The sequence below is a fragment of the Pyrus communis genome, chromosome 6 (assembly GCF_963583255.1).
Source record: "Pyrus communis chromosome 6, drPyrComm1.1, whole genome shotgun sequence".
Taxonomy (NCBI): domain Eukaryota; kingdom Viridiplantae; phylum Streptophyta; class Magnoliopsida; order Rosales; family Rosaceae; genus Pyrus; species Pyrus communis.
Window position 1 is genome coordinate 11,854,666 of NC_084808.1, and position 144,179 is coordinate 11,998,844.

The 144,179-nt window shown below is 37.5% G+C and overlaps 9 protein-coding genes across 16 annotated transcripts; 4 read left to right on the forward strand and 5 right to left on the reverse strand.

Annotated features, from left to right (window-relative positions):
- The first annotated feature begins 51,212 nt into the window (after window positions 1-51,212).
- LOC137737847 (glycosyltransferase BC10-like) lies at window positions 51,213-57,247 on the forward strand. Its single transcript, XM_068477416.1, has 11 exons — window positions 51,213-51,710; window positions 52,552-53,034; window positions 53,877-53,975; window positions 54,313-54,413; window positions 54,507-54,578; window positions 54,792-54,882; window positions 55,106-55,186; window positions 55,600-55,659; window positions 55,739-55,861; window positions 56,345-56,383; window positions 56,472-57,247. Exons 2-11 carry the CDS (start codon window positions 52,654-52,656, stop codon window positions 56,598-56,600), a joined length of 1,176 nt encoding a protein of 391 aa, XP_068333517.1. The 5' UTR covers window positions 51,213-51,710; window positions 52,552-52,653; the 3' UTR covers window positions 56,601-57,247.
- A 16,047-nt stretch (window positions 57,248-73,294) lies between these two features.
- LOC137737157 (probable splicing factor 3A subunit 1) lies at window positions 73,295-77,114 on the reverse strand. Its single transcript, XM_068476547.1, has 3 exons — window positions 76,988-77,114; window positions 74,158-76,307; window positions 73,295-74,032 (listed from the first exon to the last, which is right to left on the reverse strand). The coding sequence occupies exons 2-3, from the start codon at window positions 76,300-76,302 to the stop codon at window positions 73,763-73,765; spliced, it is 2,415 nt and encodes an 804-aa protein (XP_068332648.1). The 5' UTR covers window positions 76,303-76,307; window positions 76,988-77,114; the 3' UTR covers window positions 73,295-73,762.
- A 7,367-nt stretch (window positions 77,115-84,481) lies between these two features.
- Window positions 84,482-89,073, forward strand: LOC137737008 (conserved oligomeric Golgi complex subunit 6). Its single transcript, XM_068476349.1, has 9 exons — window positions 84,482-85,099; window positions 85,271-85,378; window positions 85,461-85,528; window positions 85,820-85,943; window positions 86,017-86,163; window positions 86,247-86,510; window positions 86,622-86,906; window positions 87,435-87,581; window positions 88,397-89,073. Exons 1-9 carry the CDS (start codon window positions 84,680-84,682, stop codon window positions 88,904-88,906), a joined length of 2,073 nt encoding a protein of 690 aa, XP_068332450.1. The 5' UTR covers window positions 84,482-84,679; the 3' UTR covers window positions 88,907-89,073.
- A 497-nt stretch (window positions 89,074-89,570) lies between these two features.
- Window positions 89,571-94,942, reverse strand: LOC137737213 (pentatricopeptide repeat-containing protein At5g57250, mitochondrial). 5 transcript variants are annotated; one of them, XM_068476630.1, is made up of 4 exons: window positions 91,458-94,942; window positions 90,795-90,888; window positions 90,632-90,722; window positions 89,571-90,125 (listed from the first exon to the last, which is right to left on the reverse strand). In XM_068476630.1, the coding sequence occupies exon 1, from the start codon at window positions 94,829-94,831 to the stop codon at window positions 91,541-91,543; it is 3,291 nt and encodes a 1,096-aa protein (XP_068332731.1). In that variant the 5' UTR covers window positions 94,832-94,942; the 3' UTR covers window positions 89,571-90,125; window positions 90,632-90,722; window positions 90,795-90,888; window positions 91,458-91,540. The 5 variants fall into 5 exon arrangements, with proteins under 5 accessions (XP_068332731.1, XP_068332733.1, XP_068332734.1 ...); XM_068476632.1 differs by having other exon boundaries at window positions 90,795-90,914; XM_068476633.1 differs by lacking the exon at window positions 90,795-90,888.
- Window positions 94,943-95,381: 439 nt separating this feature from the next.
- On the forward strand, window positions 95,382-97,339 carry LOC137738362 (protein COFACTOR ASSEMBLY OF COMPLEX C SUBUNIT B CCB2, chloroplastic-like). Its single transcript, XM_068477997.1, has 6 exons — window positions 95,382-95,628; window positions 95,706-95,815; window positions 95,922-95,993; window positions 96,402-96,545; window positions 96,763-96,916; window positions 97,010-97,339. Exons 1-6 carry the CDS (start codon window positions 95,445-95,447, stop codon window positions 97,210-97,212), a joined length of 867 nt encoding a protein of 288 aa, XP_068334098.1. The 5' UTR covers window positions 95,382-95,444; the 3' UTR covers window positions 97,213-97,339.
- Window positions 97,340-102,408: 5,069 nt separating this feature from the next.
- On the forward strand, window positions 102,409-103,026 carry LOC137736040 (uncharacterized). Its single transcript, XM_068475383.1, has one exon. It carries the CDS (start codon window positions 102,409-102,411, stop codon window positions 103,024-103,026), a length of 618 nt encoding a protein of 205 aa, XP_068331484.1.
- Window positions 103,027-104,514: 1,488 nt separating this feature from the next.
- LOC137738308 (oxysterol-binding protein-related protein 4B-like) lies at window positions 104,515-109,387 on the reverse strand. Its single transcript, XM_068477946.1, has 7 exons — window positions 109,245-109,387; window positions 107,440-107,598; window positions 106,981-107,226; window positions 106,723-106,819; window positions 105,811-106,096; window positions 105,502-105,604; window positions 104,515-104,815 (listed from the first exon to the last, which is right to left on the reverse strand). Exons 1-7 carry the CDS (start codon window positions 109,245-109,247, stop codon window positions 104,558-104,560), a joined length of 1,152 nt encoding a protein of 383 aa, XP_068334047.1. The 5' UTR covers window positions 109,248-109,387; the 3' UTR covers window positions 104,515-104,557.
- A 6,583-nt stretch (window positions 109,388-115,970) lies between these two features.
- LOC137736042 (uncharacterized) lies at window positions 115,971-116,640 on the reverse strand. Its single transcript, XM_068475384.1, has 2 exons — window positions 116,440-116,640; window positions 115,971-116,261 (listed from the first exon to the last, which is right to left on the reverse strand). Exons 1-2 carry the CDS (start codon window positions 116,638-116,640, stop codon window positions 115,971-115,973), a joined length of 492 nt encoding a protein of 163 aa, XP_068331485.1.
- A 3,480-nt stretch (window positions 116,641-120,120) lies between these two features.
- Window positions 120,121-123,099, reverse strand: LOC137737993 (uncharacterized). Of its 4 annotated transcripts, none has more exons than XM_068477586.1 (7): window positions 122,797-123,099; window positions 122,109-122,188; window positions 121,731-121,850; window positions 121,559-121,637; window positions 121,107-121,193; window positions 120,643-120,705; window positions 120,133-120,419 (listed from the first exon to the last, which is right to left on the reverse strand). In XM_068477586.1, exons 2-7 carry the CDS (start codon window positions 122,135-122,137, stop codon window positions 120,342-120,344), a joined length of 456 nt encoding a protein of 151 aa, XP_068333687.1. In that variant the 5' UTR covers window positions 122,138-122,188; window positions 122,797-123,099; the 3' UTR covers window positions 120,133-120,341. The 4 variants fall into 4 exon arrangements, with proteins under 4 accessions (XP_068333690.1, XP_068333687.1, XP_068333688.1 ...); XM_068477587.1 differs by having other exon boundaries at window positions 120,134-120,419; window positions 121,731-121,923; XM_068477589.1 differs by lacking the exon at window positions 121,731-121,850 and having other exon boundaries at window positions 120,121-120,419.
- Between the last annotated feature and the right edge of the window lie 21,080 nt (window positions 123,100-144,179).

Here is a 144,179-nt window from a genome sequence, read left to right on the forward strand (position 1 = left end):
ATTTATGTTGCTAACGAGATCCTATGTCGTGGTATACTTTTGGATTTACTATTGTTATACATTTGATTTCATACTTATACGTAGTATGATTTTCTGGAAACTATACAGGTTTTGTGACGAAGGGTTACTACCTTTGATAATTGAAAATCTTTGTGTTGCCCACTCACACTTTCTACTTTGCACCCCTTCAGGTTCTAGTAGCAAAGTTCTGTATCGATGAGGACTTGTGGCACTCCCCAGTTCAGGTGGCTCTTATGATGGTATAATTATTATCTTACCTTACTGTACTTTACTTATGCTCTATGTCACGTGTGAAAGGGGTCCATAACCGCTCACCACGCACTCGTGTACTTAAGCACTTTTAGGTTTTAATTTATTCACATTTTATACACTATCACACTTTATGGCTTCGTCACCTCCCAAGTGTCGGCCAGCACAACTCGATTTGGGGTTCTAGTGACATTTCAGGTCGAGGTGTCTCAGGCGGGCACCAAAAATGGGACTCAGAAAAAACAATTTAAATTTTTTTTAAGACTTTGCGCAACCAATATTTCTTCGTTCAAAATCCTTAAATTTGGACTGGAGACAAAAATGGGACGTGGGAATTTTTTGTAAAAAAAAATTTAAGACTTTTCGTGATCAATTTTTCATCGCGCACGCAACCAACACTTCGTCGAGCAAACTCTAAAAATTTGGGCTGGCACCGAAAATGGGATGCGGGAAAATTATTTTTTTTTTAAGACTTTGCGCGACTAATATTTGCAAACTTGTATCCTTTGTCGCGCAAAGTGATAAGATTTTTAAAACCAAAATAACTCCTCCACCATTTTCTCAATGTCCTTCTCTACTCTTACATCTCCTCTCTCTTTCCCTCTCCCCAAATCCGACCCTCTCTCACACTCACTCGTCTCACTTAATCTCTCTTCTCTCTCTTCACTATCTCTCAGTCGCACTCACTCTCTCATCTCACTCTCATTGTCTCCTTTAATTCTCTCACACTCACTCCTCCCTCTCATTCTCACTCACTCTCAATCTTGCCAAAAGGTATATTCTTCCCAAATTTTAATTTTTTTTCATTAATATGTGTTTTTTGAGTTAGTTTTGAGTTTGGTGCAGGGTTTGGGGTCGAGTATTGGGTGAGGAGTGAAGTTTAGGATCGTATTTGGGGTATACCAATTTTAGGGGAGATTATGCCAATTTTTTGTATTATTTTATGTTATTCTTTTTGTTATTTGACCATATTTGTTTTTTTTGAAGGGATTCGTCGAGACTTTGACAGCTAAAGTTGAGGATTAGGACGTTATTGAACCATATCCCCTGCCACTATCACCACAATAGACTTGTATTAGAATTTTATTGTTGTACTTTGCTAATTTATGTGTACATTTTGAATATATTATATATATTGGATAATTTGATCACTATTTTTCATATGTTATTTCATTTTGAATATGTCAATTTAAATTAAGGTAATTTAAAAAATAAAATCATACAATTAAATTAAATTAATAAAGTAAAAACTCGAAAATTCTTGCCCTAACAAATATTTCGTTGCGCAAACAATCAATATAATTAAATTAATATAAGAGAAATAATAAAACAAAAAGTCAAAAACCTTGCGTGACAAATTATTTCGTTGCGCAAAATATTAAATTAATTTATTTTAACAAAAAAATTAAAAAAAAAATCATTTATATTTTGCACGACGAAGACTAATTTTCGTCGTGAAAACCGTATCTTCACGAGCTTTGCGTGACCAAAGTTTCGTTACGCAAGGTTTTGGGCGACGAAATTGTACTTTGCATAACAAACTTATTTCCTCGTGCAGAGTGTTTTTTGTAGTAGTGATGGCACATACATATTAAAGGGGCAATACCCTCACAAATGCCAACACCCTGGTTATATTGGCTTCCACATTTTGCATTACAACAGTCGTTAAAACACTCTTCTCCGCATAAACCTAGTGCCGTAGTGCACGATCGTTTCGGCGGGTCTGGAGACGGCGGAGGACCGCAGTAGTAATCACACATACACATCCCACCGGGCGGCATTCGGGATGACAAGTCCCTTGAGGTTGTTCGTCAAACCCACCGTGCTTAGCTTGGCAGCGCTCGTTACAGTCGTTACCGCACGGACCCAGATTACCCTCGCATACGTCGCGGTTTCCATGTACGGTGGACACCATTCTCCCAACTATGATCACCAATGTCACAAGGGCAAGCGGAAGGAAGTGGGTAGAGATCACAGAGCCAATTTTGGCCATCTTGTTTTGTAAGTCTTATTGTCAGTTCTATTAACTAGGTGAATTTTCATTAGGGGGTCAAGGAGTTTTATATGGATCCAATTAACTACATATAAAGATACAATTTTCTTTTGTCAAAAAGGTAATTGGAAATATCTGATAAGGATTGATGAGGATATCTAGTTTCTAAAGGATTAGATTCTCATTTATGAAAACTGGACTTTAATAGACACCATTTCTTCTGAAACTTAAAAACAAATTACAAAGAAGATCCTTTGCACATCTTTAAATCATACGCATCAAAATCATTTTTCGTATAATTTCTTTAGTAAAATTGTGGAACCAAATACATACATGTTTGTATTTATGACTATATTTTTGGGGTAAATAACGGGGAATGTTATAACCTATATTAGCAAGGGTAATGTTAGGGAGACCAAATTTTTTAAAACCAAATTTGCAAATTAAATGATGCAGTTGTTGATGATTGGATTATTCCTTAAGTGCTGATTAACGTGCTTATTTCCTATTGGTGACACAACATTTGATTTGCAAATTTGGTTTAAAATTTTGGTCATCTACTGCAATTTTTTTTTTTTTTTTGAGCAAATGATATTATTTACACTAAGGGGTTTTTTTGAGCAAATGATATTATTTACACTAAGGGGGAGAGGGTGGGCTTAGCTTCAAAATGGGCTAGTAATAATGTGGTTCAAATTCATCTTTGGCGAGAATCGAACCTAAGACCTCTCACTTACAAGTGAAGAGGAATACCATTAGACCGTAGTCCTAAGTGGTCATCTACTGCTTAAACCGTAGTACTAAGTGGCCATTTAATATGGTCATCTACTGCCATATTAGCTTCTCTATTTGTCTCGAAAGATGTCGAATAACTTTAATAAACACATTTGTATAATTTGACAGAGACCATGGTGAATTCAAAGAACAATACTTGGCTACTCAAAGAAGAAGGAGGAGTTCCTACTCAAAATTATTTGTTGTCGATTTATAGAACTCTGTTTTTATAATCATAACCTTTCATATTATAAACCACTCTATAAAGATCCCCTCTGTAAAAAAAAATCAACTAAAACTAAGGTCGTTTAGTCATTGAACTGTATAAAAATAAATGGACGGAATTGGTAAAAGTAATACGAACCGTCTATGTATTTGCTAGAATAGGTTAATTAAACGACCTTAGTTTTAATTCATTTTTTACATAAATGATCTTTACAGTGTGATTTATAATATGAACGGTTCTGATCATAAGCACAAAACTCTATGATTTGAACAGGAAGAGTTTTGAGTATGAATTCCTACTCATCTTTGAGTAGACAAGCATTGTTCGAATTCAAATGTACTCAATTATTACTTTGTAAGAGAACATCCTAAATTCAAATCTCATAAATTTTGGAATGAAATTGAAAAGGAAACTTTTATTCATCATCCATATCCATTGGTGAAATTAAAATGAATATGTTATGAATCACCCCTTTCAAAATGTATGCATGCATGCATTATTGATCACCTATTACAATTTGCATAATCGAATGCAGTACACCAGGTTTACTACATAAGTGCACGTGCAGAGTGTCGTGCTTCCTATGTTTTGACAAAAACCTACACCCAGATTATATTTGGTAGCACACTTTGAATTGCAACACGCATCGTCACACGACTGGACGGAGCAAAGACCTAACCCTGCAGTGCATTTTCTTTCCGGCGGAGATGCAGTCATAGTAACATGTACATAACGGGGGGTTAAATGTGTGATTGCACTCTCCTCTAGCGTTACCACCACGCCTAGAACGACACCTCACATCACAATCGCTACCACATGGACCTAGGCCTTCGGAGCATTGCGCATCCACAGAAATCACCTCTGCATGCACCATGATTTCACACCAAAGTAAATTAAGGTGTTATTTTTGGAGAAAAACGCTCTTGCAATACTTATGTTGTCGGACAAATATGTTTTTGTTTTCATAATTATTTAGACATATAACGAGAAGAAGAAGAAGGAAAAAAAAAAAAAAAAAAAAAAAAAAAAACCTCATTTATGATATAGATATTCACAGTTAATATAAATTCTCATATTTGCAAACACAAAAAAAATAAAAAAATAAAAAATAAAAAAACAATTCTCTGTGTTTTATCTTTTCAAAAATGTTAAATAAAAATGAGTGATTATGTACGTACCTATTACACACATGAGGGCAAGAAGAAGGGAAATGTTTTTGAGATTAGCCATCTTCCTTGATGATTGCTTCTAAATTTTTAGATGTTATGGTAGAAAGCAGCAATGTAATCATTTTATAGTACTTCCAGAGTAGGTAGTTGTTAGACTTAATGTAGAAATATAGAGAATAATCCGAATGATGAATTTGAGGTACGACTTGAATCATTTCCTTAAAGTATTATTTGCTCCCACTCGAATGAGTTTGCTAAAGAGTTCTTGGCAAATCACTTCCAGGATACAACAAAATATGGAATATTCGATTAGCAAAACCGAATTGTATTCCCTTAGAAATAACTAGAAAGAAATTGTTTGAATGTGATGGAGAGAGAAGAGAGAGCAAAGAAATTGTGTAGATAACAAATTTCTGAATGAATTTCTCCTCTATCAATTTACCAATATATAGGGGAGATTACACTTGTTGGACATGTCCTTTGGTTTTGGACATGCCTTCTCGCCATAGGATACAACTGAATTAATATTACAGTAATATGCCAATTCGCATGTCTGATGCAAAGCATCAGTTACCAAAGGTTGTGTCTGTTAGTAAACTATGCACTAGTCAGACATGGATCATGTCTTTTAGCAAAGTTTGAAATGTCACATTGCTTTAATCTGATGAAGAGCAACTGTTGGTCAAATATCCAACTTCTTCCATACGAATATTTAATATATTATTAAAATATTCAACAATTGTCTCTATTTTAAGAAAATGATATTACAACAATTGTCTCTTTATAATTATCACAAACATACCAATATAATCATGCATACAATAAAGGTGTCTTTCGAATTAAACCCTTAATTAGTGTAAGTAATTCAAAGTTATAATGAATGCGATGGTGACATAAGTTTAAACCAACTATTCTTATGTTAAAACCGGAATCACTACACACATGACTATGTCTTATTTCCTTAAAGAAATTTATGAACTAATTAAGCACTATTATGGCATTGTGCTTCATCCTGGTTTCATAAACATTTACAAGAGAAAACCTAATTCTTGATAGAAGCGGCACCACTTCTTATGTTTATATAGGTGAGGTTCCTTCCCATGTTCCTGCTACTATTGACATAACTACAATTTACCTCATTAAGAGATAAAACTCATCCTCCTAAACGTAGCAGTCTTGCACTGATCATCCTGGAATGAGCTATATATTAATTTTCAGTGCTTTCACAACCACTTAACAATAACTTGTTATTACCCATTAAACTTTTAAACTAGTGACGTTCTAGAGAAAGTCAGATTACCATTATTGGTAGCTAATTTTCAGTAAGCCCCATTCCACTAGAAGTACTAACTACCAAAGTTCTTGAAAGTGCTTTCGTTAATAGATCCGCCAAGTTATTACTTGATTTAACATAAATAATATTAATAACTCCATCAGTTATTAATTGTTTGACATATTCATATCTCAAGCTAATATGTCTGGACTTTCCATTGTATACCTTATAGTATGCTCTAGACAAAGTAGCCTCACTATCACAGTATAAAGAAACGGATGGCATTGGTTGTGGCCACAACTCTATTTCCAATAACAAATTTCTAATCCATTCTGCTTCTTTACCTTCTGTCGCTAATGTTATAAATTCAGATTCCATAGTTGAATGTGCTATACATGTTTGCTTCTTCGAAGCCCAAGAAATTGCTCCTCCGGCAATAGTAAAAATCCACCCTGATGTAGACTTATTATCATTAGCACTTGTTATCCAACTTGCATCTAAATATCCTTATAAACTCAAGTTAATAGTTCTTTTAAGATAACCAAAAATTCTATTTATTGTTTTCCAATGAGTTGTACTTGTATAACTAGTGTATCTAGGAAGTTTGCTTACTGCAAATGCGATATCTGGCCTGGAACAATGCATGGCATACATTAAACTTCCGATTACACTAACATACTCAAGTTGTGCAACGGACCTACCAGAATTATTAAGCAAAGTCTCACTAGGGTCATAAGGGGTATTTGCTTCTCTTATTTGTAGATGCTTAAACATAAGAAGCAATTTTTCTATATAATATAACTGACACAAAGCGTAACCCCTATTATGCTTCTTTACTTTAATTCCCAAGATAATATCTACTTCATTCAAGTCCTTCAATTTGAATTTTGAATTTAGATACTCTTTAGTTTCAGATACACCTTTCATGTTTGTACCAATATTAGTAATTCGTCGACATATAAACATATAACACCATAACCATTTGTGAATTTAGAGTATATACATTTATCAGCACTATTATGTCTAAATCCATATGATAAAATGACAATATCAAACTTTTCATGCCATTTCTTTGGTGCTTGCTTTAATCCATATAACGACTTGACTAATTTACAAACTTTCTTTTCATTTCCAGGGAGAACAAACCCTTCTGGTTGATCCATATAAACTTCATCTAAATCACCATTTCAAAAAGCCGTTTTCACATCCATTTTATGCACATGCAAATTATATAAAGATGCCAATGTGAACAATATTCTAATTGATGTGAGCCTAGCTACTGGTGCATATGTATCAAAATAGTCTATTTTCACATCCATTTTATGCACATGCAAATTATATAAAGATGCCAATGCGAACAATATTCTAATTGATGTGAGCCTAGCTACTGGTGCATATGTATCAAAATAATCTATTCCCTTTTTCTGCTTAAAACCTTTGGCAACCAGCCTGGCTTTAAATATCTGAATAGACCCATCTGTATTGTATTTTCTTCTAAATACACACTTACAACCTGTTGCTTTTGATCCTTGGGGCAAGTCTATTAAAACCCATGTTTCATTAGATATTAATGATTCAAATTCATCATCTATAGCCTCTTTCCAAAAGGTTGCATGAAGTCAATGATTTGCTTAGACTTTTAGGATCATCCTCAACATTCAACAATATGGGTATTCTCTTAAGAACCTTTGTTCTATTTCCTTCAACTAAAAATACAATAGATTGAGATGAAATAAAATCAGAGCCTAGAGTCTTTTCTTTTCTTACCCTTTGGCTTTTCTTTGGTTCATTAACAGTTTCGGACTGTTTTCTTTTCTCACCTTGAGAATGATTAGTAGCCAGATTAGAGAAAGGTGTTTGATACAATTGCAACAATGTTATCAATTCCAGAATTTTCTCCCATATTTGCACTATTGGTCTTATTGGCATATTCCTCACTTGCTTTTATGTGTCTACAATCACGAATGTAATGGCCTTTCTTTCCACAATGGTAGCAGACACCATTTGCATTCTTTTGATTGTTGTTGGAATTGGTCTTCTTAAACTTCCATTTGTCATTTTGACTTTGAAGTTCTTTTTGTATTTGTTTCCTTCGACAATGTGAACTTTGGAGGAATCTTGATTTGCAAAATTCTTATCACAATTTGGAGTTTCCTCTTCAATTTGAATACCCTTTTGCAAGTCCTCCAAACTAATATCTTCCACCATGTGTAGAAGTTTCTTTCTATAGTTATTCCATGTTTGGGGTAATTTTGCCATAATAGCCCCTACTATATATCATAGGATCCGGAATAACTATTTTAAGTTCACGAAGCTTTGAGACCAAGACCAATCATTCATGAACTTGGTCTAGGATGGGTTTGTTATCAAACATATTGAATTCATAATATTTTAACATTAAAATTTTATCGTTACCTCTTTTCTCCATTGTGTACTTGTGCTCAAGTGTTTCCCAAATTTCCTTTGGAAATTGAATGTGTGCGTACAGGTCATATAAGCGATCAGATAATGTGCCCAAGATGTGTCCTCGACATACCAATTCATCTTCTTCATGCTTCTTTCGATCGACAAATATTTTGTTTGTGTCTTTGTCACTTGGTTCACGAATAGACTCTAATTTCGGGTCCAATACATATATGATATTTAAAACAGTAAGCATGAAACAAATCTTGTCCTTCCATCGGTGAAGTTTGATCCATCAAATTTTTCTAGCTTGCACACATCTTGATTGATAATCTTCAAAGTCATGTTATCAAACTTGTTCTCCGTGACGAAAATAACACTTTAAGATTGTTAGAGTTAATGTAGAAATATAGAGAATAATCTGAATGATGACTTTGAGGTATGACTTGAATCGTTTCCTTAAAGTGTTATTTGCCCCCACTCGAATGAGTTTGCTAAAGGGTTATTGGCAAATCATCATTTCCAAGATACAACAAAGTATGGAATATTCGATTAGCAAAACCGAATTGTATTCCCTTATAAATAACTAGAAAGAAATTGTATGAATGTGATGAAGAGAGAAGAGAGAGCAAAGAAATTGTGTAGACAACAAATTTCTGAATGAATTTCTCTTCTACCAATTTACCAATATATAGGGGAGATTGCACTTGTTAGATGATGAGTCAATATTATATTATATAGTTTACCCTATTCTTAGTATTAGTTTATTGATTATTTTGGTAAAATTTTGATATTTTGCTTTATATTTTCAGCATAGGACATTCGACTTCCTCTGTAGCAAAACGTGACCAAATGGACGAATTTTGGAGTGATTCAAATTGGAGGATGTTCGTGTGTCTTTTTGTCAAAATTTGGGATTTTTCTACCAAACGGTTATTTTCTGGCGATCAAATAAAGAAGCAGAGCACGCAGCTTTCCCAGATTGACATTTTTGGACGTTTTGGGTATTTTGTATGTCAAGAGGGCATATTTTGAGAAATATTCCTTCTAAGGATTTGTAGGGGACGACTTCAGCTTTCAAAAGAGACCATTTGGGACTAAATCGGAGTTGATTTGGTTGGTTAAAAGTCTGATTTCCTGAGAATTCCTAATTTTAGTTCAAATAGAAAACCTTTTTTATTTTTTATTTTATTATTTAATTATGTTTCCTAGTTTTACTCCAAAACTTTTTAGGGTTTTATTTTGTATTAGTATAAATAAGATATTTAGCCATTAAGGAGAAGAGGGGAGAAAACGCACGCACACTTTAGAGAGCCTTTGGATTCAAGTTTATTTTCATGGTGTTTTCTATCCTTGTTTTTAATAATATTTCTTTGTATGATTGCTAGTAACTAAATTCCGTTTGCTAGGGGGAGGCCACGAGCCTTAACAAAAATATGTAGTTTCTTTTCAATTTGGCCTTGCCTTAGCAAAAATATGTAGTTTATTTTCAATTTGCTTATGATATTATGCTTGCAGGTTTGAATTATTAATCACCGGTTTAAAATATCTACTTATCTTAATGCTTAGCTACCATTAGGATCTTTAGAAAAGTAATTTGATGCAATTTTGATCGAAAGTACCTGAAATTGACGAAGGTTTCTTGTGGTTAATATGTGCAAGTTCACTTAGGATGAATACCAAGTCTTAAGGGTTGTATGATTTTTCAAAAGGTTTCACAAAGCTTAATGAGTCATGCATGTTTAGATTTGATCTGAATACCACAGACGGGTTGCATATTTGATATACGCTCTATGTTGGGGGTCCAAGTAGGCATATATTAGGAAAACCTAACCTTCAAAATATGCATGTGTAATTCATAAGTAATTGGAATAACTACATAGGATTGTTAAGGTGACGGCGGAACCCTAGGCTTTTACAATTTAATTTTCAAAAATTATTTTCTTTTAGTTTATTTTATTTTATCACTTTATTTAATTATTTTCTATTAAATTCGTTTTTATTATTTGAAATCAAAAATCAACTTTTTCTCAAACTTTGTTTTAAGTAATTAATTAAGATTTGATTTGATACAAATTATTCATTCAATCCCTGTAGAGAACGACATTACTAGAGTCATCTATACTACAATTACCTTGTACTATTTCAAGTATTTTAATGTTTTTATCCCTACTTTTGCAGGTGGTAAAAATACCTATAATTAGACATATCCTTTGATTTTGGATATGCCTTCTCGCCATAGGATACAACTGAATTAATATTACAGCAATATGCCAATTCGCATGTCTGATGCAAAGCATCAATTACCAAAGGTGTCTGTTAGTAAATTATGCACTAGTCAGACATGGATCATGTCTTTTAGCAAAGTTTGAAAAGTCACATTGCTTTAATCTGATGAAGAGCAACTGTTGGTCAAATACCCAACTTCTTCCATACGAATATTTAATATATTATTAAAATATTCAACAATAGTTACAGTTTATAAGGAAAGATCTTCAATTATTGGATCTTTTCAGATATGAAAATTTTATGTATTCTGTCATTTTCATGTAAGTGGAGATCTATTTCCATATAATAAACAGAAGCCATCTCACATATATTATTTTTATTAGTTGATGTAATTACTCTTTTAACCCTCACAAATTTGATTGCTCCCCAGTTTACTCATAGAGTCCGATTGGTTTGTGACAAAATCGGCTTGAGAATGAAAACTTGTTGCATTTTTCATGTTTGGTAAGGCCAAATTTGGAATTTAATTTTTTTGGCCACGAGAAAATAGAGGGGAAATGTAATCCCTCCATCCACCTTAGTAAATCATCAATTCCTCAACGAAAACTAATAAAGAGTTCGTTTAGAAAGTGTTTTTTAAATAACTAAAATGACTTTTAGATAAAGTGTTTTAGGTACCAAAAGCATTTCAAGTGTTTTTCCAAAATTCAATTGTATTTTTACTACGAATTGATTCCAAAAATATTTTTACCAAAAACGAGTTTCAACTAATTTAAAATCACCTCCACACGTGTCCATAAATCATTAATTACCTTTTTAGGTATTGGCAGCCAACTTTGAGTCAAGTTCACCTATTCATATTTTGTTATCTAAGATATGTAAATGCTCTGATGTCAGTTTCGTATATCTGTTTTCCATTATGTACATTTATTTAATAGTTTACCACACTTTTTGCGGAATCTACTTATACTCGTACTTTAATTTACTCGTACTTTTTACACATCACTTTCACACTTATAGCTTCGTCGCCCTTCAAATGTTGAACAACACGCCTTAATTTTGGTGTCTACATGGTCATCTAAGCCGGGGTGTCAATAACTACAATATCCTCATGGATTTCACAGTGGGACTTTCTAGTTACAAGGGCAAAACTATTATCCTAGTGGTGATCGATAAGTTGTCTAAATATGGTCATTTTATAGCACCTTCTCATCCTTACACTGCTGTAACTATTGCTCAAGCCTTCATTGGCAATGTCTTTAAGTTACATGGGATGCCAAATTCCGTTGTGAGTGATAGTATCCAATATTTCTCAGTGCTTTTTGGAGAGAACTGTTTAAACTACAAGGTTCCAAGTTATGCATATGCTCTCGATATTATTCCTAGAGTGATGGTAAAACTGAAGTCATGAATAAATGTTTGGAAACTTACCTAAGGTAGTGCGTCTCCTGGCATTCAGACGTCATACTTTTGCATGAGCTGGGAAGGGAAAATTAGCTTCTCGCTTCATTAAATGCGTGTTTGGCTAGATTATCACGTGAACTTAAGGCCTTAGGGTTTAGTTCCTTCCCAGCTAGATTGGTTGGTTTGCTAGGAAAAGAAGGAAACTAGGTTTTCTCTCTCTCTCAAGCTTACTCATGTGGACTTCAAAGATTATGGGCTAGGATCTTTGGGCCCTCAAGCAGCCCAATGTCTTTCATAATCTTGACTACATGTAGGCCCGATAAACTTGTAACCATCCACACCACAATTCACTTGACAAGTCCCAAGCATGTGACTTAGGCTTATTTTAGTGTAAATAGTAGTTAGTGTGATAAGGCATGGCGTGATAAATATGAATGGATTTTCATGGGTTATGGTGTGATTATACAAATGTTTGGTTTAATTACCCTAGCGTGGCATGATTGTGGATAATATCTTTTCTCGATTTCGCACATTTGCATGTGTTTTGGTCTTGGCTTGACGCGCTTATAGAACAATTGGACTTTAAGACTTGACCATGCCTGCATGTGACATTTTTAGGCCTCAACAATAGGAACCCTAACCCATATGTTTCTACAGATCAAGCAATAAGCTTGATGTAAATAAAATACCAACAAAATAAAAGGGGGAAAAGGATGCAAATGATTAAACTCTAACTTAATTTAAACCCTAACTTAATCACCTTTGTACCAATGTTTTGAAACAAAGTGGCAAAGTCCATTAAAGTTGCCAAAACTAAGGTGGTAGAATTTTGTATGTGGATTGGCCAAAATAATGGAAAGATTCAAAAGCCCCATAAAATTGGGCTGAAAAAATTCGGCTAAAAAGCAACATAAAGTAGAGAAGCCTAACAAGATTGGGTTGAAAAAAATGGGCCTTTACCGATAACGACCCTAAAAACCTTTTTTTCTTTTTTCTTTTTTTTTTTAATAGGGGACAACTGGTGGTAAGTCACAGTTATCCACCCATTTCAAAGGTTGGGAAGACTCATATAGGTATTTCAGTCTCTTCCTGGCCACAAGTTTGGCTTCCACACCAACAGCAGGTTTCGAACGCGAGACCTCTAGCTTTTAATTTGAATGAAGCCTCACAATCTGCCCTTTACCACTGGGCCACCAGTTCATGGTTAAAAACCAAAATTATTCGATTCACCGAATTTTGATCAACTAAAATAATCGATTTGGTTTTGGTTTTTCTCCCTTCCCAAACCGTTCAACTCGTTTTCGGTAAGCCCATTTGATTCAGTTATCGAATTGAAATCACCCCCAAATGTGGCAGATGATAGTTAGACTTTATTTTTAGTGATTAAAAAAGAAATCCAACCGCCAACCGCTACATCATGTGCCATATGGTCACAAAATATATTCTAAAAAATGACATCTCTAGCATCACCCATTTATTAATGTAGACACGTAAGCGTGCATAACCAAAATTGAAGACTTGACTAAGATTGGTTATGGATGAAAACCATAAAACGATATTCTTAACCAGATTAAAACAAGATTTATCATGACAGTCAGAGCCGGCCCTGAGGGTAGCCAGAGTAGGCGCCCGCCTAGGGGCCCTAATTTGTAGGCAGAGCTAGGTAGGTCTGGACGGAGATGGGCGAGAGCTATACAAGCTTCTATGTAAACGCCGAAATCTGGAAATTTTTTATTGCAGGGTCGACCTCGTGCGAGGAAGAAGACAACCCTATTCCCAACATTATTTTAATTGCACGATTTTACTTAAAATGATCCCACCATCTTTTGTTTTTTTTTTTTTTTAATATAGTTGCACGTCCTTTTAAATGGTCTCCACCATCTTATTTTTACTTTTTTGCTTCTCTCTTAAATATCACCGTTATGTTTATTTTATGAAGTTTTATTACTCTATTTTAAGATCACACCACATATATATTTATTATGTTCCTAAAAGTGTGACAGCCCGTTTCAAATTTTACGTTTTTATTTTATTTTAAAAGCGTGAATTTACGAAAATGCCCTAGAGGCAAAGATTTTGACTTAAGTTGACCATCGTCTAGAGAGACGTATGACTTATTCCTTTAACATATTCTCGTAGTACTCGGTGTGAACGCATAGGCGAAAGCCGTTTCCAAGTCCGGATTATAACGGTATAGTTATGGACGTTTGAAAATGGTTATTTAAAGTTTAGTTATAAATTATTTGAATTCCCACCTTGTGGGAAAGTGGCCAATCAGATTTTAAAAACAAATAGGAAGGACCAATCAAGAATAAGGTCAAGGAACCAATTAGAATTAGAGGGAGAGAGTGAGACCCAATCAGAAAAGAAAGAAAAAAAAATAAAATGGGAAAGCTTCCCGTGCACCCGTGCCCAACCCTGTGTGACCACCCATTTTCTAAGGCCGATTCCGGCCAACTCCGATGGAGTTTTTCGACGCCACCACCACCATCTTGAAGCTCTGATTCCCCTCTACAAAACTCACCCAAGAACCACCTTGATTAACCATGGTATATGGCGGTTGGAGGCCACGAAAGTCAACGAAAATCAACAGTGCTCCGGCCACTCTTTTCAATTTTCCGGCAAATCGGCAAAGCGATGGCCGATGCCACCACTTGGGCTTTGTAGCCCATCATCCCAGGAGCAAAACCCAACCAACCTTGATCCCGTTGGACCACTGTAGAAGACGAATCGACACCGGGAAGTTTTAGGCACCCGCCGGCTTTGTGGGAAAAATTGACCATCTTCTATCCACTTTTGGACTTCGTGGCAGGTATGAAAGTTGCTCCAATCACTGAGATCTTCATTTCTGTAAATTTTGAGAATTTTTGGAAATAGTTGGATTTTTCGGCGAGTCGGGGTGGCCGACCGCCACCCACGGCGGCGCATGGCCAGTGGGCCGCCAATTCTATTTTTAGGCTATGTCGAATGTCTTGAATTCAGTTTTGATATTTGAATGACGTAGGGTGATCGTTGGAACCTAAATTCGTTACGATACGTTACTTGATAAAAAGGTGAATCGACAATCCGACCGTTGGATCGTTACCAAAATTGGATACATTATAATACATAATATTTAAAGATCATAGGAATTTATGGATCAGGAATCCGACGTACGGATCTTCCCGAATTGGATTTGTAAGTTAGTAAAATAAATGTTCACGGCCACTTGTTTTGAGCAATTGGCGGAGATCCAACCGTTGGATCGTAATGAAATTTTAATATGTTATTCTAGAAGCATATTGTGGATCTTTGGGAGTTGTGGATTGGAAATCTGATATGCGAATCTTCTGGGTCAAGTTATACAGGGTGTAGACCCTACCGTTGATCTTTGATCGACGGTTGACTTGTGGTCAATGGGTCTCGAACTATTTTAGAATGTCCTTGAGGATGTGTTTTACGTGAATTACATATTCTATTGATAAGAGTTCTAAGATGTGATTCGATAATTGGTCACAGGCGCCAATCATTCGGGACACCTCAATGTGTGCGCTAGGAATCATAGCGTGGACTCCAAGTGAGTGGATCTTTTCCTTTTATCGTACATATTATTGATAGTTCCATCGACACTTTTAAATTGATTAGGTATATTACCTTCATATAATTATTGTGAATGCTTGAAGTACTAATATGAACTACGAATAGCTTGATTCTTGTTTAGGGTACGTAGGCAATCTAACGAGACGTTAGATGCAGCCATAATATATTTGAGACAAAAGCCTTATTTTGGAAATTGAGTAATGCGAAGGAAATTGGTAAAGGCAAGTTTTAGTTTTGTGAATTAGTTAGTTAAATTAGTGTTAATTGGTCTTGTCACGGATAATTATCCCTAAAAATAAGTAGTTCGGGAGGAGGGCGTTATTGATTGTACATTTTACACCGTATTGTATATAATTTAAAATTCTACGACATGGTTAAGTATTTGATTGCATCATGGTATATCCATATGTATATTACTTGCACATAATTATTGTTAATGCTTTGAAGTGCAAAGGTGAACGCAGGACACCCAGGTAAGTTCAGGTGAGTTTACGGTATTAATTGAATCGATGGAGTTATAGCATGACTACATTTATGTGTTAAGCAACTCTGATACTGTCGTACTGTTTGCCCATGAGTTGTACATGTTATATTGAGATGCATTGAGAGCTCATAAACCTGCACCCCGGTGTTAATGCTCCCGCCCGTGGTCAGGGCATAGTCCTTCACGTGATGTTCACCTCCCGCACCTTACGCTCACCTTGGACTCGAGGTAAGTGCACATGTCTGTCGTACAGACCATTATAGGTGGTTCCGACTCATAAGTGACCCGCGATAATTCGCACAGTCTTCACGTGATCGTAGCACTTGAGCGTACTTATTTACACTCAGTCCTGTCATACAGACCACTATAGGTGGTTTCGACTGGTGTGCAGGGATGATTAATGAGATATGGATAAGTCGTACAGGTCACTAGAGGTGACTCCCGACTTATATGCTAGCATTGATTGATGAGATATGAGTACAGTCGTACGGGTCACGTTAGGTGATTCCGACTGATGTATCATTTTATATCGATTAAGTTCATTTGGCCTACTTGTTAATGCATTATAGAGTCTATGGACATGGCATACCCGTGGTTTTGGCCATTTTTGAGCATGGGTGGATATATATATATATATATATATATGTGTGTGTGTGTGTGTGTGTGTGTGTAGTGTTGTCCTATAGAAAACGATAAGGGAATTACAGTGAGGGGTTATTACTGTTAGAAAGGTAATAGTTTTGGGAAGCTTGGTTTTACTACTTACTCACACTTTCTGTTTTGTACCCTTTCAGGTTTTAACTGATAAGTTCGTATCGACGAGGATATATGGCTAATTTTAGTATTGGTGGCTACTTTTAAAGGTATGATTCTTACCCACACTACTGTACTTTACTTATGCTCTGACATCACGTGTGAAATGGGTTCGCTCCCACTCATAGCGCACTCTGGTATTTAGACACTTTTAGGTTCAAATTTATTCACTGTTTTTTACACTATCACACTTTATGGCTTCGTCACCTTCCAGGTGTTGGCCAACACAGCTCGATTTGGGATCCTAGTGGACATTCTGGGTCGGGGTGTGTCAAAAAGGCTAAAACTCTCACCTTTTTGTAAAATGACATTATTTAATGTTCAAATTAATTAGTTTATATAATAAATTATTCAAATCCGCCTCGTCCACCTAGGCGTGTATACGAAAATTAATATCCTCTTCACTCTAGTATTTTCCCTTGCTGTAAGATGTTGTCTCTATAATCCAATCATTCATTCATTTATTGAATGTAATAAGTAATATTGTAACAATAGAAAAATAATTGGAATTTGGCGTACTGGGTAGAGACTTCTCTTTTGGTTTGAATTGGTTGAAAAATTAGATTATGTAAACTTAATAAGTGCATTTTCATCTAAAAATGTAAGAAGGATAATATTTGAGTAATGTTTCTTATATATATTAATTTTTAATGATATTTGATGTAGAAATAGACTTTTTATGTATTTAGTAAAAAAAAAATTTACACATGTCAATGTACAAAGAGTTGGGAGTCAGAAAACTCTAAGACCCCACTTCGAGAGCTCACCTAGGACCTCCAAATTCTCAGGGCCGGCCCTAGTGACAATTGTCATATAGCCCCAATGACGGCTTGTGATTTTAGGCGAAAAACTTAAAAAAGGTAAAGAAGAATGAATAGTAGATAAATAAATGACGGTTCTCGTGGTGATAAGATAATTTATGTGGTAAAAAAAAAGGGTAAATTACACTTTCATACCTCAGGTTTGGGGTCTATTTCAATTCCTTACAACATCTTTAAAACATTTCACTTTCATACCTTAAGTACTATTTTATTTCAAAATAATACCTCCGTTACATTTTCCATCCATTGATCTGTTAAATGCTGACGTGGCTGCCACATATATGCCATGCGGCTGCCAAATGTCTACCACGTGACAAATAAAATTTTTTTTAAATTTTTTTTAAAAACCTTAATTTTCAAAAAAAAAAAAAAAAAAAAAAAATTGAAACTAGTGCCTTCCCCCGCGGCCCCCCCCCAGCAACCCTAACCCAGAACCCAAAAACCTGCAAAAAGAAGAAGAAGAGGGAGAAAAAAAAATACAAAATAAAAAAAATAAAATAAAAAAGCCCCAGTTCGTCCCACCCGAGCCACCCCTTTCTCCCATCCCCCATCACCCCTCCTAAAAATCCCCCATCACCCACAAAAATTCCACACGAGATTAGGTGGATCTACCACAAAACCAGTTCAAAAATCATCTCAAACTCAAAGTATTTTCAAAACCCACCCATACTGAAAATCACGAGATCCTGACCCGAGGGGGGCAGGGAAGGGGGGAAGGTTGCGCATCGGGGGGCGGGAGGTGGGTCGCGTGACGCCAGGGGGGGAACGAACTGGGTTTGGGGTTTTTTTTTTCCTTCTTCTTCTTCTTCTTCCTGCTGCTGCTGCCGTTGTTTTTTTTTTTTTTTTTTTCTTTCTTTCTTCTTCTTCCTCCCTCTTCTTCTTCTTCTTGTTGTTGCTGCAGCAGGTTTTTTGGGTTAGGGATAGGGATGTGGGTCGCTGGGGGGGGGGGGGGGGGGGAGAGGGATAGTGGGTTTCATTTTTTTTTTCATTTTTTGAGAAAATTTAGGTTTTGAAAAAAAAAATTAAAAAATTATTTTATTTGCCACGTGGCAAACATTTGGCTGCCACGTGGCATATATGTGGCAGTCACGTTAGCATTTAACAGATCAATGGATGGAAAATGTAACGGAGGTATTATTTTGAAATAAAATAGTACTTAGGTATGAAAGTAAAATGTTTTGAAGATGTTGTAAAGAATTGAAATAAACCCCAAACCTGAGGTATGAAAGTATAATTTACCCTAAAAAAAACTAGGATTTATACCCTTGTGATGGAATCCATTAGCAAATTTAGTTCAAAAATAATCTTTCCGTTAACTATATGTTAAGTAAGGGGTAAAACTGTACTTTAAATTGCCTTCTTCGTCCTCCCTCTGCGTTTATTGTTCATTTCATATTAATGTCTTCGTCAAGAAACCAATTGAATTTCCGATAATCCTTATCATGCGTACCAGTGAGAATACAATTGAATTGTTCATCAATGACAAGAACCCGGTTTGTATGGTGGGTACGAATCGTCCCTCGCCATATCACAATTCATCCAAGACTTCACCAAATCATCACTCCCCTGCTTCCCCTCCTCCACTCGACCTACACCTACACGTCGGCTTTGTTACATTGCTCTATTTTTTCAACAGGGAAGCAGTTAAATTCTTCTCCACACCCTTCTCTGCAACACTCTTGTCCTCCAAACCCGATTTCGGTACCAAATCGGAGCTTCCATTCCTGGCCGCCACCGGCGTTTTTGGGCGGTGATTCCGGTCTGATAGGCCGTAAAAACTGTCGCCTTATCAGAATTGTGGTGCTGTCAGTCTGATTTTTCAAAAGGGTTGTCGGTTCGGGTTAAGTAGTACCATTCGTGGGTATAATTAGGGTTTTGGCTGAACGTTTGAGGTCTGATTCGGGTTCAAAATTGTAGGTTGTGTTTGGTTTGTCAAAACATGCGGTTGTTTATTCATTGGCAGAGAGAAGAGGAAGAAGAAGGCGCACAATTCAAAGGAAATTTTTACCCTTGTATTTCACGGATAGTTAATGAAAAAATTGTTTTTGGATTAAATTTGTTAATTGAATCTACCGTGAGGACTGAAATTCTAGTTTTTTTTACCACAGGGCTATTTTCCAAATTACTTTGTTACCATGAGATCATTTATCCGATTAGGTTTAAATAAATTAAACGAATTTTTAATGAAGTTGAACCCACAACTTTTAAACACCCTTCTGACTTACGTGAGACATATAAGTTGCTACGTAATGCCTAAAGTAATTAGCTTAGGCTAATATAAGGTCGTATGGCTCCCAAAAAATATATAAGCATATGGCCAACAGCTCACCTTTCACGTGAACCAACGTGGCTTATAAGCATATGGATCCAGTCAAGAGCCTGTTTATCCCTACAAATTTGGCATTTGACACCTTGTAACTAGTAATATTCAATTGCTTCATTTCAATTCATTATGCAACCCAACGACCTTGACTTTTCCCATCAAATTTTAAATTCATACTAACTGAGTGGTCTTAGGTTTAATTCTTGTCAAAAGCGAATTTGAATCACATTATTGCTAGCATATTGTGAGACTAGCCCACTTCCCTATTCCTTAATGTAGATAATATCGTTTGTTCAAAAAATAAAAAATAAAAAATAAAAAAAACCGAGCCTTTCATCTAATTATAATAAGGGCTCGCACTTGGGATTGAAAACCAAACCGAAATAGGGATCAATTGAACATGCACCAAACAGTTTTTTGCAGTTTTGAAACGATCTCGATTTGAAACTAGAAAGCTAAAATAACTATTTGGTTCCGATTCATGTTGTGTTCCTTTCAAGTGCAAATATAAGGATAGTATAATGGCACAAGTAAGAGTGTCAAACCACAAGGACTGATTAGACCTCTACAAATTACTAGCTTTATGTGAACCCTAACTAAACAATGAAAATGCAAACTGAATTTAGATTTTTCAATTGAAAACTAAAATAACTTAAAAATGCAAGAAAGAAAAAGATAAATGATAGGTTGATTCAGAAATAATGGGAATGGAATTAGGGATACCGATTTCACCATTGCAAGCCAATTCCATGAAAATAAAGTCAAAACGCATTCATCTATCCAATCTGCAACTAGGGTTCGTTTTACTCATTTATGATCATCCATTTGATGTGTGGGTGTGATCAAGTACTCCTAATCTGCAACCTAATTGTGATGTTCAACTTAGATTACCAACTAAGAATCCATTAAGAACAAGAAAACTTCAAAGAACCAAAGAAATCACATGGCAGGATGTATGCATAGCAGTTTCTTCATTCATGCACATGTCCACCAAGATTAAGCATGATGTATACTACAACCCTGATCAAATAATTCATAAGTAGCCCTAATGGTGATCAAACATTAAGATTAATGAACAAACTATACTATAAAATCAGTGAATGAAACAAGAACACAGATTACATAGAATGGGTTTGCAAGGCTACATCGAAATCCCCAGCTATGAATTTAATTACACAACATGATTATAGAATATATTAATATCAAGAACAACATGAGTGAAATTAAAGTTCATAGAAGAAACCCCCTTGAAGCAATTATGATGTTGAACTTCTCCAAGAGCAGCGCGGCTGCGTGGTTTCTTTGGTGTCTGCGGATGGTGAATGGAGAAAGGATTTTGTTTCTGGAAGAAAGGCCAAAGAAAGAGAAGAGAGAGAGAGCTTTGGGAGAACCCAAGGGGGGCTTGTGTAAAAGTGATCTGAAACCCTAGTATTTATATGCTAAATGGGGCTGCAAGATATTCCAAAGTGATCCCAGCAACTTAGTCTTTATTTTACACGTTTTTACCTTATTTGGCACTTCCAAATCAGGCTGGATATCCCAATTGCTTTCCCAAATGGTTCCTGGTCTTTTAACAAGCCAGATTCGTCTTGAATTCTTTATTTCGGCTTCAAAACAGGCCACTAAACTTCTTTCTACGTTTGAATAAGGGTCAACCTCATAAATGGCATGTTTTCATTTCTTTTGCCTTCAAATTGATCCTAAAGTACATATAACTGCACACTAACACAAAATAAGGTAAAATGCAACCAGTTTAACTCAAAAACATCACAAAGAGACTAGCAATGGATGGTATAAATGCATAAAATATATGAGTTATCAATTCATAGTATATAAAAAAAACTTAATTTAATTAGCAAATTAGGTATTGGGTTGCAATAGTTATTTGGTGGAGTCCATTATAGGTTTGGATACTTGAATTTTATTATTGTGGTTATTTGTTGCTCAGATTTGTTTTTCTCCTTTGATTTGGAAACAAACCCAAAAGAGATTTCCTTGAATTTTAGTAGGGTGGTTATCACTTTTGGTTTTACTTACCGTAAACTGTTCTTCCCTCTCATTTAGAAGCCAAAACAAACTGGAAAAAAAAAACTATAAAAATAAAATTAAAAAAAAAAAAGTTGAGAACCCTAAATTGAATAGGCTTGTAAGGTAAGCCCAATTATTTTATGGCCTATAAGTTAGGCCCAAATTTAAATTAAAACGGAACCGAACCAAAATAGAATGGTTCAGTTCCACTTCAGTTCTCACTGTCGACCCGAAAAAACTGAAAATTTCAGTTTCAGTTTTACCCCACACACGAACTGCACCAAACCGTGCCCATTCCTAAATAATATTTTTGCTCAGTCTGACGATGTATTAATTTTGACCACTGTTCTAAAAATCCCCGCCTAGCATCGTCTAGGCCATGCCTAGGCGCTAGGCAACTGGCTACCACCTTGATTAATGCCTAGGCGTTTGAAAATTAAGAAAGGGCACCTAGACCTACTGAGGCACCCGCATAGGCACCGACCTAGCCCGCCCAGACCCGCTTAGGCACCCGCCTAGGTTGCAACTCACTTATATAGAAAATAGATAAATTTCATTTTGCATTTTATTTTTTTCCAATAAATTGTAAGATACTTGTTGCTAATGGCAAAGCCAAGAATGGTTGGGGGGAGGGGCTTATAGAGTGCAAAGTTAAAAAAAATGGCAACAACCAAAGCCTTTTATATAGTAATGTCTTCTATAATTTGTCAATACAAACAAATTACAATTGTTATGGACAAGATTTCATGTCATGAAAACGTCGTATAATAGGCTCATTATCAATAAAAGCAAATACATTTCTCTTAATGTAAACAATCATGTTAGCAATCAACCATTGATCCATTTGCAACTGTGTAAAAAAAATCTTAGATACTTAAGCCTAGAGTAGAGTATACTAGTATGACTAATAACTGATCAGACCAACAATTCAGTTAATCAATATGAATAATCAATAATGATAGAATAATTTCATTCATCAATAATCAATAATCAAGAATTCAATTGTTATCCTAAACAATAATTTCATTCATCAATAATCATAGAATTCATTTCATAATCAATAGCCAATTACCATATTAGGGTATTACTCTATAATTATATATCAATTAAACAAAATTTGTATTAAATAATCATTAAGGGTTTGAAATAATAAAAATTTACCTAAAATTAGGAAGGATGAGGGATTTGCGTGTTTGGTAAAGTGGGGGGATGGGAATTGCGGAGGGACGGGGTAATGATTGGTCCCCCACAATACTTAAATTTTTTTTTTTAAATGGAAAAGCAAAATGACATCGTTTACTTAAATAATAAGTATTTTTTTTTTATGAAAACAAACCCTGCGCACAAGAGGAGCTGTGCAGCAGAACCACTATTTCAAATTTCCAGCCAAACCAAAGGAGCTTAGAGCAGTTCCACCCCAGCTCTTTAGGCTGGCACCTAGGCCAAAAAATGGAGGCATCCCTTTTTTTTGCTCCAGCCCATCCTAATAGGTTGGCACACAGCCCAAGCTCGGCCACATGTCGACCCAAAATCGACAGAGTAAATGGATGACCCATCTGACGTCATGCTGACGCCAGCGTGACGTCAGATGGCATTTACCGAAGGTGGACAATGTTTGTCAAAACAATCCCACATCCATAAAGTGCAAAAGAAAAACAGTTTGCAAAATGTCAAGAGGGGTGTAGGAAGGTTGTGGAACGTTGTTTTGGTATCTTCCAAGCTCATTCGGCAATTGTTTGGTTAGCTGCTAGAATGTTTGATGTCGAGGCACTTCGATCCATCATGATGACGTGTATCATTCTCCATAACATGATTGTGGAATATGAGTATGATTATGATGTTGTCGACGAATACGAGCCGGACACAATGAACAACTCAAGAACACATATCTATTGTGCACATGACACCATCGAAGATCTCGTACAACACGAGTCATTGGAACAGGATGGACGTTACAATGAATTGATCGCTGAGCAGTACACTTCATTGCAAGAGCCATACTGGCACTGTACCCGTCAAAGTGACTTGATTGAGCACCAATAGGGATTGCAACAAGGTCAAGATAATTAAAAGGAGCTTGTAGTGAAACAATAAAGTTCTTAGTTTATTTAGTGTGTTTTTTTAAGTTTATTTGATGAGTTTATGTAATTTTATTATGATAATGATGTGGCGTGACGAGATTGGTTAAAAATCCTATCTGAAATTAAAACTATTTTTTAATTTATTATATTATAAATAATTGAATAATATTTTGAATGGGTTGGGTGCCAGCACATTGATCGTTTGTGCCATCGCATTTTTTAGGGGTAGAAATGCATTTGGCCTATTACTGTTCATTGGGGTCTATCACTGTTCACTGAGTGGATTAAATGGGTTGGGTGCTGGCGCATTTTTTAGGGGTGGACTTGCTCTTAGGACTGGCTCCTGGCCTTGTTTTCCCGCGAGTGAAGGGGCGGCCGCCCCCTTACCCTTATCTAGCTTCACCATTGCTTGTTGCATACTTAAATGAACACAAATTGTATCCTTATTTCACATGTTTTCATTATATTTCAATACTTCATAATATATATCTATTTTGTAGTTTATGATGAAATTATATATACTTTAATTGTAAGCAAACACTTATTTACACAAAATATTACAGATTTACTTAAATTCACCTAGTCCGCCTAGGCACCCACCTAGCCGCTTAGGCGCTAGGCCCCAGCCTGCTGCCCAACTAGCACCTAACGTCTTTTAGAACCTTGATTTCGACTAACATAAATAATGACAACAACCATAACTATATGAGTAATACTAGAAAAACTAAATTTATAGACAAAATTTGCAAACTAAATGAAGTGTTACCAATAAAAATAAGCACGTTTATCAACGTTTAAGTAATATTCTAATTATCAACTTTCATTTCGTTTGTAAAATTTTATCTATAAATTTAATCTTTTGAGCATTATTCTATATATATATATATATGTATGTATGTATGTATGTATGTATGTATGTATGTATGTATGTATAAACTCTTAAACGCTAACAAATTAGTAAATTAATGCAATATTAAACACACGTTCAACCCACTTTACAACATTTTTCTTGATGTGTATGTTCGTATATTTTGATGATCTGACCGTTCATACTTAATTGCTCCTAACTCTATCAGACTGCCTACCCACTTGTCCTCTGATCTCGTTCACCTTGTATTAATATTAATAGTCCTTTATATTTGAGTGATCCGATAAGGGAAAAAATAAGATGCACAAGTAAACAAACATAGCAGCACACTTGTGCCACATCTCTTACCATCATCCAAGGCTAACTTCACCTACAATTTTTTGTTAATGAAATACCGATTTAGTTTTTGTAGTATCATCTTAATAACATTGGCTCTTTAAATTATTTTTGGGTACAATAAGTTCTTAAATTTATTAAAAATTACTAATTTCATCCCTACTATTATATTTAAAACTATTTTATTCAATTTTTTGTCAACTTAAGTCACTTGAAACACTTTAGAGTGTTATACCGTCATTTCCTCGCCTATAAGCCGTTAACATTTCATATAAGTTGCAAATCTAACGTGTAATTTTTCCTCCGAAGTTAACTTCATGCACTATTTCTTTATGAATTGTAATACCCTATGTATTTTTAGATGTATGATTTGGTTATTCATTTTTGTATGATTATGTGGAACTCGTTGGAAAACAAATTAGATGGTGGGTAATTTCGTCTTTTGTGGGACCTTCGAGTTCAAGACACTTGGTGATAAATATTTTATTTTATTAAAATAATACTTATCGTAATGAACACGTGGTCACAAACGGATATGAATTCGGAGTTAGAACGAGTAAGATACGAATTTTTAAAGTTAGACGGCAAAATGGTAATTTTGGGAGGGAGAAGGCTTCTCTTTTTTTTTTCTTTCCCCGGCAGGCAGATGCAACAGGGAGGCTGCTGTGTTCTTCTCCCCCTTAATTCTTCTTCACTCCAAAAATGATAACTTTCTCATACAGCAACGAAATCACGCACGGTTGAAGGTTATGTATTCATAGCGAAGCCCTCTTCAATTCGATACCAAAACCATATGCTGGAACCAAGTGTGCTCATATATTGAAGCCTAGAAGTTTCGACGGTTTTCGTGGGTTTTTCGCCGATTCTGGCCAACCTCGCCAGAGATGAGCCTCAACCCAAAAGAGAAAAATAGTCCTCTCATCATGCACTTCTAGGATATGTAAGTGGATCTTCGAATTCTAAGTTTCATTTTCGAACAAATTTGAGATTGAAGTGTTTAACTCGCAATTTCGGTGTTCTTGTTGAGGATTCGTGGTGATGAAGTTGATTTAAGAGCATAGTAGTGAAGTGGCAGATTGATGAACAATTTTGGAGGAGTTTGGAGGTGAGAACCCAAGAAACCCTATCATATTTTCTTTTTGGTTCTAATAGATGAGTTAATTTATGTTAAGTTCTTGGGTAAGTTGGATGAATTTGTGTGGATCTTTAAACTTGTAACTAAAGTGGCAAAGAATTGGTTTAAGTTGATGAGTAGGCTTGCCGTGAGCCTCACCTTGGATTTTGGGTGATCTTTTTCTAATTTTATTCATGTTGGACTTGATGGAGGAATTATAAGAAAGTTGTGGAATTTGGTTATCTATATATATAAAGGGAGAATGCCAGTTTGGTGAAGCATTCAGAAATGCCAAGAAAGCCCTCATGTCATACCTAAAGCAACCAGATAATTGCCCATGGAAATAGGGTCAAATTCGTAAATATGATACAATTCATAAATTATTTACAAGTTGAAAAACAAAATATGAAAAACAGAATTATCTACTACAAACACTACATGCACCCATCACAAGAATGACAATTATGAACCACTAGATGAAAACACACACTTTAAATTCATTGTCATCCCTTAAATTAATCAGCCTATAATTACATCATCACATTCTATCTTTCCACTGTACAGAAAACAAGAAGTAAATAAATAACTAAAAGAAAAATAATACTCCAGATGGGCACGAAGCCACGAACTCCCAACAGCAGGTGCAGCAGTTGCAAACTGCAGAGATGGAACTCTCCACGGCAGTTATAGCAATTGCAAACTGCAGAGATGGAACTACCATATACCGCACGTTTAAAGTGAGCAACGGTCACTCCAACCCCCCCCCCCCCCGGGCAACGCATACAAAAAAGGTAAACGAATTCACTTTCTTCTCCTACACAGACCAATCTCCTCCGCGTGTTTTTTCAAAGTTTCTTCCGAATTTCCGTTAGATTGCTCCTGTCGTCCAGAATCATCTCAAACTGGTACGGATTCCTCTTTCTCCAAACTAATTTTCAGTTTACAGAGGGAGATTAGAGAGTTGTAGACAACCAAATATAAGGGGGACAAAGAGAGTGTCCTTTCTCTTCATGATTATAATTACTCAAATTGTGAGTTTCAATTTTAATTATCTTAATGTGCTATACGTGTGCTATGGTAATTTAAAAAATTATTTTTTTTCATTCTCAGGATATTTACAAGAATACCCACAAAAAATGAAGAAGGAACTACCTATTGATAAGATCCCAAACAGACATGTCTCTATTTTTACACCTCGTTGGGATATGTTTGTTGGAGTAAAAACTACTGATCTAAGCCAACTGATTCTCAAAGAGTGGAAAAAGAAGAAGCATGATTCTTTATTAAATTTGTTACAACAAATCTAACATTATATATACTTTTAATATATAGGTGGTGCATGAAAAAGACTGTAGAAGAATTAAGACCTTCAACAACTCCTCACATCATACGTATTTGGAATAAAGTCCAACAAAGTAAGTACAACACCATTTCTTACCTATTTATTTTTAATGGCATTCTCTATTCTACAAATTAATTAACACATATTATAAAATTAAAAAAATTCTACAAATTAATTATCTCAAATTATAAAATTAAAAAAAAAAACAATTTATGGGCGCAGGAAAAAGATTAATAGTGACCAAACAACTTTTCTAAATACGGTAACTCTTCTCTTATTTTCATGCAAAAGTATACTATAAATTCAAATTGCATTCAATTTTCAAATAGAAATAAAATTGCGCTTTTATCAGTTTTACAAGCATCACACTTGTCTCCAAGTACAAAGGTTGAAGCACAAGATTAAGGTAACATTTCTTACTATTTAATTTTGTAAACATGATTACAATTTGCTACCTCAAACTTGACAAATTATTTATCTTTCAAGATTCTAAAAGTAACTGGAGTAAAAGTATTGCTAAGGGATAATTGTCAAAGTTAAAGGTATTTAGGTTAAATTGCTTACAACCTTTATATTTGGGATTGTGCATTATTCCCATCCTAATCAATTAGACTTCTTATTTTATCATCATTGCTTGCAGATTAACCATGAAAATCTAAAACATCAAGTGCAAGCAAATGGGTGGCAAGCATGGCAGAAGGACGAGAACGTGCATATGGAAGTATTTTGGCGGAAGCGGAGAGAAAATGAAAACCAAAATGTTAATGTAATATGAAGTTATTGTGGTTTTGGCATTCTTTAATTCCCTCCATTTACCTTACCTAATAGTTTACTTCAATTGTTTGGAGTTAATTTCAATTATATTGCACATTTGAGGTTTTTTCTTACTGAATTGTTATTAGCACTCCAAAACTCTCATTCTACACTCCAAACTTTCTATTTTTGGAGTGCCAATAACACTTCCCTTTTTCTTATTACAACAATGTATGCTTAATTTCAAAATGGTTTCTTAAATTTTTTGGCAATTGGCATTTGTACGTCACTTTAGGGTCAATCAAGTGCACAATGATTGCTTAATTTCAATTGATGTTTTTTTTAGTGTGATTTCTTTTAGCTTCCGTTTCTCTTGGTTGTTTTTACTGCACATTTGGGTTTTTCAATTGCAGGATCATCCATAAATTTGTACAGGAAACAATTATGGAGAGATGGTTCAAATAAACAATGAGATTGATAGCTTTATACTGTAAAATACTACGTACTCCTTATCACATGGATTAAAGTGTAAGTTTATGTTGTACTATGTTAGTAAATGTCACATATCTTCTCATTATTTGATGCATTTCAAGATCCATGGTCTCGAAGGGTTAGGAACATGTTTGCGAAGGTAATGTTAGAGAAGACAGGTAAAGGCACCGTTGTGTGTGAGAGATTATTCACATCTAAGGGGGCACTTATCAATAACAGGTAAAAGCCTCTCTCTGCATGCACAATTCATAAAACAATTTCTTACAAAACAACAATGTTAAATAGCAAGAAACATAACTAAAGCAAACCCCATCTTTAAGGGGCGTGTAGCACCCGTGATTAAAAAAAGCCTCTCGCATGCGCGTGAGTGCGTGCAGAGAGGCTAGTGTATATATAATTCTTTGTTGAGTATTAAGTAAGCGTGTGACCGTTAAATAAAAACTAGACGGTAAAAACTAATTTGGAGTCAATTCTTCCAAGGAAGTGTTGCAATATCGCATGATTGTTATTTTTGGAAATTTGACAAGCAAATGGATTGAAATGGACGTAAGTAGGGTTTGTTCAGTTTCTCTTACGGACGGTGAACTACGAATGGTTTGATCCCATTTGAGGCTACGTAGGCAGTCTACCAAGAAAGTTAGATGCATCCATAAAATGATCGAATTTGATTTATGGTAGTTAATAGAATATTGATTAACCATGATTTTATTTTGGGCCTATCACCGTGATTAGCTTACAAATAATTTTTTTTGGGGCGTTATCAATCTACTCTCCAATATGTATTACATGCAAGTAACGTGACTTAAATTGATGGAAAATTGAATAAAGTATCTTCGAATATAATATTAGAGATGTAATTGGCAGATTTTTATATTTCATGGATAGATTTTTCTGAAAAAAATAGTTTAGGGACATAATTATCACTTAGGTGGTAACTTAGGGACTAAATTGACATCACTTAGGTGGTAATTCAAGAACTAAATTGACAGTTCAACTTTATTTTTTAAAACAATGATAATATTTACACTAAGGGGTGGGAGAGTGGGCGAAGGCTTATAATGTGCTTGCCACAATAATTTGTTCAACTTCGCATTTAGCGAGAATCGAACTTAAGATCACTCACTTAAAAATGAAGATAAATACTATTAGGCCTTAATATTAAATGACAACTTCACATACATTTTAAATTCAGAGAATGACTATTTTTTATTAAAAATATTAATATATTTCTAGAAATAGAATTATCACCATGGAATTGACATTTGGTTTAGATGAGCGGATGTGACAACCAAAAAAGAAGAAACTAAATGAGCGTTTGAGTAATTTCGGACGGCATCCTACCAAGTCGTCCTCTATTTCCTTCTGATATTTCTTCTTAGTTAATTACTTTGCAGGTTTCTTGATAACCTGCACGCACACCCCAAATGACAAGTTGACCACTCCTTGACCGGTGCTTCCGCATTGCCTGCAAAAGGGTGTTTTAGTAAATTGAGTGGCACCCAATAAAGCTGGTGCAATTGCAACGCGCTCGTCCCGTGTATGTCCTTTAGAACTTACATGCCTCTCGTATTTTGACTGACAATACCTCCTTAAATCATTTTCTTATAATTTTTTTTTGACAAACGATGCTATTTATACTAAAAAATAAAAATTAGGATTTTCTCTCCTCCTCTCACATTCTATTATTTTGTCTTTCTCTTGCTATAAAAAATTAATATAAGATGTTAACGTGACTTAACCGTGACCGTTCAAATAGGAGGAGAGGGAAGGGGAGGGAAAAAAAGGGGAGAGAATCCTACTCCAAAAAATAAGGGGTGAACTTAGCCTCACAATAGGTTAGCAATAATGTGATCCAAATTCACCTTTAACAAGAATCAAACCTAAGACTTCTCACTTACAAGTAAAGAGGAATACCACTAGACCATGGTACTAAGTGACTTCTTTTATTTAGTACAAACTATATTCTACACTAATCTATATTAAATGAGAGAGAGGATTAACCATCCTCTAAAGATGCGCTGGGTTAAAAAAATGAACTAACCATTTGGGCAATTTACCACTTGCCATTTTCTAGTGAATTTGACTGACGTGAGCGTTAAGGGTAGAAGCACTCCAAATAGATAGCACTTTTTTTTTGGTATCTTAGGCGTCATATAGTATTTTTTATTTGAACGAAATTTTTGTTTACGTGACCGGGAATACAAGTCACTTGATGCAACATTTTTTTTATGATATATTTGTTAACGTAGGGTCCTATTAGTAAACGTAGAAACCTATGAAGGGACATAAAGGTTGTCAAACCAGGCACTCATGGTAGTGTTTTCTCAACCATCTAAAGCTAAGTGGACTGCTTTCTCATGCCCCGATTTTGAAATACCTCCAGGACCAACACGTGACATCAGAACATACCTATCTAACTTTTATGCCCCGCTTCCGAGTCAATAACGTAGTAACTTTTCTTTTGTCGCATCACTGCATCTTACTTTTGTGTTAAACTACCTACATACCAAAGACGGGATCAAGCCCTTCGTAGTTCACAGTTCTATTAAGCTCTGAAATTGCTCAAGGCATTATCTAGCAAGAAACATAGATTTCAGGATCACTCAATGGAACTCAACGAGTATGTCTCACTAGATTCCAGACTACATAACTAAACCAAATGACAACCAAAATTGTAATTTCGTTAATCACATATATTACAATGTTTTCCAACCAAATTCCATAGTCACAACAAATAATCGATTCAATAATTCAAAGATGCAAAATATTAACACTTAATTATGTTAATCCACCAACAAGAGCAAGTATCATTTCATGAAATTTAATAAAGCAAATCTACAAATTTCCCTACCTGAATTCCAAACAATAACATTGTAACCCTAAGTTAACAAACACAATCATGAGCAATTTCTATCACATGAATCCAAGGTTTGGAACAAACTTAACCGAAGCGAATAGGGAAAAAGATTCCTAACCACTCAACAAAATCTTATGAAGATAGAATTCCAAACCACTCAACAGAACTGAACATGAGCTAACATTCTGGACCGCTTAAGGGAATCCAACTAGGTAATAGTCGCCCATCGCGGATTTGCCAAGCACAACCACTTCTTACAACCTTAAGTAGGCAATGATCATCCATGGTGGATGATAGGAGCATATTCATGCGACTTAAATGGCTTGTTCTCGTGCATTTACGTTATGTTTCTCTCGTTATTTTAGTCCTTTATGCTTCTTTTGTGTGTTTTCAGGTTCTAAGGGCCTAGGGAGCAAGAAAGTGCATTTTGAGGCCATTTGGAGCATTTTTGGGCATGGATTGGATAGCTTATCCATGGAGCCAAGAGGATGGACGAATTTGAAGGCCTTGTATGCACTTGAAGACACAAAACAATGGCTCTAGCCCAATCAAACACATTATGCCATACAAACCAACCTATTTTAGGCCCATTCTATGTACTTAAACCCTAGCCCTTTAAACTAATTCATTTATCACTTATCAAACCATTCACTTATCACTCACCACATATCATTCACTTATCACTTAACATATCATTCATTTATTTCACTTCCATACTCCTCTTAATTCCACATGCATTCTCACACATGCACATCATTCACTCACATTTCCACCATTCATTCTTTATTCCTTTCCAAACATCTCACATGCATTTCCACCTTCCTACTTCATCATTTCACCACATTCTCCCTCTTTAACTCACATGCATTCATCATAATTCACAACACAAAACAACTTCATTGTTGTGGGTTCCCATTTCCTTTCCAAACATCTCACATGCATTTCTTCATTATTTCCTAACCCTACATGCATTATTTATTGCATCTTCACATGCATTCACACACACTTTACATGCATTATTTATTGCATCTTCATTATTTCCTATATGCCATTTTCAGATTTCCACCCACTAACCTAGTCATCAACACATGCACTTCCACCTTTCATCCACAATGATTCATGATTCATTCACTTTGCATCCTTTAAATCACATACTTTTCCATCATTAATTAGCCACTTGCATCTTAAACAAACAACCATATGTTCCCTCCACTACTCCTATAAATACCCTTGCATTCATTCATTCAAGAACATCTCATTTTCATACACAACACACCACAAACACTTCCATTCCTTCTCTTTGCCGTGAGTCCCCTTAGAATCCAAAACCATCTTTCCATTTCCACCACTTCCCAACCCTCCAAACCACTCCTCTACCATTTCCATAATCCCCCAAACCTCACCTTAGACCTTGTGCCATAATAAAGAGGAAGAGAAGAGGACCTAAACGTTCATACAATTCAAGTTTGAGTTGTTGGAATGTTTAGGTGATTCTTTGATTTCAATGTTTCATTTTAATTCTCTTTGTTTTGTACGTATAAGGAATGAAAGAGAAGAGTGCCTAAACGTTCATACAATTCAAGTTTGAGTTGTTGGAATGTTTAGGTGTTTCTTTGATTTCAACGTAATGAGGAACTAAAACCCCCTTTAGCTAGGGGGTGATTCGAAATAAATGTTTATGCTTGCATATGAATTGATTAAACTTTCGTTGGAATTTCATAAGTTGTGGATTCAATTCGTTTAATTGTTTGATTGATAACTTATTTATGTATGTTCATTGAGATTGCAAGCTTAATTTTCATGCATGAATATGACGCTAGAATATAAGTGAGTTTCACCTAAACGTTACGAACTTATATTCACAAGTAGTGGAGGTTGCTCATAAACAATCGCGTTAAACGAATTCTTGGCATAAGTTTCATGCGTATTCCATAGTAACGAATGCCTCGTCAACACTTATAGTTTTCATAATGCTTAATGATCTTTGATTGTATCTTTATTGTGCTTTTCACGTAAAGGACTTTTGGAGAATGTGGTGAATTGCGTTGCGCTAACCCATCCAATTCATTAACTTAAGGAGAACTTGACGGTTAATTTAAGCGGACCTAATTAACCCGGGGCGTTGAGTTTCATAATTTATCGAAAGACCAACTGAGAATCAATCTTGTATGCAAGTGTAACATGTATGGAGATGAACCCCTTAGCTATTCTATCATCCATTCATTCCATTTCATCAATTCCATATTTACATTCTGTCTAGTTTATTAACTTGTTTCGTTATTTCAATTTTCGTAAAAACCTCAATCCCCCTTTTGCTTTAATGTTCATTTTAGTTAGAATTCAATTTAGTTTGTGTTTTTAAAGCATTTTGAGTCTTTTGATTTGTTTTAGTGTTTTATATTATGTTTTTACGTTTTTAAGTCAAATCCAAGTGATTAATAATCCCTCCTAATCCCCGGTCCAGAACGATCCCTACTTATACTTATACTACAATTTGACAAAAAGAGGGTTTAATTTGAGTGTCAAGTAATTCTCACATCAAATTTTGGCGCCGTTGCCGGGGATTAGCAACTTTGCTAATCCCTTGGTTCTTTTCTTTGCTAATCCCTTGGTTCTTTTCTTTTTTTTTGGTTTAGTTGTTTTCGTTTTAGTTTCTAACTTAGTGTTGTTTTCTTTGTTTGTTGTTACTTTTGATTTTTGATTTAGTTCTCTTTCTTTGATTTTAGGTACTAGAGAAGTAAGATATGGATTTTGCTAGCATTCAAGCTCAATTGGCAAATCTTACTTCTAAATTGTCGCCGTATGCCGAAAGGACCACAATGCAGAGTGTCCCTACATTTGGTGCTTCATATAGGCAAGGATTTCAAACCAATCAATGTCCACAAAGAGATTGGAGGGATCATTCAAACTCTATATGGTGGGAAGATCAACAAGTTCAACGTGAAGCATATTGGCAACCATATGAGGAGTTCTATTCAAGACCTATGCAGCCACCACAACTTCATATGCAATATGCTCAATTAAATTCAAGTTCGCCAGTAGATTATATTCAAATTCTTAATGAAATAAATTCTTTGGCGCAGGGGTCACAAAATCAAGCCAATGAGGCTCAACAAGAAGCATATTGGCAACCATATGAGGAGTTCAATACAACACCTATGCAGCCACCACAACCTCCCCCACAACAATTCCAATCAAGTTCAAGTATGTCCATGGATAATGATAAAAATTTTCAATTACTAACCTCTTTGACGCAGGACGAACAAAATCAAGACAAGAAGTTGGGTAAATTGGACGAGCAATTTGGGCAGATTATGGAGTTCATGAAACAAATTCAAGAGCAAAGTGAACTCTCCAACTCAACTATTGAAAACTCGAAGGAAGATTTTGAAATCCACAATGCTATCACTTTGGGAAGTGCTATGGAGGTTGGAGCTGACCTAAAAATGTCCAAACATAGCCTAGAAGTGGATGAGGAGCTGCTAATTGAGGAGGAGGAAGAAGACATGCACACGGCAAGGGTAGAACAACCCTTGCCGCAGCCCCCTAAGCCCTCTAAACCACCCACCACCAGTAAGGACGTCCCAATTCCATGTTATTCTGATGTTATTCCACCCAATGTCCCTTTTCCTAGCAGGTTTTTGATTCCCAACCAAGAAGAGAGTAAAAAGGACATCGTGGAAGCCTTCCCAAAGGTGCAAAATGCTATTCAAATTCTTGGTGCAACACAACAAGTTTTAGATGGTGTTGAATTCTTCAAAGGACTTTGTACACCAAGAAGAATGATTCAAGAGAAGGTAGTGGCTGGAGAAGATGTAGAAGGCATCAAAGAGGACAAATTTGAAACCACAATTCCCAAGGAAGTTGGATTTTATGACACGGGACAAGTCATAACTTTCGAAGGGGTGTTTATTCTGGAGTTCATTTTGGAGCACACAGGTAAGCCGCCTCCCCGAATTTCAATTTTCTTTTATACTAACATGTGGTTAATGATTCAGGCACCCAAAATGGAATTTAAACTATTACCGGATCATTTCAAGTATCACCGCCCATTCAAAGATAAATTCCATGCCGTTTGATTTTATTTATGTTAATAAAAAAAAAAAAAATAAAAAAAATAAAAAAAAAAAAAAAAAAAAAAAAAAATAATTTGAAAGAAAGATACTAAACATGGAGAAAGGTGGAGCTTCACAAAGGTTGTTTACGTGAAGCCCCACTACGAGGCGCAGAAGCGGAAGGCGCAGAAGCGGGAGGCATAGAAGCGGGAGGCATCGGAGTGGAAGCCATCGGAGCGGGAGGCATCGGAGCTAGAGCATTCCAGGCCTCAATACTTGGCCAAGCGCTGGATGACCCAGGAAAAAGGTGCCTCTGGAGATAAGACGCAAGCCTTTGACGGTCACTGTGAATTCGACCCTCAGATTCTTGCAGCTCATCAAGCTTCCTCTTCATCCCCGACGAATAGTTATTTGCAAGCACATGCAAACTTCTATTCTCGTACTTAAGCTGCTGGATCTCTTGCTTAAGTCTTTCCACCTCTGCCATCAACGATTCCACCTGACGGGAGCGGGCAAGCAGGCGTAGGCCCATGTTGGACACAGAGCTCGCACACTGAACACTAAGTGCGAGGGACTCTTGAACGGCCAACTCATCGGACCGTCCTGACAGCAGCCTACTATCTTTTGGAGTGAGGAGGTTTTTAGCTACTATTGTAGCTGTTGTGGCGTCCTGCATCACAGAGTCTTCACCTGAAAGAGGACCGTTAGAAGATAAAAAAGAAGGGCGCCATACATTACCTTGACGGGGCGCAACCGGATCGCTGCTGAGACTCAAATCTAAGCTAAGGTTCGATGAGTTTGCCATTTTTTTCAAAAAGTGTTCAAAGAGAAGGGGTGGATGGAGTTAAAAATTTCACAAAGGGCCGGAGTCGAGTTTCAGGAATGGGAAATCTTCAGAGTGTGTTTGTTGTGGTGATCGATAGCTCAATAAAAAAGCCAAGGCGACGCGTCCACCGATTCAAAAAGCCGGAATTTCCGGCGTAAGTTAGGCGACGCTCCCTCGGCTTTTCAGAAAACGCGTTCAACTTTGTCAAAAGATTTCTGACAAAGCTGAAAACACGTGGAGGCCATCATCGCAACTACACGTCTTTAGCCGACAAGCGCAAAGTTCGGCGACGCTTTCTCTGCTTTTCAGAAAACGCGTGCAGCTTTGTCAAAAGGAGCCGCATCTGCACTACCACGTGTCGTTCAGAAAGCGAAGGGGCGTCGTTCAGAAATCGAAGGGGCGCCTACTCAGAAATCGAAGAGGCGTATTCAAAGATCGAAGAGGCGCCACTATTTCAAAAAGCCGGATTTGCGGGATCAAAACGTTTGTCGACAAGGGTAAAAAGTACCACCACTTGATATTATCTCTATATATGTCGACCTTCGTCTTTTATGGCAGGGCAAACCTGAAGAAAATGCCCAACTCTCCCTCACCTCTGAGGGCGCACTCCCAGCAAAGCCTTTCAAAATACTCAATTCTTTCTTCTTCCCCAAAGATGATACCAGATGCCTGGAGTACATATGACCCAGGAGGAAACGGCGGATTGAAGCATGTGCTGATTCATTCACCGCTTCTTCAAAGCAAAGGTATCTCATATCATCAAGGTCAAAAGCAAAAGTATCTCATATCATGCTCTTTCCCTGTCTTTTTCTTTGTCCTTGTTCTTACTCGCATGGCAAAGTAAAAGAAGCAATCAGCCGGCACTTGGAGTCAATCTTCCGATCTGGAGCCAACTGCCTGGAATCTATTCCTGATTGCTTACCTAGCGTTGCTCTCGAGTAGTCATCTTCAACGGTTGATACACTTCCGGAGAAGGGACCACTTCTGCAAAGGGGAGCGAGTAAGGCAAGTGAAAATGATACATTGAAGCATGTGGAGACAAACATAGGCTGAGTTATCCTCCAACCCTTTTCAATACGAATTGGAAAGATTGAACAAAGAAACAGACCAAAAGGGTATGCTCAGACCTTCGGGGGAGACCAAATGAACCATCCTGCTGCCCAGTTCAAGAAGTAGCACAAAGGAAAATCAACGATGGGCAGAAACCAGTTCAAGAGTAAGCCTGTGGAATCACAAAGATCAAAAGCCTCAATGCAATTACCAAGGAGAAGATGGAATTTACACTCTATAACCAGATTTGCGTCTCTAAACTCTTCTCTTTGTTAATTACATTATGCCATGTTTAGTATGTTTAAGTGCTTTTTGTGTATTTACTTATGCTTTGTGTGAATCTATGCTTAAAACATTGAGGACAATGTTTGATTTAAGTGTGGGGGGGGTAACTAAGTATATTTGATGCAAATTCGTTGGATTTTATCACCTATCACTTCACATGTTGTTTCTCACTGTTTTAAAACTGTTTTAGTGTGTTTTGTCTTAAAAATTCGAAAGTCCCATAAAAATTTGAAAAATTGTTTTGAAAAACCCAAAAAAGAGTTGTTTTAAAGTTGTTTTTGTGTGTTTGTTTGTGTCTTAGGATACCTTCCAACACAATGATAAGGATTTGGTTTGTAATTGCATGACTGTTAAAAAGAGTTATTAACATAGAGAAAAGTTTGATTTACTCTTGGTATATGCTTGGTTATGGTTATAATGTATAACTTCACATGCAATCATAAAAGAAAATTTAGTTTTTGTAACATGCCTGAAGGAAGGAACTCAAACAAATGCTACAACCCTGAGAGACTTGAGCCTATAACGTTCTTTGGAGAGTATAATCTGTGATTTCTTGTTTTCTAAAATCGTTGCATGATCTCATTATTCTTTGCTTGGTTACTACTTAGAAGGCGTTTCATCATATAGTTCCAAATGCTAGAACTCATGCCCATTTCATTCAAAGCATGTTATTGATTTGCATAACATATATCAAGATGAAGTTGTGTAGTTGCCACCATAGCCAAATAGCCTCGCTTCCCATATTTCGTATATGTTGTAAGTTTTACCCCCGTTGAGCCATGTTAACCCATGTTCTTTGTTAACCCACTTTATCTTCACCTAACCTAGAATATGACCGTCCTTACCCTTGTTCTTAAAAGATAGTGAGCATGACTTAATTGAATTCCTTTTGAGTTACATTATGAAAGAAAATAAGTGTGGGGGAGAGAATGTTTAAGTGTTTTTGTTTTGAGATTCAAAAGAAAAAAAAAAAAAAAAAAAAAAAAAAAAAAAAAAAAAAAAAAAAAGAGAAAAGAATAAGTGATTGAAGAAAGGTTCCAAAACACCAATTCTGGGCGTAAATTGTCTAAATTCTCCCTTTTTGTTCAAAAGTTGAGTTTTCATTCAAAAGTGAATTCTAAGTTGATTAAAATGCTTTGCTCACTATTTCTTTAAGAACCTTTGTTTTCCATATCCCTTCTTTATCCACATACCCCAAGCCCCGTTACAACCCTTGACTTCTATCTTGAGTGTTGTGTATTTCAATTTGTGGAGGTTGAACTTGGTATGAGCTTATGGTGTCACTGGTTCTCGCGTCTAAGTAGTAGCATTCCATTCATGAGATCATATCTAAACTTGATTTTTAACTCCAGAATTTGCGTTCTTTGTGATACATATATGTGAGTGTCGTTTTCATGTTTACATCAATCTTCTCACATATGACTAGATTAGGGTGTGTAGTTAGAAAATCTGAGTAAAAATTGAGTGCATATCTTGAAAGGAATTGAGCAAATTCTCTAAGGCATGTTACTACATTCAAAACATGGTTTTAAATGCTTAATTGTGAACTAGTATATGGTGACTATGATTAAGAATGTACTTAAATGTGAAGATGACTAAAATCTGTGAGAATGATGATTTTTAACTTGTCATGTGCATTGGAAATCCCTAAGACGGTTGTTGGAAGGTTTAGGTTGTGTTTTACGTGTTTAGTGTCGTTTTGTTTATTTGTTTTTATTCTGTTTTGCTCGAGGACTAGCAAAAGCTAAGTGTGGGGGTATTTGATAGGAGCATATTCATGCGACTTAAATGGCTTGTTCTCGTGCATTTACGTTATGTTTCTCTCGTTATTTTAGTCCTTTATGCTTCTTTTGTGTGTTTTCAGGTTCTAAGGGCCTAGGGAGCAAGAAAGTGCATTTTGAGGCCATTTGGAGCATTTTTGGGCATGGATTGGATAGCTTATCCATGGAGCCAAGAGGATGGACGAATTTGAAGGCCTTGTATGCACTTGAAGACACAAAACAATGGCTCTAGCCCAATCAAACACATTATGCCATACAAACCAACCTATTTTAGGCCCATTCTATGTACTTAAACCCTAGCCCTTTAAACTAATTCATTTATCACTTATCAAACCATTCACTTATCACTCACCACATATCATTCACTTATCACTTAACATATCATTCATTTATTTCACTTCCATACTCCTCTTAATTCCACATGCATTCTCACACATGCACATCATTCACTCACATTTCCACCATTCATTCTTTATTCCTTTCCAAACATCTCACATGCATTTCCACCTTCCTACTTCATCATTTCACCACATTCTCCCTCTTTAACTCACATGCATTCATCATAATTCACAACACAAAACAACTTCATTGTTGTGGGTTCCCATTTCCTTTCCAAACATCTCACATGCATTTCTTCATTATTTCCTAACCCTACATGCATTATTTATTGCATCTTCACATGCATTCACACACACTTTACATGCATTATTTATTGCATCTTCATTATTTCCTATATGCCATTTTCAGATTTCCACCCACTAACCTAGTCATCAACACATGCACTTCCACCTTTCATCCACAATGATTCATGATTCATTCACTTTGCATCCTTTAAATCACATACTTTTCCATCATTAATTAGCCACTTGCATCTTAAACAAACAACCATATGTTCCCTCCACTACTCCTATAAATACCCTTGCATTCATTCATTCAAGAACATCTCATTTTCATACACAACACACCACAAACACTTCCATTCCTTCTCTTTGCCGTGAGTCCCCTTAGAATCCAAAACCATCTTTCCATTTCCACCACTTCCCAACCCTCCAAACCACTCCTCTACCATTTCCATAATCCCCCAAACCTCACCTTAGACCTTGTGCCATAATAAAGAGGAAGAGAAGAGGACCTAAACGTTCATACAATTCAAGTTTGAGTTGTTGGAATGTTTAGGTGATTCTTTGATTTCAATGTTTCATTTTAATTCTCTTTGTTTTGTACGTATAAGGAATGAAAGAGAAGAGTGCCTAAACGTTCATACAATTCAAGTTTGAGTTGTTGGAATGTTTAGGTGTTTCTTTGATTTCAACGTAATGAGGAACTAAAACCCCCTTTAGCTAGGGGGTGATTCGAAATAAATGTTTATGCTTGCATATGAATTGATTAAACTTTCGTTGGAATTTCATAAGTTGTGGATTCAATTCGTTTAATTGTTTGATTGATAACTTATTTATGTATGTTCATTGAGATTGCAAGCTTAATTTTCATGCATGAATATGACGCTAGAATATAAGTGAGTTTCACCTAAACGTTACGAACTTATATTCACAAGTAGTGGAGGTTGCTCATAAACAATCGCGTTAAACGAATTCTTGGCATAAGTTTCATGCGTATTCCATAGTAACGAATGCCTCGTCAACACTTATAGTTTTCATAATGCTTAATGATCTTTGATTGTATCTTTATTGTGCTTTTCACGTAAAGGACTTTTGGAGAATGTGGTGAATTGCGTTGCGCTAACCCATCCAATTCATTAACTTAAGGAGAACTTGACGGTTAATTTAAGCGGACCTAATTAACCCGGGGCGTTGAGTTTCATAATTTATCGAAAGACCAACTGAGAATCAATCTTGTATGCAAGTGTAACATGTATGGAGATGAACCCCTTAGCTATTCTATCATCCATTCATTCCATTTCATCAATTCCATATTTACATTCTGTCTAGTTTATTAACTTGTTTCGTTATTTCAATTTTCGTAAAAACCTCAATCCCCCTTTTGCTTTAATGTTCATTTTAGTTAGAATTCAATTTAGTTTGTGTTTTTAAAGCATTTTGAGTCTTTTGATTTGTTTTAGTGTTTTATATTATGTTTTTACGTTTTTAAGTCAAATCCAAGTGATTAATAATCCCTCCTAATCCCCGGTCCAGAACGATCCCTACTTATACTTATACTACAATTTGACAAAAAGAGGGTTTAATTTGAGTGTCAAGTAATTCTCACATCAGTGGATATACCACGCATATCACCCCTAGAATATGTATGGTCCTTCATCGTGGATTAGCCAAGCACAACCATAGGCATATCTAATAGTGTACACAATGATGACCTGTCGTATATATACCAATGATGATTACTCCTAGAATACAAATGGTCCCTATCGCATATTAACTAAACAGGACCATATTCTATAGTACTTGCTCTAGTGTACTTATTCTTGTGTTGGGATTATGCCATATTAGTCAGAAAGGTTATGCTATTGTCGGAGTTACTGGCCTTACCGGAATGCCTTTAGACTAAGTTAGTTGAACACTACATGATATGAAAGGAAGAAGGGATGTGCAATCAACACATATCCATTTCGGAAAACTATAAAAAAAAATAGTCAAATTGGGCTCTTTGTTTCATGGTAAAATGATTTAAGCTTTTCGAAGTAATAAAATATTAGAACAAAATAAGTAAAGGTATCAAAAACCCTCCATTCTTGTGTTTTATGGGAAAATTCAGGCCTTTGCGACAAACTCTTCTCCACATCATATAAAGTTAGGGCTCGTGATTCTTCAATCTATCATGAAGTAATTGTAATCGTCATCCTTGTTTTTGTTGTCACTCACGAATAGAATTTTTACTACCAATTCAATTCCGATTTGGTCCCAGAAGTTCTCTTTATAAAGCTTAAGACGTTCTCAACATATCCTCAGAAGGAACTTTCCTCGAAATATACCATCTTGACCTTCAAAATACCCAAAACGTTCAGAAACATTAATTTGGGAAAGCTACATGTTGCGCCTTCTTTTCTTCGTCATGGTCAAACGGCTTGAATTAAATTATGGAACTTTGACACAATTATTTTGAAAGATTCACAAATCTACTCCAATTGGGATTACTCCAACATTCCTTTGTTTGATCACTTTTTTGCTTAAAGTAGATTCACATGTTGATAGAGTGATTGGATGGGAGAATATGAATTCACTCTTAATGAAAGCACCAATTGTTGGAACCCAATTCACGCACTTCCACAGACGGAGGTGAAAGTCGAACTAGTCCATGATCATTGATGAAGGAAGAATAAGGTTGATTGTAGGGTGTTTGAATCCGAAAAAGAGTGTCTACATATCTCTGGGAATGAGAATCAAACCATGGGTGTAGTTCTAAGAAATAATGGGGTGAACCATCCTTGATGAATATCATATGGCGGGGCATTAAAAAGAAAAGTTCTCCATCGATATGTCTACGCGTACACAACGGCGTATGAGCCTTTGTTAGGCATAGAGAGAACATGTGTATTGTGGAAAATATTAGACTTAGAGAGATCAAAGAGCGTGAGATGTCCTCTTTGATAATTACTCAAGCTAGTGTATTTATAGGGATCTTGAGAGTTTTTGTAAGGAAAGCAATCTTCATCAAATCAAGAGACGATCTAGGAGGAAATCTAGGATAAGATACCCAATCTTCCTAGAATCATGATTATGTTGCCTAATCCCCTAGTATCCTAATTTGACCTTAATTAGGGTTTCTTTACTTGGGAGACAAGTAATACCTTTAATAGACTAAAGCCTAGCTTGCCAAATTATGCTCCCTTGGCCTCGAGCTTTCCGATCTTTCTCACCATGTATTATGAGCCCAGAAAATCATGGTCCCACATAATCCTTGGAATAAGACCTGGTTTGGTACTGAGGTGATTCTGAAAAAAAGCTGGTATCAAAAAAAGCTGGGAGCTGTTTTTGTGTTTGGTAAACATTCAGCTTCAGCTTTTTTTCACAGTTTTGGGTGAAAAAAAGCCAAAAACAAGAAGCTACAAAACCCAGCTTTGAAAAATCGGCTTTTTTTCACATATGTTTTACATAAAAGTTTACCAAACACTATAATACTGATTTTTTTTTTTTCAAAAGCACTTTTACAAAAAAGTTTACCAAACACTCTGCTGCTTTATTTCACAGCTGTTTATTCTCACAGCACAGCAGAATCAGTTTTTTTTCAAAGCACAGCAATACCAAACCAACCCTAAGTCTCTCCAAAAGTAAAACAACTTTACTTATAAAATTAATCGAAAACTACGAAGATTACAAAAAAAGGAGGTTCGAAATACCGAAATTGAAGTTCGAAAAGCTGCTGATCCTGGCAGCATGCGACTCCACATACTGGTGGCTAAGGTGTCACTAAAATTGAATATTTCGTCACCTAATAGAATATTTCATTACTGGAAGTGGAATATTCCTTCATTGGAACAAATATTTCGTCAAAGTTACCAGTAGAGCTAACAGAATATACCTAGTATATTTTGACTCGAATTGTCAAGTCAAAAATGGGAAAACGAGTTGGACAGGTTTCAAGTCAGGTTGGCACTAGGTTTAGGTTGGTTGATCAAATTTCGGTCACGGGTTATAACTGTCGTATTCTATAAATTTTCATCACAAATCTTCCCCAGCTTGTTGCGTCGCCGTCGTTGCTTTGATGTCCAATCCAGAAGGATACTTGGACTCTTAGAGTTGAAAAGAATACAATGATACAAGTATCGAGGGTCGATTCCTAGATGTTTGGCCTGAATTCCCTCTCCGGCCTTCGGTTTCCTCACCCAAAAACTAGGGATTATTCCCATACTTCAATTTGTGTCAAATCTCAACCATTTCAGACAATCCACATATTAAAATTCATCTACACAATGCGAGGAAGAGATTGGTGGTGGCTGTGAGGCTTACCTTTGTTGGAAAATGATAGAATTTTACTAGGAAATGTTCTCAGCGTCGGAGCTCGTGAACGGGGTTCCTAGGTTCGAATTTCAAGGAACGAAACTCATGGTTGGATTCATGGTGATGAGAAGGAGGTAATGTTGTGTTTGGAAACTTGAATCGTCGAAGAATTTTAGATGGTAGTTAGATGTGGTTGTCGGAGAAAACAAAAACGAGAGAAAGTTAGGAGGTTTGAGAGAGACAAAAGCCAGAAAATGGGAGACGGATGGGAGAAAAAAAATGGAACGTGGATCACAGTGGCAAACAAAATAAAATATCCAAACAAATAGTAAAATTACCGAATTACCCTTGACATACCATGTTTCATAAAATCTTCATTTTAGCTCCAAATTTGGTTTTGCTTGCCTTCATGCATATATATCGACGAGAGCTACACAAATATGCCAAGAAATGAGACAAAATACATAATGAGCTCAAACATCAACGTAATGTTCCACTTAGTCCTACAAAGGCATTTTCATCATTGGATTGCCAACATCTAGAGCATAAAATACACAAAATTAGGGATGGGTCATCACAGCCTACCCTTTTTAAGAAAAAATTGTCCCATAAATTTCTACATTACACCAAAATACAGTCAAAGAAAATAAATGGGGATAAAGAGCTCACATGTGTTCCTCTATCTCCTAAGTCGCCTCCTCAACAATGTGGTTTCACAACAAGACTTTTAGTTTTGTTCTTCTAAACTTTTTCTTTCCAGTTTAAGGATTGTTATTGGTACCTCATCGTAGGTTAGATCCTTGTAAATTTTTAAGGGCTAGGGCTAGATTATGTGCAACGGATAAAAAACATATCTCCGTAACATAAACACGTGGAAAACATTGTGCACCTTCTACAACTTTGGAAGTAAGTCAAGTCGGTAAGCAACCTCACTAACTCGCTCAATGATTTGGTATGACTTGGTGTAACGAAAACTTAGTTTTCCCCTCTGCCCAAAGCGAACAACCCCTCTCCACGATGACAGCTTCAAGAAGACCCATTCATGTACCTTTATACTTATACATATGACCTCAAATATCACACTATCAGACCCTGCACTTGGATTTAAGAAAAATTCCCTTGGATTTATCCATGGTTTGTTTATACCTGAAATTCCCAATCCCATTTCTTAATTCTACATCATTTTTTATCCGATTGAAATAGAATCTCATTGAAAGTTTTAAGGTCAAATCAAAGTTCAAATCTACAAATATAAGGTACCTATAATGCCTCAAATCTAAGAACTAGAAACTTTGTAATGTTTGACATGTGGTAGACTTGACAATTTAATATAAGGTACCTATAATGCCTCAAATCTAAGAACTAGAAACTTTGTAATGTTTGACATGTGGTAGACTTGACAATTTCTTACACGATTTGTTACCACGATACATAAACGATACAAAAATAACGGGTTTCGAGTCAACATGATAACTAATTGGGTCACACAATAAGAACCCGTTAATAACGGATCCTTAACAGGTTTACATGAGAGTGACACGCAGGTAACTCGTTTCGACACGTTAAGAAAAAAGTTAGTTTGATGATTTAATTTTTTAAACTACTAAAAAACTTATCATAAAATACAATAGTCATAATGTATATGTATATATTGTATATATTATTGTATATAAATTTAAAAAATTCAAGTTTTATTGAGTTATTTTTATTGTATACTACATGAAAAGAGTGAGATTAAAAAATTATAAAACACATTACAAATAAAAATATCAAGTAATTAAAAAATATCAAACACATTTTAAAAAAATGTGCAAGGTTCCTCAACCTTGAAACACAACTCTCTTCATTTTGCATATCCTGGAACATTTGGTATTTTGTAATAATGTACTGATGTTTTTTCATTAGGCTCTTAATTTGGGGTATGTAATACTTGAAAGACAAATGTTTTTTTTTTAATTATTATTTTATTTATTTATTTATTTAATGTTTGTGACAATGTGGTATGCATACACTAATTTAGTATTATATTTTTCATTTTTTTGGGGTCAAATTATGTTTTTCATTTTCATTATTTATTGATTCAATTTTTTTTTTTAACGAGTAACAGGTCGGGTCATATTACCTGAAACTATTAACGGGTAGATTTCAGGTCGGATCATATTACCTATTTACTTTAACAAGTGTTACACAACACGACCCGTTAAGATATTAGGCATATAATGAATACGATACGAACACGGAAAACACAACACGAATGCCAGGTCTAACTTGTGGTAAGCATCCATACGTTTAAACTTCTTGAACGGTCAATGTTCAATCAACTTGTTCAACATTCAAGCACATGTATATCCATCACGTGTCCAACACGAGTAGCACGAGATCATATCAACCTTAGGGCTGGTTTGGTATTGCTGTGCTTTGAAAAAAAGCTGATTCTGCTGTGCTGTGAGAATAAGCGGCTGTGAAATAAAGCAGCAGAGTGTTTGGTAAACTTTTTTGTAAAAGTGCTTTTGAAAAAAAAAAAAAAAAAACAGTATTATAGTGTTTGATAAACTTTTTATGTAAAACAGATGTGAAAAAAGCCGATTTTTCAAAGCTGGGTTTTGCAGCTTCTTGTTTTTGGCTTTTTTTCACCCAAAACTGTGAAAAAAGCTGAAGCTGAATGTTTACCAAACACAAAAACAGCTCCCAGCTTTTTTTGATACCAGCTTTTTTCAGAATCACCTCAGTACCAAACCAGGTCTTAGTGTCATATACACTGGCCTTTCCTAACAACTAGCTTTATTTAAGAACTAAGTGACTATAATTGAATACAAGTCTCCATGCCCCTAACCTTGTTGAGGACATTGTTTCCATACCCTGACTATTGAATACAAATCTCCATGCCCTAACCTTGTTTAGGACATTGTTTCCATACCTGAAATCCTATAAACTCATTCATAGTATATTATCACTATAATATAAAGCCAAACTCATAAATGAATAAAACTTGCCCATTTATTAATTAATTATTGTGGAGTTATTACATAAATCCAATGTCACAGCCCGTTCCGAATGTGTCTATTATGTTATCCTCGATGGCGTGAAATTTCTATTTTACCCTTGGACGTTGTGTAGTGTCATGTGGTTTTACTTTGGATGTAGACCGTTTATGTTAAGTTCGTAATATTTTGGAACCAATTAGGAACTTAGACTTAGGTTTTATTTTCTTTTGTTTTGGTTGGCTGTCATCTAGACCACACACACCCAAACCTTTTCCCGTTAACTCTTTCTCTCTCCTCTCTCTCGGATTTTCTTTCATTTTCGTACAACTGTATGGACAAACCTCAAACCAACCTTTCCAGTCGCAGATCGAGATCGTTGTTGGTGTTTTTGGACTCCTTGCAAGCTCAAGAGTTGATCCATACCTTTGGTTGGACGCGAAACCTTCGAAAACCCGAGAACTAGAATTCCTGATTTGATGTAATGCTCATGCAAAAGTAATCGTGAAGTTTTTAGTGAGTTTTAGGGTTCTAGGAAGTTTTAGGACGTCTTCACGAAGCTCGGAGAGTAATTTTGAAGTGTTTTGGACGTCGGGAAAGCTCGAATTGGCGAGTTGCAGAGGTAACTGGAATAACGAAGGACTTTCTGGCGAATTTCGATGGGTTTTAGGTCGCAAAAGTGGTAAGAATGTGTTCTATTTGTTTAGAGCTTCATTTTGGTGAAAATTTCATGGATTTTGGTTGAGAAATGAAGAAGATATTAAGGTTTGAAGTTTTTCCAGTTTCCGGCGACGGTGACGGTCACCGGCGAACCAAGGTTGAAGACGACAGAATATTCTAGCGTCGTTAGGTTAGTTTTAACGGAATATGCTACTTTTTAACGGAATATTCCTAATGGCGTTAACGGCTACCATTAGGCATGCTAAGCACGTGGCCACACGTGGGGGCGCGTCTGGCCGTGCCTTGGCCGACGCGTGGGTGATTGGAAAATTTTTCTAAAAATATGAGGATGTTCGTGAGGTTGAGTAGATCGCGTTGGTATATTCAATCATCCCATTTGAGCATTGTATGAGAAGTTATTAGCTAGTTTCGTTTATGTGCTTTAAATTAACGTTTATATAGTTGTTTCGCATATAGGTGAGTTTCTAAAAATATGAGGATGTTCGTGAGGTTGAGTAGATCGCGTTGGTATATTCAATCATCCCATTTGAGCATTGTATGAGAAGTTATTAGCTAGTTTCGTTTATGTGCTTTAAATTAACGTTTATATAGTTGTTTCGCATATAGGTGAGACCTATCCTCAGGACAAGTGCAGTCAATTGAGGCTTGGGGGCTACGACCTTTCCACATACCAGTGAGTGGGCTTTTGGTTTTCCTTATATACCTATATACTTGAGATTTTTCCCAGAAAATCGATTTAAATGAAATTATGTTTGAAATGCCATGCATATTGATTTATGCTTAGACTATGAATTGGTATGATATGTGCATATTGTGATTTGACGCGGGGGACGCTCAGGTAAGTACCAAGTGAGTTATAGATTGTTTATGTGAATTGATGATTATGTGAGATGTGTTGGGAGCTCATAAACTTGCACCCCGGTGTTAGTGCTCCTGCATGTGGTTAAGGCACAGTCCTTCACGTGATGTTCACCTCCCGCACCATATGCTCACCTTGGATCCAAGTTAGGTGCACAGTCCTATCGTACAGACCACTTTAGGTGGTTCTGACTCGTGTGCAAGTATAGTTGTTGAGATGTTCATGTTAGGTGACTCCAGCTAGATGGATGAGCTCTAGATTCAACCGTACAGGTCACGTTAGGTGACTCCGGTTGACATATCATTTGCATTAATTTATATCACCTGGCTTACATATATTTTTATGCTGAGATATTCGACATGGCATATTTGTGAATTTTGGCTATTTTGAGCATGGTTGTGGTGTGTATATATATATATATATATATTCTATTTTCTGGGAAATTATACAGGTTTTACGGTGAGGGGTTAGAACTTTTGAGAAATGAAATGATTTTGAAAAGCTTTGTTTTTGCTCACTCACACTTTCTGTTTTGCGCCCCTCCAGGTTCTAGTTAAGAGTGTTTTTTGGTGGCTTGCAAGGTATCTACGGCAGCTCTGACAAATTATCACCATTGTAGGATTACCTTTGGTGTTGTATAATTAGTATTCGTCCTGCTAGACTACACTTAGGCTACTTATGCTCTGGTTGTGAATTCACCCTCATTTCGTCTTGCACTTGTTCTTATTAGTGCTCTAGTTTGTTTGGTTTTTATTTATTTGCATTTCTTATATTAATATTGCTTCCGCACTGTGCACATGGCTACGTCACCCTCACGTGACGGCCAACACGCCTTAATTTCGGTCGGGGTGTGTCATCCAATATTATATAAATAGGCTTTTAGGGCATAGCTCCAACATAATGAACGAACACGTAAGGGAATCTCATGTGTTTATGAGGAGTTGAACTATGCCTCATATTGCCAATTGATTTTATTGTAAGACCTCAGCTTCTTTTAAGGTGCACCACTAGCATATCCATTGAGTGATTAAACACTATATTTCTCACCCTAATTCACTAGATTCAATATAAATAGCGAGTCACAATGGCACATGTGTTTTATTTTCAAAGGCTTAATTGTATCAATGACCCTTGAACTTTATTCCTAGTTTAATTTTAGTCATGAACTATCATATTAGTTTCTTTAGACTTCAAACTTAGCAATGTGTTGTACCATTGGTCATTTTCACTAATGCCGTCTATTTTTCCGTCAAATTTAGGGGTTTAAAAATGAGAAATGAAAAAGAAAAAAAGATCTAAAAATTAAATTTTTTGTGTGTGTAAGAAAATTGATACATAGGAATTTTTTTCATAGTTCAATATATGATTGATTTGTAAGTTGTTTGAGTCCAGCCACTATGCGATCTCTTACCTACTTTGAAATCGCATTGCCTAATTTTTACAAGTTAGCTAAAGTCCAACCATTTTCATTTGGTATTTTATAGTTTAAATTTCATTTTGTTTTAAGTTGTAGATAATAATTTATAAATTTTCATTTGTATTTTTATCTATTGCTTTTTGAAGTTTTAAGTTGATACTTCTAATATACCCTAAATTTAATATATATATATACGGCGTTAGTGAAAAGGACTAATGACGCAACGCATTGTTAGGTTCGAGGACTAAAAACACTAATATAAGAGTTGCGGGACTAGCCACTTAGTACTACAGTCTAGTGGTATTTCTTTTTACTTATAAGTGAGAGGTCTTAGGTTTGATTTTCGTTAAAGGCGAATTTGAACCGCATTATTGCTAGCATATTGTAAGGCTAAACCCAACATTCATCTTAGTGTAAACAATATCGTTTGTTCAAAAAAAAAAAAAAAAGGAAGAGAGTTGAGGGACTAAAATTAAACTAGAGATAAAATTCTGTGACCATTGCTACAGTTAAAGCTTATTTTTAAAATACAAAGCCAATAGAGAGTATCAACTCTAATGTCTTCTATTTAGAAATGAAAGAATAGTACCACTAAATTGTAACCACAATAACAATGTTGCTAGAATTTTAAAAGTAAGAAAAAAAAATGTAGTGCTATCTTCATATCTATTTTTACTTTTCACACATTTTCTTAATTTTTAAACGTTGAATTCAATGAATTAAAATATAAGTAAAAAGTAAAAATAAACGTGAATAACACTTTTCTTACAATGGGGCATTTGGTGGGATTGGTACGAAGAATCACGCGCCACGAGTGCGAATACGAGAATAAGCAGTCCAAAGCAAAATGATACAAAACAAGAAAAACAAATAAAAAACAGAGAAATAAATCGCCGGCTTTGTTGGTGTTTGGAAGAAAGGCAAACGACTGTTTGGACTCAACTACTTTCAGAAGGAGGAGAGGGAGAATTTTCGGAACAAAGGAATCATCTTTCAAGGAATCACAACAATCCCATCTCCCCATTCAAAAAAATCCCATTTCCCATCTTTCTGGTTTTTCAATTTCTTCCAATCCTTCCATCTCTTCTCTCCCTCTTCTGTGCGAGGAGAGAGTTTCTCTGGAGGCCGGCCTTCCTGTTGCGTGCCCTAGATCTTGCGAGAGTCAACGAAGAATCACCGTTCCTGATCTTCAATTCTCGGTTTTAAGCTCCTTTCAGATCTTAGCATCAGGTATCTCCTTCTTCTTCTTCTCCGAGTGTCGGAAACTGAGATTTTGAATTTTCGTTTGGGTTGCGGTTGCAGTTGCAGTGGCTGTTTTGATTTTGCGTACTTTCTCGGCAGCCAAACGGGAAATAAGAAAATGGGGAAGAATTTTCGGAGTTGTGGGCTGCTGGGTTTGACTGTTAGGGGGCAATAGAGATTGCGTCTTGTAGTTGAGGTTTTACTTTTCTTGGGGTAGATTGGAATCTGTGGGTTGGTTTGACTTTTATTTACTTGGATTTTCGTACCTGCATACTTATCCAGGTGTTTGGTATTAGTTGTTGGACTGCTTCTTAGATTTGAATTCTGAACATAGGGTTTTGTTGCTTTGGTTTGTTCTTTTATTTGCTCATATTTACACTGTTACCGCTCCGATTGGTTGCCTGAGGCGAGGTGAGGAGACTGAAGGGAAACGAAAAACCAAAACAATTAATTATGGTTTACTTGCTTTTCTTGGCAAACAATTATAAGCACTAAACATAACTACTCGATGATCATGAATTCGATCTGATTTCTGATATTACTTAATCTTTGAATTGTATCGTTGCATTTCTTTGTGATCTAGGCACATTCATTCTAGTTACTTATATGTGCGTATGTCTACATGATGTATCTATTGCTGTTTAGTATTAGGTTTACTACTGATCTAGTGACATTATTATAAGAAATGGTATAACCGATTTGTCAAAATGCTTGTTTACCTGCTTAGGATATTCTTTTTTGTGTTGCAGAATAAATTACCATGAACTTAGTCCGCTTATCATTGCATATAGGACCTCTAATTTACCAATTAATCCTCTTAAACTTTCAGATTGCAGAAATTTCTACACCAATCAGACAGTGCAATGGTGGATAGGGACTATGGGCAGGAATAAGATCATTAGGTGATGAAGTTGTGATGCATTTATTTTAGATGAAGACGAGTCATTGGCGATTAGGCATGGGTGACATGCAGATCTTGCCTGGGGCACGCCATCGCCCACCTTTGAAGAGGCCAGTGTGGATTATTGTCTTGGTTTCTTTGGTCAGCATCTTTGTGATTTGTGCTTTTCTCTATCCACCTCAAAGCAGCGCTGCTTGTTACATATTTTCTTCCAGAGGTTGTAAGGCTATTTCAGATTGGCTTCCACCTGCTCCTGCAAGGGAATTTACTGACGATGAGATTGCATCCCATGTTGTGATTAGAGAGATTTTAAGCGCACCTCCTATTCAATCCAGGAATCCAAAAATTGCATTCATGTTCCTTACACCAAGTGCATTGCCTTTTGAGAAGCTGTGGGATAAGTTTCTCCATGTAAGGTTTCATCTGCTATTGATTTATTGGCCCAAGAAAGAAATCTTCTGTATTGTTTTTTCCTTTTATTTCTTTTTGGTTTCTTTAATACTTTTTTTCCTAATATGCCTGTTGTGTTTAGTTGGCTTAAGCATATTCAGATAGTATATGATCTTTGTCAGATAGTGCTTAGAAAGTATAAGAGTAGAAAGTGATCAACTTATATTGTTGTCCCTATAATCTTTCACAAGGATAGTTGTTGGACTATTCACATACAAGCAAGAGTCTCCATGCCTGAATTATTTTGTGGTTACCGATTAACAGTTAAAGACGGTTGGACCAAGAAGCTTAATTCCATCAAGCTATCTAATATTCAAGTTTGACAATGCAGCATAATGGTTGATGAATGCTTGAATTGTCGGTTGTATTAGGTGGGAAATAACAAGTTTGATGGGAGAATCATTCTGTATGAATGAGGCAAAGTTTATGGAAATGTTCTATACCAAAATGACACACATGCTTCTTATTTGTAAATTTTTTTATGTCTTTGTGGCTGATGAGATGAGTTGGAGTCTTCTTTCACTGTTACTTTTGGTGCTTTAAGTTCGTCCTTATTTAATCCGGATAAATTCCATGTGGTGGCCCCTTGGTGCTCTTTTCAAGTGATTGTTTTCATATTTCTGACTGATTTATAATTTGTTGGTATACAACAGACGTGTGTATGTTAAATTAGGTATTTTTCATAAAAATATGTGATAATAAATGTTCAACCTGTTCAATCAATATTTGAGTGTTGATAGAGCTTGTTCAAGTAGTTATCGATTCACATGCTTAGCTTGAGCATTTCCGTTTTTTGTTGGCAGGGTCATGAAGGGAAGTTCTCTATCTATGTGCATGCTTCTAAGGAAAGGGCAATTCATTTGAGCCGTTATTTTTTTAATCGAGAGATTCGCAGTGACCCGGTAAACCTGCTTAGATTACGTTACTTTACGAAATCTATGTTTCATTTTTAATCCATATAACTCTCAGGGAAGCTTAGGATAATATTTAATATTAACTTAAATAGCAGAGACTTACTGATTATTTCTTCATTTAATCTTGGTCATTTTAAGATTGCAGACATATTGAATCCATCACTATTTGTCATGCAAGGGTTATAATTGTGTAGATGAGGTTCCAGTGATAGGTAGAAGAGTATAAAGATTAGACATCTATCAGTAGTGATTGTGATTTATTATTGTCATGTTTAACTAGTGATTTAGGACATTAATGAGATCGATCATTGATTCATGTTTCCAGGTGATTTGGGGAAAAATTTCTATGGTAGATGCAGAGAGAAGATTATTGGCAAATGCTCTTCAAGATCCTGATAACCAGCATTTTGTCTTACTTTCTGAAAGGTGATCAAATTCTCAGTACCTTTAATAATCCTTTTTGTCAAGTTCTGATTATTTCTGCTGTTATTAATCTCATTAATTCTTTCTCTTGTGCAGTTGTGTACCATTGTACACATTTGACCATATCTATGACTATCTGATGAATACAAATATAAGCTATGTTGACTGGTAAGTAAAATCTTATTTTATGAGCTACTGTTTTAGTTTAAATGTGTTGGCAGCTCACCGTACGATTGGATTTGAATTTGATGAATAAGTACAGTTATGAATGTTGCCTGAGTAGGTTTTAATTTTTTTTATCCTCTGAAATTATTTGGAGCCAACTTGTTCCTAATTGATAAAATCATTTTTCTTACCTGTATACTTTTGTATTCTTTTCAGCTTTGAGGATCCTGGTCCACATGGAAATGGGAGGTATTCTGAACACATGTTACCTGAAATTGAGAAGAAAGACTTTAGAAAGGGTGCACAGGTATTTTTTTTTTATTTTTTTTTATTATGTTTAGAGGTTGTAGATGTAGTTTATAATTTGTGGAAATTTGATATGTTGTCCATCTCTTGATGGCCATTTTAATTAGTTTTATATAACTAGTCTGCAATATCAACAAATGTAAATGGTAGGGATATATGACCACCTAAAAATACTTGTCATTCCAAGGTAACACAGAAAGTCTAATATTCTGAATTACATGCAGTGGTTCTCTATGAAGCGTCGGCATGCTGTGATAGTAATGGCTGATAATCTCTACTACTCGAAATTCCGGGACTACTGTAAGGCAAGTTTTCCTTCTCAGCATTTGTATATCTACCTTGTTTAAGTTCTTAAATGTTCTTATATTAGATATTTTCGCCTGTAATTTGTTTATCATATATCTATAGGCTGTAGCATATCTGCATGTATGATACTTTCATCCTTGCTTTCTCTTATTATTGGTATAATAGATTTTGGATCGCTCTTTATTTAGTCGTTTTCAGATGATCTAAGCTAACAATGCTGAATTTTTTAATTACTTTTTGTCAAAACATATGCTTGATTTCAACATATGGCTTGCTTTCCCCTTCTCATGCTTGGCCCACTGTACAGCTGAGATGCAAGTATCTAATGGGTTTTTTCTGTAATCTTTAAAACCATGATACTGTATGTTCACTGGTCTCAATTTGTTGATGTGGATTGTCTTGGTAATAACAGCCAGGTTTTGACGGGCGCAATTGCATTGCTGATGAACATTACTTGCCAACCTTTTTCAATGTGAGAACTCTTGAAAATTTTCTCCAGTGTTCCCTTCTGTTCTCTGCCTGAATGAAGTTTCCTTTGTACATGTTTTCAGATAATTGATCCTGGTGGCATTGCAAACTGGTCCGTAACACATGTTGATTGGTCTGAAAGAAAGTGGCATCCGAAGTTATACAAGTCTCAGGATATTACACATGAGCTTCTGAAGAATATTACGGTAGAATTCTTCTATAAGCTTTTGCATATGTGTGTGTTTTTTATTTATGGATAACAGCTCCATCATGCATGTTTATCTAGTTTGAATATGTGTTGCATAGCTATGTCCACACTGAATGCCGATTCCATGGTAGTTCATCCCTGGCTCTTTGTGTCACCTGTTGAGCCTCTCATGTTATGTTGTGTCGCACTCCAGCCGTTAGCTGTTCAAAACCATACAAACACCCCACTTATCTTACAAAAAAAAATAAAAAAATAAAAATGAAAAGGCTAGGGATTGTTTTTTTTAAGATTTTAGTATTAACACTTGACCTTTTAACGAAGATGGCTGGAAATGGTTTGGTGGATATATAAATCAAAGTGTCGTTATAATTGCTTTCTTTGTGCCATCAGTTCCAACATAGATAGTGTTTGAAAGAACAACAATTCGAATGTAAATAGTTCAAATTTTCTGATGGCGACTTTGGTTGTCTTGTCGCTGCAGTCGATTGATGTGAGCGTGCATGTAACCAGTGATGCGAAGGTATGCATCTAAAAGATTCGTGATACATGCTTATGGAATTGGACTGCTTGGCAATAATTTAATTTACATTTTCTATTTTGTTTTTCAGAAAGTAGTACAGAAATGGCCTTGCTTATGGAACGGTATAAAACGACCGTGTTACTTATTTGCAAGGAAGTTTCATCCAGAGACTCTCAATGACTTGTTACGCCTTTTTGCCAATTATACAACAGTTTGAGCCGGCTATTTTTTTACTCCATATTCTTTGGTTGGATCGCCTTCGACCCTTTCACTCCATCCTGTATCCAGTATATCTGACGAAGTTGTAAATTGCCAAATTATCGAGGCTTGATTGTTCCCCACCTCCCGACCACGATTCTTGAGTGCAAGGGCAACTGGCAGAGCAGTTAGGGTGACCCGAGTCAGGCAGGAGGCTAACAGGCTAGTGTTGCTTCCCTGGGGATGATACGAGGATATGTTGTTATCTCCACGAACCCTTCATTTTGCGCTATCGGTGTTTAGTGTTCTAGAACAGATTTTTCACTGCATCTTGTGGTTAGTCTTTGTAAAAGATGAAGTTTGAACTCTCAAGTGGCAAAAATATACAACACGCAATAGCGCCGTGAAATTCACGCTTCAAAAGATATTTCCGGCATGCTCCGGGCAGGTGTGGCAAAATTCAGGGAGGAGAAAACTAGAAACAGTGATTGGATTGCATATCATTAATCTAGTACATTGTCATGTCATGAGAAAAGACGAGAGCCCATTTCATGTGTTCAAAATTGCTCTTATTTTCATCTTTGAAACCAGACTTCAATGTTCATTCTTCTACTTGCAAATAATTTATTTTCTCCCCAGAAATTTTATAAGAGAAACTGTTCTATTTTGAGTCTTCAGTTGAAGATTATTGGTACAAAAAATCATTCGAATTGGAGATTGTTTGGTTATTCAAATATATAGAATAAATCAACGGTATAGCTATAAAGTAACACATTAATGATGAACTGTATATTTATTTGATAAATACTTTTCCTCTCGCAAAACCTTTTATATGGTGAACCTGAATTTGCTCACCACCCTTACTAAGTGGTGATGATTACCACCATATTGAGAACGACGCCACATGACTGTAACCAAAATAATCAATTTAATTTTTTTTTTTATATAAAATGTATTAAATTACAATCACTTCCAAATGAATTTGGGTTCCAACTAGATACCCACATCCGATCCGTTCATTGTACATCGTGCGGTCAGTTTTCGTTAAGGACTCACAAAGAGAACCCGAAGAAGATCCTCATCCCTTCCAAATATGCTTTCATCAAATCTTAGGATTCTTCACCATCATATTTGTTTTTTAATGGAAAAATAAAATAAAATCTGACGTAGAGGATCCTTGACGTATGGTATGCTGTTCCAAACTTGTCAACGAGTAACATAAAAACTATTAAATAAAGAAAATTACTAAAATAATCTTTTTACCTAAACCCTTATAATTATTCGTGCAATTGAGAATCTGCTCTAGTAAATGTCAAATATGCTCGATGAAAACAAATTTGCCACGAAATAGTTATCTCATTTTTTATTGCCTGTATTAGGATTTTGGATTAATCTTTCCGGTGTCCGTATCAAAACCACCTTTGAATTTCTTGTTAATTTTGGAGCTAGCCAAGTCTGACTAGTCCCCCTTGCTTGTTTATTAAAGATCTGATGTTTCGAAGTTTCGAACAATATTGTAGATCCTTGGTTGGAATTCTGAATGTTATATCTAGAAAGCTGGACGCAAGGTAGAATGCGCCATTTTCTTTTATTTCCCTGGAAGGACTTTAGATGTCTTAGGAGATATTTTGCAAAGTTTATTTCACTCAAACCTTTATTTCTATTACAGTGAAACATTTAGAACTTTTCATCATTTGCTTCCATTTCATGAAATATAATTTAATCCAACAATCTTTACAAATAAACGAACTCGGAGTTAAGTAATAGAATCAAACACGAATAAGCTTGCAGGCACGACCCTTGATAACATGGAACTGGAACATGTTATGCCTAACTTAGTGTTTATAAAGATTTCCACTGCAAGCCAGTTAGTACTATGGTCTGGTACTTGTTAGTGAGAGGTTTTAGGTTTGATTCTCGCCAAAGGCAAATTTGAACAACATTATTGCTAGCCCATTGTGAGACTAAGCCCACTCATCTTCTTTGGTGTAGATAATATCGTTTGTTAAAAAAATAAAAAAAAAACAAAAGATTTCCACTGTGATAATAGAAGTACCACCCTCTAGTCTTAAGACCTATGAAAAATCTTTCACTCCGAGACTTGCTTTGATGCATTGATCCGATTAAGCATGATAAATTGATTAAATTAGTCTGGAATGACCTCCAGATCATAATGTCAGTCCAACAAGTTTCAATTGCCTTGTTGGCTAAATAATGGTTATTAACACTTGTCATGAAAAGTTGAGCATGACTTTGAATCTGTATGTTCATTCACCTTGCCCTATTGTTTGAAAATTTAATAATTGTGAACGTGTAACCAAGAAGGGGCTTCATTCCTACTCCAACTTGTGTGTTCGTCCATATTGAATCATAAATCAAAAGTTCGTTAGAGACTTGGTCGCTTGCACATGGGATCAAAAACACCTTTGGAATCCTTTTGTCAGAAACTATATAACTCACGGCAAAGGGGTATCAAAGACCAATTAAAATGGCCACTAATCCTAACTCTATAGGGACTTAAAGTCCATACTACCAATAAAAAAAATAAAAATAAAAAACAAAAATAATAAGAGCTAGTAATTAAGTCTCTCCTAAAAATCCACTAAACTGCATTCTCATGTCAATTTGATCTCTAAAACCGTTGTATCTCATGGTCTAATCTTCTTATGGTGTTGCATATGCTTTGGCACAATTAATTAGTCTCTTTCTCTATTGGAATTACTCTAGACACACGAAATTGCCATTTTCTTCTCCTTTTAAAGATCAAAACAATATTGTTGATGCACAAAATCAACGAGGACTTTGGTATAACAGAAAGTGTTAAGTTTCTGACCTTCGCTAGATTACTCCAGTCACCAATGTGGATAAGTATGTAAAGAGATAGAGACGGAGAAGCAAACACAAGATGTACGTGGTTCACCCAGATTGGCTACATCCACGAAGTAGAGGAGCTCTCATTAATTGTGAAGGGTTTACACAAATACATAGGTTCAAGCTCTCCTTTAGTGAGTTATAGTGAATAGTTTAGTTCCAATGACATTAGGCATTATTGTGGGAGAATGATCCCCTTTTATAGAAGAGAGTTTCTAGCTTTGTTCTGACATTGACACGTGTCGTGTTGTGATTGGTCTCTTATATCGACACGTGTTGCACTGTGATTGGCCTCTGATATTGACACGTGTCGCGTTGTGATTGGCCTCCTAGTTGGAGGGAAAGTCTTGTGGGTCCTTAACGGTATACTGTTAACCGGTGCTCAGTAGTTTCGGGATTAGTCAAGTATGGTATAAACAGTGATCCCCTAAGTTCCCGAGTGAGGGAAACTCCTCGGTTGGGGACTTGCAAGATCTAAGCCATTGAGTAATCGCGAAACTTCTAAGTACCGAAGCGTGATATCATTTTCATTTGCCTCTGCCCCATAGGTAGACGTGGCCTCTTCTCTGGAAGTACTTTTCCTCCATCCAGGAATGGTATGAGATATTTCTGTTGTTGATATGAGATATTTCTGTTGTTGACAAAGTAGTGGATGTGGTATAGCAAGGCTTTGTTCTTCGGTGACGGTGCTAGCGAAAGGCTATTGAAGCTTCTCGATCTCTTCAATTAGAGCAACGATGCTGAGCTTGAATTTGACTTAGACTCCTCCGTCTAGATTGTGTGGTTCTATAGGAAGGGCGTCGTGCTGTAGTGATTTGTTCCATCTCATCGTTGAAACTTCTGCTTCAATCTTTAGTATAGCAGAAGTGGTGCGCAACCTTTGCATTTAAATGGTCCTTCAGAGCACTACTTCTCAGCGACTCATCCATGCTTGGCAGCTTCAATGTAAAGAACCAATATCATACCAACTGTTTGAGGTATTTACCGAAGGAATTCGTGGCCTTAACAACAGTTGAAGATGAGTACTCGAGAGCAAGCTAGGCAAGCAACCATGCAAAGGTTCTAGGCAATCAGTTCCAAATCAGAAGTTTGATTTCAAGTTCCGACTGATTGCTTCCTTTCTCCTTGTCTTGCACGTAAAAGCAAGGGCAAAGGAAAAGACAGGGAAAAAGCATGATATGGGATACTCTTGCTTTTGACCCTGATGATATGAGATACTTTTGTTCTGGTGTGACTTGTTTGAAGAAGTATTATAAGGGGGAAGGGAGCTGAGTATTTTGAGAGACTTCGTTGGGAATGCCCTTTCGGATGTGAGGAAGAGTTAAGCTTTTTTTTTTTTGGCAGGTCTGCTTGGCTGTGGAGGATGGAGGTCAAAATATATAGGAATTGTCCCAACAGTGATTAGTAATGTTATTCCTTTACCTTCTCGGTCAGAGCAATGTAGTGGCCGCTGTAAGATTCACATGTTTTAACTTTGTCAGAGCACTTTGAAAAAGTGGTCCGTGGTATCCAAAAAGCTGATGTTGCGTGTGAAGATTGTAGAAAAATTTTATCCAAGGAAATCTGGCTCTCGAAGTTTGGAGAGCGATGCCGCTTCGATTTTCGGAACAAACAATCTTGCTGGGGATCTGGTTCTCGAGATTCAGAGAGCGGTGCCTCTTTGATTTTTTAGCAAGCAATCTCGTTGGGGATCTAGTTCTCGAGATTCGGAGAGCAGTGCCTCTTCAATTTCTGAGTAAGCAATCTTGTTGGGAGTGCTTTCTCGGATGTGAGGAAAAGTTGGGCATTTTTGCAAGTCTGCTTTGCCACGGAGCATAGAGGTTGACACACATAGGTATTTTCCAGTTATCAAGCCATGGTGTTGTTCCTTTACCTTTGTGGGTAATAGTAGGATAGCTGGACCTTCAAAATTTACGTGTCTTAACTTTGTCAGAGTTCTTTGGCAAAGTTATCCTTGGTATCCGAGGAATTGATATCGCGTGTGAAGATTGCTAATAAATTTTAACTCAGGAAAATCCGCTTCTCGAAATTCGGAGAGTGGTGCCTCTTCAATTTTTGAACAAGCAACCCTGTTGAAGATCTGACTCTTTCTTTTATAGGGGCACCAATTAAGTTCAAGGAGTACGTTCAGAAAGCTACTGCTTGTAGAAATTTCCCCCCTATTGTTGAACTTCTGAGATTTATTGGACCTATTTTTCCTTCCTCATTTCTGAAAATGTTTGGCCCATCTGATCGTCGTTTTGACTTGAATGTTGGTGAAGAGGTAGCCATGTCTTCTCAAGACAACATATGGCGTCCATCCTTTTTATCCCATACTAGTCATATTACTGTTGGGGACTCTGTGATGAAGAATGACATGACTGCTGCAGTAGTGGCTAGGAATCTTCTCACTCCCAAAGATAACAGACTACTTTCCAGACGGTCTGATGAGTTAGCTGTTAAGGATTCTCTAGCTTTCAGTGTTCAGTGTGCAGGTTCTGTGTCTAACGCCTATTTGCTCGAACCCGCCAAGTTGATCATTGGCGGCTGAAGTGATAAGTCTCAAACAGGAGATCAGAGGGCTCAAGCACGAGAATAAACAGTTGCACAGGCTCGCACATAGATATGCTACAAGTATGAAGAGAAAGTTTGACCAGTTGTAGGAATCCAAGGGTCAGATTTTAATTATCAGAGGTTTGTGAATTTGTTTGAAAGGCATTTATTGCCTTCATCCTCTAGGGTTGTACCACGTACTGAAGCTCCAAATGATCAACCTCTGGTGCCTCCTCTTTTTGGGGTTTTGCCCAGTACTGAGGCTCCAAATGATCACCCTCTGATGCCTCCTATTTCTGGGGCTTTGCCGAGTGCTGAGACTTCTCATGAGCAACCTTTGTGAAGGCCCCCTCCTGTTTGTTTGTTTTGATTCATGTGTATGCACGTATTTGTAATTTATCCAAGATATCAATAAATAAGCATTACTTCGTTCAACGTGTTGTGTTAAACACACTAAGGCATCCTTCACCAAGTTCTTTGAATTTTTTTTTTTGTTTGGAGTTTGCATGTTGAAACTTCGTGGGTGGATCATGTAGGTTGAAATAATGCTCCCTTAATTTCCCGAGTAAGGAAAGCTTCTCGATTGGGGACTTGAAAGATCCAAGACACTAAATAGTCATGAAACTTCCGAGTATTGAGGTGTAGTAGCATATGGTAGGAGTCCCCTAAGTCTCTGGTCAAGGGAGTTGACGAAGGAGATGTCTTGCTAGTAGCCAATTTTCCAAAGTAACAAAACTTCACCATTTTCCTTTCTAAGTGGAAGCCCAAAACTCCTCCTTCATATATATTTGGTATGAAAGTTGTTAGGCCCAAAGAAGAGGAGGCCTAGGCCCTTTTTATTTTATTTTTAATTTTTTTTTAATTTTAGATTTTTTTATTTATTTTAGATTTTTTTTTATTTTTGATTTTATTTTATTTTGAATTTTCGAATTTTTGAAAATATTTTTTTAATAGGTGAAGCTTTGATGTTAAAACTTTGTAGGTGAAGCTTTTGTAGGTGAAGTTTTTGTGTTGAAGCTTTGTAGGTGAAGTTTTTGTGTTGAAGCTTTGTAGGTGAAACTTTTGTGTTGAAACTTTGTAGGTGAAGCTTTATAGGTGAAGCTTTAGTGCTGAAGCTTTGTAGGTGAAGCTTTTGTGTTGAAGTTTATAGGTGAAGTTTTGTTGGCACCATAAATTGATTTTGCTTCACACTATCTTGATCAAGAGTGTGTGAAGCTTTTGAGAATTGTAGTTGATCTCCATTGATGAAGCTTTGTTTGATGTTGAAGCTTTGTTGGGCACCTTAAATTGGTTTTGCTTCACACTATCTTGATCAAGAGTGTGTGAAGCTTTTGAGATTGGTAGTTGTCTTCCATTGATGAAGCTTTATTGTGACCATAAATTGATTTTGCTTCACACTATCTTGATCAAGAGTGTGTGAAGCTTTTGAAAATTGTAGATGAACTTTATTTGTTGAAGTTGATGAATTTCCCAATTTCCTTTTTCTTTTTTCTTTTTTTTTTCTTTTTTTTTTTATGGGAAAACTGGAAATTTGAAAATGTGGGAGAGACAACATATACAAATTTTGCTTCCACACTCTTGAGCAAGAGATTGTGATGTAGCCAGTAGTTGAAGGTTTGGAGAAACCATATAAATTGATTTTGCTTCGCACAGTCTTGATCAAGAGTGTGCGAAGCTTTCTACGAGTTGTAGTGTTTGCATGGTTATAGAGGGGAAATGTTTGAAGCAGATACAAGAGGGCTAAAGAGCTTGATCTTTGTATATCATGCACTGAAGCCTTTGTTGGCTTGTAATAAGACTTTGTTGTGACTATAACCCTTGTTGGCCATAAGTGCTCCCCTAGTTGGGTTAAGTTAAGCTTGTTTATCCACTTTTTGAGTTGTAAGGCTTGAGGGTTTTTGATTATTTGTGAATGCTAAAAGTTCACAAGTACAAGTTGTACCACTCCTCACCTAGTTGATGGGGAAAATGGTGAGTTGATGAGGCAAAAATGTTTATTAATAGTACGAGTTGTACTTTTCATCGCCTGGTTGGTGATGCGAAGGTGAGTTCCTTCATCACCTAGTTGGTGATAAGAGTGGCAAGTTGCTGAATGATATTTAGAGTATAGGTTGTACCTTTCATTACCTGGTTAGTGGCACGAAGGTGAGTTCCTTCACCACCTAGTTGGTGAGAAGAGTGGCAAGGTGCCAAGGCACATTGTAGCAAGTGTCGAATGACATAAAGTATGTTGAACCCTTTCAAAGCTCAGTTGGCTTATGTATGAATGTGTTAAAATGTATGATGTTTATGTTGATTGACATGAGTGATGCTTATGAATGTTTTGCTATGCATGAAGGAATCCATGCTTTCGATATGTGAACCATGTTGGTTGTAACACATAGTATCACTTACTTTGTGTCAAAGTATGCATGTTGAAGCTCTAAGTTAGAGTATAGAGGTAGGTCAGCATAGACCAAGTATTCCAGTGCTAGAAATGTTAAAGAGTTAAGACCGAGTTGTCTAAATCACCTCTTTATTGAATTCATGCCAAATGGTCTTCATTACATAGGATGTCGAATGACTGTAGCTTAACACTTGTACAATCTGAGTTTACTTGTAATAGTACTTTAAGTGATCAGCGTTCCATGGATGGCCAAGGGTTTTGCCATCGGAGCTTCTGAGCTTGTAGGAGCCAGGGCGACTGATGCCAACAACTTCAAATGTCTATCCTAGTTTGGACTGAGTGTGCCTTCACTCGGAACTCTGTCACAGAGTAATCTTTATTTCAATACCCAGTCCCTCACTTTGAAAGAGCGAGGTTTGACCCTTAAGTCGTAGTAGTTGGAGATGCGCTTCTTGTAAGCGACATTCCTCAAGTGAGCCTGATTTCTGTGTTCCTCGACTATATCCAAGTTGAGGGTGAGTTGTTTGTCATTTTCACTTTGCATGTAGTTCTGGACTCGGAACATTGCTTCCTCAAGCTCAACTGGGACAACTGCCTCTGTACCAAAGGCAAGTGAGAATGGAGTTTCTCCTGTTAAAGTCAGATATGAAGGTGGTATGACCAAAGAACTTGGGGTATGAATTCTAGCTAATAGCCTTTAGCCTTGTCCAAGCTGGTTTTCAAAGTGCGCTTAATTATTTTGTTGATGGCCTCAACTTGTCCATTAGACTGGGGATGAGCTGGGGAGACAAAACATAAGTTGATGTTGAACTTAGAACAGAACACCCTGAACTTCTTGTTGTTAAATTGTCGCCAATTGTCCGTGACTATCGCATTGGGAATGCCAAATCTGCAAAGGATGTTCTTCCATACGAAGTCTTCTATTTTTGCCTCAGTAATGGTTGTCAAGGGTTCTACTTCGGCCTACTTTGTGAAGTAGTCAACTGCAACGATTGCATAACAAACTTTGCCCTTCCCTACATGCATTGGATCGATTAAATCAAGTCCCCACTGGGCCAAGGGCCAAGGGTTGATCATAGGAGTGAGGGGTTCGGGAGGGGAGTGAGGAATAGTTGCATAGCGTTAACACTTATCACATAAGCGAGATATTCTGATGGCATCTTGGTGGAGTGTTGCCAATAATATCCCTGGCAAAAAGCCTTGTGTGCTAGGGATTGAAATCCAGCATGATCTCCACAGACTCCTTCATATATTTCTCGAAGGACAATTTTTGCCTCCGCAAGTGTAAAGCATCTTAGGTATGGCAGGTTAAAACCTCGCTTGTAGAGTTGGTCATTAATGATCAGTAACGGGTAGACTTGTATCGAGTTTGCTTAGCTTGGACTTTATCATTTGGGAGGGTGCCATGGGCAAGGAATTTATAAATCGGGGTGATCCAACTATCCCCTTGTTGTAAGTTGCATGCTTCCGCGGCTATGGTGCTTGGTGCTGCCAACAATTCGACATAAATTTTTCTCCCAATCTTGTCTTCCACTGCTGAGGCGAGGCGAGCCAATGCGTCTGCATGACTATTTGCCACTCGAGGGACTTGGGTGATCTGGTAGTGGAAGTGCTTGAGCAAAAGATGCATTTGCGCAAGATACGCTACCATGGAGTTATCCTTAGCATCAAAGTTGTTCGTGACCTGGTTAACCACCAACTGGGAGTCATTGAAGATGTCAATTTGTTTAACTCCAAGGTGTTTGGTCAGATGTAAGCCTTCTAAAAGGGCTTCGTACTTGGCCTCATTGTTTGATGCCTTAAATTTGAAACGAAAAGCATACTCCATTGCCACTTTGTCGGGGGTAGTCAGGACTAGTCCTGCTCCACAACCCTGTTGGTTGGATGAGCCATCAATATATAGAGTCCATACTGGGGATGTTGGTTCTACCTTCTGAACTTCTGGGAGGAATGGAGCCACTACTTTAGGTGTGGAAGTAATGTCAGCAGGATAAGTGAATTTGGCAATGAAATATGCAACTGCTTCGCCTTTCAGCTGGTTTTGGCTGGTAGGAGATGTCAAACTTACCCAGTGTTATCGCTTATTTGATCATTCGCCCCGAAATGTCAGGACTTTGAAGTATTTGTCGAAGGGGGTGATTAGGAAGTACGATGATGGAGTGTGCTTGGAAGTAGGGGCGAAGTTTCCGAGCAGACATGACTAATGCTAAAGCTAGTTTCTCAATGTTAGAGTATCATGTCTCTGCATCTTGTAGAGCCTTACTAGCATAGTAGACAGGTCGTTCGATACTATCATCATTTCGAATGAGGACAGAACTGATTGCTAAAGCCGAGACAAACAGATAGACAATTAGGGTGTTACCAACTTCAAGTTTGGAAAGCAAAAGGGCTTTACTCATGTACTCCTTGAGGTTCTTAAATGTTTCGGCACATTCATCAGTCCACGTAATGTACTTCTTACTTCCCTTAAGCGATTTGAAAAAAAAGAGCGCATTTGTCTATAGCCTTAGAGATGAACCTGGTCAAGGCTACCACCTTGCCAGTAAGGCTCTGGATGTTTTTTGAAGTTACTGGTTCTTTCATATCAATGATTTCTTTGATCTTCTTGGGTTAACTTCAATGCCTCGTTAGCTAATCATGAAGCCCAAGAATTTTCCGAAGCCCACGCCGAAGGCGCATTTGTTGAGGTTCAACCTCATTCGATACTTCTTCAGGATGAAGAAGGTTTCAGATAGGTTGGTGATGTCAGCATGTTTGCTTTTGACTAACATATCAACAACATAAACTTCCATGTTCTTCCCAATCTATTCAACGAACATTGAATTGACTAATCTCTGATAAGTCGCCCTTGCATTCTTTAGGCCAAATGGCATGACTTTATAGCAATATAGTCCTCTGTCAGTAGTGAAGGCCGTGTGTTCTTGGTCCGAATGGTTCATGAGGATTTGGTTGTACCCTGAGTAAGCATCCATGAAGCTCAAGAGTTCACACCCTACTGTAGAGCCTATAAGTCTATCAATGAGAGGAATGAGAGACCTGTCCGTCGGGCATCCTTTGTGTAAGTCGATGTAATCGACACACATTCTCCACAAGATCTTTCGAAGCAAGAGATTTTCCTTGGTTAGATTTTTCTTAACAAGGACCATATTTACCCACATTGGATAATTGACTTCATGGACAAAGCCTATGCTTTTGAGTTTTTCAACTTCTGCCTTCATTGCCTCGTATCGTTCAGCGTCATAAGATCTTCACTTCTGTCTCACCGACTTGGTCTTGGGATCAATACTCAAGCGATGACAGATGATATCGGGAAAGATGCCTAGCATGTCTTCGTATGACCAAGCGAAGACTTCAGTGTTCTCTTGCAAAAAAGAGATCAATGGCAACCGAAAGGGTGGTGACAAAGTGGTGCCAATCTTCACTATGCCATCCAGAAAATCTTTTGAGATAGAGACCTTCTCTAACTCTTCAGTAGGTTGTGCTTGCTGGGTGAAAGAGTCATCTCGAGGATCGTCGGGTTGACTGTTACCACCATGAAGATCCAAGTTGGCTTTGTTCAAGCTGGTATTTATAACTTGGTCATGTATAAAAAGTGTTTCTTTGGGCACAGGCAAGTGCTATTGTTTGATTGAAATGTTGTAACATGATCGTGCACTAAGTTGATCTCCTTTGATGTAACCGTTGCCATAGGGGGTTGGAAATTTCATCAACAACATATATGTGGATACCATGGCCTTGAGATCATTGATACCCGTGCACCCAAAGATGACATTGTATGTCATTAGGCAATCAACCACCATGAAGTTAAAGGTGATGGTGGCTGTGTAAGGGCCTGTACCGATGGTGAAGGGTAAATGTACGTTCCCTAAAGGTTGCACGACATCACCAGAAAAGCTTATCAGAGGAGAAACTAAGTGATCGAGCAAGTGTTCAGCTACATTAAGTGCCCTAAAAGCTTCAGCAAACATAATATTGACCGAAGCCTCCGTGTCCACCAGGATTCGTCATACATCAAAGTTGGCTATGTGAGCCTCCACGATCAGTGGGTCGTTGTGAGGGTAGATGATATATCACATTCATTTGGCGTTGGTTACGGTTATCCCTTGGAGGGTGAAAGAGGAATTGATCAATTTTTCCTTCACGTGCTAAAACTTCAATATGATCACGGAGGGTGATACACTTTTCGCCATCATGGCCGTTATACTTGTGGTAGTAGCAAAACACACCCGTGTTCTTCATGGACTTGTAATATGGCTGCCTCGGCTTTGGCTTTGGTATCAGGTGAGCTATACTGGGGTAAATGGCTGCACATGTGACGTTCAAAGGTGTGTACGTCTCATACCTCTGGGTAGGGTCTGTCTTGACATGTGTTTGGCCCACTGCGTTGACTGCCTGGGGGTGGGCATTATCGTGGCGATACCTTGGTTATCGCGATAGTGCCCCTTACTCTTCTTACTAAAATGGGACTAGTGAGGATGGAAATCTTTCCTCTTACCCTGAGGTCGATATGTCTGTTGTCTTGGCGAAGCATTAAGTAAGGCAGGAAGAGGTGTCGTTGCCGTTTGGAAGGTTGAGGTCTTCTCATTTAGCTGGATCTAGCTCTCACTCCCCACTTGCTAATAAGGGGTGGTTGTATGAGGTTTCCCTTGATATGTCCTTGCCTCGGCGGAGGCGTGGTTGTAAGCCTGTGCCATCACCTCAGAGTACGTCTTCCAAGTGTTGGCATTGATCATGTACTTGAAGAAACAGTCACGTAGGCTTGCCATAAAGGCCTTGAGGGCGGTCTTATCATCTGCCTCAGCGCAGCGAGAATATTCATGGCTGAAGCGGCCGACATACTTTTGCGGTGACTCATTTGGCTTCTGGCGAATAGTGTACAAGTCATCTGCAAAGTGCAAGCGATCGGTCTGGAAGATGTGTTAAGAGACAAACAGTTTCCTCAATTCCTCAAATGAGTCTACTGTCTCAGGTAGAAGACGACAATACCAGTTTAGAGCTCTACCATAAAGGGTAGAGGGGAAGATGAGACATCGCTCTTCATCGGTATGCATTCGGTATGCCATAGTGGACTCAAAAAGATTAAGGTGTTCAATCGGATCCTCAATTCCAGTGTAGAGTTGTAAGCCGAGTTTCTGTTTTGTCTTCACTTGAAGGGGGTGTTGAGGATCCTCCTTATAAGAGGGCCAGGCCTAGATTGGTTCCACTCAGGTATCTCGGCCTGAAGTTCAGCCTTCAACTTGTTTACTTCCTCAAGGGGCTGAAGGACAAGGGGGTCATGAGTAGAGTCATGTACTATTGGAGTTTTCTTCTGTAAGTCTCCATTGCCTCTTAGAAGTAGGAAAGTTTGATCAAGAACGTGTGATTTTTCCTTGGACTCACCGTATTGACTTCTAGAGTAAGTCTATCAGAATACTTCCGAGTCCCCTGTACGTTCATGTTCCTCTGGGACTTGTCGCTCCTTTCCTAGATTAACAGCTAGCCTGGGTCGTGGGAGAAGACCGAGTCTTTCAGAAACCCTTGGGTTGGGTCATTGATCTTTGAACTTATGTGGATGGGATTCTCTCGACGTTGTCTTAGGAAGTCTCGACAGTCACGATAAACGGCTTTCGATCCTTCTGTTCCCTCTGCAAGGAGATGTCTTACTCCATTTCTCTCGCTTTGGGTCCAAGCAACTGGGTTGAGAGAAGCCTCACGTTGATCAACACCTTGATGATTAGCTCGCTTCTCATTAGGAACAATCATGTCGAAGATCGGTGACCCTCCATGTTGGGGGGCACCCAGTTAATGGTTGACTTCCACGAGGGCGATGAGCTCGTGCGTTTGAGTATGCCTAGCCTCATGAAGCATCTCGAAGAGCTTCTCATACTGCTCCTGAAGGACCTCATTCTTCATTGTTATCCTGTTGTTCTAAGCCTCTAGGTCTTTGACTTTAACTTGAAAAGCGAATTTCTTTTGTTCCTTCTTTCGCTGCCTTACACTGCGAAGAAAGTGTCATTCTGTGTGTTGTGGCTTCCTTCGCTCCCCATGTTGGAGAGGGATGCCTGGTCAAAAGAGATTGTACGAATGGTGGAAACTAGCTTGACAAAGCTGAAGAGAGTAGGAGTAAGTGTGCTTCCCATAGACGGCGCCAAATGTTGATGCACAAAATCAGCGAGGACCTTAGTACAACAGAAAGTGTTAAGTTTGTGACCTTCGTTAGATTACTCCGGTCACCAGTGTGGATAAGTATGTAAAGAGATAGAGACAGAGAAGTAAACACAGGATGTACGTGGTTTACCCAGATTGGCTACGTCCACGGAGTAGAGGAGCTCTCGTTAATTGTGAAAGGTTTACACAAATACATAGGTTCAAGCTCTCCTTTAGTGAGTTCTAGTGAATAGTTTAGTACCAATAACATTAGGCATTATTGTGGGAGAATGATCCCCTTTTATAGAAGAGAGTTTCTAGCTTTATTCTGACATTGACACGTGTCGTGCTATGATTGGTCTATGATATCGACACGTGTTGCGCTGTGATTGACCTCTGATATTGATACGTGTCGCGTTGTGATTGGCCTCCTGGTTGGAGGGAAAGTCTTGTGGGTCCTTGACGGTATACTGTTGACTGGTGCTCAGTAGTTTCGGGATTGGTCAAGTATAGTACAAACAAATATAATTGATTGCATTTAACCTATTCGCACATAGAAAATCCAAAAAAAATATATGAAAATATGATGACATTAGGGCTGAATTAGGGCTATGGTGAGGGGGAGTTTTGCATGGCAATGCAAGTTTCTACTGAGGGCAGTGGCAAACTTACAGAGGGACTTGGGAGGTCCCAGGACCCCTCAGCGACCCGAACACGAGGTCTATGCTGCTGTGCAAGTTTCAAGTTGCAACGGAGAAGAAGACAATGGGGAAAAAGAAAGAAAATAGGGGTTTTTAACAATTGGTCCAAAACGGCAGTGTTTTGGCCAATTGTTTTAAGTTTATAAAAATAATAAATAATAAAAAAAGAGAGAAAACAAACCATGTCGTTTGTCCATGACTAATGACTCCATATTGTTTTAATTTTAAAGCCCAGCCCTTGAGCGGCTGAGCCCCACATCTTTCCCCAAAGTTCTCTTTTTCCCCGCTGCTTTTCCTCAATTCCCCATTATTTGGTTCCCTTTTTCCCCCCATTTCAAAACCCTAATTTCTAATCCCACCCATGACCCAATCCCATATTATAATTACATAAGTCCAATATCATACCTCCACTAGTTTCAATTCTCCACTCCACCACTATTTGGTTCAAAATTCAAGTAAGTTTTTTAGAATTCTAATCTAATCCCAATTAAATTATATAAGATATTGATGGACAACTTGTAATAAGAGATCCATGGTTGAGTGATATCTTATTTGTTTATATTAAGAAAGATGTTTTTTCATGTATTAGTAATGAAGCTATCATAGAACATTTTCAGACTATGAAACATCGTCGTGGACGCTTGAATTATGATTTTATAGCTTGAAATGTTGTTTTGTGTATGATTTTTGAATGAAAGGCATCATATTTAACTTTTCAATGTTATTTTTGTCTATAAATTTTTTGACCTTTATTATTGGGACCCCCGAGTTAAAAATTCTGGATCCGTCACTGCCTGAGGGTAATGGCTTTGGAATGATCTTACTGATTCTTGATGACTAATTGGAAGGTAGAGGAGCTGTGTTTTTTATTTTAAAAGGAAAACTAATATTAAAATTTGTATAATTTTGCATATTTACTTATATGTCATCTATTTTAATATTTTTAGCATGTATTTAATTAGTGAATATATGCCTCTCCCAAATCGGGATTCGTTGAGTTTTCACGCTTCCAAGTCTCTCCCGCTCCCGAATCCCTATCCTCTGCATAAGGCAATCAACCACTAGCATTTTTTTTTTAAGATTGATTCCAAACTCTCTTTTGATTGTTATCGTCCTCTTTTATTCTACAAAAATGATACTCTTACCGTATTTTGCATTTTACATGGAGCTTTTGTGGACCACATGACAGTAAGACCTACTTGTGTTGGTGAATACTCTCTAATAGGGAAACAACTTACATGGTACGAGTGCATCACCACGTGGCGCACGTGTCATATTAACCATTTTTTATAAGTGTAACAAATGATCGATTCCAACTGCATTCACTGATACACGTGATACAAAAATTAAACATGAGAATGTTGATCCTATTTGGTTAAACTTAAACTCACGCACGACCACGACGCTGAACATATTTCGGGTGGACAAGACTTGGATTTGGACCCTGCAGACTTTGTTGTGCAATTCACAGAGACACAGGGGACCTCATGCACGACCATGACGCTAAGCATTCTGTACGGTCAAGATTTTCCTTAATTGTCAAGTACATCTCGATATAGAATATAACAGTAACCAAAAACAGCATATGATATATAAGAGTTCATGGACGTCTCGACAGACGACATTTTTCTTCTAGTTTCCAATAAATGACCAAGGAAAAAGGGCTCAAAGTGAGGTTTGAAATGCAAATCTAAAACTAATATCAAGCATAACCTAGGGGAGCTATTTGACCACTGCTCTAATAATCCTATAGAAAATACAACATTTTAAATCCTGCTCATTCCTTTAGACATGGTTACCGCAATCAAACCCCATGGTTCCAGTCCATGCTGCAAAAAGAAATGGCGTGCACAAGGAATTCTACATGAAAATGGAAAGACGAAAACACATCTTACCTTGCCGAGGATGCTTATAGAATGGCTGCACAGACCCACTTATGGCCACAAGTACCTCTAAAGCCTCTATCCTGTAGTTCACGGATAACATCAGTGCAAAATAACACAAGCTTCTGTGCTCTTTGCTAAATGCACAATGTGGCTTAACTCAACAAATTGAAACTAAATACTAGAAAAGAAGACCCCAAATATCAACCTTCGCTAACAGCAAAATCTTTCAGCATAATAATTGATTGTGAGGAATGAAATTAACTCAAAATAATCAAAGGTTTTCTAACACCAAGAACGCTTCTAAGGACATCAAAATCATAATAAGACCATTGGCGGCACATACATCCTAGGAAAAGAACTGCTTTGCAAAACGTAGTAGTAGATATATATAATCAGATAACTTGCTATGGCTAAGTAAAAGAAACTCATCTACTTCCCATTGTCCTTGAAAGACACTCCCCGAGGCACCCAATCTGTAGTAGATGCGACACTAGCAATCAGTTTAATGACAACAATAATATGTCTAGCAAAATCATTGTGTCAATACAAAACAAACATATGATCTCCCATGTAAAATCAAAGAAAGTAGAATAAAACAACCCCACATGATAAATTGCGCATTCTCATGGTAACTAGAAAATTCTAGCAAAAACCTTAATCGCAAGGGCAGATAATATTTTCATCTCTTTCTTCCACCACGCTCCCTCAATGAAAGAGTAAGTGTTTCAGCTGCTCCAACATTGTAATATGCAAGTGACATGTTGTCCTTGAGAAAACCAGGTTTTCCACTCAACTTCTGTTTGTTTGCTGGAAGCTGGATCTCCCCAGAAATTTTCTCTTTCAAACTACCAACAGTTTCTGATAAAGACTGCACCGAGATCTCCAAAAGTTGTCCCTTTAGATTACCTTCATCAACATTGGGCACAGATACTGTGATGCGAACAGGTCCCTGTAACCAAAAATAAAATATAAACGGAATAGTTTCTGTCAGGCTACCAACAGTCCATTATACAATAGCACAACACTAACTAAAGAATTTACAGTAGAAAGACAAGGACAGGAAGAAATCCATACCGGATGCTGTGCCAGAAACTGATCTTCTGGAATAAGCATTGAATCATCAAGCTTCTGCCGCTTTGGCTCAGGTTCTTCTGGAAGCGGTGGAGGAGCTTCTTCGGGTGGTGGTGGAGGCATTCCCTGAGGCAAAGGTGGGGGTGGCATCATTTGCATTGTAGGTGGAGGAACAGGAAGAGGCATATAAGGTCGGGGAACTTGCATTGGTGTAAACTGAGAACCAGGTGGAGGTGGTACAGAAATAGCAGGTGCATTCATAGACATGGATGGATGCATAGGAGGTGGTCGATTGAGCATAAGGGGCTGCTGTCCAGAACTCATGGGCATTGGGGGTCCAGGTGGTCGAATTGATTGATATTGGACAACCGGGGGCCTTGGTGGAGGTGCAGGGAGACCGCCACTAGTTGGAGCAGAATACTGGACTGTGTTTGGAGGACGAGGTAGATTCAAGGCAAGACCAGGTGGTGGAGGAAGAGGACGAATTGAAGGCACACCAGGCTTTGGAGGAGGAGCTGCAGGACCAGGAAGGTTCCTAGCATCATTGTTAAGACCATCATTTTGGTCCTCTCCATTGATATTCTGCGACATTGCTTGATTTGCTGTGCGGCCAATACTTCCAGTGTGACCATCCCAGATGACTTGCTTTGGTTGCTCATCTTTCTTTTTCTCAATCTCAGCCTTGACAGCATTAGACACTTCTTCCTCTGTGGTACCAAAAATATCAGGACGGGTTCGTGCAAGGCCCACAATGTTTCTTGAGATTTCATCATCTTGAGCAAGAGTAGTCTCCCGAATCTTAGCAAACATCCTTTCCTTTTGCTCTTTGTATTTTGGATCAATGAGAGAAATCCTCATGTGTTCAGACATCTCATTGATAGGGATGAGCTCTCCAGTGATTGGGGAAATGACATACTTTGTTGGGTCTCTTTCTGCAGGGATCCTGTCCTCAGGTCTCTTCCAGTTCTTCACAATTCTCATTGGTGGTTCTGGATCCTCTGTCACCATATTCTCGTTCCTCTTTTCATCATCATTCTCTTCAAGTCTGGCTGTCCTCAAGCCCTCTTCAACAAGTTGCATCTCTTCTTCATCCATTTCCATTTCCACCTCCTTACCAGGCTCAACAATGTCCTCTTCCATATCGGCAACCTTGCTTCTCCTTATAACCTCCTCAAGGGTCATCGGAGGAGGTAAATCCTCATCCTCATCATCTGCAAAGTCTATTGTTTCAACCACAACAAAATCATGCCAATCAATCATAGCCATTTGTATTCTTTCCTGCTCAATCTCATCTTCAGCCTTCTGTCTTGCCTGCTCTTGTGAACGCTCCCACTCCAGTCGATGGACACACCTTTCGAGCACAGTTGTCATGTCTGCAACACTTTTCTTAAGCTTATCTTGCAAATTCTCCGGAGGCATCAACACCTTAGAATATGCATCAGCCAGAGAAGTGAAAAATGTGAACATGCTATGCATAGGCTTCAGAAAATGGAACTGGTGGTTATTCATTTCCCTGCTTGTCAATCCTTGCAAAAATGTTTTCCCATTTCGAGCTGCAAACTGCGCTGTGAGCTTAATAATATCCAACTCTTCCCCGGTAATACCTTCAGGAAGACGAACAGTATACTCCTCAGCTTGTGGTGGTTCGAGCACTTTGCGAACAGGTCTAAACTGGGCAGAGGGATCAGGCTTTGGGGTTCCTGCTTCACCATCTGCAGCTGGAGCTGGTGGGGCAGACTCAGGTGAAGCAGAATCTGCAGGCTGTGTAGATGGTTGCTGTCCAGAAGACTGATTCTGGGCACGGAATTCAGACAACCGATGTTGATAATATGCATGGTAGGGATCTGTCGAAATCAAGAAACTGAACTTTGCATTTCCGGTATTATTAGCCATAATCCTTTTCTCAAACTCTGGTCCATTCTTTGCCACAAATTGGGCAGTTTTGTCAACAATGTTTCTAATGTCTGGAGGAGGATGTATGATACCAATAGCCCTGGTATGCGTTGCAACTGAAGTAGAGTTGGCTTTGCTCAGCTCCTCGTTCAATTGGTTCTCATCCTGACTAAGTTCAGTCACTTGGGATTCCGGAAGAGGCCCAAGGTCTCCATCAGAAGGAGGAGCCGGTAAGGGCAAAATGGACCCTATCATTTTCCCTACAGAAAAAACAGAACACTTTAGTATGAAATCGGCTAATTAACAGGCATAAAAACAGCCTTGTCCAAACCACAACCTGCACATTACAATTCCAAAAACACTCATATTAAATGTCGAAGCATTTATATATACGCATAAGACCAATTTTGCAAGAACCGAGCTGTCATACTACTAAATACAGAAAACTAATTCACTCTGATAGCCAAATTTCGAAGATGGATCTGAAAAAGATGGGAACACAAACAGTCATACTGAAAGTAAGACATCCAAATTACTAAAAAAATCCGATAAACCCATCTGCATATATACAGTATTAACCATAGACACTAATCCTCTATCAAATACAAAGAAATCTTCTATTTTTCGAAGTAAAAGGAAACCCAATTCGGAATAATAACTTCTGAATCTCAAAAATTTAGTGTTAATTGAATGAGAACCTCAAACCCAGATAGGAATCAAGCACCAGAAAATAAAAATAAAAACGATTGCACCATTAAGCAAAACAAACATAAAATTTTGTAGCAAAGCCTAGTTGAGAGATTCGTCCGCCCTGCCCTGCCCTGTACTTCCGATGTGGGCGACAAACGGGATCTTAGAACTTTTGGGAGGACGAAAGTATTAGGGTTTAAGGCAGAAAGAGAGAGAGAGAGAGAGAGAGAGAGAGAGAGAGAGAGAGTACCTTAGGGTTCTAACCAGATGATTCCACCTCTTCTAGGGTTTCGAAGCCCTACTCTGTGTGTGAGAGAGAGAGGATGAATGGGCGGGTTTATGCGAACGAAATATGCACTGCAATAACCGTGTTTATTTGATTTTATTTGGACCGACTTATCTTATTTTAACATCCAATTAAAAAAATTTCTCCACTAAACTTTCAAATTTGTCTTTAAATAAATAATAAAAAGAAAATAAATATTCATTTTTTTTATCTCTACACGCAATAACTAAAAGCCTAACACACCGATGTACTCTTTCATTATTTCTAACGAAACCCATCCATGTGAGCTCAAAATATTCCCTCGAGGTCATCAACGACCATGGATGGTGGTGTTTCTCAAATTTTTCAATGGGAATTATATTGGAATTTTTAGGGGTAAATTATCAAAACCATAGCTTTAACTATCAAAACAATCTACCACTTACATGTGTTACTTATTTTATTTGGACATGTAGGTTATTTTTCTGTTTGGAAAGAACTTTGTTCTTTTTGATATATATTATTATATGGAATGAAAATGTAAGTTTTTTGTTTATTAAATTGATTTTGAAAAGTAATATTTTTAGTTTGTTGGAATTGTGCATAGGAAAAATAGAAGTTGGGATGATGGACAAAATAGAAGTGGGGAATGGTGGTTTTTGAACCGTTTGTTGCAGACAAAAAAACTTGAAAATTTTGTTGTGACCTATATTTATTTGAGGGGTGCAGCATGGAGAGAAAGAGAGTGGAGAATGGACTTGAGGAATTGTGTGTTAATTCCTCAGTCCTTGGGCCTTTATTTATAGTAATAAGGAGGAGAGAAACTTGCTCTCCAAGTAATACAAAGTCTATTAGGAAAGATCTTTTAGATCTCAAAGGATTCCTAATCTATCTCTACTTAGGATTTACACAATCACAATATGTATTAGAACTTATGTCACATCACTCCCCCCTGAGTGTGCAAATACTCCAGTAGATGGCGCATCGGATCTTCAGGCAAATGTAGAAGCAGTTGATTAAGTCGTCTCGTCTAATCGGTACAAGTAGCGAATGCGAGTCTCAAAACAAATGGAAGAATGCATGGGTGGTAAAACTCACAAAACATCGCTATCGCAAAACCCAACGTGGGACAAAAGCCCATAGTCAAAGGAGAAAAGTGAGAAGTTGCATTAAGTCAAAACTATACGTCTTCGTTACGCAAGTAGAACGTACATAAAGGTATGATCAACCCAGGATGTGTGACTCGTCAAAACCCAGTCAGGTAGCAAAAACCTAGTGGGAAAAATGCTCCTTATCGTAGGAAAAATAGTACATTAAGGTCAAGTGGGTATACTTCTGGATACTCCCCCTGAGTTTGACAAAACTTCCAAATGAAACTACAAGCATCACAAGTGAGAAAGTTACGCATACCAATTCCTCGAACAAGCTTTTGGAAGGTAGATTTCTGCAGTGACGTCGTGTATAGGTTGGCAAGGTTGTCTGGGATCAAACTGCTTAACTTCAATCTTCTGATGCTTATGTTAATGTAGACATAATATGTTTGGTGTTCACTTGTTAGATGTATCATGATTTGGTCGATACATACAGCATTGTCTTCATGGATCGTTGTTGGGACTCAACGATGGATGAAAATCGTAAAGATTTTGAATATGCTCAACAAGAGTTCTTAACCATATCTCTCACGTGATGAGATACAGTGAGTCTTGGAATGATTCAAAGGTTTCACAACAAATGTCTATCTGGTTGACCTTCAAGATATTGCGATGTTCCTTAATCGTAAAGACAACCATTTGAGAACGTACCTTGTACGGTCAGATAGTTAGTTTGATTCAGAGAATCCCATAAGGTAGGCATCATTCCGAAAATCAAGGGGGGTGTGATCTATTTTGAGAAAGGGATAAATAAGCCAAAATCCGTAGTAATGGAAAAATGTCTTTAACACCAATTTAGTGGTAGCGTGTAAGCGCAATGCTGTTTTATGCCAAAAGATTATCAACGCATAAGATGTCTAATCTAGTGCATTGAGCTCAGTACAACAAACGTCAATTGTACTTAGTTATGGTTGCCTCACGTTCCAATATGGAACCTTATGCTCCATATCCTCCATAAAGTTCTCATTCGCATCTAGTGTACAGATGATTAGGGTATACTCAGACATAACACCTTCTGGGTCTAGTTTGAGTGTGGACCAGAATACCATCAGAACTAGCTTGAAACTTCAGGTCGAGGTAATGTCTAGTTTTCCCAAGATCATTCATCTTAAAGTCCGACTTTAGGTGCGAGTCAGTATTCTCAACTCTAGCAATTTTGGATTTTGTACATGCATGGGCATATATTCCTAACTGATCAAATATTCACTTAGACGGGTATACCACATCCACCTGGATAGTTCTACATCCATAAAGTGAAGGCCTCATAAAAAACGAGAGGGTGTTCTTGTGGTCAAGAACTATTTAAATCAGTACATATAAGTCATTTGGAAACTCCATGTAGTTTTCGTATCAAGATCCCAAAGATACTACAACCACGTTTGTAATGCTGCAATTAATCACATGGTGTATAAAAGAAGCCTTGCGCCACAAGGCGTCATTCGTACTATTTCATTCATCTCATTCGTCATAGATTGATTCTTCTAGTTAACTAATCAATTCTACATCGAACTAATCAACAGAACGTAGTTCGTTGCTTTTCATTTATGTCGGTAGTTACCATATAAATGAAACATCATCTATGATATTCTCATTCCAATTCCATATCTCATCCAAACTAGTATACTGGACCAAGAACTTCAGGTCTCGGGAGTAATCCAAATTTAATCTCATGAGATGGAAATGATTGAGACAGCGATCAAGGGACGGATTCGTTCATGCCATGTTCCTCCAATTTTGGGGAAGTGAATCCTTGAACTGAGTGATCTACCACGCTTCTGGTGTAGGACAGATTGATTGGCTAGCCACTAGTGTACAAGGGTCAGCCACAGTAATGGCATTCCTAATTTCGGAATGAAGATCCGTGTACATTTAGTACACATCTTTGTAGGCACATTTGCAGCTGGTATATGTGATCTCGTCACTTTTTACTAGATCAGAGGAAGTGTCTAGTTATACTCTAACTATCTAGATTGGGATTGAGATGAGACATAGTAGAGATGTCCATGATAATTCGCGTCGTTCTGTAGGAATGTTGACGTTCTTATCTCTCCCTAACGGCAGGAAGACTGTCTCATAAAAGTGACAATTCGCAAAACGAGTCGTAAAGAGATCGTTTGTCAAAAGGTTCTAAGTAACGAATATTAGAAAGAGAATCATAACCGACATAGCACAACCAAAGATGCACAGATGTGATATGTCGGGTTCGTATGGTAACCAACTGACACACGCTCTATAAGGTTGGGTCGTGACCGACCTCAGGCGGACCAACATGGTTGCTTGCCATATTGCATGGCCCTAAGCAGGGATCGGAGAACTTGGTATGTATGAACAATTATCGTGCAATCATTTGAAGGCGTTTATTGAATGCTTTTGCTGGGTCGTTTTGGGTATAAACATGGGGTACTTGATGTTCAACTTCAAAAAGCCAACCGACATGCAATATCCATCGAAAGTTTTCAATCTAAATTTTCCAACTTATCCAATCAAATAGGTTTGATCAAATGATTAGGGTGGTGAAGCCTGAGCTTGTTAATCTAAGCCACTAGTGTGGAGAATGCAGCTTGTGGACAATAGCCACATGTGTGACCAACGTGTAAAAGCATCAACCAGTACTATAAAGTATCTAAATAGTCTGCAGGGTGGTTGAATCAGTCAATAAATGTCCCCTTGAATCCTTTGTAGAAAAGTTGGAGGATGCTAAGGCATGTTACGCTTCCAGGTATGATGTCTTTACTTCTGGTAAGAGGATGCCTAAAATGGTGGATCACAAATCATCCTAGATATCCCAAACGTACATCCACAGCGAAAATTCCTTTGAATTTCTGGCGGGCCACACAGTGGGCCTAAATGGGTGTAATCCACTCGTCAAGTGTTTCATCATGTCTAGAATATGCTGCTAGCTATATTCGCAGGAAGTGCAATATGGTAATATGCGAAGGAATTTTACTCCATTTTCTACATTGGTTTCAATATGGTAATAATGCTTTCGAATATCCTTAAAGCTCAAAAGGCGTTCTTTCGGAACAAGTGAGTATAAGGTTTCCTTTTATGGTAAAATTAGTACCATTGGACAGTATAGGACAGTGCCATGCCCCACAATCAGGTTGGATAAGCTTGAAAGGTTGTCAAGGGATGGTTAGGTATGAAGTTAGCATAGAACCAAATTGTTAAATTTCCCACAAAACATACCTAAGCATGAGTTAATTGTATTAGTCACATGGTAATTTTTGTTAATTAACTTTTAAACAATAGTGACATCCAAACACCAATCTTAAATCCGAGAATAAAATAAATTGTTCACAAAGTAAACAAATATATAAGGGGGTTTGGCAAATACAGCCTTCCATGTCAAATTTCGCTCGCCAAATGTGCTAGGTGGAGCAAAATTAGTCTCACAGATTGACTACGGGAATGGTACTCGTCAACAACATTGGTAAAAACATGGAAAAGTGCATAACCAATGATCTATTATGTCAAAATAGAGTTAGATTCTGCAAGGTTGAGGTTCGGGAATACTATTCTGTATTCTTGAAGTTTTTAGGTCTTAGGTGCCAAGGATCACGCTTCGAGCATGATACCACCTCTTAGTAGGCCCAGATTCTACCATAGGTTGTAAAACAAACTCGAAATTATTGTATGAGAGAGATAGAGAGACAAACCCAGACTTGGGTTCAGTAGGATCCAGTTGAAACTAGAGGGGTCAATTCGGTAGCCTCTGCCGAAGCAGAGCAATAACGTCTGGTACACCTCTGCTGAAGCAGAGCATGCAAGTCGATGCATCCCTGCCGAACCAAGGCACCACCATTCGGTAGACTTCATCCGAAACTAGGTCTATACCGTTTGGTATCGCCCAGTTGAATTGTTGGGGTACCTTTCTCTCACAGGTGTGGTAGTAATCAGATCTGAGAATTTGGTAAACTTTTGCTCTGTATACTGCTATTTTAGGAGCAATTTCGATATAAAAGGATGAGAAAAATTTTCTTCCAGTCAAAAATTCAATCGGATATAAACTTCAAAATTGTACCTATTCATGGACGTAAAGAATTCAATCATGTTTTACTTCTGGCAATAATTTATCTTTGCATGATTTGAAACAGTCCATGGCGAGTCAAAGAGCCATGGAGTCTTCAACAGTGAGGTACTTCCATTTGATATGTTTTAGGCATAAGTCTTCAAATAAAGATCAGGGTGGAGGCTTATTCAGCTCTTCCACACCATAACTGGCTACAATGATTTCACAACTAATCATAATCAAGCAGGGTGTCACGTCTTGAATCCACATAAAGTAGTTTCTTGTTCGAAACTTCGAAATCAGTGAAATCCAACTTGTTAAGGTTCAACAAAACGCTGAATGGTGGAAACAAGAATGTTATTGGTGTTTTAGGAAATAAAATTTTCATAAACAACAAAGTTAGAACATGCAGGTTCTAAGACATGGTTTGATTTAAACGGATTTAAGCATGGAGAACTTCGCTCTCAACATGAGTGTTGCGCGTTAACAAACTTCAGGTCTCTATGGCACTTTTCGAAACTTCGGGTTTGGGAGTATGAACTTCAAGTTTATAATACATGCAAACAAACGCAATATATACAAGACAAAAAATATAGCAATTGAAAAATGCATGTAAGCAAGAATATATAGTGATTTGATTAATTTTTGGTCTTCGGGCCAATGGAAAGAATTGGGCGAAAAATATAAAGCTAATAGTGCCTAAAAAACAAATTTAGGTGATTAAATTTGGTGGCCCAAAATGGACCAAAGTCCACGGAAGCATAAAAAATATGTGCCTTGAGGCCCATGCCAAAGCCAATGAGGAAGGCAGTAGGCTTTCCTAACATTGCTGGGTTGCACGAAACAGGCTCAAGGCATGGGGAAAACAGAAGGCCCAAAAACAGGGGTGGAGATCCTGTGTGATACAACGTAGGATAAACTGGAGGGCCTACCTAGGGGTGCAATCCAGTGCGGTGCGTCACATAGGAGCACCACACACGTGGGCCGAGCAAAGCAGTTGCACTGGGCAGCTGCAAGCGAGCCCAGAAAGAAAAAAAAACTTGTTTGCTACAGGCTGAGTTACCAAGGCCCAATTAGGGCATGGGTGGACCAAGGAAACATCCTAACCGTTGTTGGGTGTGTTCGCTGGAGAAGAAAGTCGGCCCCGCCACTTCAGGCGGCCATGTTTTTTGTCGGGAAAACTTAGGGCGAGTTCAATGCATGGTGGTTTATCCAAGAACCAGTCATAACGATGGAGAAGGGTCCTCGACATCGGGGATGTGTGGAACCCAAGGGATTCGATTCAGGAATCTTTGATTTCTATGAATTTCAACGGAAATTCAAAGAACGTCATTGCAGTCGATGTGAAAACCCAAACTAACACGACTACAGGTCGTGATGTTCAAAAAGAACGGCAAAGCCATAGTCTCGGCTTCTGGCAAGGGTAGGTTTTCTGGGTTGGGGATGACATGCGCCAAAACAGCGTCGTGTTCTTGGGTTCTCAGCACAGCAGAGCTATGCTCTGGTGCATTGCAATTCCGTGTCTCTTTATGGTAGCGCGACTCAAAACCTGCAGCTCGTTGGGTTGGGTTCTCGAAACCCTAGTTAATTTTTTTTTTCAATTATATGCATGTATAATTCAATTCATGCATATTCAATATAATTCAATAAGATTATGATTCTAATGCATACACAATTTATGTAGAATCTAAAATTCGAAAAACGTAAAGTTTGGTCATGCATTATGGTGAATGTTCATGTTATTAGGGCTGCAAAAATATCAAGATAAAAATCGTTGTTCTAGAAAAACTTGCTTGCATGATGACATTGATGAATTGGTTTGATGCAGAAAATTATTTCTTTAATTTCAGCTTTCCATCTCCAAAGCTTGTATCACGTTCAACATAAGAAAAATAAATTGAATCAATAAAAGTAAATGAATTCAAGAAAATCAAAATTTAATCAATTAAAATAATTGAATAGTAATATTCCTCTAATTGAAGACAAATAAATTCTTTTTAGCATTGCGTGAAGAGTGTGCTGATAACGTGTTGTGACCTATATTTAGATGTGGCATGGAGAGAAAGAGAGTGGAGAATGGAATTGGAGAATCGTGTATTAATTCACTAGTGCTTGTACCTTTAGTTATAGTAATAAAGAGAATAAAAACTTACTCTTTAAGTAATACAAAGTTTCTCTTCTAAATATCAAAGGATTTCTAATATGCCTTTATTTAATCATTCTTAATATTTGATCGTTGAATTAAATAAATTAAAGAAGATAAAATGAAAAAAATTAACAAAACCGAGAGTTAAAATGTGTGAACACTCTTTTTCCAAAAAACTGTCGGTAACACTGTTTTTTGGTGTAAATTAAAGAGAGATTGATTAAATGTGCGATAATATTACTAGAGTTGGCCTTCCCCAACTTCCAGGCTTCCGGCTCCCAAATCTGGATCCACCATCTCCCGCCATCCCATTGCCTGCGACACACACAGCATTCTGCCACCACTCCGCCACCTGACTGCCCCTAAAAATGGGAACGACGACGCTGGCGCCGGGACTGTCCCGGAAGCTGAAGAAGGTCTTGGAGTGTCGCACGGACTCCCCCGATGTGCTGGCCTCACTCAACACCCTCTCTTCTTTCTATTCCGAAAATACCCCTCAGTCGCGGCGGAACCTCCGATCCACCATCGAGAAGCGAGGCCTCGCCACCAACCTCGAGTTCCTCGAGGCCTCCCTGGCAGCCCAAGAGGCCTTGGATCGCGTGGAGGACGAGGTCAGTGCCTTGGCCACTAGCTGCGACAAGATCGCCGTCGCTCTCAGCAGCTGCACCGCCACTACTGGTGACATTATCGCCACCACCGAAAGGCTCAAGCAGGAGCTCAACGTTACCACCCAGAGGCAGCAGATCGTCTCTTGCTTCCTCCGCGATTACCAGCTCTCTAATCAAGAGGTATCCATCAAACCATTTGCGTTTATAAGTTCTGAGATTTGATTCAATTGATTGATTTGGGTTTTTGTTGCGAGATTTGCATCAATTGATTTAGTTGTTGATTTGGGTTTTGGTGTTGATTTGTGTTGAGATTTGAATCAGTTGGTTGATTTGTTGATTTGGGTTTGTTAGATAAGTGCATTGAGGGATGAAGAACTGAATGAAAACTTCTTCAAGGCGCTTAATCATGTTCAAGAAATTCATGCCAACTGTAAATTGCTTTTGAGGACTCATCACCAGGTACTCTCTACTCTCATTGAAAAAATTTCGGGAGCCAGGAGACATGAAAGGTGATACTTACTCAATTACAATTCACTTGCAGCGTGCCGGTCTGGAGCTCATGGATATGATGGCTGTCTACCAAGAGGGAGCGTACGAGCGCCTGTGCAGGTTTTTATTTTCTTATTATCTTCCTTAATATGCATATTTACGAGGTCAATTTCTCTTCTTGAATGGTCTAACATGTTATCTTGGAAGACTGTCAATCTAGACCACTAATTAGGTGAATTCTTGTTTACATACGTGGCCAAGATTACAGTATGGCAATGTAGCATTCTTTGATACGGCAAGAGAACTGAGAACATTACCTATATGTATAATTGTTTCAAAATTTTGAGACTACCATTCTGCTGGGATAGATGAGATATGAGATATGAGTCTTTAATTATTCCTGTGTTTTAGGTGGGTTCAGGCGGAATGTAGAAGACTTGGTGACTCTGATAATCCTCAAGTTGATGATCTTTTGAAAACAGCAGTTCGTTGCCTCAAGGAAAGGCCTGTGCTTTTTAAGTATTGTGCAGAAGAGGTGATTCTCTGTGCTAACCATTTCTCCCTTTTATCTATTACCTTGCTTATTCACTTGTTAGTGAATCTTCTAGGTAGCAAACATGAGGCATAATGCATTGTTTAGACGGTTTATCAGTGCTCTTACACGTGGAGGACCTGGTGGAATGCCTCGACCGATTGAAGTTCATGCTCATGATCCCTTACGATATGTTGGGGACATGCTAGGCTGGTTACATCAGGTGTGAAAACAAAGATCTTGGTTGTGTTGCACTTCCATTTGTGAATTATATTCATCATCTGTCTTTTCTTGCTCCTGTTGCAGGCCTTAGCATCTGAGCGGGAACTTGTCTTTGCGTTACTGGATCCAGATGCTACAGGAGATACTAGTCCAACCAGAAACCAGTTCTCCAAGAGCCCTGAGAGTGATTCTCGAAAGACAGAATCTGATTTGATGTTTGTTATGGATAGAATTTTTGAGGGAGTTTGCCGGCCATTTAAAGTAAGGGTTGAACAAGTTTTGCAGTCCCAGTCCAGTCTCATAATTTCATACAAACTAAGTAATACCCTGGAGTTCTACAGTCACACTGTAAGTGATGCCTTTTCCTATTCATCAATGGAATAAGTTGTTCCACATGTTATCTGGCTTTCTTTTCTTTTTTCCCTAATATATGGCTGTCTATCTACTTGCTACTTGCAGGTATCAGAATTTATTGGGAGAGAAACAGCTTTATCTGATACACTCTGGACACTAAAAGATGCTGCTCAGAAAACTTTCTTTGATATTCTGAAAACCCGAGGGGAAAAGCTTTTGAGGTACCCTCCCCTTGTTTCTGTTGATCTCTCCCCTCCACCAGCAGTAAGGGAAGGAGTCTCACTGTTGCTTGAAATAGTTGAGACTCATAACAGCATGATGCTTCCAACTTTAGGCAAAGATCCTTCTTTTGGTCCAGTCATATCTGCTTTACTTGACCCAATTGTTAAGGTGCGTTGTGCTGGACATTTTGTTATGTGAATGGCATGATTGATAAGCTTGCTTCTGGTTTCATGCTGGTCAAAGCAACATTGACATTAGTCTTTTGTTCCTGTCATATCTGCTTCAAAACTGTTACATTCCCATTAATTAGAACAAACTTACTGAGAACTTCCTTTGAGTGCTTTGCACCTATTGTTGTGAGTTTGTGTAATCCCTCAATCAGATGCTCTCTATATTGGTAGAACCACTCCTGTAAACGATTTAAGTTGGCACACCTGGCCTTGGAAGCCAAAACTTGTTGCAGACTCGCAGTGTGGAGTCATATCTTGAAACATCATACCGAGAAAATTGTTTCGTTGTACCTCTTTTATTAATCATGTTACAAATTTAAAGGGATTCAAAACCGTGCTGATGCACTCCAAGTGAAAATTAGTCTCTTTAACTTTTCAGTCAGAAATTGAGATCTGAGATTGACGTTTAATTTATTAAATATGTTGAATTAAGTTTTAATAAAGTTCCTTGCTTCTACCATTGCAGATATGTGAGCAAGCTGCAGAGGCACACAAGTCCAAGGGAGTTGGCCACTCCTCAAGAAGAAGTAAGATGAGTTCTGACTTAGGTCAATTTGGTAAATCACCAGTTGACGCACTATTGTCCAACAGCAATTCTGCCTCGTCGTCTCAGGTTTCTTTTCTCATTAATTTCCTAGCCTCTAATTTCAGATTAATCTCCAGCCAGTCCTAGGATATCGTGGCTTACTGTTAGATTTTGTTGTAATTCTCGTTAGCTCTAGTTTGTATCTGCTCCTGGTGCTAAGTTATGATGAATCCCATATCAATCTATACCCAAAAAGAGTGCTTTTAAAATGGCTGAAAGCACTTATGGTGAAAATGTTTTTGGAACCAATTCTTAATAAAAATGCAAGTGAATCCTGGAAAAGCACTTAAAAGTGCGTTTAGAACCCATAAACATTTTTGCTAAAAGCACTTTCAGTTATTTTTAAATTACTTCCAAACGAGCCAAAAGTACAATGATGGGGTCTTATTCTTAGAAATTTCTGTACCTACCCCTTTTCATGCTTGTTTCAAAGATTTTTGTGACGCACTCCAATAGTCTGATCAATTGCTTTATTCTGTATTTATGCTTCAAGACTGCTGCTTTTTTTTTTTTTTTTTTTTTTTTGTGTCGAAGCTTTAAGGCTAAAACTAGATTTCTGAGATTATCATGCTCTGCTACAAAGCCGAAAATTCTGGTACCAAAGATATTATTATACTTTCCTCAGGATTTTAGAATCTTAGATATAATAAAAGGACCTTGGTACTAGAACCCTATCTGCAAATATTAGATTATCAAAAACCAGCCATGACACGGGAAATTGGTGTATTTTTTGAAAATAAAAGGTCCCTGTATTTAATGATATATAAATTGGATCGTGAGTCACTTGTGCATAATCTTCCTCACTGCTTTCGTCCTAATACCTGTTTAATGGATTGGTGCAGTCTAGTGAAACATCCTCTAAGATTTTCCTCATCAATTGTTTGTGTGCCATCCAACAACCATTGCTTGGGCATGAGGTCGCAGTGGAATACGTGAAGAACCTCGGGACGATGATAGATAAGCACATGCAAGCCCTTGTAGAAAATGAAGTCGATACGATCCTTAAAAGATGCGGATTGTCGCAGAAGATGACTTATTTCCGTGACTCACTCAGCAGGGAGACTGGCACTACCCCGTTGGTAGAGATAGAGGACACTTCTCCAGCATCTCTTTCCGAGTGTTTGAAGGCTTTCTTTGGGCTTGTCTTGGGAAGTGAAAGTTCCCTGCCTGAATTTGAGCAGATGCAGGTTCCGAAGTTGCGTTCTGAAGCTTGTATCCAAGTGGCTAAATCATTGGCCGAAGCATATGACCTTACGTACGAGGCAATTATGGATCCCAAAAATGGCTACTCAGATCCTAAGTCACTGGCGAGGCATCCTCCAGACCAGATAAGGACCATTTTAGGAATATGAAGCACTGATTTTTCTTCTCCCCCTTACATTTGTGTTACTCTCAGATTTTCTCATTCTCTATTAAACAGATTGTTGAAAACTCATATCTCCGTCGAACAAGTTTTGTTGGATATGCGATTGTGAAATGTTAATATTATTTAGCAGAAGAAGAATTGTATGCAAGTAAATTAATCACTGTAATGGAATAAACAAGTTGTTCAGTTGAATTTCTCTGACGCCGAATGACAGATGCGTGGAATCGTGAACAATTGTGCTCATTTGGACTAATTGATGTGTGGATGACAAACTCCAGCGGCAATGGAGAAAACCCTGCATGCAATGTCATTGTTAAAACAGGGGAACAAATTTTCCGTTTTCTGCTAACGCATTGATACGAATGTAAAGTTTTCTTATACAACTTCGTTAAGGCTCGGAATTTTGGGTTTAGCTTTCCAACGGTCTTGAGTTTTACTGAAACCACAGAAGCCGCAACAGAACGAAGCGGCAAGGGTTCCTTGCGTTTTATCCCTTTCTTGTGTGTGCGTTCAATGTGTGGCTAGTCAATCGGGGCGACGGGCTAGGATTTAGTGCTTGGACGGCCAAGTAGACCAAGTGGATTTAAGTAAATTTATTAAATATTGTATAAATAACTACCTATTTATATTTTTTTTTAAAAATACATAATTGTATTGTGATACATAAATTGCAAAATAAAATAACTTATAAATTATAACGTATTGGGATACATACTAAGTATTAAAACATAATGAGCGTTCATTCAAGTATTCAACAAGTTTTTTACATTTTCTTGAAAAAATAAAACACAAAATGAAAGTTATCAATTTTTTGTACAAGTGGGAGTCACGGCCTAGGCAGGTCTAGACGGGCTAGGCGGGCGCCTGGACAAGTTAGGCAGACGTCTAATTAGGTTTATGCGTCATTTTTTAATTTTCAAACGCCTAAGAATTAATCGTCGGGACGGTCGTCAGCCGGTTAGACGAGAATTTTAGAACAGTGCTTACATCATTCACCAAAGCTTGCTAAATTTGTTCCTCACTTCTGCATTTACAGCAACGAATTGGCAGATCTACTGATCAACATCCGCATCCCGGGAACTTGAGCGACAATTGGCATGATTCTGCAAACACCTTTTTTCATAGAGAAGCAGGTTGGTTTCACCAGACATCATTTGTTGAGATTAAATCCAACTAGTGTCACTCGGTTGCACCAAGTCCCTTGGCTGAGATTAAAGAGAGAGATTGTTAGCTCAACGTATAGCTACCAAAACTCCTTGAGAAAACATGATCATCCACCAGTAACGTGAATTTAAGAGTATTTAGCAAAGAAATAAACGAAAGATCAGGATTTGGTTGACGATATATGCCGTAATAAGCATTAAAATACAAACTGATATGTGCAACAAGCATTATCAGTTTGCACTTATTACAGAGGAACCTGCAAGAGGTTCAAAGAAAAATTTTCAGATGCCGATAAAACGCATATGGTTCTTTACAAATACCGGCAAAACAACAATGACAAAGAAAGCATGATAATCATTCCAGGTTAGTTATTACGAAAGGAGTATGGAAAATGTAAATAAAATTAGAAACTTAGTTTGAAGGCCGAGCAGAATAGGTAGCCCATAATTCAGGGAAGTAAAAGAACACCACACATTCCGGTCAAAAGTTCATAAAAAAACGGATGAGAGTTTAACCTAATACTCACGCATCTGAACTAGTAAATTACCTGAAACACAAACATCCGTCAAGTTTTTCCCAATGTATCATTCAACGGCAAGGGCAGCATCGGGTTGAATGCCATATTGTGCAGCACGTTTCTGTAACTAACCAATAAATTCAAACACACAAAAGAAAAACAAACAAAGAATTGAAACAATGTAGAGGGCTACCTTTTCATCTTAATGATGCCACACAAAGTTTAACCGGCGCAAAACCATTATGTATTACTATCGCTTTCAATTTTCATGCTTCAAGTTCCACCAGCTGAAACCGTTTAGCTTGTCAGTATTCTGTTGCAAGCTAAAACTTATACTTTAGGGCATAATCATCCAATGAAGTATTCTTTATATACTGTCTATGTTATGTATACACACATCCATATATGTAAGAATGTGCGTACATATAAATACGTGTTCACATATATGCGAGCGCAAACACACACAGAGATTGCATAAGCCCAAAAAAGAAGAAATATTAACAGCAAATCAAAACAGTATCAAAACCAATATATTAAAGCATAGTCTGTAGTTAATTTGTAAATTTTAATCAATATGTTTGCTTATCTGCGAGACTGATAAAAAAACCAACGGAAGTCCAAAAGTTTTCAGATACCATCGTGAAAAAGTGAATGTATAAGATCATTCATATTATCAATTGGATATATTCAAAGAAAGATTGCTCAGAAACAATACATATATGCCTTTCCAAAACTAAAAAATTAAATAGCATAACACAATGAAATGAATAAACAGAGCCCATATACATAAAACACATAATCAACAATTATTTAACTTGAAAGAGTAGGCAAACTTTCAAAGAACGAAAAAATATACCTGCAACTGCATGCATGGCACCTGTTCCCTCAATGAAGGGGAAGAAGGTTCCAACATCACTTTAGCCGGATTTTTCTATTATACTAACTGGCCCTGCCAAAATTAGAAACCATGTCCTTTGCTAATTGACTAGCCTTTTGTATCTCCCCACATGAACAGAGCGTCGCAACTTGCTTATAGCAATCGTCAAAATCTTTAAACTGAGACCATCTCCCTCCACCACCATAATTTTCCGCCACCTTCTCTACTTTCTTCATTTCAGAAAGCTGAATATCCAAATCTGCGCCGGTGGAGGTTACAGAATTTGAAACAACTATACCAGAAGGCTCCCTGTCATAAGGCTTGTCTAATTTAAGAAATTGTTGGTGAGTATTAGGTGAACCTCTAACAGGGAAAAACATGCACCCAATTTCATTAAGGACAGTAAGTGATTCTTCGATACGGCCTTGCTCACATAAAGACGCAAGAAAACCATCTAATGAATCTGTTTCGACCTCAACATCAACTCTATTTATTAGCTCCAAAACAGACTGGGAGTTGAGCATTTCTCTCAAGATGGTTCTGGCTTCTTCCATCCTTCCCTTAGCGCATAGACCTCTTAGTAAATATAAGAAACCCAAAAAATCAGGTAATGTACCTTTTTCCTTGAGGTCAACAAAGAATTCAAGAGCTCCTTCTATATCACCCTTTAGACAAAAGCCATTGATTATAATACTAACAGTGAATTCATCAGGCCTGAGGGATTTTAAGTCCAATTCATAAAGAAGCTTCAAGGCATCATCCATATCTCCAATTTTGCAATAACCATCAATAATCGAGTTGTAAACATGTGTATTTGGCTTAAAGCCCTTGAGAACCATCCTCTCAAATAACTCCTTGGCATCCAGAAGAAACCCCTCTCTACGTAAGGCATCAATCAATGTAGCATATGTGATTTCCGTGGGTACCAAATTAATTCTCTCTAATGAATCAAATAGCCGAAATGCTTCAACAAGGTGGCCTTGGCGGCATAATGCATTTATAACTGAATTATAAGTGATGATATCAAGTGCCACTCCTTTATTTTTAGCAATACTACACAGATCTAATGCCTCACTGATATGTCCTCCTTTACAAAGACTATCAACCATAAGCGAATAATCAAATGCATCCAGGATAGGTAGACCATCTCCGGCCACCATGACAAGTTTATATGCATCCAAAACCCTACCAGTCTTTATAAGTGTCTTATAAAGACTAACAGGCAAAGTGACAGCTGCAGGCTTATCCTTCATTTTGTCTAGAAACCAGAAAGCATCATCAACATTCTTCAGACTTATGTAGTAAGCTAGAATCTTGCTTACCGTGGGTTCTTCTAGGCCATATTCTTTCACAAAGATGGTCAAGAAAGATTGAGTTAGCCACTCTTTCCCATCATGGATAAGACCCTCTAAAATTGAACAGTAAGTTTTGCTTGTGGCAACTGACCCTTTCCTCCTCATCGCCAAGTACACCTCGCATGCAGACTCGGGAAAACCTCTCCTGCACAAGAAGCTGATGGCATCATTGCAAACAATATCATACACTTCTGTCTTCAAACTATCAATCCGTCGAACCAAATTTATAACTCCAACTGCACTATTGTCTTCAAAAATTGCCTTCAACAGAATATTATAGATACCTACATCGAAACCTAAACCTTTCCCACTGAGTTCAATAAATACCTCTGTGGCCATATCTACCATTCCCTGCTTACAGAGCGAACTGATAATACAATTATAACATGCAACGGAGGAACCTAGTGTCCTTCTGAACTCATCAAATACCTCAAGTGCCTCATCCATTCTACCAACTTTACAGTACCCATCAATCATTGTACAATATGTACTGGAATCTGCAACCAAACCCTTCTCTGGCATTCCCTTGTATAGTATATAAGCATCGTCAAATGCCCCCACCATGAACAGTGCTTTGATAAGTATGTTACACATAACAACATCCATGTAGACTCCGGCTTCCTCCAATCTCCTCTTCGTTTCAAGAATCCCCGTGATATTTTCTTCCTCAATATATCCATGTAGCAGCGTACTGTATGTAATTGTATCTCCAAGTATACCCTTTGAGATCTCATCAGCCTCGCATGTCCTCCCAAATTTGCATAATCCATTAATTACAGTATTGTATGTGACAATGCTTGGATTAATCCCCCTCTCCTCCATTTTATGTAGCAAATCAAAAACATCATCGAGATCTCCTCTCATGCAAGACCCGTGAATTAAAGTTGCATACATGAATTCATCAACTACAATTCCCAAATCTTCAACCATCTTGAAAATAGCAAATGCCTCCTCCATTTTCCCTTTCTTGCAAAACCCCAACAGGATGGCAGTATACGTGATCAAATTGGGTTCTAACCCATCTTTCCTCATCTTTATTACAATACCAAGCGCTTTTTCCACATCTCCTAGCTTGGAAAACCCATCTATCATAATACTATGGCTAATTATATCAGGTCTTATGCCTTCGTCTACCATCTTTCTATTCTTCTGAAATACCTCCATTAAGACCCCTTCCGAAATATAACCACAAATCCAACTACTGAAGAAAACAACATCAAATGCCCAACCTCTCTTCTCAACCCTACAAACCAAATCACAAACCTCATTAACTCTACCCAATTTACAAAGAGCACCTGCAAGTGCTGTATAAGTCACAACATTAGGCTCTAAAGCTCCCGAATCCACAGCATTCTTGAAAAACTTGACTGCGATTTCCGGCTTCCCAATCTTACAAAACCCGGAAATTACTGAACTAGAAACAAAATTATCAAAAGGATACTTAACTTTCTCATCAGTCATCAACTCCAGCACCTCAATTGCCTTGCTCATATCCCCCTGATTGCTAAACGAACGAATTAACGAGCAAAAAGTGAAAGAAGAAGGAAAAATACCGTAGCTCCCCAAGCAATCCCGCAACACCAACAAAGCCTTCTCGGGGTCTTTCCGGTTGACACATAGGCCTTGAATCAGAGAGTCCCACATCCGATTCCGCCGCAAACTCGAAGCTTGGACCATCCGGGTCCTCATAAAATGCTCTGCTTCTTCATATTTCTGCAAATTTAGGAGAGCGCAGGTGAGAATTGCGTGCGTTTGGGCGCTGCCTTTGATTTGGTTGGACTCCATTTGGGAGAAGAAGTGGACGAGGGTGTCGAACCGGCGGGTTCGAGAGAGGAAGAGAAGGAATTGGACGATGGATTTGAGAGTGGGAGAGAAGCCGCTTTTGAGCAGAGTTTGAAGAGGTGGTGGTTCTGGGAGGTTGGTTCGGCAAGGAGATGAAGAAGAAGAGAAGGATCGGACTAGTTTGGTGTGGAAGATTGAGGAGAAGAAGATTATCATTATTTGGGAATTTCTTGAATTTGTTTGCTGCTGCTGCTTCCCCTCGAAGCGTTGAGTGGGGGAGTTGAGTTCGAAAGCTAACCAAACATGCGAAAAATTGTTCCATGGTGCTGCGCGGTGACGCTAATGAGCCTATGAGCATTGGGTTGCCTCGTTAGTCGTTAGGGTGGGCATAATCCGTGAAACCGAATTAAACCGTGACAAAATAAATTGTAAAAAATATGTTGATTAAAAAAAGTTAATATAGGTTTAAGAAACGAATTGAATCGTTTTGACCGATTTCGGTTTTGGTTTTTAGGTTGAAAGAACCGTTCAGAACCGTTTATATAAATAATCAATTAAAATTAACAGTTGTATGATTAAAAAGATGTTATTTATATATGAATTTATATGTACTTGTTGTGCCTTCATATCGCGTGTCGCAGTATTCGTGTCCACCGGTGCAACTTAGGGTTCCACAACCAAGGAGTACCCAAAATTTCAAAATTGGGCCTAATCTCAACTTGGACCAGTGGACTGTCTCTTCAAGGTCAGCATTTCATCCCTCCACTCATTCCCACTTTTTCTCAGCTCCCAAGCCACCCGTACAAGTAGAAAAAGTTCCTCAGAAAATATGACTAACACCAGCTCCATTCTTTCCCCAAATCCGTTAATTCGGTTGAAAATCCAAATCCCACCCAAATTTCGCGCCAGAAAGTTCCCCACAAATTTCTTACCAGTCTCCGCTCGTCTCGACGATTCCAAAAGCACCTCCACGGACCCCCAACTCAACCTCTCCGTGCTCCGCTTCACACTCGGTAACTCTCTCGCTCTCTTTCTCTCTCTTTCTCTGGACTGAGATTTCGATTGTGATGGATTGATGGGTTTTGGGTAGGAATACCTGGGCTGGACGAATCCTACTTACCAAGATGGATTGGATATGGGTTCGGTTCGCTTTTGATTTTGAACCATTTTGTTGGTTCCACTGCAACCCCAGCACAGCTTGTAAGAGAATGAAACGTTTTTTCTTGTGTTGGAAATGTTTCAGTTTGTGTTGGATTTTATTTTAATTTTTGTGGGTTTGTGTGTTTTTTGTTGGGTTTTCGGATAGAGGACGGAGGCTTTGGGTCTGTCTTTGGCTGCATTCTCTGTCGCACTTCCCTATCTTGGAAAATTTCTCAAGGTATACTTTTCAAGGCACTTATATATTCCATTTAATTAGATTACAATTAACATTGGTGCTAAATTCATGATCCGATTGATGGTGAAATTCGATGGATAAGCGCTTCTACGGTGCAAAAGATATGAACTGCTAAGAACCCTTAGTTCCATTTTGCTTTTGAAGATGATACAGCATTTGTGTTTTCCACCGGCATAACCGGATAAGAGAATAGCATTTCTTTATGTGAGTTAGAATAGGTACAACTTATACCATTCAACACTGAAGAGTTCAATCGTAACCCAGTTCCCATAGAGAAACAGGCGATGACTGTGTTTTTCTAATAAAAATTTACGAATATGCGAGTAGCTTGTTGTGTGCACTGCCTACTCAGCCTTTTCGCAAGCCTGATTACGTGGAGTTATATTGCAGGGTGCTACCCCGATGGATCAGACGACCATCCCACAAGGGTGTGAGCAAATATTTGTTATATCACAAAATGTCTCAGATACGCAGAAGGAGGACTTGGCTTGGGCTACATACATATTGTTGCGCAATACAAACACCATAGCAGTGGTACACAACAGGTTTTTATTACATTTGAAACTTCACAGTAAAAAAATTTACCTGGCAGATAGATGGAGAGACAAAATCAATATTATTTTGGATGACTATGTAAAACATTCTGTTGTGTTGCTAGAGAGTGATAAGTAACTGAACAAATAAATTATGTGCTTATGTTTGCAAATGTTTTGTATAAGCTCTTCAGATGTAGTTGTTCCTAATGTTTCAGATGATATCCGTACAAAATGAATTGTGCGTACGCGGCTATTGGAACATACCAGATGAGGTTTCAAAAGCCAACGTACTTGGATGGCTTGAGAAACAGATTGAAAGTATTGGCATTTCTGATTTGAAGGAGACCCTGTACCTATCTCAGATTGAAGGTAGCTATAACTTGTGCATTATTTAATCAGCGCTGTTTTTGAAAATGACTGTCTTTTCTTGGAATAGTATTGAAACCTTGATTCATGTTTCAGATTCTGGACTTTGGGAGATGCTACCGCAGGGGACTTGTTCTCTCCTTGTACAACCGATTCTCCAAGTTGAGCATTCAATTGACAATGTGATCCAGAGAGTTGAGGGATTTGTCTTGTTGGCTTCCACCATGAGGTATGCATATAGTGATAAGGACAGAGCCTGGATTGGTGCTCTTACAAACAAGTTCAGAGGTAAGCAATAAAGATAGAGCCTTGATAGGAGCATTCCCGTAAAGAAAAAAAACCCCGGAACATATGTGCAGCCTTGTATAGCATGTGAATTACACTGCAGCAATTATTATTTTAAATGCAGCTTTTTGGTTCCGTTGATCTCTTTTGTGATTCATATAAGATTAGCATGAGAAGAAGTTTTGCTTTTAGTTCTTTTAGTTCTTTTAGCACCAGAATAGGAGGAAATACAGAAAAATGAACACAGTATTATTAAAAGCAATATTAAATTTTAGGATTAAGTACCTAAAACTCCCCAACCTTTTAGTCTCATTCCAGATTGGTTTCAACCTCTTTAAACATTCTAAACAAGTACCTAACCTAGTTAAAATGTCACATCCGTTAAGCCCCAATTAATTTTTCAAACCTAGATTATGTTCAAAATCCACCAATTGGGTTTATCATAGTCAACATTAATTTTAGTTGCCTCAAAATTTGAATTTCAAACATAGATTATGTAATATGGAACCCAATGAACAAACGAGTATTGAATTAAATCGAAAATAGACACAAATTGAAATTATATTAGGAGGGCAATCTCTTAACAAAGAAGAGGGTTAAGAGTTCAGATAACGTTTCATTGAGCTTGTTTGTGCTCGTGATTTCCTCATACGTAAAGCTTCTAGTTCTTCTTTGTGGGTGATGAAGTTGGTGGTGGCTGCATCATGACAGTCCATACCATTTCAGCAACCTCCATGACCTCTTTTCGATGTTGGCGGCTAGAGTTGTAGGGTGGAGTTAGTGGTTTTGTGTTGGGTTTAAAGGTGATGGCATGATGGGGTGGGGCTGGTGGTGACCGTTTGTTGATGGATGATATGCTTCCATGACCTTCTAGTGAATGATTGGGAAAGGGCAGAGAATTATAGCATATGAATTATGTGAATTTCACACAGAATTAGTAGACAAGAACACAGTACTTGCCCACCACTCATCATCAGGGCCCAAGTTATAGGAGGAATTATGAAGGAAAGGTGGTTTTGTATGTGTTTTAGTTAAATTACACTTTTGTATACACAATTGCTAAGAATTTAAGTGATTGAGTTTTGTCCAGAAAACGGGGAACAAAGGCCGAAATGATTATCTCACCCCGCTTCCCTTATGGCCCGGCTTTGGTGGCCTTGAATTGTCACCACCATTGTTCGTTTGTTACTGTAACGCTACTATCGGTGTTCTGGTTGCCGCCACTCATGTTTTCAGATTGATTTATCAAAATACAGAATCTGAAACCTATCCGTCATTTCGAAATTTCTTAGTACTAGCATTTACTTCAAACTGTCTGTCTTGCTAAACGAAATATGATATCCAAATTGGTTGGTTACCCCAAATCTTACTTCTTTCTCGAGAACAAATTCACCCGCATCGGTGGCTATCAACCGTTAGTAAAAATGAATCTCACAATTCAACGTCAATGGTTGACAACCACCAACACGCACAGAAAGACAATATACTTCATGAAGTGGAAGAGTCAAGAGTAGTTTTGGAGCAATGAGTTAGTTTCACCAACATGCTGCCCCATATATAAAAGGTCAAGAGAATTTCTATGTTTGCTTAACAACTAAAGCAGTAAAGCAAGAATTAATAATGCTCCCACTCATATGACACTCAAATCATTTTCAATCACAATCCTTAAATGGATTTCTTTTGACTATTTCACACAATTAATTACTTTTAGTTTAACTGCAAACCAAACTTCGCATGTGTAACTTTATCTTACGTTGTTGGTCTCAAGCCTAGATAAAGAAGGAGGGGAGCGCGTCAAGTGATCGACAGTTGGCACTCTATTCTCACGTCGAATACCTTACGATAATTAACTCTAAACAAAATTATCCGACCTCACTTAATGGAATAAGACTTTATTGTTGTTGTACTTAAACTAAATCCAAAACGAAATTTTCAGTAAATTTCATTATCCATTTTTTTATTATCATTTTATAAATATCAAAAATTCTAATATGCTTTGATGTATATCAGATACCAAAATAATGGATGATTGAATGAACGGTCAAAAGATTCGATGGATCCCGAGTTTCATTTGATGTTTGAACCTTGTCTTGGTTGATGATGCAAGTCAACAACACGAGACCTCTCATATCATGATAAAGACTGTTTATTTTTAAATTATGTAAAATGTAACCTTATGATGCTAATTAACATTTATTTTATTTTCTAAACATGTTTTACTTGGTTGACCTCACCTCCTCGTATTTTATTTTCCAGTCATATCATATTTTCAAGTTGGATTGGAATTTTTCGATTTCGTCATTAAAATTTCGAATCGGAATTCAAATATTTTTAAAACAATTCGACGGAAATTGGAATGTATGCACTTGAGATTCTAAACATTTACAATTTTGATCGGAAATTTTTTTAAAGTGTTCCAAGCTTATTTGATAAAAAAAAAAAAAAACCTTTGAAATATTGTAATTTTCTAATAGTTATTTACTAAAATTATGTACTTTGTAATTAACTTTTATATTTTTATAATATTGATAACGATAAACATAGTACTACGCTACATATTTTCATTAAATTTGTATAGAAGCATATACAAAATATAGAACAATAAATAACATATATAAAAAAGTTTGAGATATAAAAAAAATGTGTAAAATATATGAATCTCAAACTCTGTTTCGAAAATTTTGAGATTATTCCAATTTCGAAAATTCTGAATTTAAGACTATGTTATGATCGAATAAAATTGAAAACATTGTTTCCAATTCGATCATTCCGAAAATGAGATCAAATAAAATTGAAAACCTTGTTTCCGATTCGACCGTCCTGAAAATGAGCTGAATGAAAAGTTGTGGAGTCAGGTTGGTCAAAATTCAAACAAAATACAACGTTTAAATAGTTGATAAACAGTGATTATTTGCGAGTAGTAGTAATATGTGGGATGTTCACTAATGGCGGCAATTCCTGTTTGAGAAAGAAATGGTGGACAATGAGTTTATTTGTTATTATTGTTAGGGTTGTGCAATAAAACTAATACTTTGTTCATGATTTTGGTTAACAAATAAATTATACTACGATGTTCTACATTAAATATAAACAATAATATCCAAGGCGTCATCAAATACGTTATTAATTTTATTAGGCTTCATCAAATACGTTATACCATTCTGTTTTTTTTAAGCAAAAATGACTTGGTTTCTCAACTACAAAAGAAAATATTTTTGTACACCTGTTTTTATGTCAAATTTTATTTTGTCTTCACGGACATGTACGGAAATAAAAGCTCAAATTTGAGAGTACATTTCTACCAACTTTTGAGGTAAATGATATTTTGTTTGATAAATTTAAAGGTTGTTTGATATTCTTTTTAAGTTAAGAAAATTGAAAGCTTGTTCGATATTTGTTTTTTGGTATGAAATTAAAGCTAAAATTCGAAAACTCACAAAAGTAGTTTTAGGATCTGTTTGATAACCATTTCGTTTTTTTTTTCTTCATTATTTTTAAAAAAATTGAATACTAAAAACTGAAAGTCAAGGGATTGTTTGATAGTTTTTCTGTTTTCAGTTTTTGTTTCATTTTTTTAAAAATCCGAAAACCCATTTGGAAAATACTTTCATTAAAAAAAAAATTAGTAACTGAAAAAAAAAAAAAAAAAACTACTTTCTTGAATTTTTAAAATTGAATTTTATTTTTTAATTTTTAATTTTCACGAAGAAAGTGGGATCCTAATAATTTTCTTTTGTTCAATTTTCTGGGAATGGGAACCTCTCTTCGATCCTTTCAATCAAATCCACTGAATCAATCAATTCGAATTCTTGAAATTTGATCCATATATTACAAACAAAGAATCTCTTTAAAAGTTATAATAACTTTAATCGTTAGATCAAATTTAAAAGGTGATTAGATGAATTTGTTCCTTTCCAATTTTCTGAACTCTTGACTTTCTAATCACGGCAAAAGCTAGGTGGCAGAAGCAAGACACTCATCTCCATTAGAATTTTGTATACAATTTTTTGTCTCACTCATGGGGCCTAGCTTCCATAGTCAATAGGCTGCCAGTGCCCAAGCCCCACGCCCACGAAAGATAATGCCAACACGTAACGTGACTCATCGGATAAAACCAATTTTGTTTGATATTGCTGTATTAATTTTGTTGTAATGTGAAAATAAACTCATTTTTATTACTTCATGTTTTTAATTTTTTTTTCACCTAATATTATGAAAATAAGTTATTTTTAAGTGTTTACCAAATATTTTTTTTAAACTCAATTTTTTTTATACTTATTTTTTATAAAAATACATAAGTACCAATACAAAATCTATCGGTTCAACCCATTTTTATCCCAAGGACCAAACCAAAAACTTTTTCCAAAGACCAAGCCGAAAGTGCTTTCCATTCAGTTGACTGCTTTGACTTCTAGTCAATCACTTGTACCCAAATATACTCTTGAGTCTTGACTCGCAAATGTTAAAATTTGCAAATTTATGAAGCAACATCAAGGCTTAAACGAGTTTGAACCCGATAAGTAGTGGATCGAAGAAGAAAGAGGTAATTATGAAATTACAGTTTATTTTGTTTTTCTAAACATGATTCGGTTTTGAAGGGTCAAAATTAAAACCTCTTTGAGTTAAGTTTTTCCGTTTTTAGTTTTAACAACTGAAAACCTTATAAAAAATTTTTAGCATCTCCTTAGCCACCATCGTAAAAATCAAATTGAGAACATGCCGTATGGAAATGAGTCTAGTAAAAAGAACATGTTAACTTATAGGTTTTGTATGGCGTTTCAAAAAAAAAAAATCTCATCGTTTATCATTTTAAATTTATTTGGGTATAAAATAGCTATAATATGATATACTTAAAATCCAAAGCCAAAGCCATTAAATCAATTCAAGAATACAATCAAATAGTTTAAGTTCTAAAACTATCAACACGTCAATAAATAAGATGAAAGATAAAGTAAACTAATAAAGACAATTGACTAAGCATGATATTTTCTCAGCAGGTCTAGTCTTTGTAACAAAGTCTTCCCTTGTTTAAATTCTCATTCGTCATATCTACATATATAAATACAAATACATACATATATATACACACACACACACACAAACACATCATATATATATATATATATATATGTATATATCTCCCTTAAGGGGCGCCCTTCCATTCTTCTCTGCATCCAAAACACATCTCAAAAAAAAAATAAATAAAAAGCATGGGTGGTTGCTTTTCTTGCAGACCAAAAGTTGAACTCCAGAATGTGAAGGTGGTGCATCTGAATGGGTATGTGGAGGATTTTGAGCACCCAATCTCAGTAGGGCAAGTGACCGGGAAGCCCACAAAGCACTTTGTATGCACTCCATCTCAGCTCCTCTCAACTGGGTCGAAGCCATTGAAGCATGACACCCTCCTCCAACCAGGGCAGGTCTACTTCCTCCTCCCCTACTCTGCATTGCGGAGTGATGTTTCTCCTCTCGACTTGGCTTCCATAGCCAGAAAGCTCACTTCTGCAGCAGCAAAGAGCAGCAGGAAGCAGTCTTCGTCTGCCCCTCAGTCTCCTGCGGCCTATTCTTCAAGCATGAGCGGCCAGTTTTGCCCAAGCCCTATGTGGAGCTCTTCGTCGTCGCCGGGGAGGAGTCCGGGGAGGAGTCCAGGGAGGAGTCCGGGAAGGTTTGTGGAGCAGGAGAATTTGAGTATGATGGTGGATTATGGCTCTCAGAGATCGTCGCGTCGTTCGTGGAAGCCGCTGTTGGATACGATAACGGAGAGATCGTTGAACAAGATGACTGAGTCTGATTTGCAGGAGAGGCAAGTGGAGGTGGTTGTGAATTAGGTTTTGGTTTTGCAATTTTATCAGTTACACTAGTATATATGTTTTAGTAATTAAAATTAAAAAAAAAAAATATTGGTGGCCATGGATGTAATGAGAAATTTCTTGTGGAACGATGAAGTGAAAAATCTTGTTGATTTTAGGAGTCGTTTGACAACCGTTACGTTTTTGAGTTTTTAATTGTTTTTAAAACCGAAAATTGAAAATTCAAATATGTACACGGCATTTGAAAGCAGGAATTTCTGGTTGTTGTTGTTGTTTTATTTTTATTTTTATTTTTTTTTGTGTGTGTTGGTTTTCTTCTTGCTCAAGTGTAAAAAAGGATATGTTGAAAACACTATTTGAAATATTCATACTTCTTCTGATGCTAATCTAGCATCTGAGCCTTTTCCTTTGCAAGTTTTCTTTGGTTTTTTTTTCTTCTTATATTTATAGTAGTGCATAATATGGGTTTATTTGCTTAAGCTTCAAAGTATGTCAAATGCAAGCTCATTTGATCTTATAAATGCCAAAAACAGCCTAAAAACACTCGAAGTAACAAAATTGTGTACTTTTGACACCTAATAAGATTTTGATCTTTTGAGTACTCATCTTATAATTTTAGTAGCATATTATATGTATTTATTTGTTTAAATTCCAAAGCTACTTGGTGCTTTTGACTGAATTCAATTAGATAACTCACTATTTTTCAAAATATGGTGAAGAAAGAAATAAAAATTTTGTTCTACTCGAAAGTAGAAGATGAATTATTCGTTAAGAAAAACTCCTATAAAATAATAGGTTTAGAAGGGAGAAATAATTTGATCTTTGTCAATTATTGAGGTGTACTTTAAGGCTAGCTTTTCCATAGACCAAGTCTCTAATCAAAAGATCCCATCCTTTCATTTTTGATCATGTGGTCAGGAATAAATTTAAGTGTTGAAAAATTCTCACGCAAAAGAAAGCAAGATGAAAATGAAAGACTGGGATCTTCTGGTCAGCTGACACCTCAGGCTGGGATCCGGAGGTGGTCCCAGTCCATCGGGTGGACGGACATGATTTTTCTTGTCATGTTTCTGAATCAAAACAGAACATGCAGGAGACATCCAATGAACGTATCCATTAGCCCCACCGCCATTTAATTCATATGGTAAGTTTGTAACCATTAGCAACTTGAGCGTGACCCTTCTAAAGGACTACCATTTTATCAATTTACACAAATTGTAACACCTATTCAAATGTGTTTGGAAATGCTTTTAAAATAATTAAAAACTTTTTCTTATACAAATGTTTTTGAAATCAATCTTTAATTAGTAAAAATGCAAGTGCATTTTGAAAAAACAATTGAAGTGCATGCAAGAAGCAAATAACTGGTTATTCTTCAAAAATGCACTTCAAGTGCTTTTAGAACCCAATAACACGTTTACCAAAAACGTTTTCAGTCACTTGATAAACACTTCGAAACGAGAAATCTTAGATGGAACAACATCATGATCTCCCAATTCACACAAATTAGAAGATGCCAAGTTTCAAGTTTTATGATGATGGAAAATAGTTACAAGGGTACAGAAATAGGAGCTGGTGGCACCCATTGCTGGATGGGTGCGCAGTCCCACCCACCACCTTCTTTGCTATGAGTGACTCTAAAATGGTTGGGAACCCAAGTTTCACCTTTTGCTTCCCTCTCTCTCAGCAGCTCCCTCTGTTTTTCTTCCACTGCTTTCTTTGCCTCTCTTGCTTTGTTCCAGTCCTTCCCAAGAATTGCTTGGCTCAGCACTCCCCAGATCACAGCTGATTCACTCGGCCAAACCCCCTGATTGTTCCAAATTTAATAAGTAATCCAAAATTTCAATAAATCATTGTTGATAACTCACTAATGGATATATTACACTATTACTCAATTGTCTGACGTGGGAGAATTTTTCACATCCTCACACTTCATCTCGGGCGTGACCACATTTGAAGGCAAACGTATGGACAACATATATCAGGTGATGTGGAACACGTGTGGCTGTTGGGTTTTCACATTTGGACGAACCTGCTATGATAACATTGAGGAAGTTGGGGATTTATCTCGAAACTAAGTGGCGATAGAGGAAGTAGCTCAACTCTTTATGGCCTTGTTTGATAATGAGGATTGGCTTGATCGGGATTATTAACAATATTGAAGGCATTTTGGAGGAAGAAATTGATGATCTCTAAAGTCCAACCCCCTTAGGGGAGTATCTTCGTATCCAAGTCAATGTCTAACAAACGAAACCTATAAGTCTATGCTTTCCGTAATATTCCGATGTAGGACAACTCTCCACAACCTCATATGTGGTAAGGCAAAGACTTCGAAGATAAAAAGATTCAAAGAAACAAAAACAAATTTCTCACATAAAAAGGCAAAGACTTTGAACGGATGAAGAGCAATCATTCTGCATATTTTGTAGGGCACATTGACTTAATGCAATCCAAGCTAAAGAGTTGAGAGATAGAGAGGCAGAAATTAGTTACCTTCAAATCGGTAACAATCGGAGCTTTCAGTCCCGAAATGGCTTCTTTTGCATTGTATATAACGGTTTCTTTCCCGCTACTAACGTCCTTTATTTTGACAGTTCTGCATTGAAATCAAATATCCAGAATTACAGCTAGACAGATACAGATTGTTACGTAAACTTTCAAGGTGTAACTTCAAAGTAGTCTGTGTTGGTTAATTTTATTTATTTATCGATTTTTGTATATATATGCAATCAAACCACTGTTTTCGATCTGTATGCAGATTACATAGCGGCACTTGGAAAGAAGAAGGAGGCCTTGAATTACCTATCCCACTGACCATGTATCTCATAAAGAAGCTCGAATGTTGTTGAGTCAAAGATCCTTCCCTTAATTGTTCTAGGATTTCCCCTAATCCATGAATTGCTTCCATAATATAACTCAGCTTCAAGGCCCGTCTCATGACACCGGATTCTGTTTTCACCAACCCAATCAACCCAAGGTAATGGGAGGAACTTTATCAAGAGTTTTGGTGAGTTCATTTCATAAGTTTCTCCATGATTCAAGAGCTTCAACTGACGTTTTCCATGCACCTCCGTTTCCACTGAAGTACCTGCATCATGGTTCTCGATAAGGATTAATATGACATTTAAACACAACAGAATATTTGACAAAAATACTTAAAAGTCAATTAACATAAACAGCAGCAAAGTTCAGACGAGACTGAAATCTTCGTTATTATTGTATGAGTCCACAGTTGTTGACAAGATGAATACTATTAAACGGTTTTTGAGCTTCCAACAAGTATAAAGTAAAAGATTAGCGTGACCCGAAAATATAAACACATCCTCGTACGGGTAATATGTTAAGGAGTTTACTAGATAACAAAAGAAAAATAACATGTCAAGGGACAAGATAAAAGAACCCTTGCAGACTGATCTCTGGTTTAGGATAGAAACTAAAATCATATCCTCTGTAATGTACCTAAGAATGATTCGCAAAGTAGCTCGAATGGCACTTCCATCTAAAATGTGCATTCAACTCAAGAGAAGCTCATTTTCAAGGAGTATAAGAAGGGAAAAGGAAGATATAAGATCAGCAGCAGCAACTTAACTGTATTATATGTTACAAATAGTCGGAAATATGTATATTCTCACATGACACTTGAAACTTGAAACCCGATTAGGATTGCTTCTTTTATATTAATGATCACTATGATTTTTACGAAGAAGAGAGTACCATAGAATTTGGGAGTAGGATGTTGACACCAGATCATTTCAAGGTTTTCTTTTTCATCAGTTGCACGAAGAGCGGTAACTGGTGGATGATGTGATACCTGCAAGCATGCAACCAAAAAAAGCAATAACGTTAGTCAATACATGCATATAGATCCGCAAACTCGCCACTCGCAAGGTAGTTAGTGACATTTAGTTCAAGCTGGGGCATCATGGCAGCATCAATTGGAGCAAAGCTCGGCAGAATAATAAATACAAGTACCTGCTCAAGTAGAACATTGAGGTTCCCCCTTGTAACGTGATGGGTTTCTCCAAGAATGGGGTTGTAAGGAACAATTCCGAAGATCATAGGACGCAAAGTAGAAATGCTCCATGATACAACAGCTGTGAACCTGTCATGAGGGGTCTCCGCTCTGTTGCACCTTCCTAACAAATCATTACCAACGCAGTACACTGATTCACCAAAACACTGGAGGTGTGACTTGGGAATGTTAAACAGCGGTGGCAGCTGAAATTGCAAGGGAGGTAAAAAAATATCAGTTACCAATAAAGGTCCTTCTTTTGTCCAAATTTACTGTAATTAGTTAAGAAAAAGAGAATTGGTGTACGTCAATCCAAATGTTGGTATTTTTAGCTGGTTTTTTAAGTTTATTTCTAACGTCCACGTTAAAGAAACCCAAGTGTAAAGTATGACGTTTTCCACAAAAAGAAGAGGACTTGCCTGGAAGCGTGTGAGATCAGATCCTGGCCGTACGTTTTTAAACAGACTCAGAACACGTTTAAGTAGATTAGGAGCTCTGTAATCAACATCGGAGTCCCCTTCTAATGACAATGGCTTTGTCAAGAAAATAACTCTGGAATTCTCCTCCTCCTCCTTGACCTGCACACCCATTACACCAAATCAAGAGGCCGATTTTAAAGTTGAAAACGCGCAATTCCAACATTTTAAGGAAACTATTTTTGGATGCGTACAATTGATTCCAAGCCGAACTACAAGCGGCTATTTGGAAAAGCACATAGTGGAGTACGCTATCTGGCCCATAAATTGACACATTTACATTGTCTCCAGTCACTAATTACTAACCATTTGAAAAATTAACTAAAAGATCTGGAAAGATTCGCCCACAAACAAGAAGAGTTTAATTCACGATTCATCGACCAATACAAATATGTTATTTTGGTTACTAAATCGGAGATTTAACAATCAGTGGCGGAGCCTGTGTGGGGTCATTAGTTGTCCTTGACCCCAATAATTTTGAAAACACCATGTATATTTTTTTGTGTATTGTATTTGACCCTTATAAACAGCTAAGGCAAACTAAATTACAACCTCCTCCTCCTACTTCTTGTGTGCGACTCTATTGTGCAATCATGTGCTCGATGAAATACTTTGGTTTTTCTCTCTTCTTGTGTGCGATCATGTGCTCAATGAAATACTTTAGTTGAAAAGCCTAGGAAATCTTCAACATTACTCTACACTATCATGCATCAGCCCTAGACAAGCCTCTACGAATAATAGTAGTTGTCGACATATGTTGGTATAAACTTTCGACATATGTTGACAGGTGCTTCGTAGGTGCTCGATGAATGGCCAATGAAGTTTTTTTTTTTTTATTGATATTATGACTCATTATTTGAAAATTATGACTATGCCACTGCGTATAATTCAAAAGGAAAACTAAAAAGAAAAAAGGTTTTACAATGTCCCTACGCATACAACTACTACCTTAAAGTTTCTTAGCAAATAAGTTTTTTCATCTTCTTTTTAAAGAAAAGAAAAGAACTTTATTTTGTACAACAATTTTCCCGGAACTTTTATAGAAAGCCGGCTGTACTTAAAAAAGCACGAAAAAAAAAATGCCCGAAATAGAAAACAAGAAATGAATTGAAACTTTCAATTGATGACAAAACAAATACGAAAGACGAAAACTGAATTATCGCTGAATCAAATAAAAAAAATATCACGAAACTGTAGTACTAGACGGTCATTTACAAGCCACATAAGCTATCTTAACGTAAAAGAAGTGGCATCATAAAACACTAAAAAAATAGGAAGGAAAACGATGCCACGAGATTCACAATTCAAAGCCATTTTCATTTCCTTGGCACACAAAACAATATATACATATATGTGTGTGTTATACTTAATAAACATATAAGGTAAAAGGCTCTGAGTCTGAGAGTCCAATAGAAAACGAGAGGGTATATTGATATAATATTATATGTGAACAGAACCTGCTGCTGGCATGCTGCAATTGCAAGCCAGCAAGTATTAAAATCAAAACAGCTTTTGTCGTTCTTAAAACCGCCGTTTCAACGGCCGGTAAACAGCTCATATTTTGACAAGTAGAGAACAATACAAACCCAGCAAAACCATTGCTGGGTTTGAGTTGATCTTTGATTTTTCCGAGTTGGGTACACAGAACAGATGAAATAATCCAAAACCAATTAAGCAATCATTCAAAAACACATAAAACCATTGAGAGAGAGAGAGAGAGAGAGAGAGAGAGAGAGAGGTTCACATACCATTTGAAACTTTGAAGAGATGGGGAACCGAGGCAGAGAGAGAAACAGAGAGAGAGAGAGAGAGAGAGAGAGGTGTGTGTGCTTTTTGTTTCAATGAAATGTAATAGAGAAAGAGAGAAGTGGCGGAAACTAAGAATCGAAGAGCGGTTGTTTGGCTGGTTTTGTTTTTATGCTGGGAAAAAGGCGTTTTTATGCTGTAGGCGCCTTCCTTTCTACAACGCAAGGGAATTGGTGGTTGGGACCAATGGGGTAATAAATTTTAGAGGTATTTATTGATTTATTCCCTGAACTTTCATGCAGTTGTCAATTTTCTCTTTGAATTTTAATTTTAGCCAATTACCTATTTGAACATTTTTAATTAGCGAATGTCCTCCTTAAACTTTAATTTTAGTCGATTACCCCCTGATATTAAATTTTAAAAACTATCATTTAATTTTTCATCCATCCAATTTTTCATCATTTTTGCCCTCATACAGTTGTCATGTATTGCTTCTGTGATCAAGATGGATGAAAAATTGGATGAAAAGTTTTAAAACGCTAAGGAGGAAATTGACTATTTATAAATCAAGGAGTAATCAGCCCAAATTAAAGTTCAAGGGAGAAATTGACTAATTAAAAAAGTTCAAGGGAGTAATCGGCTACAATTAAAGTTCATAGTAGAAATTGGCAGCTCCATACAAGTTTAGTGGGCAAATCGACAAATATGCCTAAATTTTATGTCTAACTCCATTTCATATCTATGAGTTTTAGTGTTATTTTTTAAATGGTAACGAGCACAAAAGGTGTAAACTGATAAAATTTCAAATTTTATTGTGCAATTTGAGGAAATTAGAACCTCATTGCTCATCCCGAAAATTACTTCAAGCCTGAAGAGTGTCAAATTTTAATGAACTTTTCTAAGAGACGAATTACATTAAAAAATATTATCAATTTTCTATATAGCATTTCTTAATGCATTGTAATATATATTGCTTTTTTTTAAAAGGTAACAAGAATTTATTAAAAAACAATCAAGAACCACATAGGACATACATGATGAACGTAACTAAAAAGTCACCCATGGCAAAAGAAACACCACACAAATTAACAATTACGAACTCATCATGAATACAGTACAATTCACCAACTACCATAGAGACACATATTTAACAAACAAGAAATATTACAACTTTGCAAGTCTTAGAACCACTGTAACATCATCATGAGGAAAAGACCATATCAGCCTCTAATGATCTTGCAATCGTCAACAAAGAAGCATTGATATGACTCACCTTCAACAAACATCGACCTTCGTCCTCATAGTCTGTCATGTGCACAAAATACAAGAATACAAAACCAATCTTAACTCTCATCAATTGCCGTTGTTCAAAGATCTGGATTTGATCCTTAATCCATAGCTGCCACAAAGGTCCTTTGCGATAGAGTGAGAGAATGATCACAACCACAAGGACTCTTCTAGCCACAACCAAAAAGTGATCACAACCAGAAAAGAAACACTACCTCCAGGCCAACGGCCAAATTTGGCGGTTGAGGGATTTTTTTTCCTTCTATTTTCTATCTATATTGTAATTTGTTTGACTTCATGCAAGCATAACATGAGTCGACTAAGTGATACATCAAAAATATAAATTAACTTGAATGTTGGATTAAGGATGGTGTTATCTACACATCCTTTTTTATTTTCATACATACCTCTCAATTTTCAATCATCAGGTCAACTGAATTAAAGAAAATAAAACGACATAAATTAACAAAAAGTGTGTAAAAGGTAGAAGGTGTGTGTGGATAACACCACCCTTGAATTAATAGAGAGACCAATATTAGAGGAATATAATAAGGTGTCATTTCTACGACATGGACCAAAATGTTACTAACACTAAACTAGAAAGCTGTATAGTGTAATTGACTCATTTTCTATTTACTCTTAGTTTATGTTAAGAGTGTGCTATTTACAAACCCCTTTTACCTCCCATACACCCTTATCAATTTTTTTCTATTGATCTTCTTCAATTTATTTGATCCGACGGACGGAAATTGAGAGGAATGTGTGAAAAGTAAAAAAAAGTGTGCGGATAGCACAATCCTATTTTAATTGGGAAAACTATGAAAAGTATTTGGGAATGAAAAGTTTAGGGGAGGGGATGCTACCCAACTCCAGGGGTTAAGGAGTACCACAAGCCGCTTTGAGGACTTACAAAGGAGGTCTTAGCCTATTTTTTTATTTTTACAAATCACGCACCAAGAGAGTTTGTTGACAACAAAAGTTAAACTAGGCCTTAATTAAGCGAAAAGAACAATCCTTACGTTAGAGAAGTAAACAAAACAAGATCAAATTGTTTTTCTCAATATCAGGATGTTATGAAATTCACATTATCATTCTTCTTAGAACTTGTGCGGGCCTGCTTCTAGAAGTTATAAGCGTTTTTTATTATGTTTGGCCAAAAAAAAAAAAATAAATAAATAAAAGCACTTCATGAAAAGTATTTCTCGAAATATTTCTTAAAAAGATAAGAATTAATATGATTATCTTAGCAAAATGGAAATAAAAGATTCTGTTTTTGTATGAACCAGATAGTACTTTCCATGAAAGTGCTTTCCTGAAATGAGTGTTTTGTTACCATGACAAACGTTCACGTCCCTTCCTTTTTAGAGTCACACATTTTAGATTTTGTACACAAATTAAGGGGCAATTATGATGAAACTGAAATCACAGCTTGGTTATGAGCAATCCATCTCAAGAATAACCAACCCACATGTCTTCCTTCCACACTAATGAGTTTGAGAATCAGCGCCATCCTCTCGGGTGTCCAGTTGATAATCCTACATATAAACTAGTAACATTTAAGGTAAGGTCTCTCCGAATCCAACTCTCTATTACCATGTGTTGACCTTAAAAAACTTGCGCAGATCGAAGAGCTAATGAGCTAACAACATTCTTCGATTGAACGCAAAGCGTGCCAACTCGTCGACCGACCAAAGATCAACTTTCCAGCATCGAAGGACACTTTTGTTGTTGTTGTTGTTGTGAATTCAAATGTGGCAGATAGAAAGATAGATAAGGGCATATATCTACAATAATGTTTATTTGATCAGTACTTTAATACAGAGTCCTGTAATTCATTTTATCTTTGAGATTCGCTTCAAGAATGAATTTAAAAAAATTAATACATTTTTGTAGAGTTCAAGAGATGTGCATATGTCATATCAATTAATGAATTGATCTCGTTTTATGTTGATTATGTGCATCATTTGCCACATCATGTGATATACAAATATAGTACAAAAATATGGTCTCTCTAGTATTACTCTTTAAATAAATGTATTCCCTTTTCCTTTTGGAGTTTGAAGATGAAATTTTGGTTAAAAAAATTTAAATGAAATTTATATATGAAGAAAAGTGCTTTTGTTGACATGTCATAATCTTGAGCATTGAATTAGTTTGGCAATGAAATGAATGACTGGAAAAGAAAGGAGGGCATGAAAGGGAAGAGAATTCTAATTCCTTATGCTTTTCTACTCTCTCCATTAATCTTTAGAAAACAAAATAAAACAAAGAGGTATTTGTTGGTTTGCCCCCTTCGAATTTGTTTAGAGCTACTAGTTTCCTTCCTGAACTTTAATTTTAGCTAATTACCCTTCTGAACTTTTATAATTAGCCAATTCCGCCTCCCTAAACTTTAAATTTGGCTAATTACCCCTACCCCCTCCCCCCCAAAATTTTATAAATAGCCAATTTTTCCCCTAGCATTAGACTTTTTAAAAAATTTCATTCTTTTTGTCCTCATACATTTGTCATATGTGGTCCACATGATCAAAATGAATAGAAAATTACATGAAAAATTTTTGCTTGGAAAAACCCAATGGGAAAAAACCATAGCAAAGGAAAAAAAAGTACAACTTTATTTGGATTTGATATAGTGTTAAGCATGCTTATGCTCCCCCTGATATGTATCTCCCCTTAATTCTACATTCTTCAAATTTAACTGATTGGGAAGCCAACATAATCCAATACCCTGCTCTATCTTCTGAAACGTGCACTTTGGTGGAGCTTCAGTGAACAGGTCTGCCAAATTTTCATTGGAACAAATTTGTCTGACTTCAACAATTTTAGCCTTCTAAAACTCATGTGCACTGAAAAACTTTGGAGACATGTGTTTAACCAAGCGGGGTTTAGACTACCGGTCAAAAAACACTTCACTTTTCCAAGGAATTTAATTCTGCCTGGATTGCATCTTTCCACTTAGGCCAATCTTATCGTTGTTTGCATTCATCAACAGAGCGGGCTCAATATCATCGCTTAATATGATTTCAATGGCTACTACGAAAACGAATATGTCGTCGATGATTATTTCATTTTGATCTAACAATTCGTTAGTACATGCATAATTTATGGAGATTTCTTTGCTTCCATGTACTTCTGTCTCTTCAGGGACATGTGTTTCATCAAGGACATTTTCCTTTTCTGAAAGTACAGAATCATGAATTGTGGATTTGTCATTCATTGTCTTTTCCTGAATGATTTCATTTGTATTCAATTGTGCCCTCATCTTTCTCTTTCGAAGGGCTAAATCTTTTGAACCTAAGGGTCTACCACGCTTCAGGCGTGCACCAGATGAATCATTCGCTGCCACTTTATTTTGTCCAATAGGAACATTAATTCTTACAGACGAATTTGCAGCTAGTATATGTGATTTTGTCACTTTCCAAGCATCATTAAATGCATCTGGCATTTGATTAGCAATACTTTGAAGGTGAACGCTCCTTTTCACATTGAGTGTTTCCTGGATCAAAATGAGATAAGGTGGGTACAATCCATGTCAACTCTTGTCGTTCTTCTGGAACGATCTTTTCTCCTTCTAACAGCGAGAAGACTATCTCATCTAAGTGACAATCTGCAAAACAAGCGGTAAACATATCACATGTCAAAGGTTCCAAATATCTAATGCTAGATGGTGAATCAAAACCACATAAATTCTAGTCTGCGCCAAGGTCCCATTTTAGTGCGTTGTGGCAGTGCAATAGGCACATAAACAACGCAACCAAAAACTTGTAAATGTGAAATGTTTGGTTGATGCTCAAACATGAGTTATATTGAGGAGTATTGGTAATTGGTTATAGGTCTCAATCGAGCCAATGATGCATCATGCAAGATGGCATGTCCCTATGCAGAGACTGGCAATTTTGTTTTTATGAACAGAGTGCAAGCTATTAATTGAAGCTGCTTGATAAATGCTTCTGCTAGACCATTTTGAGTATGGACATAAGGAACAAAGTGTTCAACATCAATGCCTAGTGTCATGCAGTAATCATCAAATGTTTGAGACGTAAATTCACCAGGGTTATCAAGTCGAATTGACTTAATGGGGTAATCTAGGAACTGTGCTTGCAACTTAATTATTTGAGCAAGAAGTCTCACAAAAGCTACATTTTGAGTAGACAAAAGGCAAACATGTGACCATCGGGTAGATGCATCAACCAAAACCATAAAATATCGAAATGGTCCACACGGTGGTTGAATAGGCCCACAAATATTCCCTTGAATTCTTTGCAAAAGTGATGAGGATTCAACATCAATCTTTAGTTGTGATTGTCTAATTACCAACTTCCCTTGAGAACAAGCCTTGCAAAGGTTTTCATTAGAGATAGCAATGTGTATGCTCAATAATGGATGTCCATTAGAGTTGGTAATGATTCTACGCATCATGGTGGATCCTGGATGACCTAGACGGTCATGCCAAAGCATGTAAGTTTTTGGATCAATGAACTTCTGGTTCATGACAGTATATGCTTTAATTGTCTTTATGTATGTATAATACAATCCACTCGATAAACCATGCAACTTCTCCAATGTACGCTTCTGGGTATCATTGGAGGTAATGCATAGATATTCCACATTTTGTGCACTTTTTCGTTTCAATGTGGTATCCATTTAAACGTAGGTCTTTAAAACTCAACAAATTTCGAGTAGATCAAGTAGCGTACAACGCATTTTGTATGGACAATATTGTTCCATTTGGTAACATGATCTAGGCTTTTACTAAGCCTTCAATTACGTCTGACTGGCCTGATATTGCTGTTATCTTTACTTTTGTGAGCATCAAGCTTGAGAAATATTTTCGATCTCGAAGTATTGTATGCGTGGTTGCGCTGTTAGCAAAACAAATATCTTCGCTATTGCTCTTATTTTGAGAATAACCATAGTTTTTATCCATGCTCTATGAGTAAGGGAATCACAGTTAAAAACGGTTTATTCATAATAAAAGGAAATTGAAATGCCACTTTTATTGAATTGAAACGTGAGCTTTAAACCACAAGTTCAGATAATAAGAGTACATCAAACAAAAATGATTCAATTGGACCAATACACTTCATTCCCTCTTTCTACAATGAAGTATGAGGCATCTAGATGTGTTGTGTTCAATTGCCCTGATAAATCGAACACTGGATCAGGTATATCCATCGGTTTAGCCTAGTCAAGGAAATTGGTTTCGACACCCTTCTCCTTGAGGGAGCCTTGATTCAGGTCTACCAGGTGTTTTAGGGTATGATAGGTATGCACCCAGTGCACATTGCCACCACACATATGGCAAACTCCTTCAGGGTTTCTAAGAGTCTTGTTCATATGGGCTTTACCTTTGTGGCGATTTACATTTTTGAAGCTCGGATTTGAATTATACCTTGGAACTTGGTTGTAAAACTGGACATCATAATTCTTGCCTTTCTTGTTCATTTATGGCCACATCCTTGTTTGTAATTATTGCCACGAGAGGATGTGGTGTTCACTTCGAGGGAAACAACATTCACTTCTGGGAATGGTGTCGATCTAATAGGTCGGGACTGATGGCTTTTCATCAGAAGATCATTGTTTTGTTCAACCACAAGGAGCATCGATATCAGCTGGTTGTACTCAGTAAAGCCTCGCTTTCTATACTGCTGCTGCAAGAGCACGTTGGAGGCATGCAATGTGCTGAAAGTCTTTTCCAGCATATCTTCCTCAGTAATGGTCTCCCCAAAAAACTTCATTTGAGAGCTAATTCTAAACATTGTAGAGTTGTACTCTGCAACCGACTTGAAATTTTGGATCCTTAGGTGTGTGCACTCATAACTAGCCCTTGGAAGAATCACCGTTTTCTGGCAATTGTATCTATTTCTCAATGCCTTCCAGAGGGCTAATGGATCTTCAACTATTAGGTACTTGTTCTTCTCCTTCATCAAGGTGGCGACAGATAAAGATCATAACATTTGCCCGATCTTGAGAAGATGCATTGTTTTCCTCCTTGATGGTTTCTCCAAGATTCCCTGCCTCCAGATGGATTTTAGTATCCACTACCCATGTAAGGTAGTACTTCCCAATAATATCCAAGGCAACAAAATCAAGCTTTGTCAAGTTCATCATTTTCTGTTCTGAAAGAAAAATGAGATGTGTAAGAACATGCAATAATATGTATTCCGGAGGAATTTAGTGTTAGAACTTATGGTTCTTACAAATTTTTAATTTTGATCTTCATGCCAAAATGATAAGCACTCGAAACTTCAAGCTTGAGATTTACATGATTAATGAGGAGGGCGATTGTATCGCACCACTCTCATTGAAACAATATAGCAAAGTATGGGCGATTATTCCGCACCACTCAAGCAGTAGGAAAATTTAAATATCCAGAGTAGGGTGGGCGATTATACTGCACCACCTAAAATTGCACTAAAATTAAATATGTAGTTCCATATGGGCGATGATACCACACCATCTTCGATTGCAGTAAAATTAACATAAATAAACACTGGGTTAGTAATCAGGAGCTACACCAAACAAGAAATTAAAGATATAAGTAATTGTTATATTGAGAACTAGAAGCAAGCATGGTGCTAGCAGTTCTTCGTGAGAGTACATCAAGCAAGTGAGGCAGATGAGGAAGAAGAACAAGAAAATCCTTGGAGGAAGCATTTTTCAGTGAAGGGAGATGAGAACTAGTTAAGGTTAGAGAGTCGTGTTGATAATGTGTTATAAATAGGCAAAGGTTAGAGAGATAACCTTTGCTATGGACAGGAGCGAAACAAGTGCAAAATATCACACTGTTTAGTTTCGTAACTATAACACAAAAGGATTGCAGGTAAAAGAGGAAGTGAGGGATATTGATATTATTGCTTTCAGTTCTTTTCTTTTGTAGTGTGTATTGTGATCACACACAGAGTGTTATTTACATAGAGCAACATCTGTGACAAACCAAACAAATGAAATGCTTCCCACTTTTGAAAACATTACACAACAACAAATACATTGCTATTTCCAAGTCTTCCTCAGTGTGAGTATTCATTCTCACAATTTTACAACATTTTCAACTTTTTAGTAGGATTTGTTTCTCGTTCTTGTTGCTTTCTCTTTGATTTATTCCTCTTTCCTTCTGCTCTTCTTTGTTCCTCATTTCTCTTTTTCTATATTCACATACTTTCTATTTTCGTTTTAAAAATTGAAGGAAAGAGGAAAGAGTGAGTGAGAATGGGGGAGTGGAGAGAGAGGGGTTTATTTTTAATGCAGGTGAGGTTTAAACAAAAAAAAGTAAAATTTTATTTTTTGAAATTACATTACTGCTCTTAACTTTTTTTCTATGATAGAAAACTAAATAATTTTTTTACCCTCTTTTGATTTAAACTAATGGCCAAAAATAAAATAAAAATATCCCGAGAAACCAAAAAAAAAAAAAAAAAAAAAAGTTCAAAAATCACTCCCATTGGACATCTTCATCAAAATTCCCCAACCGTTCAAAATTAAAGGCACCTCGAAACATCTTATGTCTACGTATGTGAGAACATAAATCAAAGAAAAGATGATTGGTCAAATATAGAGGTGTCGTGTTTGAAATCTTTTGTCTGCAGGTGGCAGCTTAATCGGCAATATAATCTGCACTCATTAGGAAATGTTAAGACTTGGTTATCTCTGGACTCTAATTAAAAGTTTTTTTTGTCAAACAATAGATTTATTAGATTAAGTGTTAAATTAGGGACCAACAGGGTTCGAATTCAGGTAATAGTGCAAGGGTAACACTCATCTCCACCATTATGATAGAGGACCACTTGCTTCTCTAATTAAAAGTTAATTTAAAGGCTAATTAATTAATTAATTAATTGAGAAAAGAAAAGATTATCCCAATTTGCTTTTGCTTCTTTAAGACATCTACAGATCCTTTGTGAGATTCAAAGAATCTTTTAATCATTTCTGTTCGTTGTAAATCATGTGATCAATTTTCGTTAAGTACTATTTGTATTCAATTTTAAATATAATATTTAAAATAATTTCTGACTGTAGGATATACAATAAATAAACATAATTAAAGAATTTTCGAAATTTTCACAAAAAAAATCCGAAAATGATCCTCATTCTTGTTTTACCGGCCGTCGTAGTTTCTGCGTGGATGACTATAATACGGAATCGCTTCCGCAGCCGAAAAGGCCAGCAACTGCTAAGCAATTGTTCACATTAAAATATGAACCACATGCAACTAATTGACATAAAACAATGTTAATTTGAGTTTAGTAAATTCTTAGTATTTTCCTTCTTGTTTTTGCTAGATTTGTGCGGATCTAATGTTCGATTTGTTTCATATATATTATTAGAAAAGTAACCGTCTATCATTGGGCGTATGAGGTGAGATATTTTCGTAGATATGAAGTCTCTTGTAATATAATTACACAAGGGGTGAGCCAAATATCCCAAATATCACACTAATTAATATCCCAAAAAAGACTCACAAGAAAGATGAACAAATGGAGTGTAAATTCAATATACTGCCCTTTGGCTATCGGCCTTACTAATTGACAAAATAGCAAATATTTTCTTACTGAAACATTTAATCAAACAGATTACGTGCACTGTGAAAACCGAAAATCAAGAACCTGATAAGAACTTCAATCTTGACCCAAAGAACGTTGAAGAGCTCCCAAGATTTGCAATCTTGAACAAACAAACACCACCGAAAAATTCAGAAAATGATTTGAGCAGACCACCAAGAAGAAAGAACCATATCGAAGACGCCTCTGAATAAAGAATTCACATTGGGCTTAGTGGTAGAAGAACATGCAGAAATTGAAGAACTACCAGAGTTTGGCAACTGGCCGCTTTTAACAAGTTATTTTTACTATGCATGCATGCATGCATGTCTAGGCATGTTTAATGTAGCAGATCACTTTCGCTAATGAAACGGGTTCATGTTACTACTTTATGTATCGTATCTCTTTCATCACATGACTAAACCAACGAGTATGGTTGTAAATTATCTCGAAACAACTAGCTTGAGCTCCGCATTGAGTTTGGCTCGACAAAACTAGGCTCTTGAAAGAAACAAGCCAACTCTATGTTCGGCCCGATAAGAAACAAGCTAACAGTTTGAACATTGATACGATTGACTAGTAAAGCTAGTGAGCAGCTTGTATTTCCAGTTCAACTTTCCTGTTAAACCATATGAGTTAGTGTGTATAGCTATCGTATGATCATTATACCGTTATTACGGTGGGAATACGTCGTCAACAGGGGTCATCCCCAACCCATGCACACAACCACACGAGACAATTTCAGCACAATCACTACCCTTTTACTCTTTGTCCGATTGAATTTTTTCATCAATCGCAAAAGCAAAAACAGCTTCAAGGGCAGCATAACAGAGCTAATAGTGAGTTCAAACCCAGATAGCAAGCATTTGTTTGGGATATAATACCATACAGTTGAGTAGATCTCGAAAAATCATATACGACACGATAACACGAAGACAGTAAAACATTCACAAGTTTTGAGGTCCACAGTTATAGTAGCAAGAAATCTAGAGGCACCCATGGGATGCATCAACCAAGCACCTTCAAGAACACAACCTTTCCCTTTCCCTTTTCACAATTTCAAGTCGTTTATTGGAACGAAAATGGTGTGCTGCGAGGTTTAAAGGTAATGAAACAAGAATAAGTAGGTGTTTCAGCCTTTGTTCAAACATCAGCCTTTGTTCAAACATCTCAAACCATTGCATATAGGCCAAGGTTTTTACATCACAAGGAATCATAATTTGATCAACAAATAAACAAAAACTAATTAACTCAAACTCATTCGTCACCAGATTTTCACTGTGGATTTGACGACTGTATCCCATGACACTTGAAAATCTCTCTAAATCCGTAGGCACTAGTATCGTAATTGAACTGGAAGCGTGCAGATACGACAAAAAAGACAACATGTTAGAATAAAAAATGGAGGGGAAATATGATGCCGAGTGTCTGTATGCATACATAAAGAGTAAAAATGGCTTCATGGGTTTCCCTATAATATGGAGTGATGTAATCAGGTTGGAATGTGACATGACGGCGGAAAATCCAATTCTTAAGAAAATAACATCATAATTTGTAAGCAAGTTTGGAAACTTACTGGTAGAACTTTCACAGAGTACTTTGTAATATTTGCATCAGAAACCCTTCCCTCGTTCTGTGCCTGCATCAGAAAAATTTTCAAGTAAGCAAAAGACAAGCAGGGGCATAGTGCCTAAGAGGTCTCAGTCAAAATTACAAAAGAAAACCCTCAGCATATCACAAAGCTGGTCATGGAAAGAGAATCACTACTTTCTCTTATTTTCCAGAAAGGAACAAATACATCATGAAGTTTCCATTTTTATCCCGAATTTGTTTGATGGCCTTTAACCCACTAAAATGAAAAATTAAATGCCATGATGGAACCATGATCAGATTGCGTGCCACCAGGACTTGTTTGAATGCTACAGAAAATAAAACAGACTCGCTTCAAGTTCAAGGTTCAAAACAAGAGAGAACAATTTAAAACACGTATTGGGACAAGCAAAAATAGGCATTTTAGAGGGAAAAAAAATGTTGTCTTACTTGTTGTGGACTATGAAATATTTCTATAAATGGATATTCCTTCCTCTGCCGTGTTATACAGAAACCAGGATATTTTGGGCATTCGACCTGAAAATGCCAATGCAAGAACAAAACATAAGAGATTACTGTTTTAAGGGAAGATTAACAAAAACTTATGTGAAAGTTGCCTCAAGAATTATAAAAGCATGCTTTCATCAAAGACATAGCTCTTTCTTCATTTTTTCTGGTGTGGGCAGCTTCGACTTTAAACCTAACACCTCCCGCTTCGAAAGAATGCCAAAAATATCATTGGGCTATAAGGTCCAAAGGTAAAGGCACAAGCTCTAAATCACACATGGTGCTTATAAATATGTTTTCAAGGCTCATACTAGCGTACAACATGTTTGAGCATTAATAACTGAAGGCAAAAAATTGATATCATTAATAATTAATGGTAGTATTTGTTTACTTACACGCATAAATTTTACATGTGGATAAAACTCAGCCGCAGCTTCCTCCAATACTCCATCAAGATGTTTTGTGAGATTACACCTGTATTATCCGAAGCGAGTATTTAAACCTCCAACTGAAGAGTATAGGTTTAACATAAAAAATAAAAAATGATGGAGACCAACTCTAGATGACCTGAGGGTGAATGCAACAACCACGGGATGGCCTTCATGAAGGAGCTGGACAAACTCGCGTTCTGATGTAAAATGGATGACCCTTGATGGCCCAAGATCCTTTGGATAACCAGTATAATATCTTATATTACAGACCATAAACATAAGGAGTCGGAAGTGGTACAACTGTTTGACTAGACAACCATGATAAGAGGCTGTGTAGGGAAAGCCCAGAATTAAGAAGTGCCTACATCCTAAACTAAACTTTTAAATACTTTATCAAGATCCAAGACCAACAGAAGTAGTTCAAAATACAAAAAACAGTAGTAAAAGGCCTTAGAAAAACAAAAACATATCATCTTAAGATCGAAAATGACAAGTAAAATTATAATGCTCATACTTGGATGCTGCACGGAGATGGCTGATCATTTTATCAAAAAGTGATGGCTCCCCGATTTAATAAGCAATACACAAAATATCCTGCATGTTAATTTGATATTACTTATTCAACTAATTGCCACTATAATACGAGAGAATGAAAAAACGCAAAAGATTCATGAACCATCAGCCACAGAATGCATAACGATCAAGTCTGTATTTTTCCACATCAAACCGAACCCAGCTATTCCCACTGTCAGGCATTTCATCAAACACATCCAGTACTTCAAAAGAAAGAGAATTTTTCAAAGTACCTGGTATTCAAGCGAGTATTCCACGCGTCATAAGTGAAGGGACACAAAAAAATATATCATTTCCTCCACTTGTATCATGACATGTGGTGTACCGCTTGAATACGCCGTACTTGGAAAAATCTATAAGAAGGAGAACCTTTTCTACAGACCATGCGAAATGAAGCACACAGAACAACACTGTTACTGCATTAGAGGTGTGTTCTACTAAAACCCACTTCTCAGCAGAACTCAAACGAACAGTTGAGCTCACAAAACGCAACTTGCGCTCTGTTTCTTAACGAAATGATAGAAAGGAACAAACTTGGATTCCATGAACAACTAAACAAAATTCGAGGATTAAAACATAAGAAAATATGTATAATTACGGTACAGAAGACGAGAGAAATCACAAAGTACCTGGGTGGGTCGCGGCCAATTAAATTCTACAGAAAATTAGGGTTTGTGCAACGGCAGCAATCAATCTGAAAATCCCAGTAGAGCTTTTGTAATAAGCGACTTGCCAAAGTCCAAAGCCCTGCCGTTCTCGATCAAAAGCCGCTGCATCCAAAGAGCCGAGAACTAGTTTAAATTCAAATTTGCCCACTTAAATTTTATTTTGTCCTACTTTGGTCTCCCAACTTTGTTTTCGTCCCAAACTGATCCCTCACTTCCCGGGTGCAAGTTGGACTGAAAATTCCAATTTGAACAAAAAAATTCCACTCTGAGTCCGAACATTTCTGATTCTAAAAAAATTTTAAAATTTTGGATGGCAATTAGAATGTATCGATCCTAATTTTTTCAAACTTAGTGTAATAAATAAAAAAAAACACTCATGCGGATTCTTATTTTATCATGTTTATTGCTATATTTAAATATGCTTTATTTCTTATTTTGTATATTAAAAATAAAGAGTTGTTGTGACATATGTTTTTATTAATATTATGATTGTGAAAATCATAAATAGAGAAAAAATAAGAATCTTTTGGATTTAGAAGATCTTTTCTAATAGACTTTGTATTACTTAGAGAGCAAGTTTCTTTCCTCCTTATTACTATAAATAAACGCACGAGGACTAAGGATTTAACACACAATTCCTCAAGCCTATTCTCCACTCTCTTTCTCTCTATGCCGCGCCCCTCAGTTAAATATGGGCAACAACATGTTATCAGCACGCTCTTCACGCTGTGCTAAAAAGAATTTATTCGTCTTCAATCAAGGAATTATTACGTTTCAATTTTTTTTAATTGATTAAATTTTGATTTTATTGAATTCATATACTTTTATTCATTCAATTTATTTTTCATATGTTGAATGTGATACAAGCTTTGAAGATGGAAAGCCGAAATTGAAGAAATAATTTTCTGCATTAAACCAGTTCATCGATATCATCACGCAATCATGTTCTTCCAAAACAACAGTTTTTATCTTGATATTTTTGCAGCTCTGATAACATAAACATTCACCATAATGCATGACCCAATTTTATGTTTTTCGAATTTTAGATTCTACATAAATTGTGTATACATTATATTTATAATTATTGAATTATGTGAATTTGATATTGTCATGAATTGCATCAAATATATGTTCATTCATTAAATTTTTTTGAATATGCATTGAATTTAAAAAAAGCAACCTGCGTGACTGAGCCGAGCCTCAAGCTGAAGAGCCAGTAGCTCCCTCTCTCCATGAAAACCAAACGACACCGTCCATGGCATCGTCCCTAAATCCCACCCTCACCTGCAGACAAGTCACGGCACCTACGCCAATTTCCACCGGACTCACGACCTGAAGTTTGTTTTTTTTTTTTGAGGGCAAATTCATCCCCTCCAACGATGATTATCGAAACTCTCGTCGAATTTCATCAAGATTTCTTAGGGTTTCAATTCGAAATCCCCATGGTTTTCAAATCCAATGTTGAGAAATCAAAATTCTCCGTTCATAATAAGGTTCCAGTTCGAACCCTAACTTCCCCAACCAAAAATTCACCAAGAACACGGCCACCCAATGTGGTGGCGCTGGTCTCAACTCCGGCGAGCTCACCCAGCAACACTGCTTTTTGGTCCAAAACGTTAGCCCTTTGGGCTTTGATTTCTTAGCCCTTTGAAAAGATCTATCTGGGCTCACAGATCATAGCCCATAACACATAACTCAGCCTTATTTTTTTCCTGTTTGGGCTAGGCCTAATGCATGACACCAGCCCGAGAACTATGGTGTCCCACGTGCCTGCAAAGCACACGATCGCTGCCCCCGTTGGGCTGATGGATCTTACCTAAGTTTAGGCCTGATTCTTAACTCACGGCCCTTGACATTCCAGCCCATTTTTGGGCTTGGATCACATTCCTTTTCAGGGTTTTTAATAGCCTATTAGGGCTTTGGTCCAATACCTTGGGCTACCAATTATATTGCCTTTTTTTTTTAGGCCTTATGGATTTTAAATTTTTTCATCCAACTTTTAATTTTGGCCCAAAGTTCAAATAAATTATAATGTCTATACATATTTGCATATTTTCTTGTTGCATATTTTTGTATATATTGCATTTGTTTGCAGGTATTATGAACTTGAAGTTCATAATTCTGAACCCGAAGTTAAAGTGTCATAGAAACCTGAAGTTTCTTAACGCGCAATACTCATGTTGAGACCCGAAGTTCTCCATGCTTAAATCCGTTTAAACCAAACCATGTCTTAGAACCTCAATGTTCTAAACTTTGATGTTTATGAAAATTTTATTTCCTAAAATGCTGATCACATTCTTGTTTCTGCCATTCAACGTATTGTCGAACTGTAACAAGTTTGATTTCATTGATTTGGAAGTTTCGACAAAGAAACTACTTTATGTGGATATAAGACGTGACACCCTGCTTGACTACGACTAGTTGCAAAATCATTATATTCAGTTATGGTATGGAAGAGGTGAATAAGCCTCCGCCCTGATCTTCATTCAAAAACTTATGCTTGAAGCATATCAAATGGAAGTACCTCACTGCTGAGGACTTCATGGCTCTTTGACTCACTTTGGACCGTTCCAAATCATGCAAAGACACATTCTTTCCCACAAAACATGAGTGAAACCTTACATCCATGAATAGGTACAATTCTGAAGTTTATATCCGATTGAATTTTGATTGGAAGAAAATCTTTCTCGTCCTTCTATATCTAAATTGCTCATGAAGTAGTGGTATAGAGAGTGGAAGTTTACCAAATTCTTGGATCTGATTACTACCACACTTGTGAGAGAATGGTACCCTAGTAATTCGGCTGGGAACTAACGAACGGTATAGACCCAGTTTCGACTAGAATCTACCGAATGGTGGTGCCCTACTTTGGCAGGGATACACCGAAATGCATGCTCTGCTTCAACAGAGGTGCATCGATGGGCATGCTCTGCTTTGGCAAAGATGTATTGAACGGTATTGCTCTGCTTAGGCAAAGACTATCGAACAGACCCTCCAGTTTCGGTTGGAGCCTACCGAACCCAAGTCTGGGTCTGTCTTTCTCTTATACAATCTAATTTCAAGTTTGTTTTACAACCAATGGTAGAATCAGGCCTACTAAGAGGTGATATCACGCCCGAAGCATGATCCCTGGCACCTAAAACTTCAAGAATATGGGATAGTATTCCCGAACCTTAACCCTACAGAATCTAACTCCATTATGCACTTTTCCATGCTTTTACCAATGTTGTTGAGGAGTACCATTCCAATAGTCAATCATTGAGACTGATTTTGCTCTATCTAACACATTTGGAAGAGTGAAATTTGACATGGAAGGCTTATTGGCCGAAGCCCCTTGTATATTTGGTGTTTGGATATCACTATTATTTTATAATAAAGAGTTAATTAACAAAACTTGCCACATGTGACTACAATTAACTCATGCTTAGGTATGTTTTGTGGGGAAGTTAGCAGTCTGGTTCTTTGCTAACTTTATACCTAATCATCCCCTGACAACCTTTCAGGCTTATCCAACTTGATTGTGGGGCATGGCACTGCCCTATATTGTCCAATGGTACTAATTTTACCATAAAGGGAAGCCTTATACTTACTTGTTCTGGAAGAACGTCTTTTGAGCTTTAAGGATATTCGAGAGTATTACTACCATATTGAAACCAATGTAGAAAATGGAGTAAAATTCCTTAGCATATTACCATATTGCACTTCCAATGAATATAGCCAGAAGCATATTCTAGAGAAGATGGAACACTTAATGAATGGATTACACCCATTTAGGTCCACTATGTGGCCAGCCAGAAGCCCACGATTTGAAAGGAATTTTCACTATAGATGTTTGGGATATCTAGGATGATTCGTGATGCCCTGTTTTGGGCATTCTTTTACCAGAAGTAAAGACATTATACCTGGACGCGTACTATACCTTAGCGCCTTCCATCTTTCTTATAAAGGATTCAAATGGGACATTTGTGGACTGATTCAACCACCCTGCAGACTATTTAGATACTTTATAGTATTGGTTGATGTTTCGACACGTTGGTCACACGTGTGGCTATTGTCCACAAGCAGCATTTTCCACACTGGTGGCTCAGATTAACATCTCAAGGCTCACCATCTTGATTATCTGATCAAATTTATTTGATTTGATAAGTTTGAGAATTTACATCGAAAACTTTCAATGGATATTACATGCCGGTTGGGTTTTAAAGTTTAACATCCAGTCCCATGTTCATACCCAGAACGACCCAACAGAAGTATTCATTAAACGCCTTCAAATGATTGCGCGATCGATTGGTCATACGTACCAAGTTCCCAATCTCTGCTTGGGGCCATGTAATATTGCAAGTAACCATGTTGGTCTGCCTAAGGCCTGTCACGACCCGACCTTATAAAGCGTGTGTCAGTTGGTTACTAGATACGAACCTGACATATCGTATCTGCGCGTCTTTGGTTGTGCGGTCTATGTACCATTTTTGTGCAGCCCTAACGTACAAAAGAGAAAAGGGGTCATCAGGGAAGGATGGAAATCCATGTGGGTTATGATTCTCATTCTAATATTCGTTCCTTAGAACGTTTGATAGGCGATCTCTTTACTGCTTGTTTTTGCTGATTGTCACTTTTATGAGACAATCTTCCCGTCGTTAAGGGGAGATAAAAACGTCAACGTTCCTAAAAGAACGACACGAATTATCATGGATGTCCCCACTATGTCTGCAAATGTTCCTTGTCACATCCCGACCCAAGGGGGGGACCACTTCCCGGGCCTGCTCCACCATCGTAGCACGATATTGTCTGCTTTGGGCTTACCATTCCCTCACGGTTTTGTTTTTAGGAACTCACGAGCAACTTCCCAGTGGGTCACCCATCATGGGATTGCTCTAGCCCCCTTCTCACTTAATTTCGGAGTTCCGATGGAACCCGAAGCCAGTGAGCTCCCAAAAGGCCTCGTGCTAGGTAAAGATGGGAATATACATTTAAGGATCACTTCCCTGGGCGATGTAGGATGTCACAATCCACCCCCCTTAGGGGCCCGACGTCCTCGTCGGCACACACGCGGCCAGGCTTAGGGTCTAATACCAAATTGTCATATCCCGGCCCGGGGTGTGACAATTTGGTATCAGAGCCCAACCCTGGCCGCGTATGTGCCGACGAGGACGTCGAGCCCCTTAGGGGGGTGGATTGTGACATCCCACATCGCCCAGGGGAATGATCCTTAAATGTATATTCCCATCCCTACCTAGCATGAGGCCTTTTGAGAGCTCACTGGCTTCCGTAGGAACTCTGAAGTTAAGCGAGAAGGGGGCTAGAGCAATCCCATGATGGATGACCCACTGGGAAGTTGCTCGTGAGTTCCTAAAAATAAAACCGTGAGGGAATGGTAAGCCCAAAGCGGACAATATCATGCCACGGTGGTGGAACGGGCCCCGGGGCGTGATTCGCCCCGGGCCGGGATGTGACAATTTGGTATCAAAGCCCAACCCTGGCCGCGTGTGTGCCGACGAGGACGTCGGGCCCCTAAGGGGGGTGGATTGTGACATCCCACATCGTCCAAGGGAGTGATCCTTAAATGTATATTCCCATCCCTACCTAGCACGAGGCCTTTTGGGAACTCACTGGCTTCGGGTTCCGTAGGAACTCCGAAGTTAAGCGAGAAGGGGGCTAAAGCAATCCCATGATGGGTGACCCACTGGGAAGTTGCTCTAGCCCCCTTCTCGCTTAACTTCGGAGTTCCGATGGAACCCGAAGCCAGTGAGCTCCCAAAAGGCCTCGTGCTAGGTAGAGATGGGGAATATACATTTAAGGATCACTTCCCTGGGCGATGTGGGATGTCACAATCATCCCCCTTAGTGGCCCGACGTCCTCGTCGGCACACACGCGGCCAAGGTTAGGCTCTGATACCAAATTGTCACATCCCGACCCGGGGGGGACCACTTCCCGAGCCCGCTCCATCACCGTTGCACGATATTGTCCGCTTTGGGCTTACCATTCCCTCATGGTTTTGTTTTTGGGAACTCACGAGCAACTTCTGATGCGTGATTTATACGCACACAAATTAAACCTTCTTTTTATCAATTGTAGTAAGTATGTAAGTAGGGATCGTTCTGGACCGGGGATTAGGAGGGATTGTTAATCACTTGGATTTGACTCAAAAACGTAAAAACACAATATAAAACACTATACTAGACTCAAAGAATGCAAAACTAAACTTTAAAACACTAAGACAAACCAAAGACTCAAAATGCTTTAAAAACACAAACTAAATTGATTTCTAACTAAATTGAACAATAAAGTAAAGGGGGATTGAGTTTTGGACGAAATTAAACTAAATGCACAGATTCTAATTAAAACAGATTGTAAAAACGAAATTGATGAAATAGAATGATGAGAAACTAGTTAGAGGGTTCCTTATCCACACATGAACATATGCATATAATTTGATTCCCAGTTATGACTTCAACAAACGATGAATGACAAAGCTCCAAGTTAATTAGGTCCGCTTAAATTAACTTTCAGATTTCCCTAGATTCGTTGGATTGAATGGAATACGCATTACAACCAAATTATTCCTAATCAAAGTCCCTAACCATGGAATACGCATGATAGATACATTCAACAAAGATCATTAAGTTCAACGGAAATCATAAACATCGACTAGGCATTCATAACTATGGAATACGCATGTTAATCCAGCCTAGGGTTTACTAAACACAATCGTGACTAGCGATTTTTACTACTTATGAATATAAGTTCATAACGATTAGGTGAAATTACCTTATATCCTAGCATCAAGTTTAGGCATGCAAATTAAGTGTCGACCCTCAACCCACATACATAAACAAGTTCTTAATCAAAACAGAAAAGTAAACCACATCTAAAGTTCATGAATTCATAACTGGAGTAAATCAAATCATAACCAACATATGTCCATGGCTTCAAACTCGCCTCTAACTAAAAAGAAATTAGTTCCACATGTTTAACATAATTGAACAACAAGTTAAATTAAACATGAAAACAGAAACAAAAGAAGAAAGAACTCCAAAAGTTGCAGACTGTAAAGATGAATTTGATGGAATTGAATGGATGGGAAGGCTAGCTAAGGGGTTCATCTCCACACATGTTACACTTGCATAATAAAATGATTTCCAATTGCCTTTCAATAAACCATGAATTCTCAACACCCCAAGTTAACCGTGATGCACTAATTAACCTTCAAATCTTCCTAACGTTATTGAATTGGATGATTGCATACGACAACCCAAAACATTCCCCACAAGTCCCCTACATGATTGCATAATAGAGATACAAGCAAGAATCATTACGCTCTATGAAAATTATAAGTGTTGACAAGGCATTCGTTACTATGATTGCATGAAACTTATGCCAAGAATTCGTTTAACGCGATTGTTTATAAGCAACCTCCACTACTTGTGAATATAAGTTCGTAACTATTAGGTGAAACTCACTTATATTCTAGCGTCATATTCATGCATGAAAATTAAGCGTGCACTCTCAATAAACATACATAAATAAGTTATCAATCAAACAATTAAACAAATTGAATCCACAACTTATGAAACACAATTAGAAGTAATCAAATCAAAATGCAAGCATAAACATATATGTCGAATCCCCCCCCCCTAGCCAAGGGGGGTTTAGTTCCTCATACGTACAAAACAAAGAGAATTGAAATTAAACATTGAATTCAAAGGAAAAGAAACACCTAAACATTCCAACAACTCAAACTTGAATTGTATGAACGTTTAGGCCCGCTTCTCTTCCTCTTTGTTGTAGCACAAGGTCTAAGGTGAGTTTTGGGGATTATGGATGATGTAGAATGATAGGTTTTTTGTTGGAATGGTGAAGGAAGTGATGGTGTTTGGATTAGTAGGGAATGGTGCCTCAAGGCACGGCACCAAGGGCAGTTTTTGGTGAATTTCTGAATATGGAAGAATGAATGAATGTTGTGTGAAGTGTGTATGGTTTTTATAGGGAGAGAATGGATGGGAGAGCATGTGAAGGACAGCTAGGTTAAGTGAATGCATGTGCAAAACAGCTAGGAAAGGTTGTGGAAAGCTGGAAATGCAAGGAGAAAAGGTGCAGAAAATGGAAGGGGATGCACGGCAAGGATGGGCTGTTTTGTGTTGATGGATGATTAAAAGTGCATGTGGGTGAATGTGTGGCTGCATGGGTGAATGATTAAAGTGCATGTGGGTGGAAATGCATGTGGAATGGCTGCAAGGATGAAGTGGACAACCTGGAAATGGGATGAATGGTTATGCACGGCAAGAATGGCTGTTTTGTGATTGTGTGTGCATGTGAATTAAAGCTAGGGTGAATAATGATAAATGCATGTGGAATGTGGCTGGAATGAAGGTGTTTTGCACGGCAAAGGGGAGTGCATGTGGCTGATTTGATTTTGGAAGAATGATATTGAAATGGGAAAGCATATGGCTGCCAACTAGGGTGAATGATTGAAGTGGGAATGCATGTGCAATTGCAAGGGGGAAAGCTGGAAATGGGATATGAAATGCACGGCAATGAGATGTTTGTGTTAGGTGATGGGTGCATGTGTTGAATTGGTGGTGCAATGATGAAAGAATAAGTGCATGTGGCTGAATTGAATGAATGCAAAGTGAATGAATAATGAAATAGGAAAGCATGTGCAAGGTGGTTGTTGTGATAAGTGATAAGTGTATGGTTATGATAAGTGATAAGTGTATGGTTATATAGGGAGATGAATGAATGTGTTTAAATGGTTTAAAACAGGAAACAAGGTCCTTCCTTGCATGGCAAGGAAGGGAAACACCAAGGGACACACGGCAAGGGTAACAATGTTGGAATGGACATTGTTTTGTGACCTAGAATAGGTAGGATTCCTTGATATCGCTCAAACAAAAGGTCTTTAGGTCTTCAATTTCGTCCATTCCTTTTGCTCCAAGCATATGTTATCCATTCCAAGCCCAATTTTGCTCCAAAATGCTCCAAAATGCACCTTTTTGCTTCCTTAGCCATATGAACCTAGAAACACACGAAAATGGCATAAAGGACTAAAATAACTAAAGAAACACAATGTAAATGCATGAGAACAAGCCAATTAAGTCGCATAAATATGCTCCTATCAACTTCCCAGTGGGTCACCCATCATGGGATTGCTCTAGCCCCCTTCTCGCTTAACTTCGAAGTTCCGATGGAACCCGAAGCCAGTGAGCTCCCAAAAGGCCTCGTGCTAGGTAGAGATGGGAATATACATTTAAGGATCACTTCCCTGGGTGATGTGGGATGTCATATGCCTACAAAGATGTGTACCAAATGTACGATGGACCTTCGTCCCAAAAGTAGGAACGCCACTAGTGTGGCCGACCCTCGTATATTGGCGGCTAGCTAATCAATCTATCATATGCCAGAAGCGTGGCAGATCACTCGGTTCGAGGATTCACCTCCCCAAAAGTGGAGGAACGTGGCATGAATGTATCCGCCCCTTGATCGCTGTCTCAATCCTTTTCATGTCATGAGATTAAATCTGGATACTTCCGAGACCTGAAGTTCTTGGTTCAGTATACTAGTTTGGATGAGATATGAAATTGGAATGAAATTATCATAAATGATGTTTCATTTATATGGTAATTACTGACATAAATGAAAAGCGACGATAACGAACCGTGTTCCGTTGATTAGTATCAACATAAAACTGATTAGTCAACTAGAAAAGTCAATTGATGATGAATGAGATGAATGAAATAGTGCGATATGGTACCTTATGGAGCAAGGTTTCTCTCATACGCCATGTGATTGATTGCAGCATTACAAATGTGGTTGTAGTATCTCTAGGATCCTAATACGAACCCTACATGGAGTTTCCAAATGACTTACATGTACTGATTCAAATAGTTCTAGTTCACAAGAACACCCTCTCAGTTCTGATGAGGACTTCACTTTACGAATGCAGAACTATCCGGGCGGATATGGTATACCCGTCTAAGTGAATATTTGATCAGTTAGAGATATATGCCCCTGCGTGTACAAAATCTGAAATTGTTGAAGTTGAGAAAACTAACTCAAACCTAAAGTCGACATTACCTCGACCTGAAGTTTTGAGCTAGTTCTAATGGTATTCTGGTCCACCACTCGAACTAGACCCAAAAGGTGTTTCATCTAAGTATACCCTGATCGTCTGTATGCTAGATGCAAATGAGACCTTTATGGAGAGTATGGAGCATAAGGTTCTATAGTGGAACGTGAGGCAACTATATATAAGTACCATTAGCGTTTGTTATACTTAGCTCAATGCATTAGAATCGGACATCTTATGTGCTAATAATCTTTTGGCATAAAGCAGCACTGCGCCTACACACCACCACCAAATTGGTGTTAAAGACGTTTTTCCATTACTATGGATTTGGGCTTATCTTTCCCTATGCATCTCAGAATAGATCACACCCCCTTGATCTTCGAAATGATGCCTACCTTGTGGGATTCGTTGAATTAAACCATCTGTCTAATCGCACAAGGTACGTTCATGCATGGTTATGTCTTTACCGTTAAGGAACACCGCAATATCTTGGAAGTCAACCATATAGACCTTTGTTATGAAACCATATAGACCTTTGTCAAACTCAGGGGGAGTATCTAGAAGTATACTCACTTAACCTTAATGTACTCTTTTTCCTATGATTAGGAGCATTTTCGCACTGGGATTTTGCTACCTAACTAGGTTTTGATGAGGCATCTATCCTGGGTTGGTCATACCTTTGTGTACGTCCTACTTACGTCCCGAAGATGTATAGTTTCGACTTAATGCAACTTCTCACTTTTCTCCTTAGTCTATGAGCTTTTCTCCCACCTTGGGTTTTGCCGTAACAAGGTTTTGTGAGTTTTACTACCCATGCATTCTTCCGTTTGTTTTGAGACTTGCAATTGCTACTTATGCTGACTAGACGAGATGACTTCATCAACTGCTTCTACATTTGCCTGAAGATCTGATGCACCATCTACTTGAGTATTTGCACACTCAAGGGGGAGTGTTGTGACATATGTTCTTATCAATATTGTGATTGTGCAAATCCTAAGTAGATATTAAAATAGGAATCCTTTGGGATCTAGAAAATCTTTCCTAATAGACTTTGTATTACTTGGAGAGCAAGTTTCTCTCCTCCTTATTACTATAAATAAAGGCATAAGGACTAGGGAACTAAAACATAATTCCTCAAGCCTATTCTCCACTCTCTTTCTCTCTATGCCGCACCCCTCAGTTAAATATAGGCCACAACAAGAGTATAAGTATACGCACAATTTTATCTTTTCTAATATGACTTTATGTCATACACACATGCAACAACATCCAAATATCCAAAAATTAAGAAAGAAAAAAAATATTGAATGATACACAAAAGTTTTAAAATTTTCAAAGTCTTGCAGCCATAAGAGATCCGAATAATGTTTTGAGAATTACGAGATGAAATTGATTTCAAAATTTCCAATAAATTCCGATAACCCAAAATTAAAACTAATATTTGATTCCAAAACTTTTTTGGATTGGCATTGGAATACTTGTTTCCTATTCGATCCAACCAAAAATCACCCATACTCAGCTCTAGGACTTTCCAGTTCCAATCCAAAAGGTTTCAAAAATAAATATCAATCTCAATTTAGAAATTTCGGAGTTCTAGTTATTTTACCCATTTTTAGAAATTTTGGAATTTTTTCTATAAATCCAAAGTTTTGCATTCCTCCCCCCCCCCCCCCTCTTTCATGTTCTCAATATTGTCAAACAACTTCAAGTCTTCAAGTATGGATTTGCATATTTTTTTAAGGTAAGAAATGTTTCATTAATAATATAAAATCACGAACATAATCCAAAAAAGAATTACTTTTTTATGATAAACGCAACAGAAAGACAATGTAAAATTTAGCCATATAACCACATCCAACCAAACAAAAAGATAACGTTAGCGAGGACAAAAACTTGCATCACTTCTTATGATCTTGCAACAGATGAGATGATGCTTATTCGATAAAGAAGTCATGTTATGAGGCATCACAAAGATGTACTCGTATTCCTTAGCTAGGTGGACAAACAACAAAACCACAAACAAAACAAAACAATAACACGACACAAAACACTTTCCTCACAAGTATGAGTCATTAGCTATGAAAGATATAACCAACAGGTTAGATAAGCTCACAATACCTAAACGGTACAAGCTAAACCCAACACCGTCAAACATACAAGGTAAACATTGTACCATCAATTGATGACCTTGAACAACAAACAACAAAAAAACATGGCTGTGTATCCTTTAAAACCATTGCAACTACACCACTCTTTGATCACTTGCAATCGTTGACAAAAATTCCTCCTATGAGTCCCTTCCAATATACGTCGAGCTTCCTCCTCATAGTTCTTGCCAAGCGCACAAACCAAAACCACCTTAGATTTGAACAAATTGTTGCTTTAAGATTCAATATTGAGTAGTAAGTCATAACTGCTGCAAAAGGCTCTCCTCCTCAAAAGGAGAGTGGCCACAACCATGAAAACTCTCATTGACAAAGCGACCACTACTATAAACATTAAGAATGATTGTCGTCGAAGGGGATGGATTTTTTTTTTTCTCCCTAACGGCTAGTTTTATTTTTTGTTGAATGGTTTTGCATATTTGATTACAGATAAAGTTAGAAGACCATATTTTAGAAATCACATTAAGGTACCACATGATGCAAAAAAAGGAACATATGATCATCTAATGTGATAAACTCATTAATTGACATGACATGTATAAATCACTTATCACATCATGTAGCACACTAATGCAGTCAAGGTTCTAAAGGGCGCTAAGCACTAAGCGGGCGGCAGGTAAGCATAACGTATAAATTAGGGAAATACCCCAAAATGAGACAATTTCTTAATCTTGGGATAGAAATAGGATAAACCGGCCACGCACAAACCATGTACACCATGCACAAAATTGAAATTACTCAAATACCCACATATAAATACTAAAAATCATCAGCCCATTGCATCACTATTCTCATTTGGAAGAGAGGGATGTTTAGAGAGCTTTGTGAGCTCTGGGTTATGGGTTGAGCTTCTATGAGCTCCGATTTCGAAGAGAGGGAAGTTCAAAGAGAGGCGAGAAGAGTGAGTTAGGTTTTGGATTGACCTCATAACTTTGATTTCGAACAAAGTGATGCGAGAGAGGCGAGATGAGTGAGTTGGGTTTTGTACCTTATTTTCTGTTTTGGCTGGAAAGTTCCATTTTTTCTGACAACTAAAGCTTCGGCAGTCATAATAAGGTAGGGTGTTTAGTTCCAAGTTCCTCCATCAATGGTTTATGGAATAAATGGGTTGTTTAAATTAGGGTTTGTGTTTCATGTTGGGTAGAGGTGGGTTCAAAAAATCGAAAATCGCACCGAACCGAAGCCAAAAAAAATTGAACCGAATCTAGCCAATTTGGTTTTGGTTTTTGAGGTCCAGAAACCGAACCGAACCGAACTGAAAAAAAAACCATATATAAATAATAAAAAACATGTTGGCGTCAGGGTTTGAACCCCTGACATCCAGGTTTGGTAATTGCTTGAAGCCAACTTGACTGTAAGCTTTGTGTTGTTATAATTGTACCGGTAATTTATTTATAGGTTTCTAATATTTAAAGCTTTATAGAATTTCTTAAGTTACAAACCCTAGCTGTCACTCACACTCCCATTTTAGTTTTTCACCTTTTCTCAAACTCTCTCTCTCCCCTCCGCTGCTTCCTCCCTGAGTGCCTTTGCTTCTTCAATCTCTCTCTCTCTCTCCCCTTCTTCTCTTCCTCCAAATCATTCTTTCCAGTCTTCTCCTGTCCTCCTCGCAGATTCCTTCTTTCAAACCATGATTTTCCCTCCCCCCCCCCCTTTTTTTTGAATTGGGAGATTCTAATCCTAGTTTTCCAATCTCTCATAGGTAATTTTCGAATAAAAACGAATATGATTTATATTGTGATTTTCTGAATTAAAATGGGTTTTTCTTTTAATTATTTTGTTGGGGTTTTGCATATTATAATCTTCCAATTTGGCAGCAGATACATAAGTGTTGCCATGGCTGATAAGAGGTTTGGGACTAAAAATAAACCCTCAAGGTAAAAATCTCTCATGGCTGCTATTTAGTTATATTAGGTTTATTTTCATGGAAAAATCAAAGATTTAACACATGCATGTGTTTTCTTTGTGAGAGCTCTCGAATCCACAATAAGAAAGACGCACCGACACCCAATAATGTCATATCTATGGCCGATCGTCCCAATCGTATTCATTTGATGTAGAAGTTTTTGCATCTTCACTGCTCAATCATTGCAGATTTCTTCTAGATTAAAAAAAATCATGGAAAAAAACTGAAAATAAACCGAAACCAAACCCAAAAAAAACCAAAACCGAAAAAAATTGAACTGAACCAAACTGAACCGAAATTGTGGTTCGGTATCGGTTTTGGTAAAAAACCGAACCGTTTCGAACTGAACCCAGCCCTAATGTTGGGGCGTATGGGTTGTGGAATGAATTTCAAGTTTTGACGTGCTACAAAACTAGGATGGAACAATTTCTAGTTTAATTGTCCAATTGCATAAATTTGTGAAATTTTTTCCGTAATGTGTATGTTTACATCTTAATATGAGAAAAGTGAATGTTTATTTTGTGCCCCGAAATTTAGTGAGTATGACCACAACCTAGTTGGCCTTGGCAAAAAAACAAAATTAAGAAAAAGCTTAGAGGACGTTAAGGGTCATGTGTGTCCATGAAATAACAACAACGAGTATCATGTTTTCCACATGCACGGTAAAGTGGTGGTTGATATATGTAACAAAACTTTTCAAATTGTCACTGTAACCTTATATACATAACAATTATGTTTTAATGGTATCAACCATACCAAAATGCGTGTACGGTACATAATATGTGCATGTGGTGTGCATATAGTGTATATGGTGTGTATTTACGTCTTTGATACTCTTCGCATTAATGTAGCTTACTATTTTTTCCTTTGATTTAGAGGCGGGCCCTGAAAATATGAAAAAAGCAAACAAGTTCATTAAACAATTTCCTTTGATTCAGTTTTGTGCCCATTCAAACTGCAATTTCTAAATCCTTAAAATATTTAACCCAATAAAATTTGATATCAAATTCAAATTAATGACTCTTCGATTCTTCATATAAAGTTTAGGGTCATTTATCTGATTGCGTCATTTTTCTGATTTCGAAGAAAGAGTTGTGAGCTATGGTTTTTGGGTTGAGCTCAGATCTATGAGCATAACATGTGCATGTCGTGTACATATAGTGTATGAGTGGGCTTAATACGAAGAGAGCAAACAAGTACGCGAAACAATTCCGTCCATATCTTTCTCTCTTCCTTCTTTCCACTCTGATTTCTCTATTTTCCCTCAAATTTATCTCTTCTCCAAAAGGCAACTGACCTTTAATATGTTTTTTTTCATTTTATTGTAGTAAAAGCCAAACCTTATTTTAGTGCTTGTAAATTTGGATTGAGAGAAGAAGCAGAGGGAGGGAGAAGACAGAAGAAATGAAAACCCACATATAAATCAAAGAAATGATAAACAATAAAAATCAAAATCGGGTCTCCAAGAAACACCAAACCAATCACTTCAACTCCAAAAATCCATCAATCAAAAAGCAAAATTAAGCAAACTAGTTCACAAAACCTACAAATGAAAAGGTAAAAATCGAAGAAGATGGGTGAGTTAGAGAGTGAGCTCTTGTGCATATTTGAAATGTAGAGAGAGAGAGCTTGGATGAAGAAGATGGGTGGGTTAGGGTTCTTCGAACTGGAATTGGGCGAGAGAAATTTTCTCTTTCTCTCTCCTCTTTGTTTCTCTCTCTATAAAATGAGAAATAAGAGTTGAAAGTTTTAGATAACCCATTTATATGGGAGGACAATTTGGTCATTTCAAGGTGTAAGAAAAATCCTATTTCTATCAGATTATTGTGCATGACATGTGCATGTTGTGTATATTCGAAATGTCCTATTTCTGTCCCAATATTAAGAAATAGTCCTATTTTTGGGTAGTTCCCTATAAATTATAAAGTCCTAAAACATATTGAAAACATGGGGACGAAACATATAATTAGTGTTCATCCAAGTATAAACTCTTAAACACTAATTATAAAGTTTCTTACAATTTATTGAAAAATAAAATACAAAATGAAAGTTATCTAATTTTTGTCTGAGTAAGAATAGCGATTTACGCGGGTGCCTGGGTGGGATCCTAGGCAGGTTTAGACGACCTTTCTTATTTTTTAAACGCTCATGGACTAATCATGAAGGTGATTAGCTGCCTAGCGCTTAGGCGGAGCCCGGACAACCCTAGGCGAGGACTTTTAGAACACTAACTATAGTTCAAAAATGTGGTCTCCCTGACATTTTTCTTAATTATATAATATGACTAACAACAAATAATACTTATCCAAAAGTAATAATTAAGTATATAATTAAATGTATATAAGTGCATATTTGAGTAAATCTACAAAACAATCAAGTTGAAGTCATTGATAAGGCCGAGAATATTGTTTGGCTACTGAAGGATGAGCAGGAACTCCTACTAAAAAACTCTTCATGTTTGAATCACAGAGTTTTACATTTTTTATCATAACCATTGGTATTATGAATCCCTCTGTAAAGGTCACCTATGCAAAAAAAATGAATTAAAACTAAGGTCGTTTAGTCAATATATTGTAGCAAATACATAGACAATTCGTACTGCTTTTACCAATTTCGTTCCTCTGTTTTTATATAATTCGATGACTAAATGACTTTAGTTTTAATTGATTTTTTACAAAGTTAATCTATATAAAATGATTTATAATATGAATGGTTCTAATCATAAACACGAAATTTTATGAACCGATAATGAACAATTTTGAAATAAGCCGGACGAGTCACTATGAAAGTATACCGGCCGCTTCAGCCATGAGTACTCTCGCTGCGCTGAGGCAGATGACAAGATCGCCCTTAAATCCTTCACGGCAGGCCTACGCAACTGTTTCTTCAAGTACATGATTAATGCTAACACTTGGAAGACTTACTCTGAGGTGATGGCACAGGCTTACAACCATGCCTCCGCTGAGGCAAGGACATATCAAGGGAAACTCCCTACAACCATCCCTTATCAGCAAATGAGGAATGGAAGCCAGATCCAACCGAATGAGAAGACCTCAACCTTCCAAACGGTAGTGACGCTTCCCCCTGCCCTACCTATTACCTCGCCAAGTCAACAAGCGTATCATTCTCAGGGCAAGAGGAAAGACTTCCATCCTCACCAGTCTTATTTTAATAAAAAGAGTAAGGGGCACTATCGCGATAACCAAGGGTATCGCCACGATAATGCTCGCCCCCAGGCAGTCAACGCAGTGGGCCAAGCACGTGTCAAAAAGGGTCCTACCCCGAGGTATGAGACATACACACCTTTGAACGCCACATGCACCACCATTTACCTTAGTATAGCTCACGTAATACCGAAGCCAAGGCCGAGGAAGCCAGATTACAAGTCCATGAAGAACATAGGCATGTTTTGTGGTTACCACGAGTATAATGGCCATGACGGCGAGAAATGTATCACCCTCCGTGATCATATTGAAGCTTTGGAACATGAAGGAAAAATTGATCAATTCCTTCTTCACCCTCCAAAGGATAATCGCAACCAACGCCAAGTGAATGTGATATATTCCATAAGCGGTGGCACACCCATATCTGAATCTTCCAACAGGGCCATGAAAAACAATGAACGAACTTTAAGGCCTGGCCACCAAGTGTTTCACGTGGAAGACATCAGGGGAGGCAAGTATCAAAAGCCTAACTGGGATCCAATATGTTTCTACCCTAAGGAAGAAAGAGGTATCATCTATCCTCATAACGACCCACTGATCGTGGAAGCTCACATAGCCAACTTTGACGTACGACGAATCCTGGTAGACACGGGGGCGTCGGTCAATATCATGTTTGCTGAAGCTTTCAGAACACTTAATGTAGCTGAACACTTGCTCGATCACTTGGTTTCTCCTCTAATAAGCTTCTCTGGTGATATCGTGAAACCTTTAGGGAGCATACACTTACCCTTCACCATTGGTAGATGCCTTTACACAACTACCATCACCACTAACTTCCTGGTGGTTGACTGTCCAACGGCATACAATGTCATCTTTGGGCGCACAGGCATCATGATCTCAAGGCTATGGTATCCACACATATGTTGTTGATGAAATTTCCAACCTCATATGGCAACGGTTACATCAAATGAGATCAACTTAGTGCACGATCATGTTACAACACTTCAGTCAAGCAACAACATTTGCATGTACCCAAAGAAACACTTTCTATACATGACCAAGTTATAAAGACCAGCTCGGACAAAGCCAACTTGAATCTTCACGGTGGTAACAGTCAACCCGACGATCCTCGAGATGACTCTTTCTCCCAGCAAGCACAACCTGCTGAAGAGTTGGAGAAGGTCTCTATCTCAAAAGATTAGCCAGACCGTATAGTGAAGATTGGCACCATTTTGTCACCACCCATTCGGTTGGCATTGATCTCTTTTTTGCAAGAGAACACTGAAGTCTTCGCCTGGTCATACGAAGACATGCCAAGCATCTATCTCGATATCATCTGTCATCGCTTGAGTATTTATCCCAAGACCAAGTCGGTGAGACAGAAGCGAAGATCTTATGATGCTGAACGATACGAGGCAATGAAGACAGAAGTTGAAAAACTCAAAAGCATAGGCTTCATCCGTGAAGTCAATTATACAACGTGGGTAGCAAATGTGGTCCTCGTTAAGAAAAATCCGGCCAAGGAAAGTCTCTTGCTTCAAAAGATCTTGTGGAGAATGTGTGTCGACTACACCGACTTAAACAAAGGATGCCCAAAGGATAGCTTTCCCTTTCCTCTCATTGATAGACTTATAGACTCTACAGCAGGGTGTGAACTCTTGAGCTTCATGGATGCTTACTCAAGGTACAACCAAATCCTCATGAACCCTTCGGACCAAGAACACACGGCCTTCACTATTGACAGATGACTATATTGCTATAAAGTCATGCCATTCGGCCTAAAGAATGCAGGGCGACTTATCAAAGATTAGTCAATTCAATGTTCGCTAAACAGATTATGAAAAGCATGGAAGTTTATGTTGATGATATGTTAGTCAAAAGCAAACATGATGGCCAACACATCGCCAACTTGTCTGAAACCTTCTCCATCCTGAAGAAGTATCGAATGAGGTTGAACCCCAACAAATGCACTATCGGCGTGGGCTCTGGAAAATTCTTAGGCTTCATGATTAGCCAATGAGGCATTGAAGCTAACCCCGAGAAGATCAAAACAATCATGGACATGAAAGAACCAATAACCTCGAAAGACATTCAGAGCTTTACTGGCAAGGTGGCAACCTTGACCAGGTTCATCTCTAAGGCCACAGACAAATGCGCTCATTTTTTCCAAACACTTAAGGGAAGTAAGAAGTACATTACGTAGACTAATGAATGTGTCGAAGCATTTAAAAATCTCAAGGAGTACATGAGTAAAGCCCCTCTGCTTTCCAAACCTGAAGTTGGCGACACCCTAATTGTCTATCTGTCTATCTCAACTTCAGCAATTAGTTCCGTCCTCATTTGTAGGGATGGTAGTATCAAACGACCTGTCTACTATGCTAGCAAGGCTTTATAAGATGCGGAGACACGACACTCCAACATTGAGAAATTAGCTCTAGCATTAATCAAGTCTACTCGGAAACTTCGCCCCTACTTTCAAGCACACTCCATCGTGCTTACCAATCACCCCCTTCGACAAATACTTCAGAGTCTTGACACTTCGGGGCCAATGATCAAATGGGCGATAGCACTGGGAGAGTTTAACATCTCCTACCACCCAAAGCCAGCTGAGAAGGGCCAAGCGGTTGTAGATTTCATCGCCGAATTCACTTATCCTGTTGACATTCCTCCTACACTTGAAGCAGTGGCTTCATCACCCCCGGAAGCCCGGAAGGTAGAACTAACACTCCCAGTATGGACTCTATATGTTGATGGCTCATCCAACCAACAAGGATGTGGCAATAGAGTATGCTCTTCGCTTCAAATTCAAGGCGTCAAACAATGAGGCTGAGTATGAGGCCCTTTTAGCAGGCTAACATTTGGCCAAACACCTTGGAGTTAAACAAATTAATATCTTCAGTGACTCCCAATTAGTGGTTAACAAGGTCACAAACAACTTTGATGCTAAAGATAACTCCATGGCAGCGTATCTTGCGCAAACGCAACTTTTGCTCAAGCACTTCCACTACCAGATCACCCAAGTCCCTCAAGCAGCAAATAGTCATGCAGACGCTTTGGCTCGCCTCGCCTCGCCTCAGCAGTGGAAGACAAGATTAGGAGAAAAATTCATGTCGAATTATTGGCAGCACCAAGCACTATAGTAGCAAAAGTGTGCAACTTGCAATAGGGGGATAGCTGGATCACCCCAATTTATAAGTTCCTTGCTCATGGCACCCTTCTAAATGATAAAGTCCAAGCTAAGCAGATTTGATACAAGTCTACCCGCTACCTGATCATTAATGACCAAATCTATAAGTGAGGTTTTAACCTACCATACTTACAGTGCCTCATACCTGTGGAAGCGGAAATTGTCCTTCGAGAAATACATGAAGGAGTCTGCGGAGATCATGCTGGATCTCGATCCATAGCACACAAGGCTTTTCGCTAAAGATATTACTGGCCAACACTCCACCAAGATGCCATCAGAATATCCCACTCATGTGATAAGTGTCAACGCTACGCAACTATTCATCACTCCCTTCCCGAGCCTTTTACTCCTATGATCAGCCCTTAGCCCTTCGCCTAATGGGGACTTGATTTGATCGGCCCAATGCCTGTAGGGAAGGGCAAGGTCCGCTATGCAATCGTTGCAGTTGACTATTTCACAAAGTGGGCCGAAGTAGAACCCTTGGCAACCATTACTGAGGCAAAAATAGAAGACTTCGTATGGAAGAACATCTTTTGCAGATTTGGCATTCCCAATGCAATTGTCACGGACAATGGGCGACAGTTTGACAACAAAAAGTTCAGGATGTTCTGTTCTAAGTTCAACATCAACTCATGGTTTGCCTCCCTAGCTCATCCCCGATTTAACGGACAAGTTGAGGCCATCAACAAAATAATCAAGCGCATCCTGAAAACCAGCTTGGACAAGGCTAAAGGTTGTTGGCCAGAATTCGTACCCCAAGTTCTTTGGTCATACCGCACTTCGTATCGGACTTCAACAGGAGAAACCCCATTCTCATTTGCCTTTGGTACGGAGGCCGTTGTCCTAGTTGAGCTTG

Excerpts from the sequence above, each read along its gene's own strand:
- LOC137737847 (XM_068477416.1), top strand. The coding sequence starts at position 52,654 with ATGAAGACGAGTCATTGGCGATTAGGCATGGGTGACATGCAGATCTTG. Across the intron at positions 54,579-54,791 it reads AATATAAGCTATGTTGACTG|CTTTGAGGATCCTGGTCCAC; the intron begins GTAAGTAAAATC and ends TATTCTTTTCAG. Across the intron at positions 55,660-55,738 it reads ACTTGCCAACCTTTTTCAAT|ATAATTGATCCTGGTGGCAT; the intron begins GTGAGAACTCTT and ends ACATGTTTTCAG.
- LOC137736040 (XM_068475383.1), top strand. The coding sequence starts at position 102,409 with ATGGGTGGTTGCTTTTCTTGCAGACCAAAAGTTGAACTCCAGAATGTG.
- LOC137738308 (XM_068477946.1), bottom strand. Across the intron at positions 107,227-107,439 it reads CTGATCTCACACGCTTCCAG|CTGCCACCGCTGTTTAACAT; the intron begins GCAAGTCCTCTT and ends TTGCAATTTCAG. Across the intron at positions 105,605-105,810 it reads ATACATGGTCAGTGGGATAG|AACTGTCAAAATAAAGGACG; the intron begins GTAATTCAAGGC and ends ATTTCAATGCAG.
- LOC137737213 (XM_068476633.1), bottom strand. The coding sequence starts at position 94,831 with ATGATAATCTTCTTCTCCTCAATCTTCCACACCAAACTAGTCCGATCC.
- LOC137738362 (XM_068477997.1), top strand. The coding sequence starts at position 95,445 with ATGACTAACACCAGCTCCATTCTTTCCCCAAATCCGTTAATTCGGTTG. Across the intron at positions 95,816-95,921 it reads CTGCAACCCCAGCACAGCTT|AGGACGGAGGCTTTGGGTCT; the intron begins GTAAGAGAATGA and ends GTTTTCGGATAG. Across the intron at positions 95,994-96,401 it reads ATCTTGGAAAATTTCTCAAG|GGTGCTACCCCGATGGATCA; the intron begins GTATACTTTTCA and ends GTTATATTGCAG.
- LOC137737008 (XM_068476349.1), top strand. The coding sequence starts at position 84,680 with ATGGGAACGACGACGCTGGCGCCGGGACTGTCCCGGAAGCTGAAGAAG. Across the intron at positions 85,379-85,460 it reads TTTTGAGGACTCATCACCAG|CGTGCCGGTCTGGAGCTCAT; the intron begins GTACTCTCTACT and ends ATTCACTTGCAG. Across the intron at positions 86,164-86,246 it reads TGCTAGGCTGGTTACATCAG|GCCTTAGCATCTGAGCGGGA; the intron begins GTGTGAAAACAA and ends CTCCTGTTGCAG.
- LOC137736042 (XM_068475384.1), bottom strand. The coding sequence starts at position 116,640 with ATGATGAACTTGACAAAGCTTGATTTTGTTGCCTTGGATATTATTGGG. Across the intron at positions 116,262-116,439 it reads TTGATGAAGGAGAAGAACAA|TTTTTTGGGGAGACCATTAC; the intron begins GTACCTAATAGT and ends TCTCAAATGAAG.
- LOC137737993 (XM_068477586.1), bottom strand. The coding sequence starts at position 122,137 with ATGATCAGCCATCTCCGTGCAGCATCCAA. Across the intron at positions 121,851-122,108 it reads CATCTCCGTGCAGCATCCAA|ATATTATACTGGTTATCCAA; the intron begins GTATGAGCATTA and ends CTGTAATATAAG. Across the intron at positions 120,706-121,106 it reads TATTTCATAGTCCACAACAA|GCACAGAACGAGGGAAGGGT; the intron begins GTAAGACAACAT and ends TTTCTGATGCAG.
- LOC137737157 (XM_068476547.1), bottom strand. The coding sequence starts at position 76,302 with ATGATAGGGTCCATTTTGCCCTTACCGGCTCCTCCTTCTGATGGAGAC. Across the intron at positions 74,033-74,157 it reads AGTTTCTGGCACAGCATCCG|GGACCTGTTCGCATCACAGT; the intron begins GTATGGATTTCT and ends TTTTGGTTACAG.